Source organism: Castor canadensis, chromosome 10 (assembly GCF_047511655.1).
Source record: "Castor canadensis chromosome 10, mCasCan1.hap1v2, whole genome shotgun sequence".
In the NCBI taxonomy this organism is placed as follows: Eukaryota; Metazoa; Chordata; class Mammalia; order Rodentia; family Castoridae; genus Castor; species Castor canadensis.
Genome location: NC_133395.1, coordinates 60,012,589 through 60,156,767, shown reverse-complemented (window position 1 = coordinate 60,156,767; position 144,179 = coordinate 60,012,589). Strand labels below are relative to the sequence as shown.

General features: G+C 37.8%; 1 protein-coding gene and 1 pseudogene across 1 annotated transcript; both read left to right on the top strand.

Annotated features, from left to right (window-relative positions):
* Positions 1-50,489: 50,489 nt before the first annotated feature.
* Positions 50,490-51,016, top strand: LOC109694576 (solute carrier family 25 member 16 pseudogene; annotated as a pseudogene).
* Positions 51,017-74,602: 23,586 nt separating this feature from the next.
* Htr2a (5-hydroxytryptamine receptor 2A) lies at positions 74,603-138,046 on the top strand. The gene is made up of 3 exons (XM_020176609.2): positions 74,603-76,177; positions 79,017-79,217; positions 136,766-138,046. The coding sequence occupies exons 1-3, from the start codon at positions 75,787-75,789 to the stop codon at positions 137,563-137,565; spliced, it is 1,392 nt and encodes a 463-aa protein (XP_020032198.1). The 5' UTR covers positions 74,603-75,786; the 3' UTR covers positions 137,566-138,046.
* The last annotated feature ends 6,133 nt before the right edge of the window (positions 138,047-144,179 follow it).

The window sequence follows — 144,179 nt, the reverse complement described above, 5'->3', positions numbered from 1 at the left end:
AAGACTATGAATCTACAGGCAAGGAGTGAGCTGAGAAGGCTGCTCAACACAAGAGAATATACTGTCCAGTGCCTTCTTCATATGTGACTAAAGTGAGCAGTAGAAAAACAGTCCCTCAGAGTTCAAAGCCAATGGTTATGGAGGTGAATAGAGGGAGTTCAACTCAGGGAGTCTACTTAGTAAGAGCCTCTATCTTCACATGCACCTCCAGATCTAATGCACAGGCCATGCCATCCCCCACCTCTGGGTAGAGGCTACCCTCCCCCACTCTGGGTAGAGGCTACCATGCATCCTCCAGAGATCTTGAACCTTGAGCTTGATGACATTACTACCTTGCTCTTTTTGGTTATGCTCCTCAGGATGGAGTAAATATACTTTGTGTATGGGTAGGAGCTACTCACTGCTATCCACTTCTTCTGGGCAACTGGAAAACTGGATTTCCTGGCTCCCTTTTCTATGGGCAGGGCATGCCATCAGTAAGCACAAATGGCGTGAATCATTTTCATGCTAAAGTACTGAATTGCTTTTTCCTCATTTCTTCTACTAGGCTGATCATGGAAGCCCACAACAAGCTGACAGGTACTCATGAGCCTCAGTCCTTGAGTCAGAATGTCAAAGCAGCACCCCTGAGCCAAGCCAGAATGAACATATAGCTTAATCAAAAAATAAACATTTTTATTTTCAGAGGTTTTACTTTTACTGTGTGATCCAGGAATCATAAGACTTGGTATTCACTCAAAGGAGTAAAATATACACCTACACAAAAATCTCTGTGCAAATGTTTATAGTAATTTTAATAATAGTTGCTAAAGCTTGAAAGTGACCTAGATGTTCTTCTTTAGGTGAATGGATAAACTGTGGTATAGTCAGACAATTGAATAGCATTTGGCAGTAAAAATGAAGGAGCTCTCAAGCCATAAAAAGACATGGAGAAAGCTTAAATGCGTATTATTAAATGAAACAAGATGATCAAAAAGGGATACATGCTATATAATTCCATTTATATGATATTGGGGAAAAGGCAAGATACATTAAAAATATTGGTGATTTCCAACAGTTGGAGGAAGAGAGAGAAAAAATGGGTGAAAAGGGATTTTTAGGACAGTGAGACTACTCCATAGGACACTATAATGGTAGATATGACATATATTTGGCAAACCCATAGAATATATAACACAAAGAATTAACCCTATTGTGAACAATGGACTTTAGCTGTTAATGAGTTGATATTGACTCTTCAAAACAGAGAGAGATTGGTTATTGAAGTATAAGCTACTCTATCATAACTGACAGATAATTTATAATCATTCAGTGGATTAAATAATCTCACAACAAAGAAAAAAACACAATGTATGCAGATCTGAAATGTGTCCTAATGGCCCATGCAATAAAAGCTTGGTTCCCAACCCATAACGCTATGGAAGATGGTGGAATTGTTAAGAAGTTGGGCCTAATGGGAGGAACTCAGGTCACCAGAGGTGTGCCCTTAATGGGGATAGTGGGACCCATCCTCTTCCTCTGTTTTTCACTTCCCACCTTTTCTCCTGCCGTGATGTTCTGCCTTGCCACAGGCCCCAAAGTACTGGAGCTAACTGACCATTGGCTGAAACCTCCAAAACTGTGAACCAAATAAATCTCTCCTTCTTGTAGGTTAACCTCAGATATTTTGTCACAGTGACAGAAAGCTGACTGGTAAAGTATGTGGCTGCAGTATTGGAAAGTTCATATGTGTGGCATTAAATTTTCATTTCAGAAGTAGTAACACTTGAAAAAGAAAAAATAGTATAAAAGCAGTTTTCCTAAGTGAAAACCTCTGAAAATTAAATAACATAGCCCTCATTTAAAACATTTTGTATTGGGCTGGCAGAGTGGCTCAAGCAATGGATCATCTACCTATCAAGGCAAGGTACTTCTTGGGCTGGGGGCGTGGTTCAAGCAATAGAGCACCTGCCTCACAAGTGCGAATCCTGAATTTAAACCCCAGTACCACCAAAAAAAAAGCAAATAAATAATAGTATTTCTGCATAACTGAGCTGTACGTCCTTTGACCAACATCAATTTCAATTATGTGGGATCTGTCTGGAGATGTGATGAACAGCATGGTCACTAGGTTAACAGTACTTATTATGCATTTGAAATTTGCTAAGTGGGCAGATCTTAAGTGTTCTCACTGCACATACAAAAGGGTCATATAAGAAGTGATGGAAATGTTAATTATCTTGACTGTGGTAATTATTTCACATGGTACATGTGTATACCTTAAGTATACACAGTTTTTATTTTGTTAATTAGACCTCCATAAAGCTGGAAAATAAAGAGAACCTGAACTAAACTTAATTCTAGCTACATCAGAAAAATATGGGCTCAATTAGCCCCAATAAATCATAATTTGTATTCATGTAAATCATAGTGAACCAATTCAACTCTCGAATTTTGAATGAGTCTAGATTAGCATTTCTCAAGGGAAGTGAATCAATTGTATTTGAATAATCTGAAGTGCTTGTTAAAAATCCAGGATCCATCACAGGTCTACTCACTCAGCATCTTTAAAGAGTAGAACCCAGGAATCTAATGTTTATTACACTGTTCAAATTTCAAAATCACTGAAATAGGCTCAGTGAAATATTATAAGGTTCCATATAATAAACCTTTCTTTTAAGATGCTAGTTTAAGGTATTTAATGAACATACAAGCATTACATTGTATTATGTTGTAAACATAAACATAAGCTGAGCTTGTTTTAGGAATCCATGGTCCCTTTATCTCTTCAGCTATAATGAGTTGCATGATTACTGTGCAATAAACAGGCTCAAAGTGGGGCTTAGTAACAGAATGAGGATCAAGCAAAAAGAGATCATAAATGGACTCCCATCTTTCCTAATGCAAACTTGAACTAAGTGAGCTGGAATTGTCCTCCTGCTACCCACATTTCCTACAGGGAAAAAATGATATAAAGATGTAATGAGGATTTGCAGTTAAGAAACTAATGGAAAACATAACAAATTATAGCATCTTTAAGCGAGAACCCAGCATCATGGAGGAGGTGAAGAGAAACAGAAAAATATAATGCAAGTAGTATGTTCATCTGCTCATTCCTAAGAATAAGAGCAGAATTTCTTATTCTCAGTGTTTCTCCTGGTAATGATTTCATTTCATAATTTCACATCTCTGGTTTTTTAAGTGAATCAGTTCATCAAAGGTGATTAGGTACAGGCATATTCTGTATCTGGGGAGTCCGTAAATAACCACTGCCATGCTTACAAATCAAAGATTGGTGATCTAAAATAATAACCCTGTGGTGTTAGTATAGGGAAGTTCAATCAATCTACTTTTTATGAAGCCAACCATAGGAGTAGGCTGGTTCTTATTTAATGAGATTTATTAAATCTCATTCAACCTGAAATGTCAGTATTCAACCTATACTGACCTTTCTCTATGATATTTAAATTCACACAGAACACTACTTAATAGTTCTTTAGTAACTATATATCTGTTAGCTTTTCTCCTGAAATTATTCAATGTAAGTTTTTAGGGGGAACAGAGCCCATACTTAAATGAGATTATAGTTGTGACAATACTTGGTGATTTTAAAATAACATAATAAGTGTTAGGTATCATCATCATTTTCTGCATCTTATTCTAAAGCAGCAAAGGATAAAGAATGGGTTGAACCACATTCGATGAAAAAATATTTCCCTCAAAATTATCAGAATATTAAAGTTAATTTCATATTAATTATGTCAAATCCACAAACTAAATCTTAGTCTCACCTTAATTTAGGTTTTACACTTATGACCACCAAGGAAAAATACCAAAAGTTTCAGAAATGCAATTATTTCAGTTTCAAATGGGGAAAAAATTAAGATGTTATATGACAATAAAATAGTGGCCAGCTTTCTAAATCGACTATTTAGTGTTGTTGATACTACTTTCTTAAGGGAAAATAGATTGTTCCAAGTTTTTCAAAAATAACATCACAATGACATCAATCTCAGTGACTAAAAAATGTACTTAGTGAATAGATGTTCTGGCTGATGAATAGTTTTAGGGTCAATTACATGATTCTACCAGGATTGCTCTTACATGGAACCAACCCATAATAGTGGGTTCCCATTACTGTTCCCCAAAAGATCCTCTAGACACAAAATTCTTCCTACAGATAAATATGCTTACCTGTCAAACTGTCGAATAAAACTGATAATACAGAAAAGGTCTTATGGATGTCTTAGAGGTGTAACTATAGGATATCCCAGTGTTATGTGGCATCAGTTGGACTAAGAATCTGGAAGATGGAAACATGTACAGAATCTGCCATAGATCTGGCTTGGCTGATCTTTCAGTGAAAAACATTGGTCATTAGACCATGTAGTTTGGTAACTCCCAAAATAAGGGAGTGAATGTATGGGAAAGAATCTTGCATATTCCTTATCTTACAGTATGAACTGATAAGTATTTGATTTTGTTATTAAATGATGATTTTGTATTACATAGGATAAGAAGTCCTGAATTTCTGGACAAGTTCTGAAAGGAATTGGTTTGATGATCTGTAGGGGTATCAATGATGGATATTAACACATTACACTCCATGGGAAATTCAGCAGGAAAGAGGTTCTAAACAGGAGAGTCCTCTCTTGAATGGACCCAACTGGTCTCTGCAGAAGACCACTGCTGCTACCAGAGCTTGGTAGGATGTGCTGTCCCATGGGACACAGCCTGAGAGCTAACTGCAATGTCACTCTGAGAGGAACTCATCATCACAACTCAGCTCCTTCTATCTGGCTCTGCTTGCATCACAGGAGCCACAAGGAGAAAAGACTTCCCAGGTTTTGCAGAAGTTAATACTCATTTCACAGATAAAAAAGACTCATTCTGGACAGACGTGAGAAGCCACATTTACTTAGCCAAGATCAGATTGCAGTCTCAGAACTATATATTTAAAATCGAGACTATGATGAAGAGTCCAGAAAATCAATCTAGGTCAATAAAACAACTTTCTCATTCTACATATGAGGAAACCAGACTTGGTAACTGCTCCCACATTCCTTAGTTGGTTCATAGTTGAGTATGAGACAAGAGTCACATTTCTCAGGGCCCAAGAACAATGTCCATTCTTCTATACACCTATTGCTGGGAACAAGAGAAGGTGAATACTCCAGGCCGGAAATGCTGAAAGACAAGCCAAACTCTGAAACATCTCCTTCTCCTGCCTTCCCATCTCCAGCTACTTTTTCCCTACCTCCAACTGAGGAAAGGGGAAAAGAATCTATACCTAATTTCAGATTCTACTCTATTCTTTTACTTACCCTTTCTTACTACCCCTCATGGAAAACTTTCTATATTGTATATTAATATATAATATTGTACACATGCATTACATATAGTGCTGTATTGTATATCCATACATAATATTTTAACATAAACTATGTATTTTAAAAGTCAAATATTATTTGATTTAAAAGCTCAGTGGCTGCAAAAGCCTAGAAGAACAAAGAAGAGTGAGTAAGCAGAAGACAGAATTTTTAGGGCAGTGAAAATACTCATACACGATAGTGGTGAATATAACATCATACATTTGTTCAAGCCCAGGAAATGTTCAACACCAAGCATGAACCCTAAAATAAACCATGGACTTTAGGCAATGGTTAGGTACCAATGTAGGTTTGTTAATTGTAACAAATGTACTACTCTGGTGGAGGATATGAATAATGGAAGAAGCTATACGTGTGTGAGGGCCAGAGGTATAAGGGATAACTTCCTTCTGGTTCTTCTACAAACCTAAAACTACTCTAAAAAATAAAGCCTTTAAAAAGTTAATCACTAATATCAAGAACACTAATATCATGAAACATTAATCAATCACAGGTTTTCTTAAACCAAGGACTTCAATAAATCAGTTCATACATAAGATATCAATCTTCAGTCTCAAAATTTAACATATATTTTAGATCTCCATCATTTATTTTCTGGTTTTCACTCCTGTAAAAACTGAAAACAGATACAGAAACTGCTACAGATAGTGTGGGAGGGTCAAAAGGAGATATATAAGGAACACAAACAATTCATTAGTAAGAACACAACCCAGTTTTAAATGGGCAAAGATCCTGAATACACATTTCTCCCAAGAAGATATACAAATATGACAGGTATATAAGAAGATACTCAACATCACTAAACATCAGAAAATACTAATGAAAACCACAATGAAATATCGCTTCACACTTTTCAGAATAGTCTTTATCAAAAAGACAAAAGACAAGTGCTGGCAAAGATATGGAGAAAAGGAACACTTTGGTAGAAATGTAAGTTAGCATGGTCATCACAGACAGAAAACAGTCTGGAGGTTTTAGAGAAACCAAAAGGTAAACTAACATACAACCCATAATTCCACTACTGTGTGCATGTCCAAAGGACATTGAATTCATATGTTGAAGAGATAGCTGCCAACAGTGTGTTCATTGCAGCACTATCGCAACAGCAAAGTTACAGTATCGACCCAGGTATTCATCAATAAGTAAATGGATAAAGAAAATATGGACTATATACCCAATAGAAGACTATTCAGTCTTTTTTAAAAAGGAAATTCTGTTATTTGCAACACAGTGGATTAACTTAGAAGACATACGTGACAAGAAATAAGCCAGGCATAGAAAAATAAATACAGCATAACTCATTTATATGTGGACTCTAAAGAAACGTTTATATAAAGGAGAATGGTAGTTACTAGGGACTGGAGGGATGGGTAAGAATAGGGATAAGTTCGGAAAAGGTACAAAGTTTCAGTTAGAGAGGAGTAAGTTCTGGAGAGCTATCTAAAACACAGTGACCATAGTTAATAATAGGCTGCATTCTGGACAATTGAGAAGGATGGGTATTCTGCTGCTGTTGGGTGGAATTATCCATGTGTGTCTGCTTGGTCCATTGTTAAAATTTCCTTATGGTTCTGTCTTGGGTATTCTACCCATTATTGAGAGCATGGTATTGAAATCACCCACGGTTATCACGTTGTCTGTTTCTCCTGTCAATTCTGTTAATGTTTGCTTCCTGTACTTGCGTGTGCTGATAATGGGTATAATTGTTCTATCTTCTTGGTGATTGGTCTCTGTATTATATAATGTATTTGGTGACAATTTTTGACAAATGCTATGTGGTCTGACTTAAGTATAGCCTTTTTTTTTTTTTTTTTTTGCACCCATAGTATTGGTAATTGACGTCAGGTCCTCATGATTCCTAGGCAGGTGCTCTGCCACTTCGGCCTTGTTTCCAGTTCTTTATCACTTTATTTTTCAGGTAGGGTCTCTAATTTTTTCCTGAAGCCAGTCTCAGACTGTGATTCTCCTACACAGCCTCCCACGTAGCTGAAAGCTACCATACCTGGCTTATTCGTTGAGATGGGGCCTTACTAACATTTTTACCCAGGCTGCCTACAACCACGATTCTCTAATCTCCACTTTGGGAACTGGGGTTACAGGCATGAGCCACTCCATCCAGCCACTCCTACTATTTTTTGGTTTCCATTTATATTTAATATCTTTTACAGCTCCTTACTGTCCATATATGTATGTCCTTAAGTCTGAAGTAGGTCTCTAATAGACAGCATATAGTTGAATCTTGTTTTTCTTATCCATTCATCTACATTATTCTCTTAATTGAGTTTAATCCACTTACACTTAATTGCTGATAGGAAAGGACTTAGTACTGCCATTTTGTTAATTGTTTATGTCTATGTTGTATTGTCTCTCTTTTCCTTTTCTTGTTCTCTTCCTTCATGTTTTATTGATATTTTGTAACAGCTTGCTTTGATTCCATTTTCTTTTGTATATCTTCTATAGGTGTTTTCTTTCTACTACCAGGAAACATATTTTGTAGTTATAACAAGGTCTTTTTAATCTGATAACAACTTTGGTTACATACAGAAACTATTTTAGACTCCACCTGTGCTCGATGATATTGATGTCACAAACTATATCTTTCTCTATTGTGTGTCCATTCATATGTTTTTGTCGCTATAATATTTTTACACTTTTATATTTTAATTTGTATACAAAAATTCCAAGTGATAAATTTATCCTTACTAGAGTGTTAACAATATTCTCCACTCATCCATATATTTACTTTTATCAGTGAGCTTTATGCTCTCATGTTACTGTATAGAATCCTTTCATTTTAAGTCAAATGAATCCTTTTAGTATTTAGGTCTAATGGTGATGAACTCTCTCAGCTTTTGATTAGCTGGGAGTCTTTATTTCTCCTTTATTTTTGAAGGATAACTTCTCTGAATACAATATTCTTGCTCAACAGAGTTTTTCAAAGTACTTTTAATGTATCTTCTGCACTATTAGGTTTCTGCCGAGAAATCAGCTGATAAACTTCTAACTGCTCTCTTGTACATGACAAGTCAATTTTGTCTTTCTGTTTTTAAAATTCTTTGATTTTTAACAATTTCATTTTGATGTGTTTTGGTATGGGAGTTTTGGGGGTTCATCCTAGTTTAGGCCCACTTGGTTTCTTGAATTTAGATGCCCCCTTCCTCAGATTTAGAAGTTATTAGCCATTATTGTTTCAAGTACATTATTTTACCCTTTCTCTCTCATTTCTACCTCTTGGGCTGCCATAATGAATATACAGCTGTTTTGACTTATGATAGGGTTACATTCTGTAGCTCATCTTAAGTCGAAAATATCATGTCAAAAATGCATGTAAACAAGCAAAGGTTTGTTTATCAAGAGCTCATAATCCTTTGTTCTTACTGACTTCTGCAGCACTGCAGGTTTTCTGGAGCTGACACAAGCTTCCAAGCACTCTTATTACTGAAGTCCCCAGACCTCAGAGCACACTGGATACCATCAAGGCTTTAAGTCAGGTAAGACAGAAACTAATCCCTTAGGTAGCCCCCCAAGAGCCAGAATATCTGACACACATTCCAGTTCATTCATGTCCCAGGAAGAAGCCTAGAGTTGAAGATTTTTCTCCCATTCATTCTGCACTGAGCTGGGGGGCTGAGAGAGGCAGTGGTGGTTGTAGTAGGGCAAGAAGGATCTCCAAACTATCAATTTGTTTTCAATGTCCTCATCCTGGTGCCCTTTCTTGTCAATATATAGATCCAGGCAAGATTGAGCCCAGTCCCTCAGGCAGCCTCTAGGAAATTCTGAACATTAGATATGCAGCACAGACTTCTCTTTTCCCTTGCCAGGGAGAAGCTGGGAGTTAGTCTCACAATTGTGTCACACTGAGCAATAGAAAAGGACTATGACAAATGAGTATCACAAATTTCCTGCCAGCTCAGTGATGGCTTCTCACCTGTGAAGCCTCTTAACTGATTCCTACATTGCTCAAAAAGGGAACTGGTCCATGTACTATTGTTTGGCCAATGTCTCCATAGGCACAAGAAAGTTTGGAGCTTCCTATTCTTCCATCTTACTGATATATAGTCCTTTAGTATAGTCTCTGGAGATGATGACATGCCTCTTACCATCATCAACCTGAGATTTCTTTACCTCTGAAATAAGGGCCTACACTAGATGGTTACAATATTTTCCAAAACATCAATAGTGCATAATTTAGAGATTATATAGAAGAAATTAAGGAGCAAAGAAAAAAGAGACAATTAATGAAGAAGGTAAATGAGGTATTGCAAAATATATTGTCACAGAGTTTTGAGAGCATGGCAAACCCAGAACATAACCTATAAGCATTTCCTCATCAAAATTAAATGTGCCTCACCTTTTTAAAGTACCCTTTCAACCTTTATATATAAATTAAAATATCAATTTCAAAAGTTAAAAAAAACTTATGGTAAAATTACTCTCATTAGAAAGATAACAATATATAACTAATAATAAAAGTATTTTTATCAACAATTTCAATGTTGTTTAAAGAAGAGACTGGCTATTAATAGAAGCCAAACTAAACTATCAAATGCTTCTAGATTCAGAAGGCAAGGTTTCTAAAGTAAGATCAATGCAACAATGACACATGCATTTAAATTGAAAAATATGCAACCACAGTTGCAAGTTTTGACAATATATCCATTATCTTTGGTCCAATTTCAGCCACATCTCCATTCTGGCAACTTCTCAGTTTTGCTCTCTCTGCTGGAAGTACATCATCATAAAACTCCAAGCCCTGCAAGTTTCATTCCTCTTATTTCTCCGTCTGCTATCTACACAGTTTGACCCCTTTTAAACAGCTTAAGTAAAGTTCTGAAGTAAATGAAGGCTTGTGGTCAAATACACCTATAATGCTCAAAGAACAAATTATGTTTTCTACCCTCTAACTGTTCCTAAAATGAGAAACCACAGAAGTAATTTATCAGTAAAAAATATATGCATCAGCCAACAAAGAACTTTTTTTTCACATTATTCCTTCCAATTTTCCTGCTAAAATAAAAATATATTTTATAATTTCAACAGAAAGTGAAGGGTCCTATATACAAAATGTCCACAGATTTTAACAAGTGTAGAAATGCTAACTAAATTTTGACTAAGACACAATGACAAAAAGCCACTTACAGTCAAAAGCAGCAGTTTGGGCACATCTGAAGACAGGATAAACCTGATATGCTCTAGCAATGGGAAGCAAGAAGCATAACTGAAAGGGTACAGCATGTAAAGGAACAACAGCAAAAGATGACCTTATGGAAGAAGGTAGGTTCAATTGTGGCAAGGAGTCCAAATTTTATTCTAAAGGAGGTGCAGTCATTAGAGAATTTTAAGCAGGAAGATGATGTGATCTGGTACAGATGCCAAAATGATTACTCCAAGTGTTATATGGAGAATGGTTTATAGGGTCTGGAGGAACTAGAACACTCTCATAGGCATCCAGGAAGGAAATGAAGGTGGCTTGGACTACCGTAGTGGGAGTAGAGGCTCTGAGGGGAGAAGGTTTGGAGTAGATGACGAAGATTCTGTACATGGACATGCAGATGGAGTACATGAGAATAATGAGGGGGAAAGAAAAAGTAAGAATGAATCCTAGGCTTTTGATGTTGGCAAGAGAACCAGTATGCCAATAGAATGTGGACATCTAGAATAGTGAACCAAAATTTGCAAGGGAAGTTTTCTTATACAATTCAATTTAGATTTCTGTACTTAAATATAAAAAAAATACTACACAAGTGTGAGAATATTTGAGTTAACATAATTGTCTATGGAAAAGATTTTGAAGTTTCAATCAGGTCCATTCATAGGACCACAGAGTGACACAGCTGTCGGGAAATAGCTGTCACACCCAGTTTAAGCAGTAGAAGCATAGCACTTAGAATAAGATCAGCTAACTGGTAAGTTTCCTTCTGGAGAATTCCTTCCTTCTGCATTCCTCCTTTAAAATATGTTGGCTAATAATTATCTATTACGGGAGTCTCCATAAAAGGTAAAAATGTAAAAATTACACAGATAAAGAAGAGTTGGAGGAATTGGGATTGTTTATCATGACAAATGGGAGATTAAGGAGGAGCACATGCACAAAGTGCTAAATTGCCAACAGTGATCTAACCTACTTTGTATCATTACAGGAGGCAGGAGATGGATCAAAAGAAAATGCAGTTTAAAAAAGATAAAAATACAAGTCTAATTACTCTTCCACAAAAAAAAATCTTTCTAAATATCTTTCTAATTATGACCCAAATAAAATTTGCTTAGTGAAGTAATAATATCTTCTGTCATTAAAGCATTCCCACATGCCTTGGATGACCATCCAACAGTAACTTGGCAAATAAAATTTTTTATGTTGAGTGAGAAGAAGAACAAAGCAATCTGTCTCCTCGAATACTAGTATTTCATAATTTTACATTCTCTAAATAAGTACATTTGAGTGGGAGGAGTTAATTATTACAGAAAACTACCAAGTCACAGAACATGAAATTAAGAGTCCAAAGGTAACCAAAAGTAAAAGTATTAAAGGTAGGAAATTTCTCATTTAAATGTCAAAACCAGAGGCATTCGGCTTTAATGTATAGTCTGCTGAATGATGAAAGAGAAAAAAAGGTAAAAATCCATTTAAAGACTAAATATGATGGTAAGTACTAGATTTCATATGTAGGCTTATGAAGATTAAGCATTTCAAATAAAGAAATAATTTATCTTTAGTTATAGTGATAGCAACTATGTACAGAATTGAATAACATAATTTAATCCTAACCCCCAACAGTTCCATTTGTTACTTGGTGCCAGAAATAGAAGCAGAGGAATCTAATATATAGGAAGTAATCAGTGCATGGGATTATTAGTTTTATGTATCAATTTAGTTAGGTTATAGTACCATGGGGTATTTAAGCAAACACTAATCTAAGTATTGCTGAAAAGTATTCTGTAAAATGTGGTTAGCATCTATAATCAGTTGACTTTAATTAAGGGCAATCACCATAGATAACATACATGGGCCTCACCTAGCCAGTTGAAGGACTGGGCAAAACCTCACATATTCTGAAGAGAAAGAAATTCTGCCTCAAAAATACATTTATCCCCACCTGAATTTCCAGTCTGCTACCCTGTCCAAGGTTTCAAATTACTGGCATCACAATTGCTTGAGCAAATTCCTTAACATAAATTTCTTAGGTATAGCTCTGTTTCTCTGGAGACCTTGACTCCAAACATAGTTTTTGTTCAAAATTAAGGGCCAGGGCAGAGACCCTACCCTAACTATGATGAATAAATTATAGGTCATGACTATTTGAAAAGAAGGAAAGTGGGCTTACATTTGGGTTTGATTGTTTTTCTTACTCTTTTTTTCTATTTATATTGTTTATTATTAACACAACACATAGCCAGGTGCTGACGGTTCATACCTATAGTCCTAACTGAAGTTGAGATTGAGAGGGCTGTGGTTCTAGGCCAATTTAGGCAAAAAGTTAGCAAGATCCCATTACAATCAATAACTAGGCTTGGGGGCATGCACCTATCATCCCAGCTACTTCAAGGGCAGAGGTAAGAGGATCACAGTCTAGGCTGCCCTGGGCAAAGAAGCAAGACCCTATCTCCAAAATAAACAGAGCAAAAAGGGCTGGAAGCATGGCTCAAGTGGTAGAACACCTGCCTAGCAAGCACAAAGACCTGATTCAAACCACAGTGCCACCAAAAAAAAGAAATAAAAAGTAAAGGGAACAGAGGTACTAAGGCTCTTTTTAAACATAATGCACATTTAAATAAATACTGCTTAGACAGTGCTGTAACTCAACAATGTGTTACCATATTTATGTGTTATCACAAAACCTTCAGAGCCACCATTTTAATATGTGCATAATGGTTCTATTGATTAAATACATAAAACTTACATAAACAGTTCCCTATGGTATATTCAGGCTATTCCTAGTTGTCCCATTATCTATGACCTATCAGAGTACTGCACATGGCTTTTTCAATATTTGGACTTATTTCATCTAAGGAAAAGCCTGGAGACAGAATTTTGGATTCAGAACTAATGAGTGAGTACTTACTAAAAAAGTCACATTGCTTTATAATATGTAGAATAAAGCCCATATGCATTAGTATAGGCACTGTCCCTGTCCTTTGCTCCCTAAGTGTCCCCCTTCCCTCATCGTCATTCTTCCCTGGAACCATCTTGACATCCCTAGGATGCCAGAACTAAAGGCTTAATACCTGGCTGAATAAAGGGGCTCTGGGACCTGCTCCAGCACGTGACAGGGTCCTGACTGTTCGGTACCCATACTTAATCATTGCTAAATATTTTGGCATTCCAGAGTCAGGGGCATTTATATAAATGGTGGCATTCATATAAAAAAAGCTGAGTTTTAACATTTCATTTAATTTGTACTAATGTACTGGGATTGGTGCTATAGCACTTGAGCAGGAATGAGTTGGTTTTATCCAATTCATCCTCTTCTGATCATTCTAGCAGAAATGGCATTGCCCAGGTACTACGCCATCTTTACTCCACCTGCTCCACACTGTGCATTGGTGCCTCCTCCTCTTTCCTGAGATATCATAACTCACAGGATGTTTTTCCTTTGCCACTCCACTCCCCAGATCCACTTTAGTAAATCTAAATCTCTACAGATAGCCTGCTTTTCTTCTCTCTAGTGCAGGGAAAAGGGTCTATAAATATTTTCATTGTGCTGATGATGCACAGTTTGTATTTTTTACTATTGTCCTGAAGACATTAGAGCTTTGAAAAATCATAAAAATAGGACTGTCGGGGCTGCTGAGAAATCAGGCAAATCTGAACTCAATAACCAAGCTATTTTTCTCTCTCTAAAATAAATACTTGAGGGTACCTAATCTTGACAAAAGAAGAAATAATTATTCTTTATACTTAGTGGAGAAAATGCATGTAGGCAATTTATGCTGAACATGTTTTTCCAAAATATTGTTCAGCCAAAGCAATCAATCAGACAGGGTTATTGCATAGTGTGACACTCACTACTCGTGTAGCTATTGCAGTGTTCACTCTAAATTTAGTGTACATCCAAGTCAGTTTTGGAGTTCTTCCCACTGTTCATCTCCTTTCCTTTTAGCTACACCCATTGGTTTTGAGAGTCACTTCCGAAGAAACAATAAGTATGACAGTACTAATTAAGCTATTAAGGAACAGGTAGTCCCGGTTCATCAGAACTAAGTCTGAGACGTAGTTTTCAGAGATGATATGTGGAAGAAATTTAAGATGCTATTAGAAGGCTATCATAGGAGGAATTACTAATACTAAAACTCCCTAAATGAAAGTTCAGACATCGTCCTAAGATACTCATAAAACAGCTGAGATGGAATGTGTTCTTGTTTTTAAATGGAAGTAACATCACCAATAAACAAATATGATCATTTCATCTGAAACTCTTCAAATATTATTGAAAAGGGGAAAAAAATGCCATACATCTATCATTGAATACATACTGAGTTAATCCATGTGGTAAGTAGAATATGCGCCCACAGGAAATTTGCAATCTAGTTGTTAAGTGGAAATAGTCAGAAAGTAGGCGAAGTGCCAGATAGGAGGACAACAGGAAGGTGAGCTCTTGTTAGTTAGAGGAATGATCATGAAGTATGCAAAGCATGTGCTAGCCCTAAAAGGGTAAAGAGCAGTAGGAAGACAGTGAGTGTGCAATTAGGTTCTAGATAATGTCATGAATAAAGAAGCTAACACAGAAATCTTTCATGGACAACAGGTGGTTCTACCTTGCTACTTTTAAAGAGGAGCAACCAGAGATATGATTGGTCTGGTACAGGACTTAGCAATGTTGAGATTGGGAGTTTGACACTTTCCTTTAAAGCAGCAGGAGTCAACAGACAAAAGAGTGACTGAAATAGTCAAGCTATGAAAACAGCCCAGATACCCTACAACTGATGAATGGTAAACCAGGTTCAGAAAGACAAAGGTCACATGTTTTCTCTCATAGTGGAAGATAGATCCAAAAGATAAACATATACACAAATACAAACATGACCACACACACACACACACACACACACTATGTATAAAATGTTTGCAATAGTGGGACTGTCTATGAGGACTAGGGAAGGGGCAGGAGGAAGAGGAAGAGAGAGTGAATAATATTGAAGTACATTGCATCTCTGTAGGAAAAAGGCATAATGAAATGCACTGAAAGCTGTTACAGGGGTTGGGGAAAAGGTAAGGAAGAGTGATATGGCAACATATTCAGGGCAAAATACCATGATGAAACCCCTCTGAACAATGAACATCGCTTAAATAATGAAGGACAGAAATGTAAAAAAGGTCCTGTTAGGGGGATGGGTCTAGTGGACCGGGGTGGTGAATAGAGAGAGAAAAGAAGGGTGAATATGGTTGATGAACTTTATATACTTGTATGACGGTGGAACAATGTAACCTGTTGAAATTTTAATTAGGGGAAGGGGAATGAGGAAAAAGGATGGATAAACCTAACACCAAGGTACATTATAAGCGTATATGGAAATGTCGTGATGAAACCTTCTGTATAACTAACATATGCTAATAAAAATGTTTTAAAATAAAGAGTGCTTGAAAGATGTGCTTAAAGACATTAAACCAGAGTTTACATGCAGTAATCTAGAATAAAGTTAGCCAGGCAACATTGTAATAGTCCAAGTAGCTGTAATAATGTGTTTCTGCTTCTTAGACATAAAAAAAGAAAAATCCAGGTATTCTTTCTACTTTTGCCATCCCCAGGTGGGTGGGAATGGAAGTAAGAGAACAGAGAAAAAATAATAGATTTCCTCAGTACAGTGTCTCTTATCTGCTCTACTTTTCCTATCAGTGTGGCTGCCGCTCTTCATACCTGGAATCTAGGGACAGTCCCACAAACATTCACTCTCGATATTCATCATACAAAAAGCCCTTTAAAATTTGACATTTTCAATTATAAACAATTACAGCATTCTTAAAATATGGACATAGTAATGTCAGGAGGGTCCTGATGCCTCACACACTTCTGCTGAGCGTGCTAAATTGCAAGGTCTGACTGTGTCAAAAGATCATAACCACCCAGGCAATTAAGTAAGTCCACACAGTGACCACAGTGTGACCAGTGGGTAAGTACAAGCTCCACACAGGAGGGAGGGTAATTTGCTGCTTGCTACAAAAGGTACCTACTTTACATGTAGCTCTTATCTGGACTTGTCATGATGCCTTGTGGACTCAGAGGCTAGGAAATCGGCGTGTGTATAATGAGCGAGTGAGAAGGCTTATGCTCTTAGGAGATAAATGGCACTGCAGCTTACCCTTAACCTCATGCTGCCAACCTGTGCAGACAGAATCATGTTCCAGGATCAGGCTTTCTACCTTGCATTTCTCATTCAATGACTGTGTTATGGCCACCCACAGAGACTTCCCCCAAAGCCAATGAAACAGAAAGTGCCTCCATAGAACCAGCTTCCTCCATGGAGATCACTGCCATCCTACTGGAGGAAGCAGCAGCTTGGTTCCTCAGAGCCAGCTGATCCATTAGAACTCTCGCTGCCTGACTCTGCACCCCTGTACCCTGATTTGAAAGCCTTTTAGTGAGAAGGAAGACTAGAGATGAACCCAAGTTCTCTCTGTTCCCAGAAGGATCTGAAGTCTTATATTCCAGTGAGGGTACACAGATCAAGGCATCCAGCTACCCCTGACAGAGAAAGTATCAATATTCTGGTAGAATCTCTCAGTGTTTAAAAGCCACTGATAGTTACTCCAGTGTCAGCCTCACAGTACTAGCACTGGAGAACACATTACACGAGGTTTTTGAACATTTAGGACTGTTTTCTTATTTTTTCTTTTTTGGGGGAGTGAGATTAATAAGGTTTTATTTCAGTTTACATTCTTTTTTAAATTCTTTTAATTTTTGACTTATCACACATTAATAAAAAGGAACTTCATTTTGAGCATTCTATCCATGCATACAGTATTCCTTGAACAAGCTCACTCCCTTCATTATATTCCCATTTCTCCTCTTCTACCTCTTTCAAACAGTGTTTGGTTGGTTTCATTATGCTGTTTTCATATGTGTATATATACAGCATACTTCTATCCTTTTTTTTCCTCAGTATCCTTTCCTCCCCCTGCCCCACTAATCCCCCAAGACAGTCCCCTGTATACATTCATGTCCTATTATTGTCATTTTAGGTCTAGGTTTTACAAATGAGTGAGAACATATGATATTTGGCCTATAGAGCTTGGATTATCTAGCTCAACACGATGATCTTCAGTTCCATCCATCTTCCCACAAATGACAATTTCATTTTTCTTTATGGTTGAATAATATTCCATAGTATATGTGTGTGCATAAATTATATATATATATGCATATATATAACATATATATCATATTTTCTTTATCCATTCATCAGTTCTTGGACACTGATTCCATAGTTTGGATATTGTGAAGAGAGCTACAATAAGCATGGGTATACAGGTGTCTCTCTCATATCTTAATTTACATTTCTTTGGATATATACCCAAGTGTGGTGTGCTGTGATCATAAGGTAGTTCTATTTTTAATTTGAGGAACTTTCATACCAATTTCCACAGTGGTTCCACTAGTTTACAGTCCCAACCAACAGTGTGTGAGGGTTTCTTTTCCCCTGCATGCTCACCAGCATTTGCTGTTTTCTTAATGATGGCTAACCTGACAGGGATGAGATGGAGTCTCAGTGTAGTTTTGATTTGCATTTCCTTTATAGGTAAGGATGTAGAACATTGCTTCATGTATTAGCAATTCATACTGGAATTTTCTTCTTCTGAAAACTGTATTCAGTTCATTTGCCCATCTTAATTGGATTGTTCATTCTAGTGCTGTTTAGTTTTTTTTTTTTTATAAAATCCTTTTTTATTTAATAGCACTTTTTATTTCCTTTAACTTTTTTCCCAAAAAATATTCCTAATACCTTTTTTTTTTTTTTTGGGTGTTAAATTGTTTTTTTTTTTTCATTTTTCTTTTATTATTCATATGTGCACACAAGGCTTGGTTCATTTCTCCCCCCTGCCCCCACCCCCTCCCTTACCACCCACTCCACCCCCTCCCGCTCCCACCCCTCAATACCCAGCAGAAACTATTTTGCCCTTATCTCTAATTTTGTTGTAGAGAGAGTATAAGCAATAATAGGAAGGAACAAGGGGTTTTGCTGGTTGAGATAAGGATAGCTATACAGTTTTTTGAAGTCTTTGTACATTCTGAATATTGATCCCTTATCTGTTGAATACTTAGCTGGTGAAGATTTTCTCCTGTTCTGTGGGTTGTCTCTCAATTCTGGTAGCTGTTTCTTTTGATGTGCAGAAACTTTTTAATTTGATGCAGCAGGCTGCTTTCAATAAGACAGTGTCATGCTACTAACAGCAAAAAGTAAACAGTGGGCAAGTGGACATAAAATTCAATAGACATTTCATACCCTTATCCCAAGGTTTGTTCACATTATCAAGAGATAGAGTGGATATTTAAAAACTTGGCTAAAAAAGAACTGTAAATAAAATGTTTTCTCAGCATTGTGGACAAAGCAACTTATTCAGACAGAAAGGGCAGTAAGAGCAGCTGTTATGGACAAGGGAACATGCCCTTTGGAATTATTCCTTGCAGGAAATCAGGTTAGAGAAAGCAGGGAGCAGAATGAAGAGACCAGCTCTCCATATATGTAATTCTGACAATCTGACAACACTCACCCTATCCTCTATTCTCCCCAGTGTCTCTTAGGTCTGGAAGGCCTGAACATTTTCATCTTAGGGTGGCAATTAGATGAGGAGAGGGCATGGGAAACTCCAATCTGTTGTTTGAACTCTACCTGGGTTCAGTTTTTGGTATGTTTGGTTTTGTGTGTGTACGGTAGTGGTACTGGGGTTTGAATTCAGGGCTTCACACTTGTTAGGCAGGTATTCTACTATCCGAGCTGCTCCACCAGCCCTTTTTTGTGTTGAGTATTTCTGAGATAGGGTCACTCAGCCATTTGTCTGGAGTTGGCTTCAAAACACAATGTCCCTGATCTCTTGCCTCCTGAGGATTACAGGTTCAAGCCACTAGTGCCTGGGTGGTTTTAGTTATTGAGTATGACTAACTCAATCACATAAAGAATCTGTAAGTCCTATAGCATCCCTACAGAGCCCCTATTCTGTGACAGTAATAGAGGCATCTTAAGTCATTATAAGTTCCATCAAGGTGCCTCTGCCCCTCAGGCTGGGGAAAGGGAGATGTGACTTTTAGCTTAGGACAAGTTATGTAACTGTACAGAATAAAAAACAGCTCTAGTCCCTAAGGAGGAGAGACCTTAGCCTCTGAGAATATTTGGAGGGAGGAATAGTTAATGTTCACTTTGTTCCTTAGATCTGACTCCACAACCTGGCAGAACAATCACATGGTCTTCCTTAGTCAAGCGGCAGCTGTGCTAGCAGTGCCACTCACTTTGGGTTTATTGTCCTCGTCCACATGTGGTGGGGAAAGGAAAACTCATGTGTGCACAACAATCCATGAATTATTTTGCTGTGTTTGGCACTACTGTCAAACAGCTCCCAACATGGGCATCCCTCCCCCATAGATGACAAACTCAGATAGTCTCAATCTTTTCACAATATGACTGATTGAAAAGAAAAAAAAAGTCTTCTGAGGTCTACGCAACATAAGTTATACCATGTATAGCAATCAGATATCTGATTTCTTGGTAACATTGACCACAAGGATGTACCAAACCCATGTAATGGCAAGCCAAATAAAGTTTGACAATAGCTACTGAACTCAGGCATCCTTGCCCTTTGGTTTACACATGAAGGACAGTGGGTCATGGAATATTGGCCACTGGGGATAGCTTCAGGTATTTGGTTATAGCAGTGACAAAATGATCAATACAGGAATCAATGGACAATATCATAGAGTTTCAGTCATTAAAACAGTCCTAATAACAATGCATTGCCCATGGAAATAGAACAGTTTGATGGCAAAAATTCAAGCATGATGCCAAATGCTTATTTGGTTTAAAGAATTCTTCACCATTCACTACTGTGAATATGGGCAAATTACTCCTTGTTCTCAGATTTCCTTTCCCATGTGCACAATGGGAATAACAAGAGTATCTTCCTTATGCTATTATTTGAGAGACAAGAAGAAAAAACAGAGGAGAAAAAGCCCCTCTGTTTCTCCAATCTTACCAACTCCTTCAAGAACCACTTACTTTCAAAGCATAACATCAAGCCAGTTTCCAAAGAAGAAATAAAGTCCACAAAGTCTAGATCCATTATCACAAATTACAACGAAAAAAATGGAGGCTATCCCTTGAACTGGAATAAGTGCTCTGAAAACTAAGACAGCTCCTGAGACTTTAGGAGCGAGGACTAGAGACTCAAATGCTGTCAGTATCTCACTTCCCTATCTCACTTTTCTCCAAGCATCACCCTCATTCTACCATTCAACTCATTCTACCATTCTGCCCCATCGACTCTTTCATGGGACAGACACTGTTACCACCAGGACCATGCTTTCTAATCATCAAGACCAAGTGGAAAATGGAGTTCTTCTCCAGCTTCATTGTACATAAACTCTAAACTTGTTTGAGTCATGGTTCTCTTTCAATGAGTTTATGTAACTGAGAAGGTATACAACTCTGATACACACTCACCTCAGTAGAGATATATAGTAGTAGCCTTACATAAAGCACACAGGTGAGATAGAGAAGGAAGAGCTCACCACCCCTGGTGAGTGATAAAACAGGATAAAACAACAAATATCTATGGCCAATATTTCTTTTTTTTTTCAAAGTTTATTTGTTTTAAATATAAAATTCCCATCATCAAGGTGTGTAATATAATAAACCTGAGATTGCAAAATTTCCATGATTCAAATTCAGTTTTGACTCTCCTTTACTATAATATTCTTTCTAAAATATACTTTTCCTCCCTTACATGGAATATGGCAAGCTTTTTCCATTCAACATCATGAATGAATGCTTCCACTATGGGTGCTCAACCAAAATCTTCAAAAACGCCCATGCACTCATACAGCTCACTTTGGCTGTGATTTTTGTTTTGAGATTTCTCTAGATGGATCTGAACTGACATAACAACTAAGTGGAAAATGTCCCCTGTTATTATATGTTCCTGTGTGATGAATACAAACTCCACTCAATACAACAACTACACATTTCTTGAATTTTACATCAAGTACTGTGCTAAATGAGTGAGACAGAATTCCTCCCTTTAGGGAGTTCACTGCCCTCCATCTTATTATGACCTAAATCAAGACTCACAGTGTTCACAATATAGTGTGAATGGTGTTTCTTAAGGATTGGGCAGTACTGAAAAAATACATAGGTTACCAAAACCAAAAGCAAATAAGTTCAGCTATGATTTGAGGTGGTCAATTTGACACATAAGAAAATCTCCATTTTGGAGAGTGTATATAAATGAGCACATTTAATTGCAGGCTTTAGGTGTATGTATTTGATCTACAGAAATTAAATCCTAACACACTTGCACTGGGTCTGGGAAATAGGATCAAAAACAATAATGCCAGGAAAAAGTGGTGTCATTGAGAAACCACAGCTCATTTTTTAATCCATCTGCTTGGAAACAGTACCTGATAGAATTTGAAAGAAATAAACCCTGAAAATAATTTTCTTTCACTATTGTTATAGTCATCAATAAAAATTCTGATAGCCACTACTTAGGGTATATTTCTCTCTTTTTTATTGTTTTATTATTCATATGTGCATACAAGGCTTGAGTCATTTCTCCCCCCTACCCCTTACCACCCACTCTGCTCCCTCCCTCTCACCCCCAACCCCTCAATACCCAGCAAAAACTATTTTGCCCTTATTTCTAATTTTGTTGTAGAGAGAGTATAAGCAATAATAGGAAGGATCAAGGTTTTTTGCTGGTTGAGATAAGGATAACTATACAGGGAGTTGACTCACATTGATTTCCTGTGAGTGGGTGTTACCTTCTAGGTTAATTCTTTTTGATCTAACCTTTTCTCTAGTTCCTGGTCCCCTTTTCCTATTGGCCTCAGTTGCTTTTAAGGTATCTGCTTTAGCTTCTCTGCATTAAGGGCAACAAATGCTAGCTAATTTTTTAGGTGTCTTTCCTATCCTCACCCCTCCCTTGTGTGCTAAAGCTTTTATCCTGTGCTCAAAGTCCAATCCCCTTGTTGTGTTTGCCCTTGATCTAATGTCCTCATATGAGGGAGAACATATGATTTTTGGTCTTTTGGGCCAGGCTAACCTCACTCAGAATGATGTTCTCCAATTCCATCCATTTACCAGCGATTGATAACATTTCGTTCTTCTTCATGGCTGCATAAAATTCCATTGTGTATAGATACCACACTTTCTTAATCTATTCGTCAGTGGTGGGGCATCTTGGCTGTTTCCATAACTTGGCTATTGTGAATAGTGCCGCAATAAACATGGGTGTGCAGGTGCCTCTGGAGTAACCTGTGTCACAGTCTTTTGGGTATATCCCCAGGAGTGGTATTGCTGGATCAAATGGTAGATCAATGTCTAGCTTTTTAAGCAGCCTCCAAATTTTTTTCCAGAGTGGTTGTACTAGTTTACATTCCCACCAACAGTGTAAGAGGGTTCCTTTTCCACCGCATCCTCGCAACACCTGTTGTTGGTGGTGTTGCTAATGATGGCTATTCTAACAGGGGTGAGGTGGAATCTTAGTGTGGTTTTAATTTGCATTTCCTTTATTGCTAGAGATGGTGAGCATTTTTTCATGTGTTTTTTGGCCATTTGAATTTCTTCTTTTGAGAAAGTTCTGTTTAGTTCACTTGCCCATTTCTTTATTGGTTCATTAGTTTTGGGAGAATTTAGTTTTTTAAGTTCCCTATATATTCTGGTTATCAGTCCTTTGTCTGATGTGTAGCTGGCAAACATTTTCTCCCACTCTGTGGGTGTTCTCTTCAGTTTAGAGACCATTTCTTTTGTTGAGCAGAAGCTTTTTAGTTTTATGAGGTCCCATTTATCTATGCTATCTGTTAGTTGCTATGCTGCTGGGGTTTTGTTGAGAAAGTTCTTACCTATACCTACTAACTCCAGAGTAGTTCCTACTCTTTCCTGTATCAACTTTAGAGTTTATGGTCTGATATTAAGATCCTTGATCCATTTTGAGTTAATCTTGGTATAGGGTGATATACATGGATCTAGTTTCAGTTTTTTGCAGACTGCTAACCAGTTTTCCAAGCAGTTTTTAGCTCCTTTGTCAAAGACAAGTTGGTTATAGTTGTGTGGCTTCATATCTGGGTCCTCTGTTCTGTTCCACTGGTCTTCATGTCTGTTTTTGTGCCAGTACCATGCGGTTTTTATCGTTATTTCTTTGTAATATAGTTTGAAGTCAGGTATCGTGATACCTCCAGCATTGTTCTTTTGACTGAGTATTGCCTTGGCTATTCGTGGCCTCTTGTGTTTCCTTATAAATTTAACAGTAGATTTTTCAATCTCTTTAATGAATGTCATTGGAATTTTGATGGGAATTGCATTAAACATGTAGATTACTTTTGGGAGTATCGACATTTTTACTATGTTGATTCTACCAATCCATGAGCATGGGAGATCTCTCCACTTTCTATAGTCTTCCTCAATCTCTTTCTTCAGAAGTTTATAGTTTTCCTTGTAGAGGTCATTCACATCTTTTGTTAGGTTTACACCTAGGTATTTGATTTTTTTTGAGGCTATTGTAAATGGAATTGTTTTGATACATTGTTTTTCAGTTTGCTCATTGTTAGTGTATAGAAATGCTAATGATTTTTCTATGTTGATTTTATATCCTGCTACCTTGCTATAGCTATTTATGATGTCTAGAAGCTTCTGAGTAGAGTTTTTTGGGTCTTTAAGGTATAGGATCATGTCGTCTGCAAATAAGGATAGTTTGACAGTTTCTTTACCTATTTGTATTCCTTTTATTCCTTCTTCTTGCCTAATTGCTCTGGCTAGGAATTCCAGTACTATGTTGAATAGAAGTGGAGATAGTGGGCATCCTTGTCTGGTTCCTGATTTTAGAGGGGATGGTTTCAGTTTTTCTCTGTTAAGTATAATGCTGGCTGTAGGTTTGTCATATATAGCTTTTATAATGTTGAGGTACTTTCCTTCTATTCCTAGTTTTCTTAGAGCTTTTATCATGAAATGGTGTTGGATCTTATCAAAGGCTTTTTCTGCATCTATTGAGATGATCAAGTGGTTTTTGTCTTTGCTTCTGTTAATGTGGTTTATTACGTTTATTGATTTTTGTATGTTGAACCACCCCTGCATCCCTGGGATGAAGCCTACTTGGTAATGGTGAATAATCTTTTTGATGTGTTGTTGAATTCGGTTTGCCATTATTTTGTTGAGAATTTTTGCGTCAATGTTCATTAAGGAGATTGGTCTATAGTTCTCCTTTTTGGAGGTGTCTTATGGCCAATATTTCAATAGCATCGGTTCGTGCCTCATTTTTTAGTTCTTCAGGCCATTATCCAAGACCCTGTGAACAAAGCACAACGGTGGACTTCTACAAATCTAATATTCAGTTAAAACCTAATTCTGGTTCTACACAGCCAGCTCATTCCCTATGCTCCTTCTCCTCTGCCTCCAAGTCAGCCATGACTGAAATATACATAACCAAGGGCTAGTGGTAGACACGATGATGGAGAACAGCGTGGTGAGTCATAATGCTGGTTGAGAATCACTGTTGCAGCTTCTCAAAGGCAGGGGGAAAGGCAAGTTAAAGTCTTATATGTGAGAGAATATTGGTTTTAAATTTTAAATCTCCTTTTCAAAAAACCAAGCAGGATTATGACCCAAGGTTTTTATTCAAGGAAAGGACTATTATACTACTATAATATTTAGTTTAGTGTTCAATTTGTTAAACTATCTGATTATAAAGACTTTCTAAACCAATTTTATTGGGCATTTAAACATTGACTATAAATTTGGTTAAATTTCCTTAAATAATTTAAATGTAATTGCCAATTTAGTGTATTTGACTCTTTTAATATATCAAGCATCTATAACAGCAAACCATTTGCAAGTACAGTAATTGTGAAACTAACAATACTTTTATATTAAAGCTAGTTATCAAAATTCTAAAAAACGTTTTTATTCTTACCCTTATTTTGACATATTATTATCGCTCCTCTTTTAGGAATTCTTACAGCTTTATCAATCTTTACCAAATTCAAAGGAAAAATAAATCTCATACCAGTCAAGTCTGCAGATTCTGAGTTGAAGGTTAAGTGACTTTGGGTTGGGACCTTGGTGTGATTATAATAGTTATTATATTATTGTTAAACCTTTACAATGGTGATTCAAGTGGGTGACACTAAGAATAATCACATGAATCCCTTTACATAATAAATATCTAAGTTTTAAGCCTTTTCTGAAATTGGTGCATTTTTTTAAGTTTTGGATGTCCTAATCCCTAACCTATTGTCCTGTCACTATGATATATGGACCTAGTCTATTGACATTTAAAAGTGTATATTTCTTGCTAGATTTTTGTTGCTGTTGTTTAGTTATTGGAGCCATCTAAGGTTTAATCTCTATATATAGAGCTAACCTCCTTAGGAGATTAAATTAATTTATTTTACTGGAAACAAAACATTTGAAGTTTCTATCTTGACCAATAGATTTGAATAACTTTTGTACCCAATTCACTAAGTTATTTCATATGACAGCAGATGCTAATCAGTACCTCCTACTCTTGGTAGAGTTCCTGCTTTATACCGAATTTCTTTCCTGCTTACACAGGCAAAAGTATATCTGCACCTTATTAAAATACGTCTAGCTATAGAAGTAAAAGAGTCACATCCAACAATACCCCTTATTGTAAAATTCAGTAATTTAAAAGGTATCCAAGTACATATAAGCTTATTTTTATATAACAACTACCTTTGATACACTTAATATTAACCTTTCTTACTTGGAGTGTGATGAATTCATATCCACTTATAAATACACATTTCCAGGTATCATATTATTATTTGATGCCCATAGGAACCCACCTTAACCACACTGATTCTTTTTTGTTATTGTTGCTACCCTTTGAATCTTTGAAAATGTTGCCTTCTAATAACAGAATGATTAAACCATAATTACTAACCCAGCTACTAACTGAGCTGCCAGCTAACCCACTACTAGAGAAGCTAAGGCCAAAAAAAAAGGCTAAGCAGACCATGAATCCAGAAGAGCTAAAACCTAGAAGCATCCAAAATGTCCTTCACCAGGTAAATGGATAAACAAAGTGTGGTAAGAGAATGGATTATTATTCAACACTACAGAGAAATGAGTTGTGAAGTCATGAAAAGACATGGAGAAAACTTAAATAAATATTAGTAAATGAATCTGAGGCACATACTGTATGATTCCAACAATTGCCATTCTAGAAAAGGTAAAACTATGGAGACAATAAACTATCAGTGGTTGCCAGGGGATAGGGCAAGGAAGGATGAATAGACACACACAAAGGAATTTTAGGGTAGTAGAAGTATTTTGTAAGATATCTAATGATGGATACATGTCATTACACATTTTTCTAAACCCATGTATGACACCAATGGTGAACCATGGTGAACCTTACTGTGCAACTATGGACTTTGAGAGATAACCATAATATGACTCTCATGATTACTAAAATTAACATCAATGAACAAAAAAACGGATGTATTTAAAGTTCACCAATTGTCCTATAGATATGTTTAAAAGCTTGGCTTTGGAGCTAAACAAGACTCTAGAAATACCTTTGGTTACATTTTATTTATTTTCTTTTAATATAAAATAGTCCTTTCATCTATTTTTGTTTTTATAGCATTGATTTTTCAGATGAGGCTAGGAAAATGGTCTTGTATAATATCCCATCCAATGCACGGTCTGACTGATGCTTCAGTCAATTCAATTAAAACATTTTGCAAGAATACTTTTGTATAAATTCTTTGTACTCCTTATTGCATTGAATTGGGGGCACATAATGCCAGCTAACCCATACTAGAGAAGCTAAGTTTGGTCATCCGGTTTAGACAATTAAAGGCAGAATCTCCATTGCAGAGGGGCATTTTTTGTTTGTTTGTAAATATTAATCTATGGTTTGATGCTTGAAGACCATGTGAATTTCCTGTTCCCCACCAGTTTTAACATCTGTTAATATTATCTTACTGGAGGTTGCAAGATAGCAGTTTTCTAGCATTACATTATTTCTACATTTGTTAGGTGACATGCCATACTAACTTCTTTTTCATCTAATCAGTGGTAATTAGTTGACACAAATACAACTAGTGTCATGTGAGTGTAAACATTCAATGCAATTGGGAGTCCCAAGTCTAGGTGGACACTAGAAAGTTGGCTATCAATGATGTAAATCCATGTCCCACCCACAGCCGGCTGCACCACCACACTGGACAATTAGCTCTCAATTAGCTCTGTTGATAGATGGGAACCCTGTCTGAATTATTTGCAAAGACTTTGCTTTAATATTATTTAATTCAATTTTAAATAAATAGAACCCTGTTGTTCCCAGTGCATAGTATAAGGATTCTAGAAAGAATTAAGAAATAACTAAAAGCAAGCTTATCTGGGCCACAGAAACATTAAGCAAAAGACTGTACAACTCCTACCTCCATACATGCTGAGCACAAGTGAATTTTAATATTTACTACATAATTTATCTTCATTTTCTTTAATTTCTGATATGTTTAATGCAAAGACTACATGAGGCCATGTTGTTAAACTTTTTTTGCAAGGCACGTAACTGTAATTTGTAATTCCCTGTGTTTTTCTTGAAAAGAAGCCAAAAATTGCTACAGGTGCAGAATCCAACAGCTTGAAACTGCATTCGAAGGGAAGAGAAACTAGTTTCTTTGAGTGAAGGCAAGGTATGTACAGTCTTCAACCTTAGACATAAAGGGCTGATCCACTTATGTTTTGTATCAAACTGAGAATTAGCTGAACAGTCCTGTTCTCCTAATTTTAACAAAATCATAAGACAAAAGGTGCCAAAACCATACAATGAAGAAAAGACAGCCTCTTCAACAAATGTTACTGGGAAAAGTGGTTATCTGCCTACAGAAAAATGAAACTAGATCCATGCCTATCACCCTGTACTAGTATCAACTCAAAGTGGATTAAGGACCTTAATATCAGACCCGAAAACTTGCAGTCAGTACACAGAAGAGCAGGGAATACTCTGGAAGCAATAGGAATAAGCAAAGACTTCCTCAGTAGAACTCTAGCAGCCTAGCAACTAAAAGAAAGGATGGACAAATGGGGCTACATGAAATTAAAATGCTTCTGCAAAAGAAAACAAATGGTCTCTAAATAGAAGAGATCACCCACAGCGTGGAAGAAAATATTTGCTAGCTATACATCAGACAAAGGACTAACTAAATATACAGAGAGCTCAAAAAACTAAACTCCCCAAAAATTAATGAACCAATAAAGAAGTGGTCAACTGAACTAAGCAGAACTTGAAAAACTGCTCACCATCCCTGGCCATAAAGAAAATGCAAATCAAAACCACAATAGCTATCATCAAGAACACCACCATCAACAAATGTTGGCGAGGATGAAGGAAAAAGGAACCCTCATACACTGCTGGTGGGAATGTAAGTTAATACAACCACTTTGGAAAACAATATGGAGGATTCTTAAAAAAAACTAAACATAGATCTGCCATATGATCCAGCAATGCCACTCTTAGGGATATACCCAAAGGAATGCGACTCAGTTTATTCCAAAGGCACCTGCACACCCATGTTTATTGTAGCACTATTCACATTAGCCAAGTATGGAAACAGCCAAGATGCCCCACTACCAACAAATGGATTAAGAAAATGTGATATTTACACATAGTGGAATTTTATTCAGCCACAAAGAAGAATAAAATTTTGTCATTCACAAGTAAATGGATTGAACTGGAGAACTTCATCTTAAGGGAAGTTAGCCAGGCTCAGAAGGCCAAAAATTGCATGTTCTCCCTCATATGCAGATAATAGACTTAAAATAAATGCAACAATATCCTTGAACATGGGTCACACCCCCAAAAATGGGGTAATATTATTGGACATGGGTCACATGCTAAGGGGAGAACGCATGAGAGGAATAGGAAAAAGGAAAGAAACCTAAAACTTGAATGTGGTTGATGTGTTCACTGTAGAGAGTGAATATAGTAATCTTAAACTGGCAGAGGCCACTATGGAAAGGGGACTAGGAAGTAGTGAAGAGGTCTGGTAGAGATGTACATGCAATACACATGTGCATGGAAGCAACACTAGGAATCTCTCTGTATAGCTATCGTTATCTTAAAATAGCAAAAACGCTATGTCTTTCTTGTTATCTCATGTTTTTTCTTCAACAAAATCAGAGAACAAGAGGGCGGAACGGGGGGGGGGCGGGGGAAAGAGGAAGAGGAAGGTGGCCCAAACAATGTTTACACATGTAAGTAAATGTAAAAATGGTAAAATAAAAGAAAGAAAAAACCTAGAAATCCTTGAAAAAATTATCAGTCAAAATGAGAGTCCTATGTGCTTGAATATCTCCACAGAAGTGTAGAAGTCTGATAATTTTAAGAATTCAAGACTCAAGATTTGCTAAATAATCAAATATGCCTGCATGATTGAGAACATTTTGGAACGGGGGGTCATCTTTCTCTAGGGAAATAGCTGGTGGGTGGTTGAAACACTGTAGAAATCAGAGCTCATGATAATCAGCAGACTGTACCAATCTTCTGCAATATGCCGTGATTACTTACTATTACAGTTTGGAGTAAATATCTGCTCCTAAGAAATAGTACGTTTTAGGAATTATGAAAAGAAAGTCAATGAAAGCTAACAATCCTGGATGAGATTTAGGAATGGATGAAATATGGGAATATATCACAAAGAAAGGCACCTCCTCCAACAGACAATCCTTTGTACTAGTTACAGGAAATCAAAATAAACACCTAATAATATACTGTATGTCCTAAAAGCAGATTATGCTTCATGACTCTCCATCATCATTTTTGTAAGAAGGAAAACCTTTCTAGCAATAAAACTCAACATAGGGGTTTAGTAATAAAACTCCACTAGGGATGCTGGGTTCTGTTGAACTGTGACCTATTAGGGTATCAGGACGCTCTAGCAACAATCTTAAACTGCTTTACCTCTGTCCTCTTCTGTCTCCTTTATGAGAGTTGCATTAGTGAAAGACTATTAAGGCTTCAAGAAAGAAAAAATGTAACAAAATGCCGGGCTGGTAAGTGAATCAAGAGCAGAAGTTTCTTTTGTTATAAAATTTAATTTGTTTTACATGTTCATGAGAGCTTCTAACACAGCAAATTTAAAAAGTAGTCTTTAGTTCTCATCAGCTCTTCACTTACTCAATTATTGGTCCAATGTCTGTTCTACTTTGATAGATAATAAGCTACCTTATGGCTAGGACTCTGTCTATCATTAATATATTTTAAATGTTTATCACATAAAAAAAATCAATATATTTTTAATTAAATGAATGGAATGAAAAAGAGAATAATCAGCATAATCATGGAAAACTCAGCCCAAAATCACTCCTGGCTCAGTCTGGGGATCCTTAGACTTTTCTTACAGTGATATCAAATAGCAACAATTCTCTTCCTTAAGACATTTATTTCTTAGTATCTCTCCTGAGCAATCACAGTTCTCTGTGAGACACTCAGGGACCCATGTCATGGCCAAAGACAGTCACTGTCTTAACCACAGATGCGGCTCCTCACCACTGTGGATATTTCTCATTTGCCCATCTGAGAGGTTTTTTTCTGACACCAAATATGTGGGAATTTTCCTCAGACCAAGCAGTCCTCTGATTCTCTGACACCAACTGGATATTCAAAATTTCAATTCAACAATAACACCACTCTTGTTATTAGTGCAGGCACCACTAAGTCACACAAGTCACACTAAGTCACAAAACTATTGCCATTTCAGACACCAGTTGCAAAGAGTGTGGCCATCCTACTCAGCCAATTACAAATCTGAAGGTTCCCATAATCTTCCCTCACCATAGGTTTGATAATTTATTGGATTGACTCACAGAACTCAGGTAAGTGACTCACTATTCTCTATTGTAAGGGACATCTTATGAAAAACTAAATGGAAGATGTGTATAGAGAAGGGATGAGTATAGAGAAGGTGCACCTGTCCTTTCCAAGTATGCCATTCTCTCTCAGAACCTTATAGACTTGCATGCAAGTTTCATTAGACAGACATGATTAATTAATTCACTGATCTTTGTTGATTGAACTTAATATCTACCTCCCTAGAAGTCAGGGGTAGAGCAGAAAGTTCCAAGCTTCTATCAAGGCTTTGTCTTTCTGAAACTAGCCCCTGTCCTAGGCTACCTAAAATCACCTCATTGGCATAAACTTAGGTATAGTTAAAAGGAGCTTATTTTAAATTTTTTAAAAAGACATTTCTATCACCTTAAATTTATTCCTAAATTCCAATGATTTAGGATTTCAGGTTGGGGAGGAAGGGACACCAAATATGTTTATCTTGGATAACACCTTAATTGTTGCTTTTCATCTTCCTCTTTCCTGTAGCTACATGAAGAGAGAAATCTGATCTATTTGTGATCTATTTGTGATGAAGTCCATTGATAGGCTGAAAAGCAAAGCAACCTGAGTCCCAGCATGACCTTAAGATATGCACAGCTCTTTAATACTGCACATTAGAGCCCCAGTATGGACTCATCCCAGGAACTTAGTATGATCTTTTTATTGAAACTTTCTCTAGAAGACAAGTCAGTCATGTTCCTACATCCTGTTCCACATTTCTCCCTTCAAACCTAGTAAAAGACTCCAAATCAAATTTATACATCCAGACTATCTGTCACACCAAATCTCTCTCCCTATCTGGGGATACCTGTATCCTTAGTTGAAGCAGCCCTGAACACTGCCCATGAGTCTCAAAGGAGAATAATTTTTCAGTAGGTAAAACTTGTATCTGCTGTGAGATAGGTACCATTATTTTTTCCATTTTCCTTATAAGGAAATTTAGGCCAAGTGAGTGAAATAACTGTCCAATTAATATAAGTAGTACACAGGAAATCCAAGATTCAAATTCTGAGAGTCTGACTCCAGAACCCAAGCTGCTAACACTAAACTAGTAGATGAGGTTCTACTACAAGGATCACTGGACTTTCATGCAAATTAAAACCCTCATGGTTTACTGAGTGGTTGTGAAGATGAAATTATAAAATATATGTGACATGATTAAGTCATCCTTTTAATAAAGATTGATTTCCAATTTCTCCTTTTTTATTTCCCTTTCTTCCTTCTCACTATGAGGCTCTCAAAGAGAAGAGTATGAAAAGCACATTGTTTTTCAATGAGAGTTGCTGAAAATAGGGTTGAGGGAGAGGTTCACTGGCCATATCAGTGAAAACTCCAGAAAGCAACCTCCTATCACCTCCTACCAGATATGAAATCTTAGGCAGATGGAGTCAGAGCCTCTAGGGCTTTGCACAGGAAAGACAAGACTTCAGTATGCAATATAAAATTGAAAGTTACAACACTACTGACAGATTTCCTCTTGAAATCAAGACAATACATGTCTCCCAATTATCCTTGCTTTTTGGAGTCCTAAGAAAACTGATTCTTTGTGTTTCTACAAGGCAAAGAAAAGGGAGTCATTGGGACAACATCTAGGCCTGAGAAATAACCACACGTTTATTTCCATACTTTCAGAATGACTAACTTTCTTTGGTCAAAACATATGTGGCCTAGGGACAATATGGGAGAGAATGATGTTTACTCCAAACTGTTATCTGTAGCCCTTTCTATAATAAATAACAAATATTGTGCTCATCTGCCCACATGAGGTGGTTACAAATGTCAGCCGTCTGTCATTAATGCACTATCACTACTTATTATCATCTTAGCTGACACTAAAGAGATTGCACCACCCTAAGGTATGCTTATGCAACCAGTTCAATGTAATTGATAAATGTACCAATTAGCTCTCCCACCTTAGCCCTGTCAAAACTCAGTGTCACAAAAGACATGGGCAACTAAGTTTTCATTAAGTAATAGCTATAAATAACAAAGCAAAGTAGTAACTGGTGAGACAGGTATAACAACATAACTAGCCTAGAATTTAGAAAATAAGCCATTAGCATTTAAATGCCTATAGTTATAGAAGAAGCATTATAGTGTTTAACAGAAACAATAAGATAACTGGAAAAACTCAAATGTTATCATCCATATCATATTTCCATCACAAGGTAATAAGACGAGCTGTTCACACCTCCACTGACATTCCATAGCCCTGCTTGACATCATCACTCCTAGGCATTGCACTCATTATCTTAAACAGAGGTTAGCAAACTATCACCTGAAGGCCAGCCACCTGTTTTTCTAAATAATTTGTATTCTGTTTATGGATGCATTCAAGATACAACAGCATAGTTTAGTTGCAACAGAAATCATACAACTCACAAGCCTACAATATTTTCTATCTGGCCCATAGGGAAAAATTTCCCACCTATGATCCAAATTTTAAGCCAAGTTTCTGATTCTGTGCAAAATGGAGTGAACACTCTTCATTATCTCTGCCACTGAATTCAGGTACAAAACCTGAACAGAACACATGGGAAAGCTATTGGGGGATTCTGAAAAGTAAATGCTGGCAGATGAATTAGGGATAAAGACCACAACATGATACCACGTTGACATTTTTTCCCTCCAGTCAGAATTCCTATCATGTGGCCCCATAGGTGGGTATGGCTGAAGTCCACAGCAGAGCCCTCTGGAGCTTTGGTATTGGCCAGAGGGCTTTAAGGAGATCCTAGGAAGCAACCAAGTACTAGGGGAATTGCAATGATAGTTGCAAAAGCAACCCCAGGAAGTTTTTTGTTAACTTTGGGGTTTACCATTGAACTGAAGTAGATAAGATTTTATTTAGTATATAAAAATTTTATAGACACAAAATTTTAAAAGTATTAAATACTTAAATGTAAATACTATAGAATTCCTAGAAGCAAACAATAGAAAAGCTTCATGACATTGGAATTGACAATGATTTCATAGATATGATAACAAAAGCACAGATGAAGCTGGGCATGGTGGTGCATGCCTGTAATCTCAGTTAGTTGGGAGGTGAATGCAGGGGATTGTGGTCTGTGGCCAGCTCAGGCAAAAGCATGAGACACCTATCTGAAAATTAAACCAAAACTTAAAAAGGACTGGGAGCATGGCTCAAGTGGTAAGAGCCTTGCCTGGCAAGTGTGAGGCCCTGAGTTCAATCCCCAGTACCACAAAAAAAAAGTACAGGTAACTAAACTGTGCTTTACATACATCAAGCTAAAAATCTTCTACATAGAAAAAGAAATAAACAAAAGAGCAAGGAAGCAATAAATAAATGAAAGAAAACATTGTCAAACCATATTTTGATAATAGGTAAATAACAAAAATATATAAGGAACTCCTATAATGCAAAAGCAAAAGACTAATAACCCAATTTTAAGATGAGCTAAGCACTTGACAGACATTTCTCTAAAGAAATCATTATGAGAACCAAAGGGTACATGAATAAAATGCTCAACACCACTAATAGGGTAAAGCAACTTAACACCACAATCAGATGTTATCTCACCAATGTCAGGATAGCTATTATCAAAAGAACAACGCATGAGAGCTGGCAAGGATGTAAGTGAGTTGAAACTTACACATTGCACTGAAAAACAGTGCAGCCTCCATGGAAAACACTATGGAAGTTCCTCAAAAACTTAAAAAGAGAACTACAGCAAGATCCAGCAATACCACTTCTGGGCACTTATTCAAAATAAGTGAAATCAAGATCACAAAGAAATATTAGCACTCTGTATTTGTTGTAGCACTCTTGAGAATAACAAAAATGTGGAAACCGCCTAAATGTCCAAATATAGACAATATTTTTTAAAAAGAACACTATTCAGTTTTAAAAAAAAAAAGGAAATTTTTACAGTATGTGACAACATACCAAACCTTGAGAACATTAAGCAAAGTGAACATTAAGCTAGCCAGGAAGAGACAAACATTGCGTAATTCCATTTATTTGAGGTACCAAAAATAGTCAAACTCATAGAATCAAAGAACTGACTGGTGGCTGCCAGGGGCTGAGGAGGGGTAGACACAGGGAATGACAAAACTATCACCACTCACTATTGGATTTAAACAATACCCAAAGTCTCATAACACAATTTTAAATAACTCAGGTTTAATCCAAAATTACTTGACATGCCAAGAAGCAAGAAATTCTTCATTCACATTGGAAAGGAGACCTACAGTTGCAAGCTCCTGAGTGAATTCAGAATTGATTCAGGCGACAAATATGAATGGGATGAAATCAGTTGAAAACAGGTTAGTGGCAATCTTTACAGTGGAGGGATCCAACTTTCAACATCCAGAGATTAATAACCAGGCATGACAGCCTCCTGAGGTGATGCAATAGGGAGCCCATAGTATTCATCATCTATGAATTACTTTTGCCAAAAATGTTGAGCCAGAAGTATCTAAAGCAAATGTTCATTTCCAGGAAATCCAGGGACAGAAAAACAAATGGTACCACAAAGAGTCAAGCAAATGGTTCTAAAATTAGTGACTTTTGCAGGTTTCTGTAGACAAATCACTAGCTAAATGCTGCAACAAGTCATAAGGTCATAAAAAAAATGTGGATGGAGCCAATATAGAAGAAAAGAATCTTAAGAAACAATTACAGAATCCAACACATAGGTCTTGCTTGGATTCTGACTTGAAAGAAAAAAAAAATAGTGATATCCAACAGTATCGGATGTTACTAAGAAAGTATTAATCATTTTGTTAAATATGTCATTGTACTTACATAAAAATATGTATTGTTTATAAAGATGTACACTGATGTATAAAGGTGTAAAATGACATGATTTTTCATAACTGCTTTTTAAAACTTTTCTAAAGTTCTAGATAAGACAGAAAAATCTCAACAACTTTTAAATCTTGATGTTAAAATATGGAAATTTATTTATAAGTCTCTCTACTCTTGTATCACTAATAATGTAAACTAGCATTAGTCTAGTTTCATACTTTTGTCTGTTTAAAATATAAAAATGTATTTTTGTATTATAAACACAGTATTTTTAAAAAGAGTTGCCGCTGCAGATGTCATGAAGACAGTCCAACATCTGTCAACAAAGCTCCAAAAGCAACTCCGAAAAAGAAAGTAACAAAAGACAATGGTGTGCTCCCAGTCTCCAATATGTGTTTATCTTTTTAATGTGAACATTTTCAAGGAAGACAATTCCTTTGAGATATAAGGTCTGAAATATTTTCTTTAAAATGCAATCACTTTTATTTATAGTCTTAAATGTCATGTGTGCTGTAAGGTAAAATCATCATATCTCCTAATAAAATCAAATCTAACACCCTCCACTGATAATAGAAAAAAAAGACCAGGAGGAGGAAGGCCATAGATTTCATAATCCTCCCTCTCTGGAAATGTATCTTTTATTGTTTGTAGCTGTTTCATGAGGAGTTACATTTTCTCCTTCAATACTCCAGCCTAGGTCAAAGCATAGGAACTTTCTTTCAATCCCCCAAGTGAAATTGAGCCAAAACTCAAACATTTACACAAAAGTTTGAGAAAAAATTGGGGAAGAATATGAAAATAAGCACTGAGAGCAACCTATTAGGGATCCAAAACCAGCAACCACAGTATCACTTAGGAATCAGTCACAAATGCAAATTCACAAGCCCCCACTCCAGACTTACGAAATCAGCATATCTAGGCACAGGGCCCAGAATCCATGCTTTAAGCAGCTTTTTTGGTGATCCTTTCGTGAAGAATTTAAAACTGCTAAACTTGTTAACCTCAGACTCTGATTCATTGGCTTATGATAATCATTCTCAAATTTCGTTGCATATTAGCATCATGAAAGTTTCTTTTATAAGCTCCAACACACAGACCTTACAACCAACCAACTAAATCAAACTCTGGGGCTGGAAGTCAGACATTAATAGCTTTTTAAACTCCCCAGATAATTGCAATGGGCACCAAATGTACTGGTCTACAAAATGGTGTGAGTCAGGCATCAGCACTGTTTTTAGAGCTTCCCAGATCAGGCTCAAGTTCAACCCAGGTTGAGAACCAATGAACATGATGGCTTATGTGCAAGATTCCTCACATTCATCTTCAACTAGGGATCTTCTAAGCCATCTTACTGTCAGCCTCCACTCGGCATGGATTATTATCTCCCTACATATACCAGGAGTGGCCACAGACATGCCTTAACACTGTAAGATTCAAGAAAATAATGAAAAAGTCAGAAATTCTCTCTTCTACCCTTTACTCTGTGTCTGCCAACTTCTGATTTCCTGTTTGATGATTAGCCTCTCCCAAAAGTGAATAAACAGAAGTGTTTCTCATTTTTAGAGACTTCACTTCCTGCCCACATGGAGTGACTCACGCCAAAGATTTCAATGATCATACCAGAGGCCACCACAACAGTAATTTCAACATTTGAATATGAGATACTAACTTAGAAAACTGGCAAAAACATTTCATGTTATCTTCATGCATCAAAAATAATCGAAATATTTGAGCACCCAGCAGCAGAGAAGTAACTATTGATATGTATCTACCACACACATGTGTAAACTATGATGCGGTGTATAACTGAATGGAGTAAAGAGCATGTGGTTATTAATAACCCACAAGGTTTCTGAGGTCCTGGGGTTCTAAAGAAACCCATTCCTAACAGGTGCAGCCCTGAGCTACTGATGGAGAGGCATTATCATGTCATAAGCTTGTGTTAAGGAAGTATATACCTGCATTTGAAACCAGATCTACCACTTACTAGTTACATGATTCTTAACAAATTATTTACTCTGTCTGAACTTTTATACCCTTATGTATAAAATGAGAATGATAATGAGGCTTGCTCTGGACTTTTGGGAGGATTCATGTATGTGATATACTGACAAATGGTTTAGCATATGATTTGTGGTCAACAATGGGTAGCTACTGTCATTGTGTCCAGAATACCCTGTGTCATTCACACCTCTGATTTTGTATCTCCTCTGCCTGGAATGCCTTTTCCTTCTGTCAACCGTCATCTAGTATTTGTTGAACACCTGCTATGTGCTGGTTCTTTATCAGTCACTAAAGATAAAATCACATGCAAAGCAGACAGTCCATGCCCTCATGAAAAGACATTCAAATTAATAAAAGGAAAAAGTATAAAACAAAATAAAAGTGTGTAGTGGTGGGGCGGGTCTCTGGTCTGGGGAGGTAACATCAAACAGTAGTACAGCATAGGCATTAAGAGCATGGAATGAATATTCACTAGCTGGGTGACTGTAGGAGTGTTATTTCAGCCTCTGTGCTTCTGTTTCCTTGGTATCTAGCCAATAGAGTTGTCAGAGTTAAATGCTGTGCAATCAACATAATATCTAGGTAATAATAAGTCCTTAGTAAGGCCTTAACCTTGTGAAAACCCACTTCAGTGGTATGTTTTCTATAAAACTTTTCTGACCATCAGTGTAGGGCATGAGTGGGAATGTGATGAATTGGCACAGATGATAAAAGTCAAAAGTCAGACTCACATCAAGTTCTACTAAATTGTATTTAGCTTCAATGATGCATTTACCTTGCCATCTAACTTAATGTCTTCATTTGAACCTCCAAACAATAACTGCTAATATATTCTACTGATCTTCTAAGAACTTCAAAGGGAAACTATTTGAAGCAGAGAAAATGGACTATCTTTGTTCTAGGATAGTGTGTCTAAGTAAGCCTATCTTGCTAATTCATTTTGCACCTGTCCATAATAACCAGCATTGTCTCTTAATATACAAAACTGTATTTGTCATTATTTGATTTTCTATATCTGCTATCATTTTAATCCCCATTTTACAGAGGAAGAACTTATATTTCCCAGGTTCAGTAATATGTCCAAATTTGTGGCTACTAAAAGTCAGAACTCCTTCAAACATAGGTTTCCAAACTCCATAATATTTTCATCTTCTTTCATTAATGCTAGAAACTAAAAGATCCTTGTCATATTCAAGTCCATCAGATTTTTAGAAAATATTCACAAATATCCCCTAAAAACTCCAAAGTCAACTCTGAGTCTTTGCCAGTGTATATGCAGATGCAAGGTTTCTACTACAACCTCCATCATGTGATTAGATTATTTGTAAGACAGTTTGATTCCACACTCTTCCTAACCAATTATAATTATAAATACTTAACATTTACACAATGTTTACTGTGTGCTAGCAACCATGCAAAGTCCTTTATAGGCATTATCTTAGTTAATTCTCTGAACAACAAAGCTTAGAAAAGTTAATCTAAGAAATAGATCTCAATTTCTACCACACAGTTGTATAATTTCAAAGCTTGAATTTTTAGCCACTTTCAGGTCTTTTCAGCCTGTGTTGGACAGATTCCCATTACTTTAACAAAATGCCTGAGATGATCATCTTATAAAAAGGAAAGGTTTATTTTGACTCACAATTTTGGAGGCTTCAGTCCCATTTCTTGGCCCCATTGCTTTGACTTTGGGGCAGCCCAGTGCATCATAGCAGGAGTGCATGGTAGAGGAAGTTCATTTACCTCATGGCCAGGGCAAAAAACAAAAGTCCCAACATCCCCCTTCAAGAGCATACTCCCAAAGACAAGAAGACCTCCCTCTAAGCTCCACTTCTTAAAGATTCTACCATTTTCTAGTAGCTCCACAGACTGGCAACCAAGCCTTAAATACATTGGCATTGGGAGCTACTGTGTTCTTGGTTATAGATAGAATAGCATCTTAGAGTTTCCCGTTCTGTCTTCCCTGTTGCTTGGAACTGTACTTCACTGCATCAAGGTAATAAAGTTTAATTATCATTAAATTTTCTGTAAAATTTTTTTTCTCTGAAAGGGTCCCAGAATGTATTTGAGAATCTCAGTGTTGGGTCTGTCAGTTCCAATTTCTAAGGATGTTTTGTCTGGGATCTGGCCCTGGATGCCTGAGATGCATTTCCTAGCCATACCTCACTGAATCAAAAATATGTCTTCACCATGATTGCCAAACAGACAAGCCTAGAGTATCCAGAAATCAACTTGACCTAAGCCATACTGCTTCCAAGTCAATTAAAAATTGTGGAAATATTTTATCACCAGCACTAAAACTGTTAGTAAAATGTGCTATTAGGCATTGACTGTTCAAGATGGAAAGCCAGACACATGCAGAAATATGACTTGCCACATTGACAAAGTGGCAGACTACCTTGTGAGTTTGCAAACAGGACTCATGTGAAAACCAACCTTAACAGGCAAAAGAAATGGAAAATTGTTTGTTTTTAAGGAGGGAAAAAGGAAATGTCTGGCATATATGTCTTCATTAAATTGTGGCCCCCACCATTTTTCATCTGTTGAAATGAGATTCTTTAAAGAGATGTATTCTGGGTTCTGTTAGCATACAACCATAGGAACCACTGGCAAATCTGTGTTTGATCAGAAATCATCTCAGCATAAACATGACAATGAATAAGAAAGAAGGAACTGAATTGTGAGTGTCATTGGATCAGTATAGTGGCCTTATATCTTACAGGTGACACTAATCCCTGGAGATCAGGTAAAAGCTTGCAGAGTAGGACATTTAAAAATGTATTTAGTTTCAAGCATCAATGAAACATCAGTATCTCTGGCAAAATGCTGAACAGCATTTGAATGAGCTCCTTAGTAATATCAAGAGATCCTTTTTAGGATACATGAAAGAGAAAGGTACTCCACATATTAGTTGAAAGTCCAGACAATTTTCAAGGAGTACACCTTGGAAAAGCACAGCAGAGGCACAAGAAAAGATGCTATTCTTAGGTGAGAAAAAAGGTAGGGAAGAATTGGCCACCCTCAGAAAGTAAGACAAGAAGAACTAAGCCTTAAAGAACTAGAGATAAGGCATAAATGACCTTTGAGATCAAGTCTTTGGCAAGAGTGTCTTCAGAACCTGCTTCAGGTCGGAGAGCATGAGAAACTCTATAATCTACTTCTATTATGACATGGTTGGTAGCAGCAAAGCTGGGAGCAAGTAAGTTCCAATTTCCAGCTCCTTTTAGACACAGCTCATGTGACATAGATTCTGGATCCATCCTGGGATTGTCCAGGGTACTGGGAGGTAGAATGTCTGCCCATCTGTTCCAGTTGTGATGAAAAGAAATATCATGGGGAAGACAATCACCAATCTACTCTAAGAATTGGCCATGGGTCTTCCTTTTTAAGAGATCCTGGAAGGAGATACTAAAGTAGGCAAAGGATCCACCCATTGCTCCTTTTCCTTCACAGAGTGAAAGAGGTCTTCATCCATCCAGGCTGCCATAACAGCATACTATAGACTGGGAAGCTCATAAACTTCCCACAGTGTCTGCTGCGGTGCCTCTTTCAGAGTTACAGGCAGCACCTGCTCACTGTGTCTTCATATGCCAGATAAGAGCCTTTTGGGGCCACTTTTATACAGGCACAATTCCACTCATGTGAGCTCCATCGGCATAGCTATTTGCCTCCCTAATGCCCCATCTCTTAACACTATCACTTTGAGGATTAAGATTTCAACATAGGAATTTAGGGGTTGAAGGGACACATTCAGACCATAGCAGAGGACCAGATATCACAGGTCGGGCTGTACTCAGACTGGAGAACACCAAAGGCTGCCCAGATGGGGGTTCTGCCCACTTTCTGGTGCAAGTAAGTTTAACTTAACAATATTTACAAAGCCAGGTCTCTCAGCCTCCCCAAGACCCTGGTTACCTACAGGGCACTTGTCTGTCTTGTGTTGTGGCAGGAGGGCAGGGCTCAGAGGATAGAGCACAAATATGCCCAGCATTTTTAACAGGTAGCCTGAGCAGTCACTTAAGAGAGCAACTCAGATCTTCCATGCTCATCCCTGAAGGAGCTGGAGACATGGATAGTAGGGCATAAGAGACAGAGCTGAACTAGGAATTTTAGACAAATAGGAAGTTCAGAAATATTGCACAGGCCCCTCTTTAAACTACAACAGTTCACCTCTTTCCTGCTCTGTGCAAAGGCCGTGTTGAAGAACAATCTTTTTAGTCTGAGAGCTCAGAGGAGTATAGGAGCTGATGGGAACAGCTGAACTCCTGTGGATAAGAAGGGAGGATTTTAGAAGGGTGCATGCTTGAGTGAGAAATCTGAAAGAAAAGGGTTTTTTCTAATAATAAACTTTGATTAACTATTGCTGTTAATATTTTCCTCGCCAATCCTTCCCTTGCACTACTACCAACAACAACAATAAAATACCTTCAATGAAAACTCACATAAGGATGGGATGGAGAAGTTATCTTGAGGGGAGGAGGTTGTTGTGAGGATAGTGCTAATTTTATCAGTAAGGCAGCAGAAGTGAAGGCAGAGCACATGCAGACCAAGTTCTCCTGTGGACTAGTAACAAAATGTCAAGCAGATCACAGAAGGAGCCTACATGTGTGCCGCTGCAAATTCTGGCAGTACCCAGGATAGCAGGGGGCACTAGAAGAGACGCCTTCTAAAAATCTATTTGCATGGAAAACCAAGCAATCTCAGGAGAAAGAAGAAAGCCAGAGAAAAGCCACAGCCATTCTGGTTATCTACCAATTGCTGTGTAGCAACTGTGCCAAAAGCCTAGTGGCTTAGAAGTAACCTCTTGTATTACTGCTGAAGATTTTGTGGGTCAGAAATTTGGGCAAGATGCAGCTGTATAATTCTTATGCACCATGGGGTGCTGCTTGGGATCACTCAGTAGCAATCAGCTGGTGACTGATCCAGTTTGTTCTAGTCTGAAAGGTCCAAAGTGTCTGCACTCAGCTGCCTGGGGCCTTGGTAACTGGAAAGCTGGGTGCAGTTGGACCCCCAAATTTTTCCACATAGACTTGGGGCCTCCAAATGTCCTCCTGGAAGGACATGGTGGCCCCAGGCTCCAACAGCATTGTTCTTCCAAGAGACAATAAGCAGGAACTGCAGCCCCCTAGTGGCCAGGCCAGTACTGGCATAACATCTCTTCACACTCAATTGGTCAGAGCCATTATAAGGTCAGCCCAATTCAAGGAAGGTAGACTCCATCTTTAATTTGCCATGGAAGCAAAAAAATATAGTCCAAGGAAAATTAGTTGTTTTCTGGGGGAAAAGGGTAACTGAACACATAAGTAGGTGTTACTCAGAAGTCCCACAGCCCAACTACACAGACTGATTTTTATGAAGGGGAGACTGCTTTGCAGAAGAACTTAGAAGAAGGCCAAGACCATGATTGTTAGATTCCAAAGGTACACATAGCTGTGTTTTAATACAAAATATAACAAATTGAGGTACGGCATCTTGTCAATGGCAGATGTAGAAGAGGCAAGGAGTGACCAGGGCCCTGAGTCTCCATTCCATATCATGGCAGCTGAGAAAGTCCTCAAGACCAGGGAGAAGCAGGAGATGGTCACCACACATGGCCACCACAGCCTCTCACACATGTAATGTGCCCCCGAACCCCAGAGCTTCCAAGAGAACGGACTGGAGTTCCCATGGTTCTGTGAGTGGAAAATGAGAACACACTTCTATTGCTACTCTGTGATCATCTTTTCTTCCTGGGAAAACTGCAGGTGCCATCGATTAGGTCTGAGTCACCTTGTGCTCTTTCCATTGCTGAGGAGGCAGAGGGAAAGTTGGTCCTTATGTGGACTTTACACATTACATGAAGAGAAATAAGGAATTCCTAGTAAATAAAGACTTTTCTCCATATTTTGGCTTCATTGTCTGTGTCTATTCAAATACTACAGTCCAATGTTAACAATACAAAAAAAATCTTGCTCTAATTAGCAGGCACTTTTCCCTTGTTTTCTTAAGAATGTGCCATGGTAGGCTCCTAAGATGAATACACTTACCAAGAAGACACAACCTGCCTCCCTAGTCCCACAGACTCAATTACCTTACATATATCCCAGCAGTGTGACCAAAATCTGGGCACAAGCTGACAGTAAGCATGAAAATACGTTTCCTTATTAGAAGGGGGCAGACATAAGCTGAGGAGAGACACTCAGAAACAAAACATGACTGACATACTTTGATAATTTCTTTTCCCTAGCATATCTGACCATATTTCAGATAGAATTCTATCTGAAAACAAAAACGTTTTTCTTTCTTTACGAGCATTCTTGTCATCTATTAACATGTAATTTTGTTAACTATATATGCACTGTTAGCCTTTCTGGTACAGTTAATAGAAACTCAAATCAAACTGACAAACAAAAACAGGAGAATTACTTGGCCTGGCTAGGTCCTGTGCTCACCATAGCAGTTTTTAAGCAATAAAAACAGTTTCATGAGAACTTCTGGACTCAAAAGAGAGCAGTTAACCCACCGAAAGAGGAGTGGTAGTCAGACAAAAGTAACCTGTGTCCGTCTCATAAGACCAGCTCTATGTTTGACTAAACTGGAAAGATGAAAGAGATGACAAAAAGCGTTTCTGAAATAATCTAAATTTAAATGTAAGTATTGTACTCAACATCAGTCTAATTTTATTTTGTAGTCTATCTTACTCCATTTCACATTATTTATTTATCGAGTTATCTCTACTGTCTCACCATTTTCTTCTCCCTCACAATGGAATCTCTCCATGAGCACACACATACATTTCCCATCAGAAACAAACCCACTTCCCAAAACCTCATCTTCTCCAGCTTCCCCAGGATTTCTGTCCTCTTCTTTACAGCAAAACTTAAGAACTATCTGTATTCACTACCTCTTTTTTTTTAACTTCTCATTCTGTTCTAAATCTACCCTAGTCAGACTTTCAGCCCCCATTTTTCTAAAACCTCTCTGTCAATAAGTCATGAAATGAGGGGTTTTTTTAATTTTTCTGGTCAGTTCTCAGTCTTCTAGTAATCTTGGAAGAATCTCACCTCTTGGATTTCACAATTCCTCCTTTTCCTGGGATTCCTCCTACTACAAGGGCTGCCCATTTTCACCATCCTTTACTATCAAGGCATCAACCTCTTACTGACTCTGCTTGTTGGAATACCCCAGAACTCAGTGCTCAGTAATCAACTCTTTATCTCTTCTCACTTTTTACACAATATCTTTCTATCTCTTGGGTTTGAAGACAATCTAAATACTGAAGACACTCAAACTTTGTACTCCAGACCTAACCTTATCTCCTAATTGCAGAGTATACATCCACCTGCTCACTTAATATCTCCATATGAATGTCTTAGAAACATCTTAAACTTACCATGTCCAAAGCAGAATTTAATATTTGTCCTCCACCAAAATTATGTTTCTCTATAATCTTTCACATCTCAGTAAATGGCAATTCTATCATAATTGCTCAGATCAAAAACTTCTCAATTGCCTTTCTCTCATTGCTGTAGTTTGAATCTGAAGTGTCCCCCAGAGGCCCATGTGTTAAAAGTTCAGTCATCAGCTTGTGGCAATATTGGGAGATGGCAGAATCTTTAGGAGATGGGGCTTTGTGGAAGAAAGTTAGGTCATTAGGAGTGTGCTCCTAAAAGATATATTATGACCCTGGCCCCTTCCTCCTCTCTCTTTGCTTCCTGGCTGCCATAAGGTGAACAACCATTCTCCACCCAGTGTTCCTGCCATGATGTACTGTGTCATAACAGGTTCAAAGCAACAGGACCAAGCAACCATGCATTGAAACCTTTGAAACTGGGCCAAAATAAACCATTCCTCCTTGTAAGTTGTCTTGGGTATTTTTCTCACAATGATGGAAATCTGACTGACATGCACACCCAGACTCAAGCCATTGGCAAGTCCTACTGGGAGGAGTCTATCTTCATAATGTAACCCCAAACCAGTAACACCTTACAACTTTCACCACTTCCAGCTAGTCAGAGCCTAGACTAGGACAACAACTTTCCAATGGAATTTCCTCAATTACTTACTTGCTAGAGTCAGTTTTCCACCCTGTAGACAAAGCATGCTTCTAAAGCCTCAAGCTATTTACCATAAACTGCACAGCCCTCCCTAACCTGTTGGCTGCTTATTTTTCCAACCTCTTATCCCGCCACACTTCTTCCTCACCACTCTAATCATACTATCTGGGCTTTTTCCTTTCCTCAAACATCCCACCAAACATCTTTGCATTTAATTTTGGCTCTGCTTAGAAGACTCTTGCTCCAATTCTCATCAGAGCTTCCTTACTATTCAGGTACTAACTCTAACACTAGCTCTTCAGAAAGATCTTTCCTAAGGACCCTATCTGAAGTACTTCCCACCCTGACCACCCATAGCCCTCAACTCTCTTCCTTTATACCATTGTTGTTCTAAACATTCACCATCACCTGGCTAAATATTACATGTCATTTTGTATATTTGTTCATGAACTACTTTCCTGAGTGAAATGGAAACTCTGTAAGGCAGAGACTTAATTCTACCCTACTCACATTTGCATACCAACATCTGGAGCAGTACCTGGATAATGGGAGCCACCAAATAAATAGTTAACAAATGAGGGAAATGCCAGAGGCTATTAAGAGGAACTGGAAAAAACTAGGAGCTGTCAGAGTAACTGGAACTGGAAAGAGGTTACAGAAAACATCACTCTGTTCAATTAGAGAAGTTTTTTTTTTTATTAGAGACAGAACATCTCTAACCTAATTATGTTTGCAGGAATCTAACTGATTTTTAAATACTGTTAAAAGGTACAGCAAACACAGCAGAGGATGTCACATTTCTGACAGGAAAATGACAGTTGAAATTTGTCAGGAATATGTAATGAGCATCTTGTGACTGAGTAGGCTACAATGAAGAGACTGCATCTTAGAACTAATATTTAATTAATGCATATAGAACTTGATCATTTCCAGTGTTCTTTGTAAATTATTTATTTATTATTAAAGGTTATTACTATTTATTATTTATTTATAATTTAAAACTTGTCTCATACATTTCTAAGAGAAATATTCATCCTATTTTCTCATCTCCTTTCATATTTAATTTGTTCATTCATAGTTTTTCAAACTGCCCAGGGGATTACTAACTTCGTAGTTGGAATGTCTTGTCACAAATGGATCACAATTAAGAAATAAAGTCACTGGTGTGATGGCACAGGCCTATAATTCCAACAATAGGGAGGCTGAAGCAAGAAAGATCGCAAGATCAAGGACAGCTTGGGCTACATGGTGCAGCCCTGCCTCAGAAAATAAATAATAATTATTAAAAACCTTAATAGCCCATACAGTAAAATACCTCATAGAATTCCTGCCCATTCAAACTCCCTTTCAAAGACTCTGCTTTTGCCATCCCAGCTAAAGTTGGTAACAAGCTGACCTCCCTATTGATAAATGAAACAGAAGTAGAAGACCCCAAATGTACTACTCAGATCGTCTCTGCTCTTAATCCTGAGAAGGTCTTCAAAACCCTCCAGAAAAAAACTTTTAACTCCAAAAATATATAGTATAGAAATACACATAACTAAAAATCTTAGATGCTATCTATATGTGTATATAAATATATACAGATATTTATGAAAACAATTACGACTCTGAAAAGTATAGAAAAGGTACAAAGCTGATTGAGCCCTCTTGACCCAAGAAATAACACAGCATTGATTTCCCTGGGTTTTGTTTTGGCCTCATATATTCTAATCTAGATGCTTCAGAAGACAGCAACTGGGAAACACCAATAAGAACAGAGACAAAAAAAACCAAAAGCTTCCCTCTAGCAGAAGATCAGGAAAGGGGAAGCCAAGGAAGACAGAAAAGTTTTAGATAATAACCACTCTTCTCTAATCAAACACCAGAGAATAAACGATGGTTCCCCCACCCCCAGGAAATACTGAATGGAGGGCCTAGGCCCTCCCGAGATACACTGAGGCGTCCAAAGCACTCATCAACGTGGTGTTTTAGAAGACTGAGAAGGTAGCCAGGATACTCATCCCTGCTTGGTGAAAAGAGGCTACCCCTCCCAGTGTCTGTGGAAACCACATGTGCAGCCTGGACTTCTACCCCCACCTTTCAGGAACCATGTGTGAGGACCTCCTCTCCCCAGTGGGTTGTATCAGAGAAGGTCTAGTGGATCATCCAGATGTTTACCACTGCCTGTAATGAGGCCACTGCTGCTCATGGTGTCCAGGGGGGCTATTTGGGGAGAGTAATGAGGCACAGCCTCTCTATCCTAGGAGGAATGAGTGGAAGCCTAGAGAGCAGCTGAAAATCTCACCCCACCCTCGGGAGTCAAAGTAGCCAAGACAGGAACCTAGTCGTCCCTCATACATACGTGGCAGGAATGAAGTGGCACAGACACTGCTCTCCTGCCAGAGCTGTGCTCTCAAGGAGGAAAACGACTACAACAGAAGGCTTAAATGAGATCCAGAATCTCCTAACAAAATCCACAAATGAATGATTTCAATCCATAATCATCATATCTTTGTATATGAAACTCTCAAACTGAATGAAAAGAAACAAAATGGGCACCAACACCCAGATGCTAGATTTTAGAATTACTGGACAATGATTTTAAAGCAGCCATCATAAAAATGTGTTTATATTTTCCAAGAAGAAAATATAAACACATGAAACACTTGAAAAATAGGAAGTCTCAAAGAAATAGATGATATAAAGAATCAAATGGAAATTTTACAACTAAAACCTATAATAATTATATTTTAAAGCCAGATGTGCTGGTGCACACATGACCCTAGCACATGACAGGCCATGGCAGGAAGATCATGAGTGCAGGCCCTCCTGGCCTTTATGGCAAGACCGTGTCTATCAATCAATCAATAAATAAAGTAAATGGTCTCGAATGGAGAATGGGGAGAATCAGGTAAGATTCGGTGAGCCAAAAGAACAATAGAAATTATCCACCCTGAACAGAGAGAAAGCATACTGAAAAAATACTAACAGGGCTTCTTTGACCTGTATAACTATAACAAAGGATCTAACAGTCATGTTATTGAGTATGAGAAGGACAGGAGAAAGAGAGTAAGTCTAAAAAAGTATTCAAAGAAATAATGGACAAAAACTTCCCAAATTTAGCCAGTGATAGGTATACAAATTCAAAAACTGAGTAATCTCTGAACAAGATAAATCCAAAGATATTCACACAAAGACATATCGAGGTCAAAGTTCTAAAAAGCACACAAAGAGAAACAATACCTTCTCTATAGGGGAAAACTATTCAAATGACAGTGGATTTCTTCTCATCAGTAATCCTTGCCAGGCACAGGTGGCTCATGGGAACTGAGATTGGGAGGATCAAGGTTCAAGGCCAACCCAGACAGAATTTAGAGGCTCTATCTCCAAAATTACCAGAATAAAATGGACTGGAGACTCAACTCAAGCAATGTAGCACCTTAGTACTACAAGTGTGACGCCCTTAGTTCAAATCCCAGTCTCAGCAAAAAAGAAAAAAAAATTCTTGATACTAGAAAGAAATGACACAGCATCTTTTGAAAGCTAAAAGAAAAGAACTCTCAACCTTGAATCTTATGTGCATTGAATATATCCCTTGGGTATATAAAGAGAAAATAATACATGTGCGAAAGAATGGCTAAAAGAAATTTTTTACACAAATGACAACAGATGGGAGAAACTGGAACATCAGGAGGAATAAAAAGAACACAGGAAGCAAAAATATAAATAAATACAACAGATTTCTCTTCTTGAGGTGGCTAAGTTGTATTTGATAATAGAAGGGAAAAAGTTATAATACTATCTTATGAGCTTCTAAAGGTATGTATAGGAAATGTCTATGATATTTATAACATAAATTGGAAGAAGAGATAAAAAAAGAATTAAGGTTTCCATATTTTGCTGGAACTGGCAAAATAGCACCAGAAGACTGTGACATGCTGTGTATGTAATGTAATATCTACATCAAGTCCTAAGACCTATGCAAAACCACTATTAATAAATCAAAATGGGAGTGTAAAAAGTGTTCAAGCAATTCACAGCAAGGAAGGAGAAGACATAAAAAGCAGAGAATATTAAAAAAATACAACAAAAAAAAACCACAATACTACAAATCAAATACATTAAATGCAGATGATTTACACATGCCACTTAAAACACTAATACTGGTAAAGTGGATTTGACACTATGACCCCCAACTATAAGTTATCTACACATCATTTCACTTCGTAAATCTAAAAACATGGTCCTAATATAAGCTATCTGTAAGAAGCATGGTTAGAGTACCTCTATCATTCCAGGTGAAAGGAGAACATACCTACACAGGAATTGTTCATGTGCTCAACACCATTTATGCAAAGGAAGGTGGTTTCCTTGGATGCTATAGAGGCTGATGCCTACTATATTAGGAGTGGCTGCATAGGCAGGTGTTTCATTCTTCACTTTTGGTACCTTGAAGCGTGTTAGGCTCTCCTATACTCCTACCCTTCTTCATCAGACAATCCTAAAGTCCTAGTTTTGAAAACTCACATAAACTTACTTTGAGGTATTGCTGGATGGACAGCACAGACAATACGCTACCCATTTGATGTAACTCGTGGAGAATGCAATCAGCACTGTTTGGCCAGAATCTGAAGAGTGCCTGGCTATGTAGGAGGCTGTGAAGAACATCTGTGGACAGCATGAGATTCAGATAGGGCTGTTCCTTGGCTTATCCCTTAACTGCATTCGCGGCATTCCCTCTCAAGCAGTGGCTTTTTCAACATACGAATTTATGAAGCAGGTTTTTCACCTCAACTAAAAACAAATTATGATCTGTGGTTTCTTTTTCCCAATAAAGTCTCAGAAGAACAAAATGTTACTTTAATTGTGGGCAAATAGTACCTGAAGGCGAATGTTTACCCTGTCACAGGAACCACTGATATTTTAGTACTTGATTTTTTGTTGTTGTTGCTTTTTAAGATAGGGTCTTGCTGTGTAGTCCAGGCTGGCCTGGAACTCTAGATCCTCCTGCATCAGCCTTCTAAGTCCTGGGATTACAGGCATGCACCACCATGCCTGGCATTACTTAATTTTTTTTCCTAAGAGCACAAATCAAAAGTGATTAAAATACTTTTTTATGCCAAACATTTTACCATTTAATGCTGAAAGAAATTCTTAAGCTCGCACCGATTAATCAGGTAGGTTATTTAAAACCATCTTAAAGTGTTCTTTGGAAGCAGAAGGAACTTTTAATGGCATTCAAGTTGTGGCTGGTAGCTTTATCATACTGTTCCAAGCTTTCAATTGCAAACATGATTTTTGTTGTTGTGTGCTTCCACATGCTAAGCACATGCTGTTCCACTAAGCTACATCCCCAGTAGGTAATTATGATTTTCTTCTCTCTTTTTTTTTTTTTTCAGTACTGAGGTTCAAACTCGGGGTTTCAATGCTTGCCAGGCAGGCACTCTACCACTTGAGCCACACCGCCAGCCCTTTTTTGTGTTGGGTGTTTTCAAGATAGGGTCTCCAGAACTATTACTCTGGACTGGCTTCGACTGCAGTCCTGATCTCTGCAGTCCAAGTAGCTGAGATTACAGGCATGAGCCACGATTTTCTTTTCTTTTCTTTTCTTTTTTAAATGTAGTACTAGGGATCAAACCCAGGGCCTCATGCATGCTGAGCACACACTGCCAATGAGCTACATCCCCAACTTTTGCAGTGGTGATTTTACCCCTTATTTGTGTGTACGTGGTGCTGGGGATCACACCCAGGGCCTCACTCATGCTAGGCAAGTGCTTAACCTCTGAACGTCATCTCCAGCCCTCTAACCTCACCTAGTATCATTCATAAGCACGCTAGCTTACAATGCAGTAGAATGATGAGGACTGAATCATCTTTAAGTTCTATGAAACAGCCACACTGGAAGTATTATCTCATAATTCTGTTCCACTGGATAAAATAACAATCATTTTTTCCTTCATTTTTTAAAAAATGTTTTGTTTTGTTTTGTTTTTTGCCATTCTGGGGATGGAACCTAGGGCCTTGCAGACACTAGGCAAGTGCTGTACCACTGAGCTATACACCCCAGCCTTCCTCCATTTTTTCCATAAAATCAATGCTGTATCTAAAAAGTAGAGACTGAAAAAATAAGGAAGTATCAGGTTTTTCTCAAATGTTATTAACCAGGCACTATGAGTGATTTACACATGCTCTTAAAAGTCAGTGTATTTCAAAGACAATAATAACAAACACTGAACATCTTTCTCTCAAAAACAGAGTAGTGCTCCACCCATGCTTTTGTTAGATGACTTGGTGTATGTGAGATTTATTTAAGTGGACTATGAAATATTCACTAATGTATATTCCAGTATCAAAGAATGTTTCATAGGTATTATGTCATGATATGAGTTCTTCCATATAAAGTAAGGTTAGTATATTATAAACCTAAGTAAAAATATAACACGATTTGAATGTTATCCTCTATATTAAGAAAGTTGTTTAAAAATGTAATGATTCCAAGTATTGTGCTTAGAACATTTTCTATGTTTCATTGTAGGCACATCAGAAATGCAAAGGAAACAGTTAAAGTTCTCTGTTTAGAAATAGTGACTTATAGAATTCATGTAATTTCTAAGACATTAGAAAACAAAGTTGCAATCGTTATTTCTGCATCATTTTCTATTTTTTCATAAAAGATTTTCTGTCATATGCCGGTAAAAATGGATGAGCTGATTTCATTTTCAGGGTCTTTATTTTAAAAGCGTCTTTGCATGATTTGTAAGTGTCCCACAGGTAGAAAAATACATGTGTTTATAAAACTATTTTGTATATTCTCATTTCTGGACCACATTGCAGCTAAGTACTGTCATTAAGATAATTTAAATGTCTGAAATAAGTATCTCACTTGTATTATCAATACAGGGGAACTGCAAATAGTTTGTTAAATAAAAATTTGCATCCTAAAAAAATGATGAATGCAGAATGAAAGAAAGAAGGGGGAATGTCATTCTGGCATAAACCAAAGGCAGGCAGAAGGGACTGTGTTCCATCACATTAAAAAAATCTTGAATGCAAAGAATATTTCCAGATAAAGAAAGTGATATTGCATAATGATTAAAGGGTCATTCTACAAGACAACAGAGCAATGCTATTAATGCTTGCACCAGAGATGCAAATTATGTGAAACAGAAGTGAAAGAAAAAATGAATAAACTCACAATTATGGATGGAGATGTCAGCAATTCTTTCTCAACAATTAGAAGAATTTATAGAGAAACAGGTAAAGAAGCACTCAATGACACTAACATTTATAACAGACACAAACATATAAAACATTCCACTGAACAACCAAAGATTCATATTATTTCCAAACATCCTGGAATATACAGTAAGGCAGACCATATCCTGGCCTTTAAAAACAGCCAACAAGTTTTTTTTAAAAAATTGAAATCAGAGCATTTTCTCACAGCCACATAGAATTGAACTAGAAATCGGGAACAGAAAGATAACAGGAAAATAATGTGCTTGCCTCTAAATAACCTATTGGTCAAAGAACTAATTGTAAAGAATATCTTCAAAGGTATACTGAAAAGGATTAAAATAGAATATGTCAAAACCTGTGAGCTGTAGCAAAAGCAATGCTGAAAAGGAAATTTATAACATTGAAGACACACAACAAAATGTCAAGTTTGTAATCAAAGCCTCCACATCCAAGCCTCAATGAGGAGGAGCAAAGTAACGCAGTGTGAACAGAAGGAAGAGCCAAAAATCAAAGGAATTGAATAGAAAAAAAAGATAAAGAAAAACCAGTGAAACAAAGAGCTGGTTCTTTAAAAAGATAAACTGCAAACCCTCTATAAATAGTGATGAAAAGAGAAAAACACTACACAAATGAAGAACTATGAATAAGTGAGTAAGCAATAGTATACATATAAGTTTAATAATTCAGATCAAATAACTAGATTTCTTGGATAATACAACTTAACCACCATCCAACCAATGTTAAAGTATTTCTTAATTTCAACACCCCCCAAAAAAAAACAACTCTTCAACTCCATATGGTTTCACTAGAGAATTCTAACAAATATTTAAGGAAAAATTATTATCAATATTATAGCCTCCTTCAGAGAAAAAGAAAAAAATAGTTCCAAAATCATATCACCCTCATACTAACACCAGAAGGAAAAAAGAAAACAGCACCAACATAAAACTACAGAACATTCATCATGAATATCAATCCAAAAACATCTTTGTATCACCAGGCACAGCGGCTCATGCCTGTAACCCCAGCTACTCAGGAAGCAGAGATCAGGAAGACTGTGTCAGCTCAGGCAAAGAGTTAGTAATCCTGTCTCAACGAATAAACTGGGAATGGTGATACAAGCCTGTGAACCCAGCTATGTGGGAAGCATAGGTAGGAGGATTGTGGTCGTAGGCTGGCCTGGGCAAAAAGTGAGATCTTATCAAAAAAATAATAACAATAACCTAAAAAGCAAAAAGGGCTATAGGCATAGCTCAAGTAGAGAGCATTTGCCTAGCAAGCACAAGGCCCTGAGTACTCCCAAAAAAAAATTGAAAATGGATAATTGTGAGCAATCAGTATACTTGACGTCAAGAATTACACATCTACTGCAATCATGATGTGTGACATTGGCAGAGGGACAGGCACACAGAGCTCAGAAGCAGTTCACACAAATTGTCCGTCTCATTTTTTTTAAATATGCAAAAACAAGCCAATTTAGGAAACACAGTCTTTCAAGAAGTAGTGCTAAAAAAAAAATCTTGGGGATCTATAGACAAAACTGAACCTCAATTACCTACAACTTACATAAACACTACTCAAAATGGATCATAGACAAATATAAAGCTATAAAACCTTTAGGAAAAAAAACCAGGAGGTACAGAGGTAAGCAAAGAGTTTTTAAAACTGATACCAAAATCATGATCCATAAAGGAAGATTTTATTTAGTGGATTTCATCAAAATTTAAAACTTTTGTTTTATAAAAAGTCTAATAAAGTCTAAACTTGAAAAGACAAGTTACAGAGTGGGAGAAAATATTTGCCAGCCACATACATGACAAAGGACCAACATCTAGAATATATAAGGAACATTCAAAACCCAATATTTAAAAATCTGATTAAAAATGGGCAAAAGATATGAACAGATTTTTCACTGATGAAGATATACAGAAGGAAAGTAAGCATGAGAAAATATGTTCATATCATTAAATATTAAGGAAATGGAAATTAAAAGCACAGCAAGATGTCATTATGTGTTTATCAGAATGGCTAAAATGAAAAATAGTGACAATAACCAAATGCTGGCCAGGACACACAGAAACCAAATCCCTCACAGGTCGCTAGTATGACTATCGAATGGTACAGATACTGTGGACAAGAGTTTGGCAGTTCACTCAGCAATTTTGTTACTGGACATTTATCTCAAAGAAATGAACACTTTTGTTCCCACAAAAAGATATATGAATGTCTATGGCAGCCTTATTTGTAGCAGCAAAAATAGTGGAAACAATCTAAAAGTTCTTCCTCAGGTGAATGGATAAATAAATTATGGCACATCTACCTACTATCACTCAGCTTCAAAAGAAATGAGCTACAAAGCCATGAACAGGCATGAGGTCACCTTAATTGCATATTACTAAGTCAAGAACCCAATCTGAAAAGCCTATACTGGGTGATTCTAGCTGTATCCCACTCCTGAAACAGCAAAACTATGGAGACACTAAAAAGGTAAGAGTGGTCAGGGGTTGGAGGAAAGGATGAATAGACAGCACACAGAGGATGTTTAGGGCCCTAAAAATACTTCATATGATATGACAATGACATATATGATTTTATACATAATCTCCAAATCCACAGAATTTGCAACACCAGGAGCAAGCACTAATGTCAGCTATGAACACTGGCTGATTATGATGTGCTGACTCAAAGATTATAAATTCTATAGGTTCACAGATTATTAAAAATATACATTCTGGACAGATGTTGATAATGAAGGAACTGTGCATGTGTGGGAACAGGGAGCAAGTGGGAACTCTCTGTAACTTCTTCTCAATTGTGCTGTAAATCTAAAACTGCTCTTAAAAATATATTGTTTCAAAAAATTGGGCCAGGTGTGGTGGTGCAACTACTTGGGAGGTGGAGGTAGGAGAGTCACAATCCAAGACTGGCCAGGCAAAAGCATGAGACCCCATATGAAAAACAAATGAAAACCAAAATGACTGAGGGAGTGGTTCAAGTGATAGATTACTTACCTAGCAAGCATGAGACTCTGAGCTCAATCCCTAGTACCATCAAAAAAAAAAAGTGAGATAAATCACAGGTAGATTTCATTTTTAAGGCAGGCTAATGTAGTGTGGAGTAGTTAATTATGGAAATTAAATATGGAAATACCCATAATGTTATCAGTATTGATCATAATTGTAAACAATACACCTGCACAGATTAGCAAATATATAGAATCCTTTGGACTGAGTTGTCCCATTTTCAGTGGGAAAACCTCTTAAATTGTTTTGCTGATAGTTGAATCAAGCCATTTTAAGCCTCCATAACTTCCCTTAAATTACCTTATGTTCAAGACTTACAGAAACAGAAGGAAAATTTTGAAAAGCAACATAAGTGTTAAGACGACTTCCGTTATTCCAAGCCGGATGCCATGATGGTAATCAATTGACTTTACTGAGCTATGTGGACCATGAACAAAACCCAATTCCTCTGCTCTTCTGCTCAAGTTCATTCTTACCCTCTTAAAGGGCCCCTCAATTAAATTTAAAAGTTGATTCTCATTTCTTCTTCTGAAGCAGAGAAAGGATCCAATTAGAAACAATATTCTAAAAGAAATAAAACCCAAAAATATAACCTCAAGAGTTTTACTTTAAATGAGTAATTCTAATTTCCTTCACTATGCCAACATGGGCTTCCTCATTTACAGTGTGTGAGGTTATAGGGTTTACCCACCTCCACAGTTGTAGTTTCCTCCCTGCCTGGTGGACCTTTGGGTTTGTGTCTATGTTTTGTAGATGGAGCCTATCGTGTTGAGTAGACTAAACGGTACTGGGCCTCACAAACATTTGTAGCTAACTTCTGTAAGTCTGATTTTTATGATAGAAAGGGTTGTGTGTGCAAATTTAGTCACATCTTTATGAAACTGAGCAAAGAGCCTCAGAGGACTCTCTCACAGCTAGTGATATACTAACAGTAAGCCAGAGACACTTTTCCTTTTGGGAAAGTTCAGGAACAGATTTTATAGAGAATGGAAGAAATAAACTGGAAAAAAAAAACAGCATTTTAAAATGTGGGGCCTGGTGTTTGTACCAGGAAACTATCAGGGCTTTTGAATAGGTATATAAACCAAAAGGCATTATATCACACAGGCTGTGAAGAGAAGGACAGAAGTGACACGTCCTTGACAGTGACAGATGTATGAACCCCGGAAAATTTACCTTTAGGCAACTTGGCATATTTGTATCTCCACAAATTAAAAAAATTATCTCTGACATTTTCTGTGAATGAGCCAAGCTTCCAACTTGCTTCTGTGTATGTCGAAATAGGATAAAAATGACACAGACATTTTAATGAGGTGAGCAATGCACCTTGAGGTGTCATACAAAGCACCTTCCTTCTTCACTCATTAAACTGCTATGCCCTAAAAGCAGATTGTTAACCACTATCATAATTGTAATCCTAATTGTTCTACTTATTGAGTGCCTATCACCTGCCAGGTGCTATACTTGGTACTTTCCAGGTGTCACATTTAATCCTCACAATAATCCTATGATTCATTACCACCCATATATAGAAGAGAAAACTGAGGCTCAGAATAACTTAGTCAGACTAAGGTTCCAAACGAGACTCTGAAACTGCTCTAAAAAAATTAAAACCTCACATATGCTTAGAACAAACAAAACAAAATCAAACACTTCACATATGCTTAGGAAGTGGAGACAATGATGGCTATTGCCTCTAAGAAGTCAGCCTTAGAGGTGGTAGATGTACAAGCAGAAATTCAGTTTGGCTTATGTATCTCGTGTTAGTCAGCTTTTTGTGCTTGTGACAAACTACCTGAAAAAAACAACTTAAAGGAGGAAGAATTTATTTTTGCTCATGGTTTCACAGGTTTCAGTCCAAAGTGGGCAGGCTCCATTGCTTTGAGCCTGAGACCAGACAAAATTTCATGGCATCAGGACCATGTGGGAGGCTACTCACCTTGTAGAAGCCAGGAAGCAGCAAGAGGAGGGGACCAGGAACAAGATACACCTTCAGAGGTGGCCTACTTCCTCCAACACCCAACCGCCTAACAGCTCCGCTATGAGCTAATCAATCCACTGATGAAGTTAGCAACTTCATAATCCAATCAACTCAATAGCGCCACCAGCTGGGGACCAAGCTTTCAATGCATGAGTCTTAGGGATATTTTATATCCAAGCCAGAACAACTCTCTCCAGTGCTTGATTTCTTTATATGGAGAATGAATTACTTTTATAATAAAAATTTAATTCCTTGGTCTGATAATCCCCTCTGTATGGACACACTGAATCCCTTGAGTGCTGAACACACAGCAGGCACAGAGTAAAACACTAAGTAGACCTGAATCTGGTTAAAACATTGTAATTTTTTATATAAAAGAAAATATGAATTTGCTAAAATAAGTAGAAATAATGTATTTGCATATTTATGAATTACCGTTTTACATGTTTATACACATAACCTTATATACGTTGAATGTTGAAAAGGTATTTTAAGAACATTAAGTGTTGTCTGCCATAAACATTATCAATGATTCTTGATTTCTGCTACTTAAATGAATTTCCATGAAGTTTTATTTTGTTTTTAATGAAGAAAGCTAGGCCCCACTCCAGATGGTTGACCTAGATCTAAATCTAAATCTAAACTTAGGTGTATGGATTATGAAAAGTCATTTGTTGAATGAACCAATGACTGAGACTACCTATTAATATTCTTATTAAAGATAATCCAATAATTCTACTCTAGATATACTCTGTGTTTAACAAAAGACATGTTCTAGACTATTCATAGCCCAAAACTAGAGACTACCAAAAAAACCTAGGGGCAGTAGAATAAATAAGTTGTGACATATTCTCACAACGAAATTCTATAAAGCAATCTAGCTCTATGCAACAATAAGGAGGAATCTCACAAGCAAAATAATGGGCAAAAGTAGCCAGATACAAAAGTTTATATACTGCTTGGTTCCATTAGAATGAAATGCAAGAACAAACAAAGCCCATATTTGCTGTTGGAAGTCAAGAATGTGTCTATCCTTGAGGTTAGGGGAAGAGTAACTGAAAGGGAGATTAAAGAGGGTTTCTTAAGTGCTGATATTCTTCTGTTTTTCAGCCTCAGTGCTGATAACATGGGTACATTCATTTTAAGAAATTTAACTGAGCTTTATACTTAGAATATATGTACTTTACTGTAATATATAACACAGTAATATAACTTAAAAGTAAAGCAAGTCTAAAACATCCATAGCAAACCAAACAGGAGTTGTTAGACATTTCAAAGTTTTTAAACCAAAACATAGTAAAATTTAAAACAAATAGTCAGAGAAAAGCGATATAATGGACAGGGGAAAGAGCTGGGTATTGAGATCCAGCACCAGTGCAGGACTAAGAGACAAACTCAGGCACATCTCCTCCCTGAAGGGCATCCATCTTAAAGGTTCTGTCTCATCTGCTCTGCAGAGTTGTCACTAAGGTTATATAACATCTGTATGTAAAACATAGTACTTGGCACATGGCTCCATTAGCATTTATTCATCTCCATTCCTTCCTTCACTCTAAAACAAGATAGAAGTATGCTTTATACAAAAACAACTGCCATATTCTTAAATGTAGTGAGGGTATATAACCAACCAGTAAGGGTGGAAAATCCAGTCTATATGATTGATTCAAATATGACTCATTCTAATGCAATAAGATACCTAATCTAAAATATTCAGACAAGAATGTTTTGCTTCTTTCCCCTTTCAATGGTACCATTTAAAATGACTTCAGAATCAGTGCAGGAAAACATACAATGGAATGTTTACACCAGCTCAGAATTAGAAAACTCTAGAGAATTTTTAGGTATTTCTAATTTTTCTTGCTTTTCTGGGGTGGTAAAGCAGATGGTAGGTAGTAAACGGAGCTGACAGACAGACATCTTCTCCAGCAACCATATCCATGGTGCACAATGTGATGTCTAAAAGAACACTGGCTGTGACACACTATTTTCAACAATCTGGTGCTGTGATCCTGACTCTGTGGGGTGTCACTAAAATATGTGTCACTGAAGTAAGAGATGATCACACTCCAGCAACCAAATTCAAATGCAGCAGAAAAAATTCCCGATTTAAGTCAAGCTGAATGGGAGTCTGCATGAGAGTGTTGCTCTTTAAAAGCAGTTCATCCCCCGATGCTGTGAGGGGAGCTGGCATTTTATTCATCACAGCACACTGACTCAAGATCTACTGCGTGTGTCTCCTCCTTCTCTCACCATCTGGTTCTCATCTGGACTCCAGAAGAGACAAGATTTGGAGAAGACTGAGAGAAACAAAAATTAAAATCTGAGACAAATAAGCAAAACTTAAAAGTAATCAGCATTATTCATACAAAGAAAGAAAAGTAGGAAACACTTCAACAAAGTGTGAGTTTGAATCAAAAGATCAAGGACTTACAGGGGAAAATAATTAAAATAGTTGTCAAAAAAATAAAACACAGCAATGAACCTTCTAGTATGTTTTCACAGTGCTGCCTATGGGTTCCATGAATGCTTTCCTAAGTAAAAATGATACCCTCTTCACTGGTCTCATTTTGTTTTTAGAACAGCACATACAGTCAGGATATATGATCTCTGTAATTTCTGATTATGACAGAGAAAAGCATGCCTGGAAATAGAAACAAAGTGCAGAATGGAGTGTTTGAGTGAATAAACTTGCTTTATATTCTACAACTTTCCATTACAGTCCTTGGCCTCTAGGTTCAATTGCAAATGAGTCTAGTCATGGATCATGAGCACCTCCAAAATTGATACTACCAAAATGTGGATACTAACAAAATATGTAGACAATCTTCTAAATATTAAAAAAAAAAGACTAAAGACAACAGCAAAAGATCTTAGCTTCATTCTTTTCCTTCAAGTTTCTCAAAATTCCATTTTTTGGGGGGATCTTCCAAAAGGTGAATTGATCACTACAGGTCTGTAGCTAAGAAATAACTGACAGAGCCCATTTACATGCCAAACTTTCACATACTACAAGGAAAAAAAAAAGGGAGATGGAGGTTTCTGATTTATTCTTAGAGTGATTTAAATAGAAAAACATAGAGATAGAGAATTTTAAGGTGATAGAGAATTAATTCTTCCTAAGCAGGGGTTAGTAATTTTTTTTCTGTACAGGGCTAAATACTTTAAAATGACTGCATCATTAATGCTATCACAATGACTCAACTCCTCATTGTAGTATGAAATAAATCATATACAATGGATAAGTTATTGAATATGGCTATATTCGAATAAAATTTTATTTAGAAAACAGGTAGTAAGTAGTATTTAGTAGTCAGTTTCCAGATTGACCCTGGTCTAGGGAGTATCACTAAAACACCTTCTTATTGAGTGAAATATATTGAACAACCTTTTTACCAAACCTGTCCATGAGATCTTGGTACTTTTTAATGCCAAATTGAAAGCCTAGACAATCATGTCTCCTAAGACACTAGCTGCTTACTCAAGTCTTCTTATACTTAAAAAAAAAAAAAGACCTTTCTCCTTGATGTTTAAACACACCTTCCACCTGTTTTCATAAGCTTGGAAAGTACAATATCAGAACCTTAAAATGAAAGAAAGCCTTGACACGCAAAACAACTCTTAGCTGAAGAAAACTCAACCTATGTGATTGATTTCAAATACAATTTATTCCAATGCAAGAAGACATCTAATCTAAAATATACAGATGAGAACATTTTGCTTCTTTCTCCTTTCAATGGTACCTTGAAAAATATTTCACGAGTTTGAAATAAATAGTCTCCATTTTCAACAAAATTGGTAGCCTTGGACCACCGTCTAAGAGAAAGATCTGCCAAATTTAAGGAAGGTCAAACACTGGCGTGGGAAGATGCCACAGTAGGATGCCTGTAGTTGCAAATCTCAAGGGTAAGTTATCAGCATCCATTTTGCCAAGAGGTAGCAAACTATGAGCAGGAAGACTAACAACCTCTTTTGTGTAACAGAATGGAGTAGGTATGCTAGCAAGAGCCTTCCTAACCATATTTGGCATGGGAGAGGAAGACTGAATGAGGCATCAGGAAGCCATCTGTCAGTGAGTAGGGCTGGGTGAGTATAGAACAATATTTGCCTTGATCAGTGTCCTGAAACACCAATTACTGGCTGGCTAGAGAGATGTAAAGTGTACACACACACACACACACACACACACACACACACACATACACGGCAAGCTTAAGTAACCTTCTGGTAATTTTAACTAAATAAGTGAAGCTTAAATGAAAAAAAAAAAATCTCTTGAGTGTCCAGACAAAAAGTTTATGGCACCTAAAAAGTTGAGGTGGGGAGTGTTACTGAACTCACTTCTATTTTCTCCACATCCATATTCACCCCAGAGAGTGATTGATTCAATACCTACAGTGTCCTTAAGAAAAGAAATGTAACAAGCATTTTAGATCATCAAATGTTATTCGAGTACAAAGACAACAGAGAATGAGAACTTTTTAGAAATCAGAATATGGCTCCAGGACTCCTTGGAAGAACGTCTGTGTCATGGGACACCTATGCAAAACAGATGATGGTGAGCATTCATCCCATTCTAGCTATATGATTAAGGCTAGCACAGATGTGGAGATTGTGATCACAAATCAGAATTTAATGTCATAAGCCCCAGAAATGTTTAGAAATGATATCATTAACAAAATTGGAAGAATAGGAAACCTAGTAATTATGTGAATATGGTTTTTCTTTTCTTTATAGATATTATTTAAAGATGGAAAACCACATAGTAAAAGTACACATATATTTCAGAGTCAGAAGGGCTGTAAGGATCTTGTTGAGTCACAGCTCTGTACATACCTTTATATTAAATTTTCATAATGCATTCATAGGTGAAATATTTTCTCCAAACATAATAGAGACTGACTTTTCTCATGGCAAGTGATGTGTCGAAAAGTTTTTACTCTCTGTGAAGAAATTATCTGGAAACAAGTTACTAAAAATGCAATTAAAATAAACACTGACAGAAAGAGTAGGGGGAATCTGAAACTGTGGGATAAAGATATTCCTTTTGAGAATCAGGACCTTTATGAACTACTAAGACTGAGGCTCCCAAAAACCCTGCTACATTTTTATGCTTTGAAAGTTTGAAGATAAATGAAAATATTAATTTCCATTGGAAAAAAACAATTTTATTTGTTTTACAGTGAGAAAGATTTTAATACAGCAACCAACTGGTAACCCAAAAGATGTAAAGATCTTAGAGCTGGCAATTTAAAGAAATCTTTGTTAGGTGTGAGGAAGTTACTAGTGATGTGTTGGTAAGAATGTATATTAACATACTATTTTGGGGAGCTATTTGGTGATATATCCATCAGCAGAATCCTATTGCTAGTCTCATACATAAATGCAATTACACATATGCAAACTCTTACATATGCAAAGAAAATATCTGAAAGGCTATAAAATATATATAGGGAGTATGTTTGGAAGAGAGATCCTTCTAAATAGTTTGACTTTTTACAACATGCATTAATTTTTCTTATAGGTAAGAACATAAATGACCAAATTTAAGAACACCAATAGTATTTTATTTTCCTTAGAAGAGACCTATAGGAACAATTCTAGAAGTGAGTCTTCTCTAAAATTTCTTCAAATTCAGTCAGTCCAATCTTCAACCCCTCTATCCTGAGGATTCAAACCTCCCAGGGCCAAAGTGGTTCTGCAGGAGGAACCTGAACAAGTCACACTGCTTCAGGCTCACCTCCAAAGGCAATGGACACCAGGTAGTACAAATGAAATGTGTCCTGACCGCTGAATACTGTGGAACACCCAGGAGCAAGGCCATACATGACTGAGGAGAGGAAAAGACTTCAACAGAGACACTTTTTCGGCAGCAAAAGTCCACAGTAGCAGTGAACTGACCCACTCGGCTTCTCTCCCTACAGAAAGCTTGAAGCTGGATTGACCTCTTTGATCTAAGACTCCATGATCTCTTATCAATATCAGAAGATGGCAAATAGTAACTTGCTTCAAAGGGGAAGTATTAGACTTCCTGTCTTAAGGGCAGATAGATAAGGAAAAAAAATTGGCAGCATTGGGATTTTAAACTCAGTACCTCACACCTACTAAGGCAGGTGTTCTACCACTTAAGCCACACTCCCAGCCCTTTTTTGCTTTAACTATTTTCTCAGATAGGGTCTCATGTTTTTGCCCTGAGCCAGCCTCAGACCCAGATCCTCCTACCTATTCCTCCCACATAGCAAGAATTATACATGTGCCACTGGACCTGGCTTATTTGTTAAGGGGTCTTGATAATTTTTTGCATGCTGGCCCTGAAGTGAAATCCTCCTGAGCTCCACCTCCCTAGTAGCTGAGATTATAGATATAACCCACCATGCCCGGCCCATCAAGTGATTGCTTTTTATAAATAAAATGCATGACTATCTTTTTCACTCAAAATTGTGGGGCAGGTATGCTATAGTTTGTATCTGAAATGTCCCCCAAAGGCACATGTATTAAAGGCTTATTTTCCAGCCATGACGCTATTGGGAGGAGGTAGAACCTTTAAGAGATGGGGCCTACTTGGAGGAAGTCAGGTCACTGGAGACATGCCCTTGAAGAGGATATTGGGATATTGGTCCCTTCCTCTCTCTTTTTGCTTCTAGGCCACCATAAGGTGAACAGGCCTCCTCTGCCACACACTCCTGCTTGTATTGTGCCACAAAAGGCCCAAAGCAACAGGACCAAGCATCCATGGATGGCAACATCTAAAACCATGAGACAAAATAAATCTTTCCTTCTTACAAGCTGCTTATCTCAGGTATTTTGTCATAACAGTGGAAAGCAGGTTCACCCACACCTTTAAGAGGCACATTGAAATGCAATGCGCAATTTTATCTTGAATAGCAGAGTTGAGCATATTTGAAATGAAAAAATAGAACAAGAGGAGTAATTCCACCTCCGTGTAAAGCATGTGGCCTTAGGAGAAACTAAACTGAAATAATGCTCTGATTCTTTTCAGTACTTTCTGGGACCCCATTTAAGATATTTATGAAAGACCCTGAGGCACTTATCTGCATGAACCATCAATATTAGGTGGACAGAAAGAACAGTAACTTGGATTTGAAAAGTAGCCTCGTGAAGGTGAGAACTTGACTTTTCTTACATACTGATGTCCTCCAGAAGAAGGCAGGGCTTCATGTTCCTATTGACCCATGTGAACCTGTTGACTTCATTAGAAAATACAGGAACCAAGAGTATGGCCCACCCATTTTATCCTGCCAAAATTCAATACTTCCTTTGTTCCACACTGCCACTCACCACAAAAGTAAGGAGGACATTAAAAAGGTTCAAGACCAAGGACATAATTAGGCCATACTGCTGAAAGACTCAGCCTTCATTGAAAGAAGTAAATAGGTTAAAAATCTACCCTCTGAATCATGAACTCATTATTTTCTTTCCTCCTTAAGGCTGCTTTTCTCATAGTGCTGGTTGGGTAAAATTGGTCCAAAGGATTCCTGTTGCCTTGAAAGTACCTTGACCACCAGCCTCCAAGTCCCTACAGCAGTAAGTGGGAAGCAAAGTGTAGCTCAGAGGAGACATCCAATAGCCTTGGGCACAGTTCTGATCAAACAGAAACCTCACAACTCAAGTGGACCAGCCTGGTGCACTCTATGTCCTAGTTAGGAGTAAGAAGTAAATTTGCCTCAAATATCTCTTCAGCACATACCACAGACTCCTAACTGTTGGTGCCAGAACAAAATTTGGGATCGGGATCCTGGCCAAATATCTTACTTTAATATTCAACCAATGGGCATCTGCAAAATTTTGTAGGAGTAATTCTTTGTGATGACCAAAACTATTTTGCTTCAAATAAATCTGAGCTTTTCTTATAAGAAAGGTTATCATCTTGCTCTATAAAGAGAATCTAAGTGGTAATATTATTTCTCCCAAATCTAGGTCACACCTGGTAGTAAATTAGATATTTCAGGAAATGTACTTGCACTTTTAAGTCGCTGACTGGAGTGCTATTTACATCCAGAGTAAGAATGTACCTAGCCTCACTGCCCTGAAATAAATGTGATGCTGTTGAAGGACCTAAGTACGACTCAGGCACCAGAGCCAACATGGCTGAATAAAAACACAGCAAAAAAATAGGTAAGTCAAGTAATATCTTCCACTAGCCATCATTCTACTATTAGGCAGAAATCTTAATTTAGAAGAGGAGTCCACTCCATATAACCTGAATGAAGCTGGTCAGTCATGTTCCCCGGCCCCCTCCCTGTGGGGGAGGCAGTGGTCCAGCCAATTTGAGTCATTCATTCACCTGACAGAATCAGAGCTGGGTATGTAGGTCCAGCCAGGGTCTTTCCTGCAAGTGATAAATTAACATCACCAAGTTATGTTTCACACACTGAAAGTAATTTTTTGCTTGTGTCTCTTCCTCTACCATATCTTTAAAATTTAGACTCTAAATGTCACAATGTTTGCCCCAGGTCTTCTGTTCTTCTCTGTGATAACTTTTACTTCTTAAAGCACTTTGAAATGGTAGAATAATAGCCTCAAAAGATATCCATGTCTTAACCTCTCAAACATTTATGTTACTTTCAAAGGTAAGTATAACTTTGCAGATATAACTAAGGTTATGGACCTTGAGACTGGGAAAGTATCCTGAATTTTCCAAGTGGACTCAGTATACACTCAAGTCCTTAAAAGCAGAGAGCCTTTTCCAATGCAGAGAACCAGAGAGATGGTAAGCCACCAAACATTGACATTTTGACAAGCTTGTTGGCATTTTGACAAGTCCTCATATTCAGCTCAGCCCTCATTATATTCTAACTACTGGGAATATTTGGCCTAGTTGTAAACTCTTTACAGTTTTTTTTTAACCTGGCTTCCAGGATTTCACTTTTTCTTTACATCCCTTTGTATTTACTGGGTGCTCCCTGACGTAAATATTAGAAGAATCCAGGGCTCAGTCCTCAGATCTCCTCCCTTTTCCATCTCTACTCACTCTGCTGGATGAGCTCACCAGGTCACACTTCCAGTACCATCAATATGCCATTGACTAGCAAGTTTTTCTCTCTTCCCTGAACTGTGTACTCACCTATGCTACAACCATTTTTTAATTATTTCTAAAGTAGTGGGTTTCAATTTGATGTTTTTTGTACATGAACTTTGATCCCATTTGCCCCCCTCACCTTCTGTGATGTGCCTTCCTCTTCCTGATGTCCTTCACCAAATAGCAAATTGTCCCCTTTATTCGTTCAGGTCTTTTTGCTTGATTAGTTTCTACATATCAGCAAAAAATGTGATGTTTGCCTTTCTGAGCCTGGTTTATTTCACTGAACATGATGATCTCTAGTTTCATTTTTTGTAAGTCACATAATTTTCTTCTTTATGGCTGAATAATATTCCATTGTGTTCATATACTATATATTTTTTATCCAGTCATCTGATTCTGTAACTTTACTGCTGTGAATTGTGCTGCAACATACATAAGTGTACAGGTATCTCTATTGAATGTTGACTTCAGTACTTTGGCTATATTCCCAGAAGTGGTACAGCAGGGTCATATAGTAGCTAACATTTTTAACTTTTTGAGAAACCTCCATACTAATTTCCACAGTGGCTGCACTGATTTACAGTCTCACCAACAACTATGAAATTTCCTTCCCTCCCTCCTCATTGTTGCCAACATTTGTTACATATTTCCTTTATAATAACCATTCTGACTGGGCTGAGATGGAATATCAGTGTAGTTTTGATTTTCATTTCCTTGATCTCTAAAGTTGCTAAAAAATTTTTATGTATTTATTGGCCATTTGTACTACTTTTTTTTGGCTGTGCTGGGGTTTTAACTTAGGGCCATGTGCTTGCTAGGCAGGAGCTCTACCAGTTGAGCCATGCCCCCAGCCCTTTTTGTAGTTGGATCTTTTTTTTTTCCACCTAGGCTGGCCTAGAACCACAATCTTTCTGGTTTCTGCCTCCTGAATGGTTAGAATTACAAGTTTGAGCCATCAGTGTCAGGCCTTGTACTACCTCTTTTAAGAACTCTATTCAATTCATTTGCCCATTTGAGAGGATTATTCTTTTGGTGTTTAATTTCTTAAAATGTACTCTGGGTATTAATCCTTTGTCAGGTGAATAGCTGACAAAGACTTTCTCCCATTCTATAGGCTGTCTTTTCACTCTGGTAATTGTTTCCTTTGCTGTGCAGAAACATTTTAATTTGATACAGTCCCATTTGTCAATTTTTGCTCCTATTTCCTGAACTGGTGGAATCCTGTTTAAAGCCTTTGTCTATGCTTTATCTTAAAGTGTTTTTCTCTTGTAGTTTTGAAGTTTCAGGACTTACATTAAGGTGTTTGGCCCATTTTAAATTGATCTTTTTTCAGAGTTAGACATGGGGATCTAATTTCAGTTCTCTACAAGTGGATATCCATTTTTCCCAGAATCATTTGTTGAAGAGGCTGTTTTTATCTCCAACGTATATTTTGCCACCTTCATTGAGAATCAGATGGCTATAGCTATGTAGACTTATTTGTGCCTACCATGTTGTTTTTGTTACTATGGCTCTGTAGTATAATTTCAAGTCAGGTATTGCTATTCCTCCAGCATTGGTCTTTTTGCTCAGAATTTCCTTTGGGTTTTGATATTTGGATCTTTTGTGCTTCTATATGAATTTTAGGATTATTTCTTCTATTTCTGTAAGAATGTCACTGGAATTTAGGTGCAAATTGTGTTGAGTCTGCAGATCTCTTTCAGGAGTATATTCATTTTCATAATATTAATTTTGTTGATCCATGAACATGGGAGGTCTTTCTAATTTCATTTCTTTCTTCAGTGTTTTATACTGTTCATTGTAGAGATCTTTCATCTCCTTGGTTAGGTTTACTACTGGGCTTTTTTTGGTTTTGTTTTTTAAGGCTATTGTGAATGGGATTGTTTTCCTGATTTCTTTCTCAGCATGGTCATTTTTGGTGTATGGAAAAGCTACTAATTTGTGTATGTTGATTTTGTACCCTGCTACTTTGCTGAAAGTGTTCACCAGATCTAAGACGGTTTTTTGGTAGAGTCTTAAGTTCAGGACCATATCATCTGCAAATAGGGTAATTTGACTTCATCCTTTCCTATTTGTTTCCCTTTTATTTCTTTCTCTTGCCTTATTGCTCTGGCTAAGAATTCAAGCATTATACTGAATAAGAGTATAACTATTTCTTTAGTGAACTGAATGAATTAAGGCAAGAATTTTGCCCATCTTCATGGTTATACTCAGCACCTAAAATAGTGCTCAAAATAGCACTCAATTATCTAATGAATAAATATTGTTAAGCTAAATATCCACTCTGAGAAAACTAAGGTAGATAATAATTTGCTGATTTCAAGCAGTTGCTTCTTTTGATACAAGCAAAAGCAATTCAAGATACTTTATATTCCAGTTATCTGGTGTTTAGGACTCTGGCTTACTCCAAACCTGAAAATTGAAACATCCAAAAGAAATGATGGCTTAAATGTCCTTCAGGAAATCTTGTTGCAAATTCTTTTTCATTCTCAGACCATTGTTAAAATTTGGGTAGCAGAAATCTCAGGGATATGGATGTGGTTCAAGGTCAGCCTAGACAAAAAAAGTTTGTGAGATTCTATCTTCAAAGGAAAAAAGCTGGGTGGAGTGGTGTGTACTTATCTCAGTGATGGTAGGAAGCATAAAATAGGAAGATCACAGTCCAGCTGGTCTGGGCAAAAAGCAAGACCCTATCTCCAAAATAACCAAAGCAAGTACAAAGCCCTCAGTGCAAAAAAAGTTGCCAGTTCATGACAAAATCAGGTATAATCAATTGAATGGAGGTTAATGTTAACATTGGCATCATCTAAAAAATTTTAAAAAGGACAGACAGATTAAGGGTCTGTGAAGAAAGAAATGAACAAGTGTTGATTCTCTAAATGTTCAGAATAAGTTTCTCAGACTATACTCCATTAAAAAAAAAAGCTTGTTCATAGCAACATGAATAAATCTCACAAACATAATGGGAGCAAAAGAAACCAGACAGAAGACAAGAACATACTACATGTCTCCATCTAAGTGAAGGTCAAAAGAGGGCGTGGAAGAACTTCCAGAAGTGAAGGGAATGGTAGGTATTTTCATTGGGGTCTTGGTTAGTTACGTGCAGTGTATATATTGGCCAAACCTCATTGAACTGCATACTTAGGATCTTTATGTATTAATGAGTGTGAAATATAACTCAATTTAAGCAAATAAAATAAAACTGACCTATGAGTGTTCTGAAAAGAGGGGAAATAAAAGATAACTATAAGTGAATTTTTTTACTGCAAGGTCTCTCACAGCTTTTAATATGCTAATGTGCACTGTATATTTCTTTGAGGAGACTTAGGGTATAATATGTTCCAGATTTATTTGCTCATGGAACATTTTTCCTTACATATATTAACATCTATAATGTACTAATGTTTCAGAAACCCAGTAACTTTAGCATGGAAAATTTTTAAGCAAGGGCTACAAATACTACTGCAGCCATTTTTTAGAAGTTAGCATCTAATTTTAAGCAATCACTTCCTGAAGAAATGTCCAGAATAAACTTGCTATAAAATACACCCATATAAAAGGCCCAATTAAGTACTAGAGGAATTTTGCCCAAAATAATAAATTTAGTTTTGGTGTTGTTGACCTTAAACCCCTCTGGCAAAATGATTAGCTATCAGTTGTCAATTGAAAGACTCCAAATTTATGCCAAGGAAGTGTTCATCCAAATATAAGCAATGTTTCTCTTCCTGTTCTCTGCAAGACATCCAGCTCATCCAGAGGTGGTATCAAGGCATTAAAACACAAGCTAAAAAAAAAAAAAGATAAGCTTAGACTGAGTTCCCCAGGAAGTGGAATCAGACAGACTTGTGTGTAGGAGGATTTACTGGGGAGAGCTCACAGATCAACACCTATAAGGGAGCAAAGGAAGCAGCACTGGGGGTAAGTGCTTAAATGTGACTCAGTCACAGTAGAGACCTCACCAGATCCTCTGGGGAGATCTGGAACCAGGGAGGACCCTAGGGGGCTATCCAGACTTAAGACAAGAGGACTAGACCTTTATATCCTCACAACAAACCAGTGCTTGCTAGCTGCCCCAAGGAAGAGGCATGACCACCAGGGGGACAGGGGAGTCCCCTGGTTGAGATCATTTTCACAAGGAGAATCAGCTGAAAGCTATCAGCTACCACTTTGCTCAGAAAGGAGACTGAGCATTTGAGACCTGAAGAGGGCACTGCACAGCACCTAAGTGTCCACAGCAACCAAAACATCCCAGTCTCAAACTCAAAAGGAGTGTCTAACTTACAAGAAACCATTTCTACCCAATCTTACTTACATGCTCTGTTTAAGAATCAGTAGCCAAAGGCCTAGAATGCTTTGTCTGGAACAAGCGATCACAAAACTGCACTAGAAATTACAAATAATCTTACATGGCTAGTAACACATTTATTTCACAGGGTAAACAGTACAAGAAATTCGCTGACTAATTTTGTCATGACTAGAAACCTGAGCAATAATGACCTGGGAATATCACATATGTTTAAAGAGGAACAGAAATCTCTAAAATAATTTAGCATCAAAAAAAAATTAAAGTAAATTTTCAACAGTGCAGCATTTAAATATTTCTCTTTGCCCTCTCTTTTCTTTTCTCTCTAATGAAATTAAATTATTGCCCTGGACAAATAAATGAAAAAAAGGGAGAGATCCTTACTCTTTCCTTGATTCTCCTTTTTAACGTATGCTAACAATTTAACTAAGGATCTTCCTTTTTGAGACTCCACACTTGGTATTAAAGATGTAAAGATGAATGAGAACTTTATTATGCAACAGAGAGGTCACACATGCAAACAAGTCATTATAAATCCACCACACATCCACTCAATCTAGTACATCTAAGCACCAACCCCGTGCCCAACCATGACCAAGCTGGACACAATTCCTTCCTTTGTGAAGCTTACATGAAATAGGATGAGTGATAACATGAAAGACTGCAGAAGATGCTGTAGTTTTTGCCCTCACTGGGGAAGGATGGCATCAACAAACTTAATGATAGTAAGCTTAGCCAAGCATGTTGGTACATACCTATAATTGGAGATCTCAGGAGTATGAGGCAGGAGGATCCCAAGTTAAAGGCCATCCTGAGCTACACAGTGAGTTCAAAGACAGCCTGGGCTGCATAGCAAGATCCTATCTCAAAATAAAAAAAGCTAAGCTTAGTAATAATAGTAACTTATATTTGTGTGTTTATCATATGTCAAGCACATCTTTAAACTTATTTAGCTTTCAAATTAATTCTCTGAGGCAGCTATATTGCTAATAATATTCCCCATTTACAGATAAGGAAACTAAAACACAGATTAAATACCTTAATCAAGTTCCCACAGAAGGTAAGTGGCAGGCCTGGGATTCTTAGAGGAGATAACTCTGGAATTGAGCCTCAAAAGCTAAGTGGGAGTTTTCCAGATGGATACAAAAAAAGGCAGGCAGGGGGTCGGGGTGGGGGTGATGAGAGCATTCTAGACTCAGGGAACTGCAAGGACCAATACATAAAAATGGTCAGAAATATATATGTTCTGGTTATAGGTAGGCTGCTCATGGGAGAGCAAAAATAGTGCAGGCCTGAAAAGAAGGGGCTCTGGAGGATGAGCAAACTAAGAAAGTAGTCATACACTCCACAAAGAACAGACTGAAGGAATGCAGGCATGGGAGTGATGCCAGTTTTGTTATGATCTCAGTAAGAATATTAATAAAACAGCTAACATGCACTGAGAATCCCATAAGACAGATGTGGACTAAATATTGGCACACGTGAGCTCATTCTTGCTTCCCTACCATCTAATGAGGAAGGAAGGCATTATTCTTACAAGGGAGAATGCTGAGCTTTCAAGGGAGCTAGCTGCCAGATTGTACGGAGTCCTGCTGCTTAGGAGTTATAATAGAACTGGGACTCCAAACCAAGGAGCTGTGACTCCTAAGCCTGTGCTCTCCATTTCCTGTTCACAGTGCATGCATTTGATGCAGAGGGACAGTAGGATGGTGAGCAGGTGATGAGGGGGGACTGATGCACAGCCAGGAGGCTGCCGAAGTCCCCTCTCAACCAAAACCATCTAGCTGTGGGTTAGGAAACAGAGAGGTTCCAGAGAAAAGCACTGGAAACTTAGCAAGATCTGGCAGAGAGAAGGAAGGAAAGAAGGGTCATAGATTACAGTCAGCTGTCTAAAGAGATGGTTTTATGAACCAGGAGAATGGGTGGGGATAAGCCCTGAGAGCTAGGCAGGGAATGGAGAATGATAGAAAATGCTGAAGTCAAGGTCACCTAGGCTGGAAGAATCCAGACAGTAGTGGACACTTAGATCTGGAACTAAGGAAAAAAATTTCTATTACGGTATAAATAAGGCCACAAACATGTTGAAATCCTGAGAGGGTGAATTGTCTAGGGAAAAGTCAATAATAACGAAGAGAGGTGATGGCTAGAAACCCAGAAAACCCCCACTATTCAGGAAAGAACCCATTTTCTCATCTGTAAAACTAAGGAGCTATTTCTGCCTTAGAAACCTTCTAGGGAAATGTCTTCTTTTACATACAAGACATGTGACCATTAGAGTTATTTCTGAAAAAACAACTCATTCTCTACCTCATGTCAAGTTTTGAATTAACTTCTAGGTGGCATATTTCTGATTTTAAAAAAAGGCTAGCTAAATGGTGTATATATTTAATAATGATGTATATAAATATATTTAACTACGTAAAAATAGTACTAGTAGTTGATCAGATTTCCTGGCTATTCTGAGCCCATGTTGCCTATGTCAGTAAATTCACTTGGACAGAACATCATTGTCTTTGGATGGAAGGTCCGTATGCTTACAGTTCCGAGGACATACCATTTTCTAGCCTTATTTATATGTTTTGTCTTCATCCTTAGCCAAAAAAAAAATCACCATACAGCTTATCTGACTTACCAGGAATCTGTACCATAGGTCATTTCTCCACTTTCTTTTTAAGGCAAACGAGAACTTCTCAATGTTAACATATAGCAAAAAGGGCGGGGGTGGGGAGTGGGGGGTGGGGAGCTTGCTTGGTACGCCCTCCCTGGCTGTTGCTACCTTGCAGCTTTTGACACAAGATAGAAAAAGGTCTGATGAAGTGACAAGGCAGTCAGAGAGCTGAGAGCTGTTCCATTCCCGTGGAAACCCAGAGCCCCCATGCGCACACAGCGCTTCCTACTTTCCTGTGTGGCTGGTTCTTTTGTGTGACTTTGAGATTTCTCAATGTGTGCCTGCTGAATGAGACGCGTCGCACAGGGAGGGAGAACCCAAGCCAAGGGAGCTGTGGCAGAGGAAGCCAACACAGACCTCACAGTGCTGGAACTGGCTCGACTCATGCATGCAGTTTTTGAAGTCGGCAAAACAGAAATCAAATTACTATCCTATTATGCTGCTGGAAGCTCAAGGAGAGGGGAGTCTACACTGGCTTAATTACCATGCGAGATGCAGCGACTCACAGAATAGCCAAGTATGTCTACTGTGTGGACCCTGGAGGCACATGTAAGTTTTCTCGCTGCTGCTGTGTTTTATTGCTGTGTAATTTTCTTTCCGGTTGGAAATCATGCTTGGTCAAAACATAATCATTTCCATGAGAATTTCTGGTGTGGAAAGTTGTCTGCGAATACTCAGGACTTTTTCTTTCTCCTCTTACTAACTAAGCAGCATAAGACAAGCTGAAATTCCTAACGGCAGCTGCGGCAATTCAACCTAAGACTGAGAACTGAAACCCAGAGTGTATCCAATTACTATGGGATTAACAGGGGATGTGTTTGTAATTGACTTTCTTAATGGAGACGGCACACATCCCTGCTGGTTTTGGACTGCATGCTATTTTAACGTTGCTGTGGCTAAACTAGTGATCGGCACATCCAACCGGAGATATAACTAAACAAGATTCCTAGTAGTTACAAAACTTTTCCTTCTCTGGTCAGGACCACATTTGTCTCCCTGAATGCTCAAACTCTGCAACATTTATGTTCAGAGTTTATTCTGTTTTTTTGTTTTTTGGTTTTATTTGTCTTTGCTTTTGGTGAAAAAAAAAAAAAGAAATCCAACAGTGGACTCTTACTAACATGTTGAAGGAACTATAAAGAGCCTTTCTTTCACTATTATTGTGACAATGGGAGAGAAAAAGGCAACCAAGAAACCCCACTTGCACACCAGCTTCTGCACAGCAGAGCCTGGGGACAGAAAGATGAATGGTGATCAGAGGTTATAACTTGTTAGTTTTTCAACACTTCATCTGCTACAAGTTCCAGCTTAGACATGGATATCCTTTGTGAAGAAAATATTTCTTTGAGCTCAACTCCGAACTCCTTAATGCAATTAAATGATGACTTTAATTCCGGAGAAGCTAACACTTCTGATGCATTTAACTGGACAGTAGATTCTGAAAATCGAACCAACCTTTCCTGCGAGGGGTACTTCCCACCAACGTGTTTCTCCATACTCCATCTGCAGGAAAAAAACTGGTCTGCTTTATTGACAGCTGTAGTGATTATTCTAACCATTGCTGGAAACATACTCGTCATCATGGCAGTGTCCCTAGAGAAAAAGCTGCAGAACGCCACCAACTATTTCCTGATGTCACTTGCCATAGCTGATATGCTGCTGGGCTTCCTTGTCATGCCCGTGTCCATGCTAACCATCCTGTATGGTGAGTGGCATTCCTTTCCCAGTTGTACCCACGATAGTCACAAAAAGCATGTGCATGTCCTTAGTGGCTGAAACAGGGCTCAGGGGCAAACAGGAAATAGAAGGCTTTGTTTATAGACGAAAATCTACCATGGCATGAATTTTAACTCTTAAAATGATAATTAATTTGAAAGATGCAAGCAACCTATTATCTGTGGAGAGTTTTGTGCGTTAAAAATGTATATTTTATATAAAGAGATAATTACAAAGTTGTGCTTTAAAACATAAGTTTTCTGTAGAAATAATTGCGAGTACCTCAGTGCTGTCATCAAGGAATAACTTACCCATTATTCTGACTCCACTTGACTTTTACTCCTTTGTATTCCCACCTAAAAATTCCAGGCTCAGGACAGACAATTTTATCTTTATCACACAGTTTTCAGCACTTCTAATGGAGTGGTAAAACCTTCCCAATTTCCTTGGAACATTTGCAGAGAGAACATTAGTGTGGTGGAATGTGTTTGGTGTTAAAATATTTAGTCGCCATTAGGATAAATGAATTACTCCAGTTTTAATTGTCCCCTGACCAGAGAAGCTAATTTGGAAATGTGCCTTTGAATTACATTCTCGACTCTTCAAAAAATGCATACGCATAAATAAACTCCAGTCTGATTTGGAGGAGGGTAAAAACCAATGCAAAGAGATTTAATCCTGCTTTCTTCTCAACCGAGTTCCACTCAGTGAAATCTCTGAGCAAGTCTGCAAACATTGGGACGGCTTTATCGGGGAGCAGAATGGGATCTTCCTTCCGAATTATGAGTAGGATAGCCAGATTTCTCCTTACAGAGAGAGCAAAGGAGAAAATACTGAACTGTTCCCATAGGCGGTCAGCAATTACCCAGAGCTTAGAGTTGGGTTTTAAAGGCTACCTTTAAGAGGGGATTTTTCCGGTCAAGTATATCAGAGGCTAAAACTAAAAAGACTCCGCGGAGCCCTGAGAGCGTGAAGAAGGAGGTGAAGGAGAGGGAGCAGGCATCCGCCCTTTCTTGCTAACGCTCACTGCGAGCCAGCCCCTGCTTGACCATTCAAATGTCACAGCGGAATCATTCCATTAAATTCCCGTTATTTCCCAGACACTGGGGAGGAGTTCTCCTTTCCCAAAACCCAATCCTGCCCTCACAAGCAGGCAAACTCCAGTGAGGGGTGGGAGAGGTGACTGTGCAGGAACCCAAAGCTGCAGGAGTCCCTTGCAGAGAGGGTAAAAGAGCAGCAGGGCGGTCAGCATCACCCGCTCGGGGTGCACGGCTGCCCCCTGGCGACGACTTCTGGGAGCGCAGCTCTCTGCTGGTCTTGGAGCCTTCTTCAGTCCACTTCCTAAGTGTCTCTATCTGATCCCCATTGTGGAAACCCAGACTGAGGCCCCAGGCTCCTCCTTTCAGGGAAAGCCCCTTAAAGAGACAACACCAGTTCCCAACAGGCACAGCCTGCTTCACCTTCAGGGCTGCAAAAGAAAAGCCAGGTCCTTTCAGCTCAAGCTCTTTGCAAATAATTCAAGTGAAAGGCGATAGGTTAGACTGTGTTCTGAACCCATTCCTTTTTTAAATATCCCAGGTGGTAACCTGGTAGGGAGAGTACCTTCCCATATGGAGAGTTTGTCCTGTTTTGTGGTCTGTGCTATCTGGAAGAAAAGGTGATCTTTATATTTTCCTTCTCAAATACAGACAGATCTAACACCATTACTTATTCCGTTAGCAAAACTAATTAACAGTTTATGTAGACCTGTTTGATCCTCTTCAAAATTCACAGAAACAGGACACTTTGCTTGCACCCATAAGACATCTTCTATCTTCCAAATATAATAGGTGACCTGCTGTATTATGCTCTTTAGAATCTTTAATGTTTAGGGCCCATCTTTGGACAACCTCCATAGAAACTGGGCAGTTTAGTCTGGACATCGGGGCTGTCTCTAAAGCTTGTAGCTGGTTCTAAGGTGTGGCTAGGAGTGAGAACACTAAGAAGCCAGCCATTCTCCAAGTGTGATCCCTGGACCACCACCAGCAACACCGGGACATTTGGTTAGACATACAGATTTTCAGGCCTGCTCTATCTAGACTTATTGGATCAGAACATCCAGAGGTGGTCCAGCTGTGCCTGTTTTGAGAAACCATCTGAGACAGTTGTCTGTTCTCTCAGATTTTAGAACTACTTCCCTGAAACAAAACTCAGAAAGGAGCCCTGTGCTTTTCTTCATCTTCAGTTTTTCTCACACACTCCAAATTTGAGTTTAACACCCAATGCATTACTAGATAATTGTGTTTCATTTTTACAAATAGCGACATATTCCTAATCTAGATCTTTAATCTTTTAGTCACTTACACCAACACATTTTATTGCCATCACTGTGAGACTGGATAATTATAAGTATGACTAACATGGGGCTAACTTTAGGGACATAAAATCTGAGAATAATTGCATGAGTAAATATTGATAGTGCAGTGTGAGATGCTCCAGTAGGAGAGGTCAAAACAATCACAACTTTGAACATAAGTCATGTTTAAAAATGATTTTTCAAGATGGAGGGGGAAGGAAGAAAACCACTGAAAAGGAACAACCTGAGTTCACTACACTGATGTAATGCAGACACAAGAAATGTTGAAACCTGGACTCATCCAGCAAGTCAATCATATTGTAGTTAAGCACAGTTGCTATTTGTTTGTTCAAATGTTGGAAATTTCTTGTATTGACCTTTCCTGCTACCTGTGCCTGTCCCCAAGATGGAAATGGTTGTCCAAAGGTGTAGTTCAGATGCCCCAGGATGCACAAGGCTGCTTGTTTACTGATGCTAAGTTTCTGCATCATAGGGTACAGGTGGCCTCTGCCTAGCAAGCTCTGTGCAGTCTGGATTTACCTAGACGTGCTCTTCTCCACGGCCTCCATCATGCACCTCTGTGCCATCTCACTAGACCGCTATGTTGCCATCCAAAATCCCATCCACCACAGCCGCTTCAACTCCAGAACTAAGGCATTTCTGAAAATAATTGCTGTTTGGACCATATCTGTAGGTAAGTGGGAACATCCGTCAGAGTCTCATTTGAAATAACAGCTCCTGCTTTCTCAAGAGACGTTCAATGTTTTTGCACTGAAACCTGACATTATGCATCTATTGTTTTATGTGTTACAAGCTATGTCTCAACATCACAATTATCAGATTTGCTTAGGAAAGGAAAATCTGATTATGTCACTGGCTGACAATATACATCTGTATTGTTTTGCACAGGTAAGAATAAAAACAAAAGTAGAGCCAAAAATCAGAAATAACTGAAATTTCTCTCACTTCCAAGTTCACTACTCAAAATCTTGGGTCGCTCAGAAACCTAAAGTTTTATAATCACTGGATTTGTGGTCAGTATAAAGACGCAGATCCTTGCAATAAAGAATATCAGGCCTGGTGGGTCTAAAGAAAGGTAGTGGGTATGAAACTCAAGGAAAATGAGGACAGAGAAAAGTGGTGGGCCTTGTTGAGGGGCAGGTATTTCAGCCTGCTCAGTGCCCTTCCTCCTGTTGTGACAGCACCCACCAAAGGATTTCCACCCACTTCAGATAGGCTGAAGTCTTGCCAGTATCAATCTTCTGTCACACACCTAACACTCAGGAAAACTCAGGTCAGAGGAGGTAAAGGAGCAGCTCTCTAGCAACGAAGTCAACTGTACCTGTCACCTCAGCAGGCTTGGTTTGCAGCCAAAGATTCCCACAGACCTGTTGTTAAGTCTCAAAGCTTTGCAAGCAGAAACACTATGTTCTCTAAGGCCACTGGTACAGTATCTTCCTCCCTGGGGGACTATGGGATTTAATGGCAGGTTAAAATTCGAGTACTTGTGTGAGGTTACTCACAGCTTTGCAATAACTATACCAATCAGTAATAACAAACACAGCAATATAACATCTTGCCTTCAGTTACCACTGCTTCCTTTCCTCCTAGCAAGTAACATGCAATTTGTAGAGTGGGTATCTCCATTTCAAGGTGCAATGAGAGACACACAGCCACTCAGGTGCACAGCAAGGTTTTTCCTTGATTCTGATGAATAAAGTAACAAGGTACATGTGCACAATTTCCAAACTTTTGATGTCTTATCAAAAGTTATCCGTCACATTGTCATTTGAGGTAGCCTGAGCATATGATCCTATTGTGCTTATTGAGAAGTTAGGGAATCTGGACACAGGGGTCTTAATGACTTCCTAGGTTGCACCTCCTACATGCATCAGGGCCAGACTCTAAGTTTCTGGCACCACGCTGTACTCTTTCAGCTGCTAGGAAAGAATATTTTGCTCTAAGAAAATACTGGTGGTTCTGAGCCTGTGTGATCTATGACTCATTATAGATTACAGACAACATGAGCCAGAAATTCTCAGTTCCAGCTGTATATAAAACCATCTGATTTAATTTTGTCCAAGTTACAGCCAGAGTTGAGGACCACTAAGACAGAGAGAGAAATATGAAAAGCAAACAAGGGTCAAGTATAGTGCAAGTGAGGTGCAAAGCTATTGGTGAAGTTACACTATTTAACCCCTGTGGACTGTCCCATTGCTGATTTAGAAGAACCAGTCATCTTTGAGTCAATCAGACACACCAACTCTCCCATCTTAGTCAAACTTCATAATAGCACCATTAGTAAAAGCTAAGTGTTCCTGAATAATCGCTATCAACCCTGCAGTGTCCAAATCACCTTACAGAAAGTCAGCTGCAGAGACACAACTTACACAGGATGACATCGCTTAGATCCAAGAGTCAATCCAGGTCAGTCTGACACCAAAGCCCAAGCTTGATCAACTGCCCACTAAGGCAGTCTGCCTCTGGACCTTGCTGGCTATCACTCCAGAGGCAGACAGCCTTGTATAGTTATGGCAGTTCTGTCCAAGGGTCATCATTCATCCATTTGACCAAAAAAAATTATTAGATATCTGCTATGTCCGTGGCACTGGATATAGTAAAGCTTTCCTTTTCTAAAGCAAATCTGATGAATAAGATATGTGTTCAATGATCTCTCACAGTGCAGAAGGTAGGTTAAAAAAAAAAAAACCCGTATCAGAAAAACAAAGTTTATATAGCATATATACCAGAAGTCTGAGAGGTGTGTGACTGAGAAGGGAGTAGATGGGAAAGGTAAAGAAAGGAAAAGTCAGTTCTACTGAGGGACCTGAAGAAGTTACAAATATTTTCCTGAAGTTTCTTCTATGGCTCTGCTTCTAATTTTTTTGTTTTGTTTGATATGTGGGGTTTTGGTTTGTTTGTTTTGTGTAGGTGTTTTAAATTTAGATCTTCAGTCCAGCTGAAACTTTCTAAATTATCCAGTTTATTGAAGATATAATTGATACAGTGTAATTTTAAGATACACATTTGATATGCTTATATTCTGTGAAATAATTACTATAGTAAGTTAGTGAATTCCCCCATTTTACCCAGTTCCTTTTTGTTTTGTGGTCAGAACATTTAAGCAAATTTTAATGCAATTCAGTTTTATTAAATGTAGTCACTATGCTATACGTGAGGTCCCCTGAACTTATTTCTATTATATAACTGTACGTTTGTACATGTTGACCCACACCTCCCTTTTCCCCTCACCTTCCTGTCCCTAGTAACTATCACTGTACTCTGATTCTATGAAGTCAGCATTTTTAGACTCCACACTCAAGTGATGTCATGCGCAATATATCTTTCTCTGGCTTATTTCACTTAGCATCATCCCCTCAAGACTTATTCATGTTGTTACAAATGGCAGAGCTTTCTTTTTTGGGGGAGGGTGCACATAATATGGAATTTATATTTGTATATGACCTAACTTATTTTACATTATCAACAAAGATTTTAGCACCTATTAATATAATCGGTTTCCGCCTTTGACTGATATACTGAGTTTTCTTGATAAATTTCTGAATATTGAAGACTTGTATTTGTAGAATATATTCACAAGTATTAGATTTGGATGACTTTTTGTTGGTTATTTTTACAAAGTTCTTCTTCTAGCTTCATTAAATGGATTTGAGAGGTTTTCAGTTTTTCCCCTAAAGTCTCTCTGTAAGCAGGAACTGTGTATTCTCGAAAGGAAATGTAGAACTTAAGTTCTAAATCACTCTCATCTTGATGCTTATTAAAATGGTACTTTTACTTACATCCCTGACCTCTTCAATAGTTATTCCATTTACCTGTTCTACCTCTTATTGGGTTATTAGCAACATTCAAATTTTAAGCTATCTTTTATGTTGATTATTTCATCTTATTAAGTGTTTTATTTTGTACCTAGTGATGTTTCTTGCCTTGAAAATTAACTCCAGCTGGGTACTGGTGACTCATGCCTGTAATTCTAACTACTTGGGAGGCTGAGATCAGGACAATCATAGTTAGAGGGGTTTGCGAGACCCCATCTCAAAAATAATCAGACTAAAAGGGACTGGAGGTGTGACTCAGTGGCAGAGTTCGCCTGCTTGGCAAGTGTGAAGCCCTGAGTTCACAAACAAACCCATCTGGTGTTAGTACAGTTATGCCACATTTCTTTTGATTGTCCCTTTTCTAGATGTACCTTATTTCACCCTATTACATTTAAACCTTGTAACTTTAAAGTGTGATGCCTGTGAGCAGTGTATAAAGTTCTGTTTTTATGCAATCAGTCATTGTCTTTTGATTAGAGAATTTGGTTCTTTGTATGTTAGATATGTTTGGATTTAAATCTGCTCTGGTACAATTTGCTTTCTGTCGTCTCACTTGTTCTATATTCCCGTTTCTCTTCACTTTTGCTTTCTTTTGGGCTAATCAAGATTTGCCAATTCATCATTCCCCTTTGTAAGCTTATTAGTTACCCATTCTTTTAAGTTCTTTTTGTGATTCCAGCATACCTTGTTGACCCGTCTCAAATAATTCCTTTAATAATTCTTAGAAATGCAAAAACTTAAGAACAGTTTAACTCCATTTACCCCTGTTGTGTTTCTTTCCATTTTTTTCTGTGTGTAATGTTTATAAACCTGTAAGACATAATTGTAGCTGTTCTGTTCACTTGGTGTGCACTTATTTCCCACGTACTGTCTTTTCTGCTGCTGCTTATTGCTTTCTTCATTTTCATGATTCTGCCTAGCTCCACATTCCTTATTCCTAGAGAATTTCCTTTACAATAGCATGTGTTTTCTGAGCTTTTGCTGCACTAAACGTCTTTATTTTGCCTTCATCTTAAGCATATCTTTTCTAAGTATAGAATATTAGCTCTCATTTTTTCCAGCACTTTCTAGGTGGCTTTGTAAAGTTTCTAAACTATATTCCTTTGTTTCTTTAAATAATTATGAAACTCAGCTCTCAGTCTTATCATTCCTCAGAAACCACTATCTCTTCCTACACCTTACAACATTAGCAATTTTATTATATATACACCTAGGTGTGCACTACTTTTAGGTTTTTTTCCTACATGGAGTTTGTATTGATTGTTAAATGTGTTTCTTGTCACTTTGGGAAATCCCTTGCCAATGACCTTTTCAATTATTTTTACCCCATTGTCTCTTAACACTCACTTGTAGGACTCTAACTCATGCATGATACAAGTTTTGCCCATGGTTCTTATGATTCAGTTTTCTACTCTTTCCATCTTTTTTCTTCCTCTCTTCTTGCTTCAGTCGGTTGGTTTTACTGATTTTTCTTCTGGAATATCAATCTTCTCAACAGCTACTTCTAATCTACTGCTAAACATTTCTATTGTATTGTGTAATTTCAGTTACTATATTCTTAGTCCTAGATTTTTCCATTTGATTCCTTTTTTTATAGATTTCAGTTTTCTATAATAATTCCCTATGTTTTCATCTGTTTTCTTAATTATTAACCATGGCTGTTTAGAAATCTGAATTACCTGGAGATTTCTGTTTTGGGGATCCCCTCACCCCACCCTTTTAACTGAATACTTCACCCTGTGTAGAAAAACTAATGGGTGCTTTCTTGGGGTTATCTTCTGCCAGAGGAGATCCCATAAGGTTTAACAGACATAGTAAGTACACATCCCCTTAATCCAATTGGAGATTGATCTTATTTTAAACAGTTTTTTTTGTAAGAACTGGTCCTGTTATAGTCTATCTTTCCTAAACTGTCTTCCTTCATGATCCTAGATGAAAGCCTGATGTGCTCTCCAGTGTAAGAGCTCTGAACTGCAATTTTTATATCCTAGCCCCATAAGACTGCTACAGTCTCTCTTTAGCTATTCAGCCTGCAGGAGAAAGGTGGTTCCTATTGTCTGTCACCTGACTGGGTGTCTTCCTTCCCTTCAGAATCTTGGACATCCTAACAATGATTGTTTTTATCTCCCTTGAATTCTACCTTATCGGATACTAATATTACCATCCTCCTTTTCCTTTGAATCACTCTGGTGTATCTTTTTTCATTCCTTCATTTTTAATATATTTTGTTCCTTTGCTCTATGTGCATTTTCACAAGTAACTTAGATGGATTTTAACAAAGTCTTTTTTATTTTAACATAACCAATCCTGTGAAAAATAGAATATAGCTATTGGTATAGCTAAAGTCAATATAAGAAAATTTAAAAGAAAAATATTTGTAATGCATATGTTACAGACCAAGGATTGGTACTTTTCAAGATACAAACCAACACATACATTGTGATTGAAAAGGGGGAGGCAATCTAGTAGGGAAAGAAATAGGTGAAAAAATAAACAGGCAGTTTATAGAAACATATGGACAATAAGGCTCATTTTAAAAAATGCTCAGCCCCTTTAAAAAAATCATAGAAACACAATTTAAAGTAACAGAGTAGTGCCACTTTTCACCCATCCAACTGGCAAAAATAGTGAGTAAAAGCACCCAGTACCATTTTGGACATAACACCATATGGACTCCCATACCTGATTCTGCAAGTGTGAATTGTTTGTTCTTTGGCAATACAGCAATAGCTATTGAAATTTCACCCTATGGTCCCATTTGAGAGTATCTTTTTTTCTATAGAAAAACAAAACTACATGTAAGAATCTTCAGTACAGCAAGTTTTGAAATGGTGGAATGGAACAATGGAAAGGTTAGGCTGTGTTTGGATATATGGCTTTATCTAAGCTGCAGAATAATTTGAAGCTCTTTATACTGAGTTGTGACTATATGCTCTTCAGTGGAGGAATGTCTATGAAGTTAAAAACAACAGCAAGTTTAGGCGTGGCATGCATGGGATGAGCTGATGCTGGTACAGCAATAACAGTAATAGTAACATATGGGGCTACACATCATTGAAAGACCTCACACTTATCAAGAAGAAGAAATGTTAAAAGTATGGGAGTGTTACCTCCTTTATACACTTCTGCCTAGCTTTGTCACAGATATTTACAAAGTGATTTGGAATGATTAAGAATGAATCACACCTCCATCATTGGTCAGAGAAGGCTTCCTGGAGGTGGTGATTTGCCAGGTTGTATTACATAGTGACCTCAGAAACCACATCATAGATTACTCAGGCTTCCTTTAACTAGCTATCTGTGATGTTTGCTTCTTCTTTTCCCTGCTTCCTGCTACTAGTGTGGTTATTTATTGCTAGCCAGGCTTCCACCTAATTGTGAAGAAAATGAGCACAATTACAAATCATTTGTGTTTCCCATTTGCAAGCTTCTGAGTGAAGAAATGATGAAAAAGAATGAGGCATTAGGTAAAGAATGACCTTGGGATTTTCTGTGGATTTTTTCCCTTCATAAACCTAATTCCCATGATCAGAGGTAACTGTGACTTCACTATAATCTGTAAGTGAGCAAACCTTTCTTCATGCTAATTGCCTTGCTAATGCCTTATGGAAAAAAGAATAGACACTAGTTCATTTGCTGTCTTTAGCAAAGGTATGTGTTAGACTGGAAAAGTGAAAATGACTGTTTTCACATTGTCACCTTCTGATAGGCAAGCAAAGACATCAAACTCTTTTTCCTGAAATAGTATTTCATTTCAGAAATATATTTGCAGCTTATGGGATAATTCTGATGTGCGTCTAAACAGAAAGATATTTTTCCCCTCGGGGCTAAGCATGACTACGTATTTTCTGCATTACTACATTTGTGATAGCAGGAAAGGCAAGCTGTGTCACATTTATTCAAGGCCTTCAACCTCACAAGCTGTGACACAATGCATAGAATCCTAAACTGGAAGCTTAGGTTTCTGGGCCCAAACTCTTACCTTTATGCAAGTCAAATACCTACCTTCTCAGTCTTCAGGTATATACAGAAGCTCTGAGGGACAGTGAAAATACATCTAACTGCAGTTTTAATTTGTATTTTTACATGGGATTTTTCTTTTCATATTTATGAGCGAATTTGCATTTTGTTTTCTATTCTTGACTGTTTGTAGTATTCACTGTAGAACTTGGTGATTATAAGACATAAAAATCTAAACCAGACTGCCTGAATTTGAATTCTGGCTCTATCCCTTGTAAGCTGTGTAACTTGAACAAGTGACTGAACCTGTGTCTTGGCTTCCTGGTAATAAAATAGACATACAGTGCCTATAAGGTTATTTTAAGGATTCAGTGGGTAAATAAAATGTCATATAATAATGTGCTATATAAGATTTTTAAGAGCATTTAAACTTTTTTTATAAGGTTCTTGGTTTTTTTCTAACTGATAGATTTGGAAATTAGCTCTTTTGTTATTACAATTTATCTGTATTTTCCCTATTTGCTACTTGTCACTTGACATTTCTTATGTCATTTTTTTCTACACAGATGTTTACATGATCTCATTTATAAATTTTTTGAGGTCTTCTAAATTTTGAATCACTATTTAAAATGGCTTTCCTTCTACCAAGTTGCAAAAGAGTCTCCCATATTTTCTCCCATGATTTGTATAGTTTTGCTTTCTACATTCAACTCTTTGACCATTTAAAACTTAACCTGAGGTCTCATTTATCTTTCTTTACATGGCCACCTATTGTTCTTGTACCATTAATTTCCCCCATTAACCTCATATGTCACTTTTATCGTGTACTGAGTTTATACACACACACACATATAAAAGCATATTTGTAGATTTTTTCACTGACCAGCGTACAGCACTCTTCTAGGTACTAAGGACTGACATTTTTATCATCTTAGGACTAGTGCTTTGTTTTTCTTCTCTTTTTTCAGCTTTTTTCTGATTGCTTTCATTTACTTATGAGTTTTAGAAATCAGCTTTTATATAGTTGTAGAAAAATATTCCTATTTTATTTAGAATTGCAAATAACTTCATAAATCATTTTTAGACTTTCACCTGACATATTTTTGTGCTTTTTTTTGGATCTGTCCTTTTTCTTTTTTTTTCTGCATTTGTCCCAAACTAGCTTTCTGTGTAGAATGGAATGAATTTATATAAGCAAATATAACTACCTAAAATCTTAGTACTTAGGTTGAAAATATTGAATCAACAATTTGTCAAAGAGGAATGATAATAAAATATGTGTGTTTACTTTTCTTATCATATCTTCTGAAAAATGCTTGAAAAAATAAATAATACATTCAATAAAATGGGCTCAGTATCAGATAGTGTTCCATGGGCCTTTATGCTGGGGCATATTCCCAGACTTGTGTTCTGAATCAAAATATCTAGCTAAGCACAGTGGTTCATACCTGTCATCCCAGCTACTCAGCAGGTGGAGGCAAAAGAATCATGAGTTCAAGACCAGCCCAGACAAACCTAATGAGATCCTATTTCAAAAACAAAATGAAAAACAAAGTACTGGGGGCATGGCCCAAGAACAGAGCCCTTGCCTAGGAATCCTGAGTCATGGGTTCAATCCCTAGTATTAAAAAAATATTGAAAAAAAAGCATACACATACACACACATATATGTGGAACTCACTTGGGATTCTTTCTTCTGGGCCTCTTTGGCTTATACCCAACTCCCTTATGACTATGAATCAGCTCAGGAAGTAGATTGCAGAGACTCTTCAAGCACCAGGACTGAAGTTACCTGTTCTAGCCCCATTCCCAGGAGATCATATAATAGGTGAGCACCTCCCAGGATACAAAAGGAAACTTGAAAAGAATCAGCCTAACTATTTCAGTTTGTCTTCTCATTTTCTCTCTTGGGAGAAAACTAAAATCGTTTTTCTTTTCTTTCTTTTTTGTCTGTCTTTGTTTTTTGCACTACCCTGCTAAGTTACCCTTTTCAAAGGCCCAGGGGAGATCCAGGCATTGTCACAGCCTGCAGGTGAGGGTGTCAGCTCCAAGAGCAGGGACACTCATAGCCACACTGAGAGAGGGTGCTGTCCATCCCCACAGTCTTGCAGTACTGCATATCGGCAAAGTGGCAAGCTTGCTGTTACCACCCTGAGACAAAAGGCCCATCGAGGCCACCTCTAGGCCCACCCTTTCTTTTGTCCCTTGAGTGTAGTGACCTTTCCTGTGTTCTGGCCCCAGGTGCAGGAGGCTGTAAGGACATCTTGCCTGGCCAGCTCTTCTCACACTTAAAAATACAATATGGAAAAAAAAAATAAACACAATATGGTCAAAGGAACTATAAAGAGCCTGTGCTCTTGGAGGACATGTCCTGGGTTGTCCTTTAGTGAGAAGTCACTTAATGGCCTGGGTAGCTCAGAGCCTGCCAGAGTGGCAGCTGACTTCTCTCTGCATGGCGGACTCTAGCCGCAGCTATGGGACAGTGTGCTCAATAAAGCAGCGCTGAGTGCTATCCAGCCTCCATGGTCACTGGAAGCTGAGGAGGAAATTTTAGAAGTGATCGGGTGATAATGAAAAACACACTCCATCCCTTTTTCAGTCTGTTGGCTTGGCTGATTTGTGGACTGTGAGTTTTGTTGCTCTTTTTTGCAGAGAAGGAGCAGGGAGGGGAGTCAGGAACTCTGGTGTCTCTGGCCACTTAAAGTGGAGAAGTACCAGCCACATGCTGTCTTTCATGCCACCCTCTGCCCTTGGGCTGCACTAAGAACCTGTAGGCTCCTGAGGCTAAAAGGTAGGAATCTCTACCAAAGTATGGAGCCATGGCAGATCATCTAATCGGTTATCACCAGCACCCTTTGCATCTTAGTACCCTGCTCCTCTGTCAGCCTAAGGAATCCCAGCTCTGAGGCTCTACCCAGCAGCCTCTACTAGGGTTGTGCTCAGGGAACCTTGAGCGGCTTGAGAAAGGACCACACTGGGGATTGGGCAGTATCACCCACTGGTGGAGTCCCGCCTCAACAGGCTGTTCACCATTGCTTCTAAACCTTGGATTTGTACCCAGTGGACTTTTTTCAGTTTGTTTGATTTGGGTTTAGTTTGCTTTGAAACAGAGTTTCACTATGTAGCCCAGGCTGGCCTCAAACTCCTGGTCTCCTGAGTGCTGGGGTTATAGGTGTGAACCACCTCACTGACTTCAAATCACTTTTCTGTTCAAGTCCCCTTTCTCAACCTCAGATTGACACTTTAGCTAGATGCCTGCCCTCCTCCTTTAAGAAAAGGTCATCATTCACAATTTTCTGTCCTTTTCTACTTCCATTTCCCAATTGTACCCATGTTTTCCCATACTTCATGCTTTTACCTCCCTCCATTCCAAAGATCAACTCCTCTCCATCCATCTCTCCTGAACTTAGGTTACTATTTCTCCAAGACTCTACCCTTTCCATTTTGTCTCCTCTCATTTGCTCCTCAAAGTGTCATCTTGCTTCAACCTCCTTCCCTTTTACTATTCTTGTCAATGTCGCCAGTGCCTTCCAGATTTTCAATTAAATTCTGAAGACCTTCTATTTTAGTATTTAATAGCCAGGTAAGAAGTCAAATCAGCATGTCAAAAAAACATCTACAGTCCTGTGTTCATTTTGCCAGTATTCACAATCGTCAGGAAATAGAAATAATCAAGTTTCCATCAGCTGATGAATTGATAAAGAAAAATGTGGTGCCTATACACAGTGGATATGTTTAAGCCATAACAAAGAGTCAAAGTTTGCCATCTGCAGCAGCTTGGTTAGACATAGAAATCATTATGAAAAGTGAAGAAAGCTAGGGATGGAAAGACAAGCACTGCGTGATTTCATATGTGGAATCTGAAAAAGTTATCTTGTAGAAGTTGAAAGTAGGACAGGGGTTATCAAAGGCTGGGAAGAGTAGAGAAGGAGGAGGAAAAGGGGAATCTGATTGTTGGGTACTAAGTTATAGTTAATATAAGTAAGATGTCTTGGCATGCTATTGCACAGAAAGGTGGCTCTAGATAAAGAGAATGCATTGTATATTTTAAAATCTAGAAAAAATACTTCTGAATGTTTTCACCATAAAGAAATGATAACTATTTAAGGAGATAGATCTGTCCAATCTGACAAACATTTTACGATGTACGTGCATAGTGAAATATCACATGACATCCCACAAATATATACAATTGTGTTTTTATATACACCAGTTAAAATAGATATAGTTGTGTACATTGATGCTTTCCCCTTTCTATGTTCATGGATCTATTATAGTCAAGTTAGGTCTTTAAAATGCCTTCTAATTGGTGTTTCCTATGCTTGAGGCTCACTGGTACTTCCTTGGTGAATTATAAATCTGTTCATGAGTCACAAAACATAATGTACTCAAGTAACACATGAATACTTTTTCAACATGAAAGAGTCAACAGCCCAGGGCTGTAGAGAACACAGTGAGGTGACCCTGTGCCCCTCCCTGCTGCTCCAGCCCAGCTCCCTGTCACCATGGTCACCTTGAGCCATGCTGCTCCCCTTTTATGTGGAGCATAAGCAGGAGAGGAACATAGCCAAGAAAGTCTCCCTCCGATTTCAGTCCTTGGAAGTGTCCCTGAGTTCTTCCTTTTCTACATCCACTGACTCTGTGTTTGCATTTCAAGCAGCCCCCAACTCAATCTTGTGGACATTTGCTGTGAGCTTTTCTTATATTTGTCTTGGTCCGTTTTAGTTCTGTTTCTCCCTGACCAGATCCCATCTGCCATCTCTTTCTCAAAGACATTTGAACTACCAATCGACATTGGTATTTTTGAAATACCAATAAAATGACATTTTTTCATTGAGGGTTATGATTCTTTTCATCTTTTTAATCATTAAATGGGACTTTAGGGGTTAGTATAGACCCATGCTCAGATACTATCTTGAGCCACACACAGAAGAAAATTGTGCACATATGGATACATTTCTCACCTGTTGTCCCTCTTCTATGCACTTATTTATTCTCTGGGTTGGTCTCTCTTAAGATGACCCTTTCCTTAGCTTCCTCCACCCCCTCATCTTCTCTGACTTTTCCAGGCTCCTTTTTCTTTTCTTCCTTAAATGGTGCTAGCATCCTTCAGAGATCCATTTTCCATCTTCTCACTTTTTATGCCCCTGGCATTTTCTGAGTCCTCTCCATTTCCATGGATTCAGTTATTAGCAGAACACTGCTGAACTGATTCATCAATATTCTGACCCACAGTGGCTACAGAGCTTCAGACTCCTGTCTTCAACACCTGATGGGATCCTCTAGCCTAAGTCCACAGGAACCTCAGCCTCATCAGATCAGAAGCTGTATTCACTGTGCACCCACTTCCCTTCCCAAAATCTCTCTTGGAACATAGCATAGACACCTACTCCATCACTTAGACAGACAGCATCCCCCCTTCCTCACCTCTACCTCCACACTGGACCAGCCTAGTTTTAACTTGCTCACTGCATGATAAGTCAGTCTTCCTCTTCCATTCAGCCCTCCCCATCTCTCTCCTGTGCTAATACAAACATTTCCCAGTGCACAGGTTTCTTGCTCTCATTCTCTGTCTTGCCACTGAGATCAGGTTCAATGAGATCATTTTCAGGCTTGAAATTCTGCCTTTTTTGATAGGGGGGCACAGCTCCTTAGCTGAATCCCCATCGGTCCGCTAAATTCAGGCTCTGCTGGCACATTCCCTACACAGTTTACTTCACCATTCTCCAGCTATAAGAAATGCTCCATTATTCCTAGGCCATCTCACTCTTCTATCTGTACTTTTTAATCTTCTATTTGAAATGTCTTCCAAAGCCCCTGCTTAGCTAACATCTACTTTCCTTTATTTCTTTATCTCCCCTAGGAAGCCTTTTTCACATCTCTCTTCTCTCCAGGAATTAGGTCCTTCCCCCTCTTTGATTCTTTCATATCCTTCCATACATCTATCTTTTCACGTATTTGATTTATGTGATAACAATCTAGTTATCCTTCCACTAAGTCACAAGTTTCCAGAGAAGAATGGAGAGCAAAACAAACCCAAAAGTAAATAAAATGCACTTCATCTTGCTCCCACACTATGCAGTAGAAAATGCCCATCCAGATATGCATTCAAAACGTCTAGAATCTGACACTGAAGACATCTGTTTTGGTTTTGGGTTTTTTGGATTTTTTTTTGTCTGTATATTTCTTGTGGGGTTTTTTGTTGTTGTTGTTGTTGTTTTCATTACAGACTGTTTTCATTTCTTTTTTATTTACTCACATGTGTATGCATTGTTTGGGCCACCTCTCCCCTCCTCCCCCACCCCTTCTTTCATTCAGGGATTGAGCTTGAATCAAAGCATAGGATATATGAACTTATCATTGGTTCTCAAAATTATAATAGTAGATTAGTTAATTTGTTTTAAAATGTTGTATTTTATATACTTATAATGTACTAAGCATTAGGCTCCAAGTTAAGATTTTAAAAATGAATCAAAATTGTATTATTCTTGCCATAAGGGAAATATTACTCTATCATGAATGCAAAACTCAAGCAAATAAAAATAAAAAATGCTCGATTCCTTTTAAGTTATACAAACTGACAAATTCGCTATACTTAAGTGGGATAAGACAGGCCAGGCTGAGATTTTCCAACATAATCGCCAACTGCCAAGGAACACTCTTTATGAACTCAGGTCCTATAACAATGGTTGTTGGCAAAGATAAAGTTTATACATTAGCAGCAAAGTCCACCTTTCAGCAAGAAGATTGAAAAATATGATTATCAAAATTCATAATCTTAAATACTTACCACTTACAAATTGAAGATATAATAAATCATAAGGGCATTGTGGATATTGTCTATTTCCTGGGGTTTATTAATCCAGGATGCAATAAGCCAGCATCTAATATTATCAGCAATTTAAGTCAAGTACCATTTCTGGGGGGCAGGGGGGGGTGGAACAATATTATCTCCAAAGAACCATACAGGAGTAAATATAATCTGAGTTCTGAGGGGTTTTTAGTTTATTTTATTTTGTCTTTTTTACATTTATTTACATGTGCATACATTATTTGGGCCACCTCCCTCCCAGCTTCCAGGCAGAATCTGCTGTACCCTCTTGTTCTCCAATTTTATTGAGGAGATAACAAGAAAGACATAGCATTCTTGCTAGTTTGAAGTAAAGATAGCTATACAGAGAGGTTCCTAGCATTGCTTCCATGCATATGTGTATTACAACCCACACTGGTTCATCTTTACCAGACATCTTCACTACTTCCTGGTTCCCTTCCCATAGTAGCCTCTGCCAGTTTAAGATTACTATATTCGCTCCTCTATAGTGAGCACATCAACCACATTCAAGTTTTAGGTTTCCTTCACTTTCCATATTCCTCTGTGCACATTCTCCCCTTAGTGTATGACCCATGTCCAATAATATTACTGCATTTGTTTCAGGCCTATAATCTGCATATGAGGGAGAACATGTGATTTTTGGCCTTCTGAGCCTAACTTGCTTTGCTTAAGATGATGTTCTCCAGTTCCATCCATTTACTTGCAAATGACAAATTTTCATTCTTCTTTGTGGTTGAATAAAATTCCATTGTGTATAGATACCACATTTTCTTAATCCATTCGTCAGTGGGGGGGCATCTTGGTTGTTTCCATACTTGGCTACTGTGAATAGCGCTGCAATAAACATGGGTGTGCAGGTGACGTGGAATAACTTGAGTCACATTCCTTCGGGTATATCCCTAGGAGTGGGATTGCTGGATCATATAGCAGATTTATGTTTAGTTTTTGAAGAAGCCTCTATCTTGTTTTCCAAAGTGGTTGCACTAGCTTACATTCCCACCAAGAGTGAATGAGGGTTCCTTTTTCCCTACATCCTCACCAACTTTTGTTGGTGGTGGTGTTTTTGATGATGGCAATTCTAACAGGAAAGAGGTGGAATCTTAGTGTGGCTTTGATTTGCATTTCCTTTATGGCCAGGGATGGTGAGCATTTTTTTTTTTCATGTGTTTTTGGCCATTTGGACTTCTTCCTTTGAAAAAGTTCTGTTTAGTTCAGGTGCCCATTTCTTTATTGGTTCATTGATTTCGGGGGAGTTTAGGTTTTTGAGCTCCCTGTATATTCTGGTTATCAGTCCCTTGTCTGATGTGTAGCTGGCAAAGATTTTCTCCCACTCTGTGGGTGGTCTCTTCAGCTTAGAGACCATTTCATTTGTTGTTTTTAATTTCAGGTAGTCCATTTACCCATCCTTTCTCTTAGTCTCTGGGGTGCTTAAGTTCTACTGAGGAAATCCTTGCCTATACCTATTGTGAAGACATCTTTAAAATAAACCTTATTTCCTTGTGCTGTTGTGAAAACTGTTTTTACATTACTTTCCCATAATTTAAATAAAAGATTAACATGTATATAATAATAAACTACTTTTGTTTCTACTTAATATCAATCATGTTGCAATTATCATAAATGCCTAATTAGCAGGGGCTGAAAGACTGTTACTGTATTTAGTTTTAACCCTTGCTTTATTCTGAGATTTTAAGATTTCTTTAGAAAGCATTCCAGATCTTCCCTTTATAAGCTGAGTTCTCTTGTGTCAAAGTGCAGATGCCATCTTAGGGAAGTTTCTTTAAATTGGTTGGGAGGAAGAGAGGAAGGGGGCAACAGGGAAGGAAGGAAAAGAAGAAAAGAGGCAGAGAGAAAGGAGGACAGAGAGAGACAGAACAAGAAAAAGAAAGGAAAGACTTATGAGAAGGGGTTTAGTGTGTCTGCAGAGACTCTCTCAGAGGACCTCACTATGCTGACTCCTGGTTAGTGGAATTCCCGTGTTCCAGGCAATTAACTATTTTTCTATCCTTTATCCAGGAATAATCACACTCTGGGAAGATGACATATGCATATATCAAATTCCAGTAAACTCACTTATTTTAAATGTAGGTAACAAACACCAATTTTTCTGGATTCATTCACCTGCAGGGAGTTCTCCTTCCTGACAGAACCATCTGCTCAGCAAACCATATAAAATAGCAAGGCAAAGTCTGTGGGGGTCCACAATGGGCCAGGGGCTGTAGAACCACAGTGGGGGCCATAGTAAAGATTGAATGTACATAAAGGCATCCAGCAGAAAATTTGACACATATGTTCTGATACACTTTTAAAATGTGAATCAAATGCCAGGACACAACAAATGGCTCACAATCTAGTGGGAAAAAATAGTTACCTATAGCAGAAAGCAGAATTTGCCATTATAATAAAAGTATAGAAAACTCTGGCAGGGTTGGGCAACAGGGAAGGTTATATGAAAAGAGAGAAATTTGATGGGCAGGATTTCTGCTGGGTACAGTAGCTTATGCCTGTAATCCCAGTATCTTGGGAGGTGGAGATCAGGATTGTGGTTTAAGGCCAGCCCGGGAAAAAAGTTAGTAAAACTCCATGTCAACAAACAAGCTCGATATAGTAGTTCACATCTGTAATCCCAGCTACATGGAGGCATAAGCAGGAGGATGGAATCCAAGGCCAGCCCAGGCAAAAATGTGAGACCCCTTCTGAAAAATTAAAGCAAAAGGGCTGGAGATGTGGCTTAAGTGGAAGAGCACTTGCCTTAGAGCTATTGCCTAGCAAGCATGAGGCCCCGAATTCAAAGAACATTTTTATCACGTATGTTACTGAAAGAATGCGGAAGAATTCCTGGCCAAAGTCATCTTTTTCAGCATTTCTTTTCAGTCATCAAAAGCCTTGTATTAACACCACAGTTTCAAGATGAACACTGTCCCCTGCCAGCAATGTAGGAGATAGTGTTTGTTTGATGAGTTTTAGAGAGGCACTTTGGGGTGTTCGATGAACAAGGAGGTGGACTTTTATCAGAAACATTTTCAAAACTTCTGAACAGGCACTTCTAGAAAGCCTTTGGCAAAGGAACAGTTTTACCATTTTATGATAAACCTTGGTTTTCCTTCCAAAAAGTGGTGAATTTCTGACCTTTCCCTCTCTGCATTCTAGGTCCTTGGTTATGGATCTCTAACGGCTTTTGTCTTTATCATAAGTTGAGAAATGTGAATTCCAGTGACACTTAAAAAATACTCATTTAAAAAAAAATAGTGGTATCTTCTTTTAAAAGAGAAATATCTTACTGGGCACCAGTGGCTCATGCCTGTAACCCTACCTACTTGGGAGGCTGAAAACAGGAGGATTGCGGTTTGAGGCCAGCCAGGGCAAACAGCTTGTGAGACCCCCTATCTCCAAAATAACCAGAGCAAAATGGACTGGAGGTGTGGCTCAAGGGGTAGAGTTCCTGCCTTGCAAGAGTGAAGTGCTGAGTTCAAACCCCAGTCCCATCCCCAAAAAAGTAATACCTTGATTTTGTGTTTTGCAGTACTCAGGATTGAACTCAGGGACTCATATTTGCTCAAATGCACCTTTAAGCAGTATGAGGCTCGAGTAGAATGGCTGGAGGACTGGAGCAGGTATGTGTTGGGGAGTTAAGTTAAGGGTAACTGAGAAATATAAAGGGAACTTCTCTTAAGCAAAGAAACCTCAGGCATGTGGTGTCTGACACCTCACAGGGACCTACCAGAAGTCCCTGGCACTTGAGCCAGGCAATCAGTCCTTTTTTTTTTTTTTTTTTCTGGTACTGGAGCTTGAACTCAAGGCTTACAACTTGAGCCCCTCCACCAGCCCTTTTTGTGATGGGTTTTTTCAAGATAGGATCTCACAGAACTATTTGCCCAGGCTGGCTTCAAACCTGGATCCTCCTGATCTCTGTCTCCTGAGTAGCTAGGATTACAGGCATGAGCCACCAGTGCCCAGACCTTTTTTCTTTTTTGGTTGTTTTTTTCCCCTCCAGAGAAGGCCTGGTGCACTTGCCAGGCCCAGCCTCAGACAAAGAGCCTCCTTCCTCTGCCTCCTGAATAGCTGGGACCACCGGCGTTGCTATACCATGCCCAAATTGTTTTTGCGATTGGGTTTTGTTAACTTTTGCCTGAGCTGGCCTCAAACTGTGGTCTTCCTGTCTCTGTCTCCAAAGTAGCCAGGGATTACAGAGATGCACGACCACACTCAGACAAGAAGTATTATCTTCAAGGTTCATTATTCAATGTGTCTTTAGAAATAATTATTAATACCTGATTTCAGGAGTTAGGACCATTGGCTGTGGGGAGTTGTAAAGGTGAACAGAACCTTTTTGCCCAATTTCTATTAGAATGTACCCATAGGAACAATTAAGGTAATAATCACTAATACCATTGCTAGCTTTTTTAAACGGGGATTAGTTTGTCTTCTACATTTCCTTATTTTTCACAAAGTAGATTCATCATGATTCTTTTTAAAATCCCAAATGAACCACTGTAATGGTTTATGAGCATGACCAGGTTTACAGACTACATTGCCAGAATTAACACATTGCCTGCTTTAACGTACTCCATTTATACCTTTGATACAGAATCCAAAGTTCTGTCTACTCAGGGTCCCTTTATTTCACTAATAGATCAATTAAACTATCTGTCTTTGGTAAGGGCACTTATTAATACTTTGTTTCATGTGGAGAAAAGACATTTAAGTCTGAAATAATGAGGAATTACCCTCCATTATTGGCTGTGCAGGAAGCAGTATGGTTTTATGTCTACTACTTTCACCGTAGGGACAGAATTCTGGACTCCTGGTAGGTCCCTGTGAGGTGTCAGACGCCATATGCCTGAGGCTTCTTTGCTTAAGAGAAGTTCCTTTTAAGTTTCTCAGTTATCCTTAACTCCCCAACACATACCTGCACCAGTCCTCCAGCCATTCTACTAGAGCCTCATACTGCTTAAATGTGCATTGAATCATCGTGTGTTGGATACAGACAGCACCCCCACCCCTAACATCGCTGTCTGTTTAAACAGACATGCTTCCTCAGTGTACTCAAAGATAGTATCTTTGTCAATTGTTTTAACCATAAATAACAGTGCAATTATGTTGGTTGAATGAATAACAGAATGAGAAAAGAAGGGAGGGGACAATGAAAGGGAAGAAGGAAGAGAGAAATAAAAGGAGAGAAGATGCTTCCTGAGAAGTCCTTGTTGTATTTCCCAGATAAGAAAGTTGTTTTCAAAGAAGGATATACACCTATGCCTGCCTGTACATATGGGACTTTACTTACAAGAGTACAACAAATGGGAATTTGGGTGAACATCTCTGTAGTAGCTTTTCCAGTATTTTCACAGATTCAGTGTCAGTTTCCATGGAGATAGTTTTGGCAAAATGGGTTGTAGACAGAAGCCAAGAATGAAAAACGTACACCATGAGAATTTCACATTCCAACTGCCAGGCAAAAGCTGGCAGTCTCGTTGTACTTTTTGTCTTTCAATAACTTGGTGCTTTAAACTCAGCAGGAGAGCATCTTATCAATTCAACCAAAAAATATTTTCATTATATTAATGAGGGTTCATTTTTAACTGTTTACATTTCTCATAAAAGTGAAAGCAATTACAGGGCCAATGTTAATATGGAATTTTCCTCCAGGGAATGGAGAACTTGGAGATTAGAGTTACAGCCTTCCAAGCTCCCCACATTCAGCCCTTTCCACAGTCACTTTTGTAGCCAGCACTTGCTCACCTACCTGTTCTGAAGCATTTTTTTTATTAAGTTTGGATAGATGGTTTGTAAGTGTTCAAAAAAGAAAAACTGAAGGAGTTGGGCATGGTGGTGCACATCTGTAATCCCAGCACTCAGGAGGCTGAAACAGGAGGATCATGAGTTCAAGACCAAGGTGGGCTCATAATAAGACCCTGTCTCATAAAAACCACACACACACACACACACACACACACACACACACAATGAGGAACTCAAGGAAAGAATATTACTGGACAGTGAAAGTGAATTATCTCTGAGCATCCACAATAACCATTCTCAGACAAGTCTGAATGGTAAACAGAGGCAAAACTAAAGTACCAAGTGAAGACCCTTTCACCTTTGCATGAGAATGTACTTGTTTCTGTGCAGGAAACAATGGAAGTGCCTAAGAATTACTGGAAAATGTATACTTTTAGAGTCTATTCCCAGAGAATCTGGTTCAGTAGGAACTGAGGGGAAGCCTGGAATCAGTGGGCTCCAAGACACATTATCCATACTATCAGTCTAGGATTTGGACAGATGTGTAGCATTTACCCATGGATTGCACATTTGCTTTTAAAATTGCAGGCTTTCTGTACATTGTACATAAGCTTCTTATGCAAGCATTTCCATTAGCAGTGTACAGAGTGATCAAAGAAACCTTGCCAATAGAACATGCTCGGTTTTTAAGCTCTCCAAAGCAGGGCTGTGTCTTACTGTCCTTGGTTTCTCACCACTAGCACAACTGGCACCTAATAAATGCCAAAAGTGGCCATTAACAAGCCAATCCTGACTTCCTCAAGCAGGTGCATTGGCCTTGATTCTTTCACATTTACTGTCATGTTACCTTTGATTTAAAGTTTGCATTTGGGGAACAGTTTTCATTCTAAGTTAGTAAGAAGGTTAAAAGGTATTCTCTAGCCTCTCAAAGAACACCATGGCATGTTAAAGACATCACTGTCCATGAACAACATCAGACTGTAAAAAGAAAATAGAAAATACAATTTCCCTGGTGTTGTTTTGAAATGGTTTAGAAAATTGTTAAGTCTTACATGGGATTTGCCTGGCATTAAATTACATTTTGATAATCATTTTCAGCACTGTGATTTCATTTTTTGCTGTTAGGTGGCAACACCAAAAATTGTCAGCAAGCCTCTGAACAACGATGCTTTTGTTCTGGTAGCAAGGGACAACAAGGTCTCCACGTGACCTGCAGAGTCAGGCTCAGAGCTAGCTGGATGTCAAAATGCATGGAAGGACATTGAAACCTGTCCCTAGCCTGACCAACGCATGTGGTGTTTCCTGCAACTCTTATCTCTGTCTGCCTAGCTGGAGAGTTTACTAACACTTTGTAATTATTTTGAAATAGGGTTGGTTCTTTGTTGAATAAACTAAATCACTGACTTTATTGAAAGAGAAATGATAAATACTCTATTTTCAGGATGGTTTGCTTGCTTTTGTTTTCTCATCTTTTCCTTTTTCATGATAGTTGAATGCAGAGCAGAAAATTGACTATTTAGTAGCCTGATCAGTGGCTCACCAACATTAAATGATAGACCAGCAATGGAGTTAGACCAGAATAGGACTGCAGGGCCAGAGAGATTCTTTTTTAACTCAGCCTCTTGAGAGTAGAATTGAATAGAGAGCAATCACAGAGGTGACAAGGTTTTAGAAATTATTTCCCTTAGGTTTTTTAAGGTCAAAATTGACCCATATAATTGATGGGCTTGGAACAGATTTTCCAAGGATTGAAAAGAAATCTGAATCAGGTTGCAGTACTCTTCTATCATGTGCCCAAGTGTAATGATAAGTTGAAACAACTCTTACAATGTAATGAGGGATAATAGGTTTGGTTTATTTGGCTAGTTTAGTACAAATTAGTAACAAGCTAGTAACATTTTGAAGTGTATATCTTCTGTATGTGTCTACAATATGCAGTAATGCACAGTTTGACAATGGATAAAAGATAGTTCTGGTATAATAAAATAAGCAGAGCACGGAGACTCAGGAGATCCAGGCTACTATCTGACTGCTGTCAGCATGCAGGATGTTTGCCACACTTTCTTTGTACAAAGAACTTGAAAATTAACTTAATAATTTGGTGGTTCAACTCTGTAGTCTTAGTTATAAATTGAGCCTTGAAGTCTAAGTGAGAATATTGAGCAAGATCTCAAGCAAAACCCAATATGGAATTTCTATAACTTTTAATTTCTTCAAACCATTGGCTTTGCTCTAATGTCACTACTTCTAGCCCAATTTAGACATAACAATCTGCAAAAAAAATTAAATAATAAATGCAATTCTAGAATAAAGGGAATCTATCCTAAAACCCCCAAATATTTGCATATTAGGTAATTACTGAGATGCAAAGAAGGTAGAGTCAACCAATTTCTTTTCATTTTCCACTTTTTAATTTGAAAAAAAAAACTGAATAATGTAACAGCAGTGGAAATATTTTAATCCTAGCACTGCTATTTCCATTTTTGTTTCGTCTCCCACATACAGTGTATCATATCAAAGTTGCAATAGTATCATAGACTGGTCTCCATTCTGATCCTCTTATGGCTCCTTGTATAATTAACACATTTTTGTGTGTTATATGGGTCTCGTGATGACTGCAGTTCCTAAAAGTTATTCCATGATATTGTGAGACCAAAAGCTATCAACTATTCTTTACTCTCTGTTTCCAGTGTAACTATCAAAAATGAAAGAAAGTAGTACATTTTAAAAAGTAGTGTGGCTGTTCTCCCTCATATGTGGACATTAGATCAAGGGCAAACACAACAAGGGGATTGGACTATGAGCACATGATAAAAGTGAGAGCACACAAGGGAGGGGTGAGGATAGGTAAGACACCTAAAAAACTAGCTAGCATTTGTTGCCCTTAACGCAGAGAAACTAAAGCAGATACCTTAAAGCAACTGAGGCCAATAGGAAAAGGGGAACAGGTACTAGAGAAAAGGTTAGATCAAAAAGAATTAACCTAGAAGGTAACACCCACACACAGGAAATCAATGTGAGTCAATGCCCTGTATAGCTATCCTTATCTCAACCAGCAAAAACTCTTGTTCCTTCCTATTATTGCTTATACTCTCTCTACAACAAAATTAGAAATAAGGGCAAAATAGTTTCTGCTGGGTATTGGGGGGGGAGAGGGAGGGGGCGGAGTGGGTGGTAAGGGAGGGGGTGGGGGCAGTGGGGAGAAATGAACCAATCCTTGTATGCACACATGAATAATAAAAGAAAAATGAAAAAAAAAATAAAAAAATAAAAAGTAGTGTGGCATTTGATCATATTTATTTTTCTACCCTTACAGTAGTCTATACCTGTCCAATTTCATCGCTTATAATGATTTCACATATACTTACTTAGACCCCAATAATGTCTTTACTCTACCCTTTAAAAAAAAGAGCTTCATTTGACCAGTTTAGAATTTATAATTTTTATCACAAACAAAGGAATATACATTTTAAAATGTTCTTGTGGTAAAGTAGATAGCATAGAATTTGCCATTTTAACCATTCTTAAGTACATCGTTCAGTGGTATTAATTACATTAACTCTCAATCTTGTTCTACTACCACCAATATCTCCAAACTTTTTCATCTCCCAAAAGTGAACTCCATAACCATAGATCAATAATCCTCTATTCCCTCCCACCCCAGCTCCTTGATTAGAGAAGCTCTCCAATCTGCTTTCTGTCCATTAGTTTGCCCATTCTAGATATTTCATACAAGTGGAATACAACAAGATTTGTCCTTTATGTATCTGGCTTATTAAATTTGCATACCATTTTAAAGTTCATCTACATTACAACACATCAGAACAGCACTCCCTTTTATGTTGGATAATATTCTATTATATGTATATACCACACTTTGTTCATTGAATCATCTGCTGATGGACACTTGAGTTATTTCCATCTTTGGCCATTTTGTGAATAGTGTTGCAATGAACAATGGCATACAAGTAACTTTAAGTCCTCGCTTTCAAATCTTTGAAATCTATGGATAGGAATAGAACGGCTGGGTCTTATGGTAACCTAGATTTTGCTCTTTGAGGAATTGCCAAACTATTTTCTGAAGCAATTGCATCATTTTACACTCCTACCAGCAATATACAAAGGTTCCAATTTCTTCCAATCCTGAGCTACACTCCTAATTTTCCATTGATTTTGTTATAGCCCATTGTAATACTATGAAGTGTTATCTCATTGCATATTAATTCATTTTCCTAGTAACTAATGATGTTCAGTATTATCTCATGTGCTTACTAGTCATTTGTATATCTTTGAAGAAAAATACTCAAGTGCTTTGCCCATTTATTGATTGAATTGTTTTACCCTTTTGTTGAATTTTAGAAGTTCTTTATGTACCTAGATATTAAATCCTTATTAGATATGTGATTTGCAAATATTTTCATTCAGTCTACATGTTGTCTTTGCACTTTCTTGACAATATTCTTTGAGGCATAAAGGATTTTATAATAAAGTTCATTTTTTTCCTTTTGCTTATGCTTTTAGTGTCCTATTTACTTCAAACACTTTATATACCTTTAATCTTACTTCCCTTTTTACCCTCTTCAGATTCTTTAAAGCTACTTTACTACCATGTGTTCAGTCATTCTTGGATTGCATTTCATTAAATAATATATCTGGGAAGAAAAAGTAAACATTTGTACAAAGTTTTTTCTACAATTTCTTTAAACTATTTTAGTATTACATTTTTTCTGCACAGTAATAACCGTAGTGAAAAACTTTTACCCATGATTGGAAATGATAATGTTTCAGTAGCAAGTGAGTGTGAAGTGAGCATGGTTTACAACACATATTTGAATGTTTTAAGGATAAATACCTGTTCCAGGGAAGTGCCTGAAGACAAAACATAGAAATGCTGCCAACAGGATAAAATAGGAGCTCAGCAAAACAGAGGAAATTTCAAATATACTCGTGTGACTAGCTCTCTCAAAGACCTAGGGGTGTCATTTCACTTTTAGGGTGCTAATTCTTTCATTTTGAAGGAAATAAAATGAGCAATGACATTTGGGGAAGTGTTAGTTAGTGTGCAAGTCCCTGCATTGGCGATTGCTTTGGTCATATGGATGACTCTTCCAAACCGTAATCTTCAGAACAGGCTTGTTTGTTCTCGTCAGTGCCTTTACCCTCAAGGACCCTGTACAAATGTTAAATCTCAGTTCCCAGCAATCACAGCTTTGCTTTTCATTTCACCTCCAGATTGCATTTCCAGCCGCTCAGCAGCCTTCAGCAATTCCATTCCGCTTGACTCTCTGACCCAGCTCTGGCAGCTTTGCAAGTCCACAGATACTGAGCTTTCGGGTTATTCAAATGTTCAGTGTTTCCTAAAGTCTGACCATCCTAAGGAAAAGACATTCTCATAGCTTTAAAAAGATAGAAGGGGAAAAAATGTTTGAAATTGTAAAAAGGACTTCCAGTGATGGCCTGATAAAGTCACAAAATCATCTAAGTTTCCAATTGCGTAAGGAATCCTGCCTTTTGTGAATTAACTTTCTCTTAGAGAATGAAAAATGTTGAAACAGTATATATGAATACAACATATTAAACCATAAACTGTTGAATATAAGGGGAGCATGGTAATAGAGAAAAAGTAATGGGGGCGTAATTTGATTAAAGTATGATATATTCAGGCCTAAAGTACCAAGGAGAAACCCCCATGGACTATGTCAATATACACTGAAAAATATAAATGACAGGGGGATAAAATAGGTCTTTTCTGGGGGTGAGTACCAGTAGGAAGGGGTACAAAGAAAGGGTGAATGAGGGTGAATATGGTGGATATATTTTGTATCCACGTATGAAAACAGAATGAAACCTGTTGAAATTGTTCTAAGAACAGGGGGAGGGAGGGAGAAGGGGATAAGGGAGAACAACGGACAGGGTAAATCTAACTTAGATATATTATAAGCACATATGTAAATATTACAATGTATCCCCTGTACAACTATCATATGCTAATAAAATTTTTTAAAAAGAGTTAACTATCTCTGCAGCAACACTGGGACAATGAATAAACAAGGTTATTTTCAACTTTTTAACCTGGGTATTTTGTACTTTAATCAGGACAGAGTTAATGTAGGTAGCTTATGTTTGTAAGGTTTATTATCCCTTCTTAAATTTCTTTAACTATTGTCCTTGAAAAGGGTCTAACTCAAATAGATGTCAGGATAGAAGGGCAGGTCTTGGATTATATTCTCTGTGCAAACTAACAAATTAGCTTGCCACAGTTTCATGGATGCTGGCAGAAGACATGAGACTTGTGGGTCAGAGGTACACCCAATAATCAGCATTTTATCACTTTCTCAAACTGACTGTCCTGAGTCCCTTTTCCCACAACTATAAATAGCAGTGAATTACATTAGAAGAAAGGAACCTGAGCTTATCAACTCTTATATAGTGAACAATAAGAGACATGTCCTTTGCTCCTGATGGAGATTCCCTATCTGTCTCCCAAGATTCACTATTCAAACATCCTTGAAAAGAGTCTGGAGAGACAGCAACTCAGAGTCCCATGAAAGAATTGGCTTTCAACAGTCTTACAGTACATTGCATGCCCATGTGTACCAGGCTATTTTTTCATAATTTTGAGATAAATTCATAATGTCATATAGAATAAGTCAGATTCAGGTTGAAAATAGTCCCTTTCCTGAGACTGCTAATTCATTGAGTGTTGGAGCCGTTGTTCATCTTCTAGGATGAAGGTCAGTCAGAATCAGCTTTTAGATGTGAGGTATTTGGCACCTAGCATATGATAGGCATTTCAAGGGTGGTAATTATTGTTTGCAGGTGAGGGTTCTCAACCAGGTTTCTGTCCTGTTTCTGGACCAAACCTGCTTTACTACCTCACTTATTTCAAGTGTTTGTTCAAAGGTCTATTTCTCATTGAGGCCTATCCTGTTTCCCCACAGAAATTATGCTCTCTCTCCTATCCATTCTACCCAGCCCAGTTTTATTTTTCTCTCTAGCTTATTATTATATTATGTATTATATAATGCATGTATGATGTTTTATTTTCAGTTTCCCTCAATGGAAATTTAAGTTTCATGGGGGTTGATGTTTATAAACTAATTCACTGACAAATCCTAACACAATACTTCACCCATAACTGGTGCTCAGTATTTGTTAAATGAAAGTGCTAAGGCTCAAAGAAATTAAGTACTTAGTCATGGTTTCATAACTAACAGAGTAGGACTGGGAGTCAAAGGCAGGTCGTCTGACTTGAAATCCATGGCTGTTTCTCCTGTGCAACTCTTATTTCACAACTCTCAACTTCTCCCTACCCTTAGGTTTGAGCTAATGGCACAGTCCCTCAGGTGGATGTAGATTAGCTCTGTCTGGGAACTGCAACAATAAGCTGAGGACTGACATGAGTAGAGAAGGGAGAACTGCGAGGCCAGGCTGAGGCTTCAGGAATGTTAGCTTTATAGGTAAGAGTATCAAGAAACAGACCCTGTGATGTAACGGCATCTGGGTGAGCCTGGCTCCTGGATTAATAACAGGGATTCATTGCTCCAAGCCACACAAATGAGAACTGTCAGAAGCCTAATCTCTGTAAGTCAGGACTGCCAGTAGTACTAGACACTTTATAGAATCTTAATCTACAAAGCAATCTATAAAACTCTCACAAATGAATCCTCTTAGGGTTCCCAGGTTGTAGTCAAGGTAAAGATAGCAGAACTGGAAAATAATGAAATATGTGAAAGAAAGACTGCAAAAAGTTCTCATGAGATGGCTGGAGAGAGCCCAGAAAATCTTACCTCATCCCCAGCATCCAAATGTTCCCATCACTGCTAACAACTTTTAGTAGAACTTCAATTCCTGACACATCCTCCAATTAGAGTTAAAAACTGATCAGCACCTACCCCTCCCCCCTCCATAGCACAGGCATTATTAAAAATAGAAAATTAAGCATTTTTAAGTCACAATGGCCACATTTTCAGTAGTCACTGCATTGGACAGTACAGGTATGAAACACTTCCATCATCACAGAAAATTCTGTTAGACAATGCTGCTCTAGTTATGGTCCAGATGAAGGACTGGTTTTGGTCTGCTCAACCTGGTAGAGTCAGAATTGTTTTGGGTCACTGTCTGTGGCTAGAACTGAACTCTAACATGTCCTCTGCATTCTTCACTGTTGGTGAGCTTTGAGCCATTTTTCATCTTATCCTGCCTTTTGAGTCATGGAATGTTTTTTATCATACACTCTGACCAAATCCCCAACTATCTAGCCTCTCTTCCCTCTCCGCCACTTGCAGTACTCTTTTTCTCAGCTAGCTGACATTTCCTGACCACATGAAGCATAGGACAATCTGCCATACTGTTATCTCACTCAGATATCATAAAATTAATCCTCTATATCCAAATTAAAAGATAAAGAGCATTATATTAGAAATAATTCCTGGTGAGATAATGCCTGGAAGGGTGGCAGAATGTGTTCTAACATGACTTGGTGAGATTTGGAGACTGGAGAATGGCTAACTCAAACAATAAAACTAATATTAATATCTGTTGAGGACTGTTTAAAGAGCATGTAAAATCCTCCATTAATCAATGTAAGAACACGTTGGGAAGATTTAAAAACAAAATCATCTTCCAACCTAGAAAAATCTCTCCATAAAGATAGTCAAGAAAGAAAACAGCTTTGTTATTGAGTACACATTAAACCAGAATATAATGCACACAGGCATCCAGCTAAGAGATTATAGACAGAAAGAAATCTCAACTTTTTATAGAGCCAAGCAGATGCAGCCTATGACATACATATTATAGAGATAAAGGATAACTAGTTAGTCCTCAAGTAAGAGGATGTAGCAGCTCCATTTATCACACAAAGTCCATCCTAATATTTTCTAGTAATTGGGGTGACCATCTGTGTGAAGCTAATTGACTTCATACAAAGGAAAAACAAATTTCTCACCTCTTAATGACAGAGTTAGTTTTGGCACTTGGAGGGAGTCATACATTGGATGTTATTTATACCCCTACCTTCCCACTAAATCCAGGAAACAGGGAAGCTATCTCCTTTAATGATTACATTTCAAAGAGATAGCTCCTTGGTCCTTGGAAAAGATATACAGGGATTTTAATACCTGCAAGGGGCTTTCAAAGAGATTTCTATCTCCAAATGGCAGAGACACAATTTTCAATTACACATTTACAAAAGAAAATGCTCTCAGAAAAATAAGAGAGAGAGAGAGAGAGAGAGAGAGAGAGAGAGAATGAATGTCCCTTGCCTTGCTTTTAAAGTGGAGAAGCCTTATTTTTTATTTGTATTTACCATTAAATAGTCTTCACAAGAAATATATTAATTTAAAGTTTTGTAGAACTATTTAGAATGTCACCTTTTTGACTAATTGTTGAAAAACTAAGTCTGAATTAAAGATCCTCAATTACAGATTATCTAAGAGAATATTTGTTTTTTACTTTCAAAATGCACATAGTAACTAAGGTTATACCACAAAGAATCAGGGATAGAAGTCCCTGTGGTACTTTCTGTGAAGATTAAATTGAAACATTTTTTAAATTAATGATTTAAGTCATTTATACAGAAATGACTGGCAAGTACCTGAAAATAGTTTCTCCAAAAAACATATTTTATACTGCTTGTCATTTTATACTTAGTGCAAATACTTTTATGTGTTCTGAAATAGTGACATTCAAATAAAGTTTTATTTTATGAAGCCAGCAAAGAACTTAATTTGTCTTGGACTTAATGCCTTGCTATAGATTTTTGCCTTGTTTTTTATGTTACTGAAAATGTTGCATGTCACAAAGATATTCTCCTGCTGACTTCTATTATAATTTAGGAAAACTATTGTCACTTGATTTATTTTTTTTTATTTCTTTTAGTCATATGTGCATACAATGTTTGGGTCATTTCTCCACCCTTCCCCCACTCCCTCCCTTACCCCCCCGCCCCCTCCCTCTTCCCCCCACCCCCTCGCTACCAGGCAGAAACTATTTTGCCCTTATCTCTAATTTTGTTGAAGAGAGAGTATAAGCAATAATAGGAAGGAACAAGGGTTTTTGCTAGTTGAGATATGGATAGCTCTACAGGGAGTTTACTCCCATTGCTTTCCTATACACATGTGTTACATTCTAAATTAATTCTTCTTGAACTAACCTTTTCTCTAGTTCCTGGTCCCCTTCTCCTATTGGCCTCTGTCGCTTTAAAGTTTCTGCATTAGTTCCTTTGCATTGAGGACATCAAATGCTGCCTTATTTTGGGGGGGTTTCTTGCCTATCCTCAAACCTCCCTTGTGTGCTCTCACCTCATCATGTGATCAAAGTCCAATCCCCTTGTTGTGTTTGCCCTTGATCTAAAGTCCTCATATGAGGGAGAACATATGATTTTTGGTCTTCTGGGCCTGGCTAACCTCGCTCAGGATGATGTTCTCCAGTTCCATCCATTTACCTGAAAATATATATCACTTGATTTAAAAACTTGATTTCAACACTTGATGAAATTTTGATTTAAGAAAATTAAGAATCACACCATTATTCACTTCAAGGACCAGTTGGATGTGGTCCCCATATTTTATGTACATTTCATTTCCTTACAAAATACCTTAAAAATGTTAAATAAGTGGGCAAAACAGCTCAAGATTTTCAATAATCATTTAAAATGTGCAATTAACCCAGTTAATCTGTAATTGAATACTTAAATACTTAACAGTGGTTAATTCATTTTTTTTAGGTATTCAGTAGACTTCAGAGTTATGAGCTACATGAGTAAAGTTCTTTTAAAACCTTTTTAATGGTTGCCATTACCCTTAGGATGACTTTGAAAGGCTTTTATGAATGTAAATGTTCATTTAAATAAGACCCTCTGCCCTCAGGTGCATACTTCTTAAGCCTCATGACTTGCTCCCTCCTTTAAGACCAGTATAACTAGCCTTTTCCCCAGTCACCCAAACTGTCTTGTTTCAGGGTTTAAATTTCATTTCCCACCCTTACCCATCCTGCATTTCTTCTCTTCCTTTAGGGCTGGGCTACAAGTTGGGGAAGGCAGTGTATCTTACCACTGGAGCCATTTGTTACCAACTAGAAGATAATTCAAAGTTAACAAACTCAAAATAAGTTATGTTATCTCATAAACAGTTCATTTAGTAGAAACCACCAATAATTATCTCCCATGTGAGAGTCACCAGTCAATTTTTATTTTCCTCTTTTGGAATTTCCTCACTGGGGGGCTCTGTGTCCCCAAAGGCCATTTTTCAACTCTCTCCAAATGGATTATACAATAGTTTTTCCACCAGCTAATTTTACTTTTATGTTTTATTAAACTTGATAAGAAAATGTAGCATAGTTTGTCTAATGCATTCATCTGCATACAGCAAGTCCATTTCTTGCATAGTGATTATACTCTTAGCCTGTGGTACCTACAAAAGAGGCCTTTTGTGATAAAAGTGATGCATAGAAACACATTTTTAAAGGTGCTTTCAGTCTATTGCTATACTGTGCTATATGCTTAAATTGATGGTTCAAAACTGCATATGTATTTTCTGTAGGTTGTGCACTGATACAGAAGGTGCTGTAGCTTGTTATATATATTGATTATAAATACATCAGTCTAACAAGGAATTTACTCATGTCCAGTTCTGTATTTTGTATGCTTGGGCAAAGTCATGTTAAGATGTCTGGCTAATTTCTTCTATAGAAAATTACCAAGATCCTGGGCCAACAACCTAGAAACTAAAGACAGACAACACAGAGACTAACAAAGAGATTACCCCATGTACATTCAATGTCTATGTCTTGGGCTCTTTTACAATATTGAGGCATGAAAATACCTCACCTGACTTCAACTGCAGAATTTGTGATCCACAAAATTTTGCCAATAGCAATTAAACTAGAGAAAGGCCTTCCTCTTCAGAATCATAAGACCAGCAAAAACCTGAGTGCCATTTTCCCTCTTCCAGATGCTAATTTCTTAAAAATAATCCACTCCACATGAGCCACTCCCTACAGGACTTCCTTTTAGGCTAATGCTCCAGTTGATATGCGCTAATGGGTTTTAAGTTATTACTTCTTACAAAAGTGTTTGTATTTTAATCAAAATAGGTAGGAAAATCAAAATGCTTCATAGATTCAAAGAAATGAATCTGTGAGGAGAAAACTTCAGGAAGGTGGGAGAAATCTGAGCTTGAACAGAGCTTTCCAGTGTCTCCCAAACTCTATCACAGAAGCAAGTATACTAGTTCTACCCAAAAAAGGGGGCTGGAGGTTTCTTATTCTTGGGTCATGTGCTTGACACAGGGTAAGGGAAAGAAATTTTTTACAATCTAAAAAGATATCAATGAGAAAGCAGTCATTAGCCAATGAATCCTTAGGGAAAAAAGTCACTTCTATTGTTCATCAGCCCAGGTTCCCAAATTTCAGAAATGCTGATGCACAGTAGGGTTTTGTCTTTTTTGTCCTTCTTTCTTGCTTCTGAACTTTTCTCCTTCAAATCCCTTTTAAACTTCGCCACTTTCAATTTATCATTCCAGTTCCCTACCAGCTATCATGAAATAGCTAGAACCTTTTGAAAGGATAAATTTTTATTTTCCCACTTAGCCAGCTTCCCATTCCTGCCCACAACAAAAACATCTGGTGAGTCTAATTTTGACTAATCAACCTTTTCAGCATGATGATTAAAAGATATATATCTGAATTTGCATTTCATTTGTAGAAACTCTGCCTGGGAGTCATTCATTTTTCATCAAGCTCCCTGTGCTTTTCATTAATTCCTTCCTCACCTTCTCATGGTCAATCTGCCTGAGTAAGTAGCTCTATTTCACTCCACACTCATGCTTTCTCTGAAATGTAAAACCATTAGCAAATAATAGTAACCCATCGGGCTTCATTATTTCAGTAATACAATCTGTCAAGGTCAGCCACTGACGTTGTTAATGACCACTTTGTTGATAAATAGGGGGTAACTGCAGTAATATTCACCTTAAGCAAATAAAATATATTCTGATTAAGAATTGATTCTGCCCAGTTGGAATCCAATTAAGCCAGCTTTGGAGGAAGGCTCATTCAGGATCTCTCCACTTAAGAATATATTACAGAATCAACACAACTGAAGTTTGACTTCTTTCAATAAAGGTCCCATCTTTCTTGGGAAGCAATAAAACATTGCCTTTTATCCAAAATAAGATTCCACCTCACCCCTGTTAGAATAGCCATGATCAAAAACACCAACAATAACATGTGTGTTGGTGAGGATGTGGGCAAAAAGGAACCCTCATACACTGCTGGTGGGAATACAAGCTGGTGCAACCACTCTGGAAAAAAATTTGGAGGCTTCTTAAAAATCTAAACATAGATCTGCCATATGATCCAGCGATCCCACTCCTGGGGATATACCCAAAGGAATGCAACACAGGTTACTCCAAAGGCACCTGCACACCCATGTTTATTGCAGCGCTATTCACAATAGCCAAGTTATGGAAACAACCACGATGCCTCACTACTGACGAATGGATCAAGAAAATGTGGCATTTGTACACAATGGAATTTTATTCAGCAATGAAGAAAAATGAAATCTTATCATTTGCAAGTAAATGGATGGAACTGGAGAACATCATTCTGAGCAAGGTTAGCGAGACTCAGAAGACCAAAAATTATATGTTCTCCCTTATATGCGGGCTTTAGATCAAGGGCATATACAGTAATGTTGTAGGACTTGGGTTACATGACAAGGGGAGAACATATACGGGAGGTATGGGGTTAGATAGAAAACCCAAAACATGAAAGCATTTGATGTCCCCACTCCAGAGGAATTAATACAGAAACCTTAAAGTGACACGAGAAGGGGATCAGGAACCAGTGTAAAGATCAATTAGAGATCAGTCAACCTGGGTTGTAACACATTTGCACATGAAAGCAATGCTAGGAATCTCTCTGTATAGCTATCCTTATCTCAACTAGCAAAAATGCTATGTCTTTCTTATTATTGCTTAGTTCTACTCTTCAATGGAACTGGAGGAAAGGGCAAAACAGGTTCTGCCTAGAAGGGAGGGGGGTGGAGGGAGAGGGTGGGGGCTGGGGCAGGAGGGAGAAATGACCCAAACAATGTATGCACATGTGAATAAATGAATAATGAAAAATAATAATAATAACATAAAGGTGATTATTCTACAATCCTCCTTGCTCCAGACTTCTCTGTCTCCTGATCCTAACACAAACCTATATACACACAGCCTCACCCATTCACTTACCATATCTGATACGAGGTTTTGCTTTAATGTGAACATAAAATGTCCATCATTAACATTAGGAATCTCTTTTATGTTAATCTAATTATTGTGGAAGTTTACATATATTATATAGCAAGATAAAGTAGATCCTGGCTTTGGAAGTTTAGCTAGCAATGACAGTCAAAGTATTTATGAACATGTGTAATACAGACACCAACTGAATTGAACAAATACAGGTCTTAGCACCGGAGCTAGGGTCTGCTGGGCCAGGTGTTAAGCCTTTAATTGTAGGTTATGGAAAATTCCAAGGACTCCCAGAAAAAGGTAGAGATAAGGATGGGGGAGGCATAGAGGGAGGAGAACATCCACTTCCAGAGTTCTGAGCAGTGGTTATTGATTGATGAGTACAGAGGAGTTCAAATGTTAACAGTCAGTGTGGCCATAAAACAGATACTGGCTGAAAAGAGCCCTGGGAACAGTGATCTTGACTAATTGTTAACTGCTATTTGCTGAATGGTGATTATGCATCAGACATAATGCTGCCATTGGTCATGCCCAGGTAAAGAAGCTGGCAGAAACTTCCAGGTGAAGTGAGAGAAAGACAATAAATATGTAAACAAACAAACAAAAAACAGAATTTAAAGGCAACAAAGTGGTCTGGACGAACAGGACATAGTGCCATAATATAATGGAATCTATTCAGAGAAGGTATTCAGGGAAGGCCTTTCTGATCATTTTAATCTCTGCTGAAACTTGAACAATGAGAAATCAGCCGTACAATAGCATCCTGAGGACTTGAATGAATTATTAAAAAGTCTCCATTGCGGAGTACCTGTATCGTATTATTTGAGAAAGACACCCTGCAAATACTTACTAATCATAGTAGTATTTTAACATGTCAAGTAATGTCTTTTTTTAAAAGCTAAGTACTTTTTGCAAACAGTGAACTAATTCTTGAGACTTAATATTGATAAATACAAACAGTTAAAGGACATCACAATTTTTTTATTGTAGATAAAAATGATTATGACTTATTTCTTATAGGGAAACAAGTTTCTAACGCTTTAGTGACTAGTGACTTTTTAGTAAAGTGTAAAAACAGAGTTTATATGTCCTGATTTTTTGTGCCTACACCTTGCTGTATCCTAGCTGGTATTGCCCATCTTACCCAATGGCCCACCATTGTCAAGCCAGAGCTCTGAGTACCACCTTTGCCATCATACTCTTTCTTCCCTCCAATATCTATCATTCCTTTTTCTCCCTCCCTCTGTCTCAGACATGATCTTTTGAAAGAAATAATGCTGCATTGTCTTAATTGGTCTTCCCATTTCCAGGTCATACTTATGCTAGTGCCACTGCAATTTCCAAAACAAAGATGATGTCTCCCTCCTTCCTGAAGTCTTTTGTTGGTTCTTTCCCAGTTCTGCATGCATAAAACATAACATGCAAGACTCATCCAAAATTATTCCCTGCCTTCCGTCTCCACCCCTCTACATCACGTGCAGTTCCTCGTGGTATTTGGTCTCTTTCACCAACATGCTACCTCTTCATCACTTGACCACTACTATTCATCTTTCAAGACTTACTACTAAAAGTTCCTGGAGGCCCCTCTCCCCAAGAGCTGCCAGAGTAAGAAGCTCATCCTAGAGGAATCCCTAGAATATCCCTGAGTCTCCAGACTCAGGGATCTGCTTACCAAGCAGCTCCATTTGGATATACTATCAGCAGCTCCAAATTTAGTATGTTCAAAACTGAGTCATTACTTTTCCTCCAAAACTTGCAATTCTCTATCGAATTTTTAAACGAAAAATCTCCCATTTTCTCTTTCTCCATTGCAGCTACACCTAATTAATCACTAAGTTTGGCCAATTCTATTTCCAAATATCTTAGGAACCCTCCACTCCCCTCTGTTCCCTGCCACTATCATTGATGTCTGTCACCGTCCACCCTATTTACTGCAGCATCCTCTTTACTGGTCCAGTTCACTCCCAAGCCAGTCTCCACACAGCCAGGCCATTTATCGGATCATTTCTGTTCTGTACCTAAAATCATTTAATAGCTGCCCATTGCCCTCAGGATAAAGTTAAAACTTCTCTAAATGGCTTGCAAGGCCCTTCAAGATGTGACTCTCACAAACCACTCTAGGTTCATCTCTCTCTTGAGCATCCTTACTCATAGTGAGTTACTTTCAGTTCTCATTATATGATCTGCTTTCTTGCCTCTGGGGCATTTATCCAATTTGTCTGGATAAACTCTTCATTTTCTTGAGAGCTTAGTTATCGCTTTCCACAGAAAGCTTTCCTGGTCAATTCCTAAATCCAAGTCAAGTGCCTCTCACTAGTTGGATATGATCTGAATGCTTGTGTGTCTCCTAATTTGGATATTGAAACTTAATCACCAATGTAATGGTATTAGAGAGTAGGCTTTGGAAAGCTGATTAACTCGTGAGAACAGAGCCCTCAAAAATGGACTAGTAATCTTATAAAAGGAGTCCCAGAGAGCTGTCTTTGCCCTTCTACCATGTGAGATATGGTGCAAAAACATCATGTATGTGCTAGGAAATGGATCCTCACCAGACACCTATTCTGCTGATGCCTCCACCTTGGACTTGCTAAAAATGAGTATCTACCATTTATAAGCTACCCAGTGTGTGGTATTTTGTTATAGCAGCCCATTGGCTGCTCCTCATAGCATCTTGCACTAGTTTCATCCTAGTACTTATCACATTGCGTTATAAATGGCCTCTTACTCAGCTATAAACTCCATAACAACGGACAGTTTTGGACAAGGGTTGTATTCTCAGCACCTAGCCTCACATCTGAGCTTAGAAGATATTCAATAAATATATGCTCAATAAATCAGCAATGGAGATACATAATGATATCTGTTTTAGCCTAAGCTACAAATCTTTTAGTAAGAAACTCTGATCCAAGCATGACAGTATATTCAAAAGAATCACCTAGATTATACTAATGGCCCACTTAGTCTGGTATTTTGTTACTAAGACAGTTGAAGAAATCTGCTGGAGATCTTGCTAATCTTCATTTTCACAAACTTTAAGGTGTAGCCAAGACTCATATCCACTGAAGAAACCCATATCATGTAAAGCATAAGTAATAACTGAGCCTCACATGCCTTTAAAAGTCTCTTTTCCTATTCAAAATCTTTCTGTATTTTCTACCTCTTGAATTTCATGAGCTTACATTTTTCCTGTCTACCTGCCTTTGGTAGGAGAAAAGGAAAAGTTAATTAGATTTATTGAAGTTTCATTAGAAAGAAAGAACATTACAGTTAGGTATTTGCATTTAATTCAAGTCTTTTCTAAATCATCTAGTAGTTTGATTATAAAATTCAAGTCTTTTCTAAATCATCTAGTAGTTTGATTATAAACCTATGAGGGATAATTTGTATATTGAAGCCTAATCACCAATGTAATGGTATTAGAGAGTAGGGCTTTGGAAAGCTTATTAGCTCATGAGGACAGAGCCCTCAAGAATGGGCTAAGTAATCTTATAAAAAGGGGTCCCAGACAGCTTTTATTTTAGTAAATTTGTGTAGAGAAATATTTAAATTGGCTACTCACAAAAGGTATGATGTGTATTGGCAGGTACCCAGGAATTCCTGAATCTTGTTCTCAACCTACTATTAGAACATTCTCAGTTTTCTAAGATAAATGTAAGATCAGAGACAAAGCAGGGCAAAGGATTGCTGTATTCTACCCCTTTTGTCTTAAACCCACACTAAGTGTCTAATTTTACCATTTTGAATGCTAAGGAACATGCTAGCCAAGAAGGTTTAAATGCAAGACAGTGCGAGCCAGAGGAAAGACCATTTGCTCTAGTGCCCAAAGCTGTTTCAGACCTTTGGATCCTTACTTTTAGAGACCCTATCCACATCATATATTATGCATTAATATGCCACATTAAATATAACTTACTCAATTATCAGGGCTGATCTGTCCAGCATATGTGACTATATTAAAGATACTGAAGTGTTTATTAATTGTGAGATTGTACTTTTTTAAATTTTGGAATACTTTTTTTCCAGGCTTTAAGTTTTTCATAGGCCTACAGAGCACCACTGTTTTCCCACCTGTCTGCTAGCCATACTCTTTAGGGAGAGAAAGCTTTTTGATTCTTCCTCCATTTACATCTTTCTTAGCTACATGGAATGAAGAGCATTCCAAAAGCAGAAGGTAAAGACAAAAAAAAAAAAATGTGTCCAGTATAAATCCAATTGGAAGTGCCTTCTCCCCTCCCCCATCCAAACAAGAGGAAGTGCAAATTGAAAGTGACAGCCCTCCCACCCCCAAAGAGATGTATGTCACAGAGTTCTGCTCAGTAGACTATACATAGATTACATCATATGAAACTGCCCTTTCGAAGGTTAAAATGGCTAAGTATCAGTCTTTTTGCATTTCAGCCTAAGAATTATCAATGAGTGCCCTTGAATTTGATCAGTTTATAACATCATTTCTTCTGGAAGACAGAGGGAGGAAATGGTGGTATACTAGTTTCCTTAGGGCTGCTGTAGCAAAGTACCCCAATCTCACTGGCTTTAAAACAGCAAATATGTCTTGTCTCACACTGAAGGTCAGTAGAATAGGACGAAAGTATCAGCAGGGTTGTTTCCCTCTGAAGGCTGTGAGAGTGTTTCATGACCTTAATTTCTGAGGATGTGTTGGTAATTTGGTATTGCTTGGCTTGTACATGTGTCACCCAATTGGTCTACAATGTTATCCCTGTGTGCATGTCTGTCTCTGTGTCCTAATTTCTCCTTTTATAAGGTCATCAGTCATATTGGATTGTGGCTACCTTAATGACTTTAACTTTATCATCTGCAAAGAACCTTTTTCCAAATAAAATCACATTCACAGCTCTATTTGGGATTAGGACTTTACCATCTTTTTGAAAACCACTTCAACTCATAACAGGGCAATGGGGATCCATGATTTCCTGGCCAAAAGCACTATTATGTTTCTCCCTTGAATGCTATCAAAATGCTAATTATATTATCATATCCCTGTGTCTAGGAGTCTCTGCTGACTTTTGTTATTAGTGGTATAGATCTTAAAACCCAAGGGTAAATTTTAGCCTGGAAAGAGCTGAAGTCAGTTAAGTCCAGACATAGAATAATAATATTTTATTCCAATATGGGCCCAAAAGTCACTATGAGAAGTCCTGACTATAAATCAAATTACAGCAGCTACTACTTTGAGCTGGTCCAAGCCTAAAATGCACTGAGTGGTATAAGCTCTGTTATATGCCCCTCTTGTGGCATAACAGAAAAAGAAGTCTAATAAAGTAAATGCTAACCAAGTCTAATAAACAATACTAACAGGAGAGAAGTACCAAGGTATAGCTCAAGGTTATTGAGGAATACCCAAGCCTGTGCCATTAGCAATGCTTCCTATTAGATGAATGTTTTATGCTTATATAGGTGAGCCTTCTGTCAACACTAGTTAACATTTCTTTCCTGTACAACCTGAAAAGGTTCAAATTCAGCTAACATCTATGGGCACCTTCTGAAAGCCCACCACTGCTGTGTACATTTCCATTTTATTTTATTTAATCTTTCTAACAACTCTGCAAGGGATAAAACTTATTTTGTTAGCTAAGAATCACATTGCAGACTTGGCACTCGCCCTGTCCTCTCCCCCTATTCCTCTGCTGTTTGGTAATGTTCCAAAGCAGAAAGAGCATGGTACTGAGGACCAGGCCCGCCTGGCTTGGTCAGCTAGTTTTCCCTTTGCTCTTTCAGGATGACAAAGAGAGACTCCTAGCTTGGTCCTGAAGGCACAGTAATTGAGACAACAAACTGCCTCCTGCAAACCTAACAGAAGTAAAAAAGATTGGAAAAAATTTTTTAAATCTCTAGGCAACTAGAAGATCATTAAGTCCACATGTGGAGGACATAGTGACAAAAAGGAGGAAAGCTGAGAGCCTCAGAGCAGAAGGTACCGTGGTATAGTGTCCATATTACCATACACAGTGACCTACCACCTAGTGACCATGGCAAGGCAGAATTGGCAGTGTGAGCCCAGCATGTTCTCCAGCCCATGAGTGGCTTCAGAATGGGGCTGGGATGCAGATCTCAACTCCAGTAGCACATCAGAATCACCTCAGTGGCTTTAAAACATCCCCACATGATCAGCCTCACTTGGGACTCATAACAGATTCCTCACAGACTCAACCTAGGTGTATTTTTAAAGCTTCCATGTGGTTCCAATGAGCAGTGGCCCAGGCAAATGTCTATGGTGGTATCCAGGCAACATAAGGGCAAATGGAGAATTTTTAAACCCATACATTACTGCTAGAGGTCCTCTGCCCTGAGGCCCATCCTCCCCGCTAAACAAGACCACCAGGAGGGACACAGGCTAGGCTTGAGCCATAACTCTTTCTCTGGTATGATTTACATATCACTTACGGCTGATTTCCCTAAAATCATAAGAAAATTCCTAAACATATGAGAAACGCAATCTCTATAAAGACAGAAAATAAGCAGATCAACTTTTACCTAACAATTCAGAAGGTGTGCGCTGACAAAGGAGCAAAACATAAGATTGACACAAACTGCAATGCTGGATGCAAAATAAGTTAACATAAGAATTACCAAGACTTTGGTAGGGAAAAATTCCTATCATAGAACAGAAAAGATCTAAACATATTTCTAAAAACAGTATGTTCAAATTACCTCAATAATGTAATGTTGTAAAACTTAGTTTTCCCCAAAATTGACTTTCAACAGTTTTAATTCAATGACCCAAACATTGTATGCACATATGAATAAAATAAAAATTTTTTAAAAAAAAAGTTAAAAGGTTTTCTTTTCTTTTAAAGAAACCTGACAGTTGTTCTAAAATGTTTATGGAATAGTTCACCACATCCATAGCTTGTACATGGAGCGACCAGAAAAGAAACCAGGACTTCTATCACTCCTTCCCATGCTTATCTCATCCCACTCAGCCACAGCTGTGACTTGCATTTTAATAGCACCAAAAAAAGACTGAATGCAATGCCACTTTTCATATTACAGGATATTTATCTTGCTCACAGAATGGTTTGAGTCACTATGTCCAACCAAGTGGCATCAAAACTCATCTAGTTTGTCCCTTTGTCAAAGAATTTTGCAGGGAATGCCTCTCCAAAAGCTCAGACACTAAGACAAAACCATGAACATGAGGGAGTTCTTTGTGTGTACACTCCATCATCACAGCCTGGAAGAAGAACCCAGCCCTCCCCACCCACTCCTCGCTTTTAATATCTCGTGGCCACATACCTACAGCAACACCAAGTATCAGAGCCCGAACAGGGCTGGCAATGAGCACGAGCTTCCTCCTGCCACTGTGACAATGACCATAGCTTAAACAACACTTTTGTTATTGCCCTAAAACAACCTGAATTAACTGACAGTTCTAGAGGTGAGAAGTCCAAACAAATATCACTGGGCCAAAACCAAGATGTGAGCAAGGGATGTTCTTTCCACAAGTTCTAGGGAGAAAACGCCAAATGGCCCCTTCAGCTTCTAGAGGCCAACTGCACTTCTTAACTCCTGCTCCTCTCCTCCATCTGCAAACCCAGGCAGGGAGCAGGCTGAGCCCTCCTGTCACTGAGTCACTCTGGCCAAACTCTCCTGCCCCCCTCTTCCACTTTTACAGAAACATGCCATTACATTGGGTACACCTGGAGAGTCCCAGGGCACTTGCCTTATTTTAAGGCCAGGTGATTTGGATTCTTAATTCCCATTTGCAGCTTTAATTCCCCCTAACTGTGTAACATAACATAGTCACAGGTTCCAGGAGTTAAATTTGGACTTCTTGGGGCACCATTATTCTGCCTACTATAGAGTACATCAAATACTTTAGAGGAGTGGAGTTGGTCAAACAGCTCTTTTATTGCTATCACACAAATCTAAAACAATGTCGCATATGTCAACAAGAAATTTACAGCTTATTTAGCTGGATGCACAAATACCCCCTCGTGCCCAGAATACGGCTAGAAGGTTCATCTCTCTTCAATTACTCTAAACCCATCCTGTCACTGTAAAGTGCAGTGGAGACCTGAAGCAATTTCTCAGAAGTTCCTGTTTCCATTCATAGATAATCTATATTAGTGTGTTCATCTCTGGTTTATTCTAAATGCATTGGTGTTAATATGTGTCTGTAACACAGTGAGATATTAAAGTGAATGTGTTTTACGATGTGTATATGTTTTAACCAGAATGCACAATTCATTGAGGAGCTCCTGTATTTCCCTGCATTTCTTTATAAACTATCTGGTTCATTAGATTTTGAATGTGACCTTTGTTTCTTCATGTTATTTAATATTATAAATTGCTTCTATATTCGCAAAAAGGTACCAACCAGAAGAAATGGAACTAGGAAGCCCTAAGCTATTGTTTTACTAGGAAACACACACAAACAGACATAAACACACACACAGACACACACACACACACAACATAGCCTCTGTACATCCAGGTGCAGTGATCCAGAATCTTTTGTGTGTTGCAACGTGTTGGGAGAATTATTCCTCTTCTCAAATTAGTCTTCTGAACATGAAGTTTTGCCTTCATTCTCAAGGGTGTCTACCCTACTTCCACCCCATCTCTGCCATCATCTATATTAAGTTGGAAGAAAAACAGTCAACATCAGGACAGGTACAGAATACCAGTTAGCTGGAACTCATGAGAAAATAAACACTGTAAAAAAAACAGTGGATGAAATTATAATTTTAAAAAATGTTGATTTGGGAATTGTACATTAAAGGCTTACAGTAAAAAATAATTGCTCCTTAACATTAAGCTCCTGAAAGCAAGGTTCCATTTCTCATTCTTTTTTTTTTAATCACTCCTATGGGATGCTTTCACCTGGATAGCATCTAAATGGCTCTAAATGTGAAATTTGCAGCTCCTGTGATACAGTGCAGATAAAGGAGGCCTGCACTCATGAAAAGATTGAACAGGGCCCAGCATGATTTCCAGGCTCCAGACCCTGGTGATTCAGGATCCAAGATCCAGTCCTGAGTACTATGACTCAGTGGCAGAGCTCTTCCAAAGTGAGGGAGTTTGACCCTCAAGCCTAGGGGCTGGATTATGCTGAGGCCACAGAGCAGAGACAAGCACAGATTATGGAGCCATGCTGAGCATTGCTCAAAAATCCAAGTTCTGCCACTCATGTGTGACCTACTTCACAGGGTTGCTGTAGGGAGTAAGGGAGCTAATTTGCACTAAGCACCCGGAACATAGCAAGCTTCAAATAAGTACTTGCTGCTAATATGGTTTTTATGGTTATTATTACTTCCACCACCACATAATCCTTCCTGATGCAACATTAGGTTGTAAAGATAAAGAATCAAAGAATTGTTATTAACTAGGATGAGGGAAATATCAATGTCAATGGAGAATCCTCAAATAAAATATCTTTACCTTCATCTTCTATAGAGCCCAAAATTGTCAGAATTATTAACCCCAAATGACTTACATTTGGGCACTCTCTTGGCCCTATAACTAAGATAAGGAAGCCTACCATTCAGTCATGATTTTCTTCTTCTTATGTCACATGTGTTCCCAAAAGCTTCGCATTTGCTTGTTCTTTTACTCCACAATCTTTATTTAGTGCTTAATATTTGAACACTATGTGCCAGGAAAAGTCCTTGCTATTATGGGGCTCATATTTGTGGAAACAAACAACAAACAATCAAATAATAGACCAACAAAATTATTTTATATAGTGGAAAAATGCCAAAGGAAAAACAAACCAGGACAAGGTACTGTAGGGAAAGGGCACCTACATGGATGTGGAATAAGAAGGAGCCAAGTAGGGACATATCAGTGGAAATGGCATCCTAGCAGTGGGACTAGAAAGTCCCAAGTCCCTAGTGAGGTAACCAGCTTACAAGGTTGAAGAACCAGAAAGTGGCCAATGAAACTCAAGTACAGTAAGAACAGGGATGAGTGATTCTAGATGAAGAAAGGAGAAGAAAGCCAGCCCATCACTTCAGTAAGAAGTTTCCATGTTAATCTAAGTGCAGTGAGGGGAAAAGGGAAGGGGTTAAGCTGGGGATACACAGGCAGGAGTGAAAGATATAAGAACAGAGGGGAAGGTCAGATACGAGTCCTAATGGCTTGGAGTTCAGAGATGACAGTGGAAATAAAGAAAGGTAGATTTGGACATAAGATATATTCCAGAGGTAGAATTGGCATGGATTCTTGGGTAGCACCATTAGGATGCTGGTGAGTTCTTTTTCGTGAGAAGGATAACAGAAAGAACAACTCCTAAGTTTTGAACTGGTATCTGACTGGATAGTAGTGCTATTTCTCGGGATAAGGAAAATGGGATTCAGTGCAATCCAGAATCTGCTGTGGCCATGGCCATATAAGGTTAGGGATGCCCATGACAGAAATCCAAGTAGGCAGTTAGATGCTTAAGTGACTTATCACTTGTGATGACAGTTCACTGACTTTGGGGTGCAGGTTTTGTTTCCCACTTTCTGTCTTCCATTTCTATTCCTGCTGCCCATGTTTAAGTGATGTGAGATTCACATAATTTTCATATGTGTCTAAGCTCTTCCCAAGTAAACACTCTTAATCCTTAAAACCCATAAGTATTAATTCTAGAATGAAAGCAATGAAAAAGCTAAGTAATAAATCTCATGTTTTCAACAGATCTATGAAAACTTCTTTAGTAGGCCTATAAACACAATGGTGTTGTTAAAAGAACCCAAGACTAGAGTTCATGAGGCCAAAGTCCTAAAAAAAAAAAAATGAGTTACAGAAGAAAACAAATCAGACTTGGTTTTCAATCCTGTTCGTTCATTTAATTAACAACAATGCCTACAGCAAACCATGAAATAGATTGCAAACTCTTTTCTTCATCCATAAAATGAGAATAATAATTCCAGCCTCATCCGTTTCTAGTTGGGATGGAATTTGCTAACATCTGTGAAGATCTACACAGGATCTGGCACATTGTGGCTATTTGTAAATATGTATTTTCCCTCACTTTTTACCTATTGTCGTAAACTTGCACAAAGCATTGAATATCTCTACCATGGTTCATTAATTGTAACGAAAGCTGCATCACTAGAAGACCAATGAGCAATAACATAGCTCTTCAAAAAAAATCTATACGTGATTCTTTTGAAAACAAGCAGATAAACATCGATCAAATCTGCTTTTTTAACCTTAAGTCAGTGCATCTTTTTGCAAGCAAAGGTCTTACTAAGACTGGGGAAGATAGAGCATTCACGAGTAGAAATTAGGCCACACAAAGGTCTCTCCAATGTTACAGGAAAAAAAATTGTTCTTTCAAATCCCTGACCTAACATTTCAGAGTATGTATAACTTTGAATGAAAGCTCATTGAATAGTGGCTTTAGTATTGCTCACTACTTGAAAGAAATTAAAACTCAGCATTCTTTATCCCAGTCTTCCCTGGCTGTATGGGCAGTTGTGGGTCTTAGCCAAGACTTTCAAGTGTTGAAAGGTGAAACTTTAAGCTTCTAGAATTCTGAAGACTCAAAGACAGCATTGCTAAGACAGGAGGGAGATTCAGAAGTTTAGCTCATGTTAGAAAAAGAAGTTGCTAGTTATGGACTATCTGTGCCCTCAAATTGTGCCCAGAGACACTAATGTTAGATTAACTTTATCCATCTGTGTGACAACTGTGTTTTCTGAGAACAAGGGTCATGCATGTGAAACCAAGCTGAGACAGTCTCTGGGACAGATCTCAGGACTTAAGAACCAAACAAAAAGTTATTTGAGCCTTGTGGCAGAAATGGTATTAATTTATCAGGACAAGGACATTAACCTCAAGAGGAAGGCCAAGGTGAGAAGTCCATAAGAGATGTGAACAAAAATGAACCCAAAAGAAACTCTTTAAAGCTCTAATCCTGCCAAGCCAATAATATAATGAAAAAAATATATGTAGTCCACAGAATATTTTGTTTTGCTTGCACAATGTGTCATTTTTTTTTAGTTGAACCTGATTGCACTCAGTCATTATCCAGCTTACCAAGCTCCATTCTCTCTACCTTCTCAGACCCTACCACATAGCTCAGCTATTTTGCTGAGTTACATTGCTGGCCCCACAGCTATTGTTATGTGATTAGTATTTCCGGGTTGACTAATTTTTAAGTATTAAATATGTCTGGGAGTTGGCACTAGCGGGGTTGGGAGTGGAGGATGTAGGGAAAAGCTGTAGAAGGGAGAATATACTGAAAATATTATGTATTTGTGTATGAAAGTAGAAAAATGAGACCTGTTGAAACTGTTTCAGGAATGGAGGGAATAAGGATAAAGGAGAATGATGGAGGGGGTGAAGTCAACTATGGTAAATTGGTAAATGTCACAATGTATCCTAAGTACAATAATAAAAATAATTAAATAATAAATACATTTGAACTTATGCTAACCGTAGAGATCACAAATAAATAGAGAGCAAGAGAGATGGAAATCTCAATAAGCAGGTGAGGAATGGGAAAAGAAATTCTAGCAACACCATCTTTGGGAAAATCATCCCCCCCACCCCCATCAGAGCACCTGAAGATTATGCCAAATGTCAAGTGAAGCGGATGTCGATCACTGCACTTAAAGAGCTATGGCTCCTTTAACTAACTTCTCAGTATTTGGGGAAATTCTCAAGAACTCAAACAGTTCTCAAACTCAGATTCTCAACTTTCCTTACAGTGAGGACACTGGCTTGTAGCCTAGGTCCCACCCAATGTCTGCACCTGGCAAAAATGTGATTTAGAAAAATGAAAATGAACTGGATGAGCAAACTGCTCCCATGCTTGGCCCACATGGCCAAGGCACCCAGTTTCCAGGGATAGCATCCCTGAGTCCCTGGCACTGGTGGCACAGCAGCAGACACTTCTGTGGTGGCTCTCACTAGGCAATGGGAAAGGAAAAAAGCAAGTTTCCTCACCTCCCATCACATCTGCAATGCAGTTTTGCTACTGGTATCTTAGTCTGGAGCTTAGCACTCTCCCACATTCTTTGAAGTACCAGTATCATTTATTAAGCTCATTCTCTACTAAACCAGAAGCATCTCAGTTTTCATTGCTTAAACCCAAAGAACTTTGACAGATAAAGCAAGCACTGCAGATGTCCTTGGAGAACCTTTCATTGGGGCTGCCTTGGGGGAGGGCCACTCACATTTATTTCCCCCACCCTCCTAATGCCTAGGGAAGAAACCTAACTTTCATAAGGCCAAGTTGGCTCCCACATAGGAAGAATGCATTAGAAATCTCTTTTATCCTTGCTTTGTAAATCCTAAAGTGTATTTCTAAAGCAATGTGACATTTCATACCCATTACTCAGTACTCTTGGCAGTTGATTCATTGTTCCCATCCACAGAGAGGTCATATCACATTCACTACATCCATTATCACCCATAGTGGGAGATGGTCTTGCTCTGCTAGACCCCATCTTGGGTGGGTAACTGGTTCCATATTAATAGAGACCTATGAACAAAGAATGCAAGCCATGAACACATATCAAGAGTGGTTGGATGTTTTAGCTACAGCAGGGATTTTTAGACAGAATAAAGTGCCTGTGGAATATTCTTCTCTTTGCCAGTTGTTAGATAATCCTATAGTTACTATTAATGGCATAGCAATTCTCATTTATATTCCTCATGATTATCCTTTAAAAGGGATACTCTTAAGTAATCCTCACATTACAGGAGAAAAAACTCAGAGAGATGTAGTGGCTAGCTTATAGTCATAGGGGATCCAAACTTGGCTTTTCTGATTCCAAGCTAATGGCATTTCTCGTCTACCTTGGTGCCCTTCAAAGTGTATTCTCAGTCCTTAGGGATCCCTGACACTCTTTCAGGAAGTCCAGGGGGTCACTACTGTTTTTAGAATAAAAGGAAGATGCTGTTTGCCTTGCTGCCTCTCATTCTCCATGAAGGCAAGTATGGTTTCTAGATGCGTAGGTGTGTGATAACACAACAGACTAAAGCAGAAACAGCTATGGGAAGCCAGCTGTCTTCTATTAAGCCAGACACTAAAAAGATTTTCAATTATGAAAAAGTGCTGCTTAGGTTTTAGAAAATACACTGTTTTCTTTTTCCTTAAAAATATGCTACTATTCTGGATATGGTAGTGCACATCTGTAATCTCAGCTATGCAAGAGGTGGAGGTAGGAGGATCTCAGCCCAAGTCCATCTGGGCAAGCTCATGAGACCCTATCTAAAAGCAAACTAAAGCAAAAAGGGCTAGGGGTGTGACTCAACTGGTAGAGGCCCTGAATTCAAATAACCCTATCACAAAATAATAATTATATATATATATATATATATATATATATATATATATATATATATATATATATATATATATACATATAGCTGTTTATATAATTTAATATGTAATATATGTATATTTATATTATATATGTATATATATGCTTCTTAAGTTAGGTTTATTACTATCATTTTTAAATGATTTGATAATTATCTTTAAATGTTCTTTTTTAATTTCTAATACAATAGATACTGATATAACCCATGGAAACAAAAACTCTGGAACCCTTGGTAATTGTTTAATGTTTAAGTAGTCCTGAGACCAAATGTTTCAGAACTACTGTTTACATTATAGCACCTTCCCAAAAAAATCCAAAGTAAATGTAGATTTACCTTGAATTTATTTATTTTTTTTAGCAATTCAATGACTGTACTAAACATAGCTTTTCTGCTTACTTTTCTGTACCACCTCCCTCCCTAGTCTCGTTTTGGATTGATGAGTTGATAAATGACAGTGAAAGGTCTTAGATTATAAAGTAACTGATCATAGACTCAAGCACCTTCTTCCTCTCAAATTCCTAAAGTGCCTAATTCAGTGAAGGCTCAGTTAAATATTTGATTGACAGATGCATAAGCAAAGTTGATTGCTATCACAGATAGAGGACCTGCCCAGTGCCTCTGAGAAGCAACAACAAATGTTGTTGCACTTTCCTCTCAATGAATCTTAAAAGTTTACAAAATAATTCAGACCCATTATGTCACTTTTTCTCACCAAAGCCCTGCATGTAAATTAGGGTAGGTGTCTCTTTTTATTATTCCAATTTACACATGAAGTCTTTAAAATAAAGCAACCTAAAGCCACCCAGCTGCTGATGAACAGTCAGGAGACAAACTTGTGTCCTGTGTTTTTAAATTCTATGGTTTCCCCACTATATGATGCTTTAGTTTCCTAATACTTGTTTAATTTACCTGAAAAAGAATTTTGAGAAAAATAACAGGCCTACCTCTAGGTTATGAGTCAGAATAGGCAGGAATAAACTCAGGTCTCCTGATTCCCCCACAGCACCATTTCACAGCCACCTTTCCCCTCGTGATAGCAGCTGTTCAGGTAGTTAACCACTGCGCAGCCTAATAAAATGGGTAGCGCTCTCAGAAGTAAACATAGTCTGTACCAAATAAATTTCCATTTTCCTTCTTCTTGTCTTATGTAACTAACAGCCTCATTACTGTGTTTTCCCAGCACAAATGAAGGGAAGTATCATGGAATTAGTTAGTAATTTTCAACTGTGTCTATAAATGTATTAGAATTCCAGACCCTCTCTTTTTCCTTTCTCCTTCTCATTTGTTTATACCCCAGTCCTACAAGCATTTACTAAGTCCTTGGTATAAGCAGAATTACATTAGATGCTAGAATAGCTGCAATCAGTAAAAGAAAAGATAATCCTACCACTAATGAGATTAAGGTATTAGAAGTGGTACCAGCACAGTATAAGTGATTAAGTAGGCAATGAAGGAAAATAGAGTAACAAGAAGAGTTCTTATTATAGAGAGAAATGATATCGAAAAGGCTTCCCACAAGAGATGTACCTTGAGATATGTCTTGAAAGAAATGTAGGATATAGTTTGAGAATATCATCTCCTCTGCAGCTCCCATACCAACCCCAAATAATCATACATTCAAAGTAAAAGGTGTGCTTTCTATGCAAATGTGACCACAAGACAGGGTGCCTCACTCCCAGATGTCAAACCAGCTGCCACCTCCAAGCCCTGCTACATAGAAATCCTGGAACCCCCACTAGTTTGTGAAGCATTTCAGAAATGGGATGGCATTAAAATTAGTCCAGAGCTGAAATGAGAGGTTACTCTGTATCTTCTCTTTAATGTTTACAGTGACTGTTCCTCCATGATTGCTCTGGGTTTTTAGGAACAGTGCAGCATGCCACAATCATGACCTCCCTCTCACACCTGTAAACGTGAGCTATTCTCTCTCCCTTCTTTCCTATGACAGCCTACCTTTCCAAGTCCCATGCTCTCAAGATTCTTCTATTCTGTGTCATGTCCACTTGAACTTGGACTACTAGCCAACCCTTTAAGGTATTCTAGATAAACAAAATGGGACCACTTACTCTAACAGTAGAACATTGCAGTAAATGAGAGGAGGCACATGTGAAAGGAGACAGTTCTTGAGAACACCTCAAATCATACTATGTGACTAGCCGAACAATCAAGCCATGTGTAATATTCTTCTGAATAATTTGACACATAAGGAAGAGACAAAGACAGAATATTACATGGTTATATCAAAAATTGAGAACATTGAATAATTCTGTTTAAACCAAGCTACAAAGATCTTCTACAGGAGGCTGAGTAGCTAGAAACTGCTTGAGCATCAGAAACACCATGGGTTCTCTGTAGTATAATATGATAGATGTAGTCCATTAGGGTTCTGTATGCCAGAGAGGCCACTGGAAGAACCGACTGCCTGTGGACCTGGATTGTGTGGCCATCTGCCTACTCTCCAGACACTACAACTGTTTCTACACACACCTTGTAGACCAGACTGTCTGCAGTGAGACATGTCACATGCAAAACTCTTCTCCAAATATTCAAAAAGAAACATGCCAAAAATCTGCCCTAATACAAATGGGAAAAATGATATAATACCTTTAAGAGGAAGTTCAACACAGAAGGGCAGGAACAAATTTTTTTCTAAACAAATATTGCTTATGAGCACATTTCTAAATATGCAGTTGAGAAAAGAATACATGTGAAAATTAATATTTCCTGAGCTGCCACCTTTTATTTTTTTAAAAAAGGGAAAAAAGAATGCATGTGTTCTTTGAGTGCATTACATAATATACATTGATTAAAACACTGTTGATAAGTTGAAGTTTGTTATTACAAATATTATTTTGATTGACAAATCATAATTGTATACATTTGTAGGTACAGTGTGAGGTTTTGATATCTGTATACAATGTAGGATGATTAAATCAAGCTAATTAACATATCCATCACCCAAAGTTATTGTATTATTTGTGATTCTAACAGCAAAGCAAAGCTGTGATAATGTATTTTAATTATAGCATATGATTCATGTTCTATTTGGATTTTATAGCACATTATCAGTAAAAAAAAAATGGTAGGTTGAAGGAAGTCTTCCCTAGGACAAGAGAGACAGGGATGAGCTTCTAGGTGTTGCAGTAAGAGGTCATAATCCTCATCTTCAAATCCCAATTCTGTCTCTCCACTTTTTCAGTGCAAGATTGTCATAGTAGGACTGGGAGTTCCATGGTGTAGAGTGTGTGTGCTCTCAATTACTCAGGAGGAAGGAGATAGGAGGCTCATGGTGGAGGCCAGCCTGGGCAAAACTTGAGACCCTATCTGAAAAATTAACTAAAGCTAGGCTGGTGGATGTGGATAAACTGATGGAGTACTTGCCTAACAAGTGCAAGGTCTTGAGTTCAATCTCCAGTACTACCAAAAAGAAGAAGAAAAAAAAGCATAACCCCTTGGCTATGAGACAGAAAGGGAAGGAATAAGGGTTGGGTCAGAAGAGCCAGAGGCCACCTCACTAGGACTCTATGATGGAGGCAATTATGCCACCAGCTTCTGAAGTGCACAACTGCTTAGACCTCAGGGGTCACTGAACTGTTTATTATTTTAATGTCTAACTAGGGTATGGACATTCATATTTTTAGAACTAGCAGAACCTCTGATAATGAAGTTTTTTAAAAAAAGTTTCCCAGATTATTCTACTACACAACCAAAGTAGGGAATAACTGCTGTATATGAAAGAAAAAGGGTTGATTGTAAGATTTTGTTTGTAAACTATCTAGCCTCAAAGAATAATATCTCACAGAGGAGAAAGAGAGAGAGAAATTCTGTACATGCAACATCAGTGCAATTCAGTCGTTATTAATCATGTTGGAGAATGGAACTTTTTTCTTTCTTGAAGGAGACATAGATAGATAGGTAGATAAATAAATAGATAGATATAGATATACAGATTTTAGAACTATTACAGACTTCCAAAACACAATGTTAAGGATTGGCTACTCATGGACTTTTATATCACCACAAAATAACACATGAACAGGCCTTTTTAAAAAAACAACTTGAAGCTGGGGGTTGTGCTCCATGCCTGTAATCCCAGCACTTGGGAAGGTAAAGCAGGAAGATCACATGTTCAAGGCCAGCCTGGATTATAGGGCAAGACCTTCAAAAAAATATATGGACCTGAAGAATTAAGTAAGAGTCTCAATTTTTTTGCCCCTAAATTTTTGTGTGACTCTAAATAAATTAATCTAAACTTGTTAGGCCCAGTTTTCATATCTATAGGGTGAAACTTTTATCAATACATAGGGCAGTGTGAGTAGTGTTTTTTATTATTTTGTAAAAATAAAAATCAATATAGAGTAAATGTGGATCTATGTGAAAACACCTTGAATGTTTTGATTATTGGTTCCATTCAGAATCCATTGAAGAAGAAATACTCAACCTCGTACGTAACTGACCTGCTTACCCAGCCCTCATTTTGATGTACATCTGCCTTGTGCACAGACCACTGATTGTGAGGAATTTAGCAACGCTTGAGTGTTAACACTGCCGGAAGGTCAATGAGCCCCAGTCCCAGTTGCCCTATTTACTCAATTCCTCTCTCTCTTCAGTAGAAGGATTACCCTGCAGTATTTATGTGTGGTGCTTTCTGTCAAACTGCTCATAAATCCCTTCTTATAACTTGAAAAACTAGCATGTGTTAAAATGCAAACAAAAGGTAGCAGCTTGAAAGGAATTGAAAACTATGAGCCAAATTTTTGACCATTTTCACAAAAGCCCTGAAATATGTATTTCTGCTCCTCCATCCCCTACTCCACTGGAGGCCCCTAGGATTCCCAGTATCCTGGTCCCAATGGGAACCTTGCTACCTAGTGAGGGAATCTTCTTGTTTCTTAGGCGAGTACCTTGTCCTAGAAGTGCCATCAGTGCTAAGATATTAAATCATAAAAGCATTAAGAATAGGGCCCATCTTTCACCCTCACTGATTTATAGTGAGGTCCTTTATCCAGCCATGGTAAAACATTAATTAGAGATGCAAACGTTTTGTGCAAAGAGTAAGTAGAGCTATGCTAAAAGAAAGGCACCAACCAAAGCCTTTGTATGCTTCGGTGTCCATGTTTCCCATTCATTTCACTGTCTGAATTTTAATGGAAAGAAATAAAAATGTGCATGGAGGATCCAATACTGAGAGTGCATTTTGATTGCTGTTTTCTACTCTTTTGAATAAAATATATTAAACAAAATGCAGAGTCACGTAGTTCAAGTTACTGTCTGCTTGTTCATAAAGGGAAAATGCTTCATATGCGGAAATTTCAAGTGAGAGGAGATGTCAGGTCTCCAAAAGCAGCTATTATCAAACAAAGCAGCCAGAAAATTAATGCCCTGGAGATGGCTATGACTGTGATCTTGGGTATCAGCCAGTGTCTTCATCTCTCTTGGTAGGAGCGTGTTTGTACCCACAATGCCTATCCAAGTGTTCTAGCTCTTTGACATACATTTCTTCCCCTCTTTATAGACTATTGCTTTAACTTTGTGGTTAATCTATTCACAAACAATTACTGGTCACTCACCATAAGTGACACACTGAAAAAGAATGGCATATGACAGCATTCAGTGGTTTTTTTGTTAAGTGTAAAGAGAAATAGGCCATTTAAAGACCTATCATCTTGATTCTCACCCTCCAAATCAAGGTCTCCCTTCCAGACACAGAACTGCCTATAACCCCTTGCCACATCCTCTTTTTGAGTGACTGTTTATTCTAGGCATCTAAAGAGAGGGAATCCCCATGTCAGTATGTGAGTGTGAATAGCTCCACCACTCCTTTCCCTCCAGGGCTGCAGAAATTGAAACATTCTGGACTGGGTTGGGCATGTGAGTATGTGTTGTCCTAAACAATGTCATAGTTCTGATTCCAAAAGATTGAAGAATTTGGCATTTTAGTTAAACCCACATTCTGGTTAGTTGAAAACTGCCACTTATTATAAATTACCAGGTTGCAAACAAATTGGGCAAAAGGCTTTCAATTTAGTAACTTCCTTTGCATTAATCAGGATAATGAACATCCAAGAATTTAATAACAAAATCATACACCTTTTTGGACACTTGATATTTTGCTTATGTATATCATGACTAATAGTAATGGCTGTAATTCATCACATTAGGAAGGTAATCAACAGCTTTAGGTATACCAAATTAAAATTGATTGAGACCCTCTGTGACCCTGGCAAAAACTAATAATTATATCATTATATAGTCAATACCCAAAACTCTTTTGTATTTTCTTTTGGTTTATGAAGATCTATTATATAAAGTATAATAAATACAAACCAAGCAAAATAGATGAGAACAAACTATGTTGATATATTTTATCCAAATAATTCTGCAGATAAAGTTATTCTCATGTTTGTCTGCCATTGGTGGAACATCTCCTTTGAATTAGATACTGTCTTGGGTGCTCTGCATATTTCACCATTTTATTCTCTCTGTATATCCATGAAGGCATATTGGTGCTAGCCCCATATTATACATGAAGAACTGAGCATCATGAATAGGTGAAGTGACCAGTCCAGGAGCCCAGTGCCATAGCCAAGACTCAAATCAAGGACTGTCTCAAATGGATGGGCAATGTATCTATTCTAACAAGTGAGCAACTATCCTGTCTAACGAGACTTTGTGGATGAGTATAGGAAACATCTCTCATGGATATATGCTCAAACATTGGAAGAAAATACACTCTTCTTAGAAATCATGTATTAGCTTTGATGATCCAGGTGTTTTTGAAGGATAAGCAAAACTGGTGGGCATTTAAGGGTCTCAGAGGATGTTCTTCTGAGAACAACAACTCTTGATCCACAGAATGCTCCCAAAATGTGCCAGGGACAAAGAAGAATGAAGGAAATGAAGAGTCATTAGCCACAATAAGCGTCCTCAAGAAGAACCCACATGTCATTTATCTCCACCTTCCAAGGAAATTGGTATGGCCTTGTATAGAAAAGAAACAAATATCTTCAATTAAGCCTGTGAAGATAATAGCAAATGTCACCCAGAAAGATTCTTGTCAAACATTTCACCAGCTCAAGCTCAGGTTCCTCCTTGTGTGAGGAGACACAAGGTTAGGGCAGTCATATATGTGATTGGGTAGAACTTAGCTCTTCCGACTATGAAAAAGTTAGATCATAACCATCAAAGGAACATTTTCCAAAAAGATTGCAAGAGTCAAACAGTGGCCCCTGACTCTGGACTTAACTAGTACTTTTGGCTATGTTAGACTCCACAGTGTGGCCAGAAGCAGTATCAGGACATTAATTTTTACAGCATGGGGGAGCTGAAAATTTGGGAGTAGAAAGGAAACTTCTCTGTTTCTACCATAGTGTTCCTGCATTGTTTACTCCTTTGCAAGGCAAGGAACCTTGAACTAAGTTATAGTTAGTTTATGCTTCTTCTCCTTTCCCATTACCCTGATTCTTCCTTTATGGCAGAGAAACAAGTCATCTCATGATTGCCTTGGCCTGACTCAACCTCTCTGGCATCTGCAGAGCTTCAGAAAGGAGTCAAAACTGTACAACCTGGCCAGTTGAATCTCCCTTAAATAAGGAAAATGAGCATAATCAAAGAACAAATGTCACCTTTCCTCATCTCTGCCCCTCTTCTGCCTGAGCCCTGGGCTGAAGGAGTTTACCAAACCCCAAAATTTAAGTTGCAGAGTAACTGATTATAATTCTCATAATTCCCATATTTTGTCACATTCTGTAATTAACTTAAATTTATCAATAAAAGTCTATGGCTGCCTTATATTTGCAATTCACACTTATGAATACTTACCTACTAAAAATATACAATGACTTGTGGGACAATTGGAAATTCAAAAACTAACTATACTTAATAATATTAAGGAAATATTAAATTTCTATCTAAGAGTGAGATTGCTATTGTGATAATATTAGATTTTCTAAAAGTGTGTAGCTTTTAAATCTTCACAATAAAATATTTCCAGATTGAACTACATGATATCTGTGATTTGCTTCAAAATAACATAGGAGGAGTGGGAGCAGGTGGAAGTATGTGTGAAACAAGACTGGACTTGAAGTCATAATGCTTAAAGCTGGGTGACAGGTTCATTGTGCTAGTTTTTTATTCTTTTTGGTTTTAGACATATGTTAAAATTTTTCCATAATAAGAGTTTTTTTTAAGAACCCAAATTGGTTAGGGTTATTTTTAATTAATATTAGAAAATCAAATCTTTCAAAAATACTTTAAAACATATGCCATCAGGAAGATCTAAAACTGTACCTAAAATACTACAAATGTATACTTCATATGTATCTATAAATGGAAGAAGAAATGTAAATTATAGTTGCCCTGAGTCGCTGAAAATATACATTGTTTTTCTTTATTCATGATTGCTTTTTTTTGTATTTTCCAAAATTGCTAGAAATATACCACATTTGTAGCATTACAAAGTTATTTTTATATGTAAGCTTTGCTTGTGACATGTTAGGTGATAAAAAGAATTACAGAACTGTTTATGAGATAGAGTCCCAATTCTGTTTTACAGTGTGTACACATGGTGTATGTGTGGGTGTGGGTGTGTGTTGTGTGAATGTGTGTGTGTATTTAAAATAAATGGTGTTAAATTGTTAATAGTAGTTATCTCTGTATGGTGGTATGTTATTGCTCATTTTTATTTGTGTTTCTTTGCCTATGTGTTTCTTCGATTAATAAGTAAAATGTTATAATCAAAAAAATGGTGTGAAAAATTAAAGCTATTTTTAGTATAGTTCTTTATAAGTTAAAGACTAAATAGAACAGTATAACAGACAAGGAACTATGTAGTATTGTGTTCAACTTTTCATCACTGTAACAAATATTTGAGAAATGATTTAAAGGAGAGAGATTTATTTTGGCTCACAGATTCAGAGCTTTTAGCTCATGGTTGCTGTTCCATTGTTTGGAGCCTGGGCCTGTGATGAGGCAGTAGATCATGGCAAGAAGGCATGGTAGAGTGGTTGCTGACTTCATGACAGTCAGGAAACAAAAAGAGACAAACAGGAAGAGGCCAGGACAAGATATAACCCCTAAAGTTGTCCTATGTGACCTACTTCCTCCAACTGGGCACACTCTCCTAAAGTTTCCACAATCCTCCAAAATAGAGTTACCAGCTGGGGACCAAGGCTACACACATGAGCCTTTGAGGGACATTTTATATTGAAACCATAATAAACATACACTCATAAAATAGGTAAGTCCAAAGGATTATGAATTCTCATCAAAACTACATGTTAAGCTTTTAAACAAGGCTCATGCCTTTATATACTTAATAAACCTGTTTTCATTTTCTGTCCATCTCCAGGTATATCCATGCCAATCCCAGTCTTTGGGCTGCAGGATGACTCCAAGGTCTTTAAGGAGGGAAGCTGCCTACTTGCAGATGATAACTTTGTCCTGATTGGCTCCTTTGTGTCATTTTTCATCCCCTTAACCATCATGGTGATCACCTATTTTTTAACTATCAAATCACTTCAGAAAGAAGCTACTTTGTGTGTGAGTGATCTCGGCATGCGGGCCAAGTTAGCTTCTTTCAGCTTCCTCCCTCAAAGTTCCCTGTCTTCAGAAAAGCTCTTCCAGAGGTCTATCCACAGGGAGCCTGGGGCCTATGCAGGCAGGAGGACTATGCAGTCCATCAGCAACGAGCAAAAAGCTTGCAAGGTGCTGGGCATCGTCTTCTTTCTGTTTGTGGTGATGTGGTGCCCATTCTTCATCACGAACATCATGGCTGTCATGTGCAAAGAGTCTTGCAACGAAGATGTCATCGGAGCCCTACTCAATGTGTTCGTGTGGATCGGTTACCTCTCTTCAGCCGTCAACCCACTCGTCTACACACTGTTCAATAAAACCTACAGGTCTGCCTTTTCACGGTACATTCAGTGTCAGTACAAAGAAAACAAAAAACCATTGCAATTAATTTTAGTGAACACTATACCGGCATTGGCCTATAAGTCTAGTCAACTCCAAGCAGGACAGAAAAAGAATTCAAAGAAAGATGTCCAGACAACAGATAAGGACTGCTCCATGGTTGCTCTAGGAAAACAACATTCAGAAGATACTTGTACGGACATCGACACCGCGAATGAAAAGGTTAGCTGTGTGTGATAGACTGGTTGTCATGGCAACCGAGGAGCACAAGCTGAACAAGTTTCCCCCTACTGGGGGGAAAAATAGAATGACTGGAAAAAAATAAGCCAGTCTAGTGGAACCAACAATAATATCTACATGCCTCATCACATTGTGTCAATGAAAAGCAGGGCTAAATGCCACAAAATGTGCACTTGGAAAATGTTCTCCTGGCATTTCAGCTGTGAGCTTTATGATAGTTTTAACATTGTCAATGATGTCTTTAAAATAATTAGCTTTTACTGTACAATTATAATGAGGCCCTAAATAACTCTAAACTGACTTTTATGATCAAATAGAAACCTTGCTGCTATGTTGTTGGTTGATAGCATGGAACTGAGTTGGCTACCTATTGCTGTAAATAAAAATAGCTATACATAGTGAAAATTTTGTTGAATATAATGGCCTCTTAAAAAAAGAAAAATTCTCTTTATAACTCACCATGACACATACTTTGAAAAAGACAGTATTATGAAATCTATATTGCTACAATAATTAAATGAAATACTTGACAACATTTTTCATTCCTGCTTTTTCATAGATTCCATTTTGAAATATTTGTAAGATTGTTGGCATTTGTGCATTTCAAGTTAATTCTTCTCAGAAGTAAAAAGATTTTAAATGTTATTGAATAACTATTGCTGCTTTTTCTTCTATTTCTTGTGCTTTACTCTGTATTTCCAATATGGTCTTGTTTAGTACTTGTTCTTCTATGTAAACTATCAAAAGGATAATTTAACATTACCAAATACATTTCTAGAAATTGCTTCTCTGAGACAGCACCATTAGAGGTATTTGATAACTTGCTATGAAACGACTACATTGCATACATACTCTTTTGAGCAGTAAACAGTATGTTGATATTACTGTATCAGGGTTGAAGAATAAACTCAGGTTTCTGGCTGTCGGCAGTAGTAGCATCTAAGGATATATCTGTAAGATGCAGATGACTTTCCTACTGACACTTATCAGATAAAATGGATGCTTTCAGAACAATTTATAATATTTATTAAAACCATTCGACTTGGTTGGACAATTATCTATTGAGTATATACTTTTGGGTGGAGGAATTTTCTAGGTACTAGAGATATAAATTAAAACAAGATCCTTGCCCCTGGGCTAGCAGAGTGGCTCAGGTGGTAAGAGCATCTACCTAGCAAATGTAAGACCCTAAGTTCAAACCCCAGTGCTGGGGGAAGGAAGGGGGATGGGGAAGATCCTTGCCCCTAAAGAAAATGACTAAAGTAAAATGGTCATTGTAAAAACTACAAACAAACTTATTTTGAGAATCAGTTCAATTTATTCCTTCTTACCTGGTTCAGAAACAAGTTTGTTTCAACTTTGAGAGTAGTTTTCTCAGTTAGTTTCTCTGATTGGCTACCAATGGATGCCAAAAAAACAAGGAAGGGGAAAATATCACCTGAGAATTGAACTTTACAATTGATATGGAAATATGCACCTCAGTCTGGACACAACTTATGACTACCAAAGTTTTGAACAAAATTTTTGTTCCATCTCTCTAAAAATGCACTTATTTTAGAATTAAAAATTAGATTCCACGATTAAAAAAAATACTGTAATTTGTTGTGAAAAAGCTTAACAGTGGTTAATTCACCTTGATGGTGTAATATTCAAGATTAAATTGTACATCTTTGTTGAAACAGATACTAGATACATTATTACAATGCCGAAGACTTTCTGTTAAATATAAAATTGTTTTTGCCCTAAACATTTGTAAAAAAAAATCTATCAATTTTAAAATTAAAGAAAGTAGAGAGCATCATTGTATAATTTGGAATGCATTTAGGTTGTCCTAATTACGTTCTTATAGATATGCTGAGTTATGGCTCACCACTTCAAAGCTAGAATCTGTAATATGACACTGATACCAAGGTTGCATTTACACTAAACTCCTCTTTACATTACACCATACTCATGAAGATACAAATCTTAAAAAGTCTCTGCTCTAATGTATTTTGCCTTAGTTTTAAACTCCACACATCATCATATATTAGAGAAAAGATTACAGATTCTACCCAATATACTCAATCTTGTTCAGAACATAAATCTTGAACATAAATCCTGCCTGACAGATGTCTTTTGACTACACATATATTACAAGTGTGTATGTGTTTTTTCTCTCCATAAATATCTACTCAAGTGTATATAAGATAAATGTGTATCTGTATATATGTACAGATATGTTCCCATGCACTTTATTCAATATTTATATATTTATATGGAGGAAAAGCAAGTCAATGAAAACACTCAATATATACACATGTGTGCATGTTTGTACTATGTCAATTTAAATGTGAATTCACATTCTAATATTTCTATGACCTTCCATTACTGACGAAAGAGGTTAGAGTGTAACACAGGTATACCCTTTAAATAAACTGGAAGTTGCTCTGGTTTTATGGAAGGACTTTAACACAATTCTATGAGGGTGGTGAAACAATAGTCCAAATATATATATATAAACATATATATATATACATATATAAACATATATATATACACATATATATATGTAGTTTATTGATCTTAAATCAAATGGTAACTTGGGGCCCTTTGTTGAGTCTGGGGACTTCCTGACTACTATGGCTTTTTAAATATCCTCCTCACCCCAGTGTAACACTCCTCAAATGACCTATGGGTCCAGAAATGAAAGAATTCACTCTTAGCCAATACTATAAAAACAGAGTAACAAACCTTGCTGTACTTTAAATGGATAGATTCTTCTACTTTTAAAGAGAGGAATTAAATGCCATAGTTAAGGAAAACTCTTTTTAACGCGTATGTAATCTGTTTGGCCACAGCGCCATCTCATGGTCATTTGTTTAAATGCTACCATAGCCAAATCTAAGTTACTGTCCTGCTTTTAGCAAAGGGTGCTTCTCCCATTTGTGCATCACTGAAACATATTTATTAAGTGTTAAATTATTCTGTGCCATATGTAACAAATACCGTGAAGTTTATTTTATGTACTGATTTTAATCTATTCTAAAAGACTTCAAGAATGAATGATTAATTGTAAATAAAGTATACTCAAAAATGAATGCAATTTTTTGTGAGTCTGGAGCTGTGTCTACTAAAAGGAATTGCCCAAAACCTTTCAGGTCATCAGACTGGGAATTCCAGGTTACATACTGATATTTTGAAATTAAGAAATCTGTGCTTCTGGAACTCAGCCACATCATGGTGCCATGACCGGCCTGGACCAATTGGCTTTATGTTTAGCTTCCAGTGATCTACAGAAGACAAATGCTCTGTGCTTGATCACTGTGTCTGGTTCTACACAGCCTGGGAACATAGAGAACCACTGATGCCTCAAGACATGCACACAGGTGTGCACATGCACAAATACATTACCATGTGAACACATACACTCCTTCACAGGACCCAAAGTAAGCCAAGGAGACCTAGTATCATTAGATAAACTGGAAATTTGTCCTGATTCACCACCACCTTTATGTGTGGCTTCAAGTCAGTCAAGACAAACAGTCATCTCAAAAAACAAGGTGAGTATCATGGCATACATCCATAATCCCAGCTACGCAAGAGGCATAGGTAGGAGGATCTCAGGCCAAGTCAAGCCTGAGATGAAAACGTGAGATTCTATCTAAAAAAACAACTAAAGAAAAAGGTGAAGCAAGGCTCAAGTGTTAGAGCACCTGCCTAGCAAGCACAAGGCCCTGAATTCAAACTCCAGTACTGAAAATAAACAGATAGATAAACAAAAACTTTTTACTTCTGCTTTGTCCCTGCCATGATACAGAGTTCCCTTCATTGGACTCTTCATTGCTTTCATCAAAATTTACCCATCCTATGTCCTTATTTCTCATGTCTCTGCTCTCTTGTGGGGTATAATGAGTAACTGAAGTTGATAAAACATGGTGCTGCATTCACATCTCGAGCTGTGCACCTGGACCATAATCCAAAAGACAATCATTTTAGACACCAAGAAGACAAGAAAGAAATTTGAGCGCAATAAATGTTTTGCTGGTATCCCTCTAATGACCTACAGAAAAAAAAGTACTCTCAGACACTATAATTTATAAAAAATTTTATAACAGCATTGAATTTTAATTCACAATAATAACTTTGAAAGAAACAACCACAGCCTGTAAGATTTCATTCCAAGTAGGAAATTAGTTAATTACTAAGGTTTCCCTCAAGTTTAATAGCCAATGGTATTTATCACAGTAAATATGTAATAGTTTTACTATTCTTTGTTAATTTCTGATTATTTTCATGTGGTTTGTGCAAACAAATGATGCCTCCCCCCTCCCCCACCAATAATATGCACCCCAATCTTAGGTCTGTCCTTCATTTTTTTGTATTTGACACCAGTGTGTTCACATAAGCTAACACATTATAGGCCATCTTCCTACCTAATTGGAGACTCTTTTCATGTGGCCCAACTGCAGACAAAGGAAATTTAGGTCCAGTCTACTTCACATCTGACCTTGAACAAGTCTCAGCCTCTCTTCCCTCAAGTGCAGAATAAAGGACTTAGAGATAATGTTCTCATCAGGATTCACTTGAACACTGTCAAGAGACCAGTCAAGACTTTGATGAACAGCTTCATGTGCAAAGATCACTCTAGAACTCACAACTCTCACTTTCTCTTAAATTCTCTAGATGAATCTCAAATGAGTGATAACTACCTTTTATACAAAAATCATGAGATAAATCAAATTATTATGTAAGGAGTTTCTAAGAGATGAGACTAGGAGGCATCTCTCAACATAAGTGTTCTTGCTAACCTTCTCATAGTTGGCCTTTCCTTTGTGCAGTTTCATAGCTGCTATGAGACACCGTGTTGCTCTTTCTAACAGCCTCCCCCTTCTCCAGCTTCCTAAAGAACAATTCTTCCCACTATTTGAGCTCGGTTTCCTTGAAGGGTTAAAATTTAAAAGCCCAAATAGATTTAGCACTCATGGTGCAGAGCATCTCTTTTTAAAAAGCTAGATCTTTGTTGAAATTGAGCCAAGGCCATTTAAGTTTTGTTTATAATTAAGAATATGAGATCTTAAAAATGATGTTTACTCTGTCATCTAGAGAACAGCACAGCATGTACTTCCTGTCCTATATTTCTTTCTAATATTGAAAAGTAATATATGCATTATTCATCTTGTCTTAGTTGGAGTGACCCTAAGAGCAGAGCCAAGGCTTGGGTGCAGATCACTGATACGGGAGGTGACCCTGGAAAACAAATAGAATTAGACAAGGAAGAAGGAAAAATCTACTTCAGTGTGTGATATCAAATGTGTCGGGCATGGAATCAAGATGCATTTAAGTTGGATTGAACCCTCAGTGCTGCAAACTCATTTATTCTCACAACAGATTTGTTAGTGAAAGTCCACTATGTGTACATAACACATGATTACATGTGGGATGTCTGGGGGTGAAAGTTCTCTTCCAAAAAATTGAAAAAGATATTGTGTGGGGAGATTGTCGCCACACAAACGCATGTTTATTTTGTTCAACACTCTGACTTTATCACGAATTAGCCTATTGAATACATGGATTACTTAACAGACCAACCCAATGATACCGCTGGAGAGACTGCATATGGCCAGATGCCCTCTGGGGCAATGCCACCACCTGGCTGAAGCTGGTGTTTCAGGAAGTTTAAACAATGGTGAAAAGCAGAGCTGTGTGGGCCAATGGAGAAAATGTGAATAATGCAGAATTTAGAAATTAGTTTTAAAGGAGAAAAATGAAGGTGAGAAAATAAAATACCACTATTTCCAGGCTCTAGTGTTGAAGTTCTGTAGGTCCAGGTTCTCAATGGAGATTATAAAGAACGCTATGTAAAAGACGGGTTAAGTCAACCAGACAAGCAAACAAAGAAGAAATTTATAAAAGAAGAATAAAGGAAACTTTAAAAAGCACAAGCTATGATAAAAATCAAAATGAATTTGCTTAGCATGTACACACTTACTAATTTGTCTCTCTGATACTCTGAAAATAGGATATATTTATTTTTCACTTAATTCATAGAAATTAGATGGTGAGTTTTTTCTGAATCAGAAGAAAAATAGACAATGTTAGTTGTTCATGAGTGATGTGATTCTGATAAAATTAAGACAACTAAACATTTTAAGACTAAGGAGCAAGAAAAATGATTTGCATGAAAATGTCATGCTTTAGTCAGCTTTCCAACATAATCACCAGAGAACTTGACAATAATTAATTCATCCCCACACTTCTGTATAGTAGAATGGGAAAATGTGATGCAATGACATTTGGTCCTGTTCCCATCTACCAGGTAGACCTGACCAAGGCCAGAAACTTATTAGGACTGTTCAAAGAGAACAAGGCTTGCCACACTGTCACTATCATGATACAAATATTCCAATTTATATCAAGCATGATAAAGAAAACATTGAAGCTAGAAGTCCATTTATGCAATATTCTGCTTTGAGAAATTTGCAGTAATGACTTCAAAAGACAAATGAACTACTACTTTGATGTTTTTTTTATTTGAATTAAGTATCAGCTCCTATTGCTAATGGCTATGAGTGGTCTTTCTTTGTTCTAAGAATTCAAGCGAAGTAAAGCCAATCACTTGAAAGTAGGTG

Excerpts from the sequence above, each read along its gene's own strand:
- Htr2a (XM_020176609.2), top strand. The coding sequence starts at position 75,787 with ATGGATATCCTTTGTGAAGAAAATATTTCTTTGAGCTCAACTCCGAAC. Across the intron at positions 76,178-79,016 it reads CATGCTAACCATCCTGTATG|GGTACAGGTGGCCTCTGCCT; the intron begins GTGAGTGGCATT and ends TCTGCATCATAG. Across the intron at positions 79,218-136,765 it reads TGTTTGGACCATATCTGTAG|GTATATCCATGCCAATCCCA; the intron begins GTAAGTGGGAAC and ends GTCCATCTCCAG.